Source organism: Glycine max, chromosome 20 (genome assembly GCF_000004515.6).
Source record: "Glycine max cultivar Williams 82 chromosome 20, Glycine_max_v4.0, whole genome shotgun sequence".
Taxonomy (NCBI): Eukaryota; Viridiplantae; Streptophyta; class Magnoliopsida; order Fabales; family Fabaceae; genus Glycine; species Glycine max.
This window is the reverse complement of record NC_038256.2, coordinates 39,636,148-39,759,854: the sequence shown is the minus strand read 5'-3', so window position 1 is coordinate 39,759,854 and position 123,707 is coordinate 39,636,148. Positions and strand designations below refer to the sequence as shown.

Sequence of the window (123,707 nt, the reverse complement as noted above, 5' to 3'; positions counted from 1 at the left end):
ATTAAAATACAAACTGACTAAAAAGATCAATTTCAAATTAAAATTAAAATGTAAATTTTTTACTTTAAAACTATAAGGACTAAAAGATATAAATGATAAAATTAAAAGAAGCAAATGAGTAATTAAATCTAAAAAAATTTAGGGATTCAATTGGTGAATTAAAACCAATTTAGCGAATTAGGATAAATAGGAAGAGTATTTTTTTAATTAAACCAAAAAAAAATTAGACTTGGGTTAAAAAAGAATCTTATCTAACGGTTAAAATGGCTTTTGCTCCGTGCCAAACATGTTTTACTATCACACTCTGGACACCGGATCACTATCTTCAAACCAAGAAAAGGGCAACCCTTCTTGTAATATTTTGTAACATTAAAAAACAAAATTTTTCAAATTAAATACGAAATTATGAAAATAAAATATATATTATATTTATCAATATGGTGAATTAATAATTTAAAGATAAAACTTCTAATGATTTTTTTAAATCTTACTTAAAGTAGTGTTTTTTAAAACACTAATTTTATATTTTTTTTATTTTTATCTTAAATGTATTTATTCAATTTTTTAGTTATTATTTTTAAATAAATCATTATTTTTTTATTTTTTTATTATTTTATATTTTTTAACTATATCAATCACTAATTTTATCAAACATTTGTTATTTAATAAGTTAATTTTTTTAATTTTCAATTATCAATTAATTCTTCTACTTCCAGTTAACTTTTTAGGAATCTAACTTACCATAGAGATTATAATAAGCTTATTTTTTTCATTTATTTTTAAAATATCTTTTAATTTGAAAGTGTATTAGGTTCTAAAATTTAAATTAAGTTAAAATCAACTCAATTAGCATTTTTAATTTTATCTGTTCTTTCTTCTTTCACACGTTATTTATGCAACTGACTAAAAGTATCTCTCAAGCATACAAAAATGGTGGCTAGCTGGACACTTTTTATGTTAGCATAAATGAGATCAAAACAACTTTTGTAATAAAATCCAAACTAAAGAATCGATTTAAATCAAATGAAGTCTTTATTATTTATACTGGTTCCAGACATATAATTTAATTTTTAATTTAAATAAAATTATCTCTTGTTTTTAAAGATTCTAAACACCGGGAAAAATTCACTTGCAAAACTAAAGTTCTCGGTATTGAAGTGTAAGAGAGGTTTGAGAAAACTTTTAATTTGTTTAGAAAACTAAAGTTATGTGGGATTCTGAATTTGTTTGGGAAACTTGTAACGGAGTATTTGAGATAATAAAGTATTTCGAGTTTCATTTGATTGCTAGATTCCTGTATTTTTATTATGTTCTCGAAGTGTTGTGTTGGTAACTGCTGGCTTGGAGCTTGTTGAGATGTTAGTGGTAATAATACAATTGTCATAAAGAATTTGTGACTTGTGAAACAGTTTCAATATCCAGCTATAAAATACTATATATTTTGGCTTGTGAATTGTAAAGCCTTTTTCTGTGCCGTGCTTTTGCTTTGATATGTATGATTTGGTTGAAAGCTGCTGCTACAAATTTTCCTCCATTCTTTCAAAACTCCTATTTCCTATAACCAGAAATTAAAGACTAATAAAGGTTTGTTTGGGTTTATTTTTATTTGCTTATGTGTATTGAGTGAGATATAACAGATTCATGCACATTTCTAGTATAACCCAAGTTTGCCAAAAGCTATGCTTGTTTATGGGTTCTTAATAACTAGAATGTGCCTAAGTTTTTATTCTTTTGAAGGTAGAAAGTAAACTTAAGTTTGATTGAACCAAAGACACAAAAATAATATATGGGATTCAAAGATGTTCATGGTAGCCAAATTGGTAGTGTCTAATGAGTAGCAGACAGCCAACTTTTCTAGAGAAAGACTTTAAAGGATAGGTTGTAAGGGAAATCTCCGGAATTGCGCCAAGGGTAGGTTAAGTGGGTCATGGGAAAAAGTTGGCGCTGGACCTGTCTTGAAAGAAAATAGACCTGAGGATTGGTTATTTTAATTTAAGGAAAAGAGGACATCGACACCCTAAACTTTATTATTATTTTTTGTAAATAGACACACTCAAACTTTTAATTTGTCTTATTCAATTTTTTTAATTATATAGGTGTCGTTCTAATAGATCTTTCTCTTCTCTTGACATGGAATTATATGAAATGAAATGGTCATGACAATTGATTTAGGTTAAATCTTAGTTGTTTATATAAATTTTTTAATATAAATCATTTTTTTCTTTTTTTAAAAAAAATCACTTTTTCAGTTCACCACTTCTAATTCAGAAATGATGAAAACAATATTTACAAATGAAAATATTAAATGAATAAGAGTTAATCTTATTCAACAGTCAGGATCATTTCACCTTGTAATTCACCATCATTCCTTTAGCTTCCCAAGTTACAGAAGGACTTATCAAAACAATTCCGGAAATTTGAGGATCAGTTTGAATGAAAGATGTCTATTTACAAAAGGGATCAAATCCAAGGAGTCTAAAAATCCTTTAATTTATTAGAATAGGGACAGCCATGCTTCCTTCAGGATCATTTATGATGGAAGTTTTGAATATTTAATGTCCTGCGTGTTTCACTGTCCATCATCAACTAAATCTTCTGTATTAGTAGTATGAAGCTTTTTCTTTAGGCTCATGATCCCTAGGGATTCCTGATTTTGGCCAAATGTTTCTCAAAATGTTTTATGTATTTTCAAAAGCAAGCTGCTATATGATGCAGTTCTTTCTTTTGAGGCAACGCTAATAACTAATAAGTCTAGAGTTGTTTCAATGTCATTTGTTAACTCTGCTATCCACTTTGTCAAGGTGGAGTTTGGGGTTTCAAGTTAAGTGATTAGGGTTTGATAAAAAGAAATTCTCAAGTTTCATGGGAGTTAAGTACATCTGTTATTGAAATTATTGACACAACCAAGCAGCCTCACATTCTAAAGAACATAGGTATCCATATTTTTTTTAAAATTGAAGATATCCTCAATCAAAAGTCAAAAACTAATTCCTATAAATAGATTTATTTAAAAGATTAATATCTTTTAATTGATATTTTTTCATACACATGAATTTGAAGATTGAATCATTCAATGTTTAAGATATAAGATTATCTATCAATCATATTATAATATTTTCTTGGGTGCATTCTTAATTTTTTACATTTGCTTTTATTATAATTGATCAGTGTTTCTATCGTCAACGAAATAGGGCAACTTCCAAACCTCAAAGGCGAATAAAGCTGGCCAATTAAGAGAAGCAAAGACAATATCACTGAGCTTCCAATGCGTGTATGGTATTAATTAAATATTCTATTTGGTCTTGGCTGAAACATAAAGGACATAAAGCAAAACCATATAATGAAGGAAAATTCTGATCTTAGGAGCAATATGTGTCATTATCAATAAAGACTATGCCTAGCTTCTCCCCAGCAGCATTAGCTGTTTGATTGCAACCTTCACCATCCTTAAAAGCCAGATAATCTTGCATTATGTTGTCGGTCCCGTAATTATTAACACAATTCACTGCTGATTAAATGGACTCAATGTTTGTGCATAAACGTGTATATATATACGGGCAAACAGCATATACTTAATTGTTTTGCAATAATTTTCTTTTTAAAAAGTCAGACTAATTATCAGATCAGGTCATGGACCTGAAAAAGAGGTTTGTATTCCCCAAACATATTGTGATGATCAACCATAAGAGTTGAAACAATAAATTATTAGATTAGTGGAAATGGAGGACATGAGAAGGCAGGGACATTTATTTATCATTATTAATAAGGGAAAGAGGGAAAGGGTAGCTACCTTACTTCTCTCTTTTTATTTTACATATTCTAAAATGCACAGTACTTTTCTTTCATCACATGTTCTAATGCATGCATAATTTATTATACATGCACACGCGGTTAATTTTCTTTTCAATGACTAAAATTAATTATTTTATCTTTGAAAGTAAGTGTTCAGTTCATTTTAGTGGAGTCAATTCAAGTATTCAATTTTTTAGATAAATTTAGCATTCTAGCTGAATTCAAACAACCTACCCATTGATGAACCAAAATGCTCAGAATACTTCAAGCTACAACATAATATCAGGTGATATAGTCCACACAAAGTTTTCTTCTTTCTTTTCTTTCTTTCTTTTCTTTCTTTCTTTTTGAGGTCATTTTGTTTCCATGCCTAAACCATAAGAAAACTGATGCTTCTGAGCATCAGCTAATAAACCTTTACTTTTAATGACCTGTTAGATATTGTGAGTGATCTCTTTTATAATAACGGTTCTTAAGAATTAAACCAAATCAAGGGGGAAATCAACCCTTCAAATAGAAGTTTTGAAGTCAGTAACTTTTGCTAGAAAAGAAAACATTTTCTTGAAATCCTGTTTAGTGTAATAGGTGAAAACGGTAGAATTTAATTAGAATAGACGGTGTTAAAAAATTACATTATTATTAAGTCATAGATTAACATATAATTCAAAATATTCAGCGGAAAAAAACATATAATTCAAAATTATTGAATTTTTTTAATAAATAATTTAAAAATTATATTAAAGTGATTTTTAAGCAGTTAACAGTATAAAAATGTTTATAATGAAAGTGTATTAAAATTAACTAAAAATAAAATGTACTTAGATAAATAATAATCTTTACCTTTAGAATTAAATTAAAATATATTATGAATTTTTACTATGTCATCTAATTATGAATTATCATATATACTAATTTTTTAAAATTTTATAATAATTACTTTAAGAATTATACTTAAAAGAATTTCTATAATTAATTAAGACTATAATAATTTTTACATTAACCATGCGTGAAATTAAACCTACTTCTATATATTCAAGTGTATTTATGTAACTTTTATGTAACTATAAATAGGTTAGAAAAGGCAGTATATAAAGGAGAATATGTTTCTGGTATAACATTTGGTAAAAAAAAAATGCTTATGGTATAGGTAAATAATTATTAAAGGCACTTGAGTAATTTCACAAAGCAAGTAAGCATTTTGTTTGGCACCTTCATTTGAGGTGAGTCCAAGTGCATGTGAGAATTGAAACAAGCTAGCAACACGATGGAAGGCATGAAAAGACCCACCTTTATTTTACTTTTTATTTAGCATCATAAAGGAGCCCACAGTTATGTTTTTGGAGCACCATATATACAACTCGTCCAATAGCAAGCTCTTTGTATGAACAACAACAACCTTATTGTTGGTGGAGAGTTCCAAAGGGATCGCATTGATCTAATTCTTGATCTTCCTGCATGCATTTGCTTGCAGTTCTGCTTTTGAGCCATATTTTACCGGTTCACTGACTTGGATCATGCGATCCCTTAGGAATTCTCCATCGCCTTTAAAATTTTCTCCATCCACAACATGCATCATCTTCCTGAGGGAAACTTCTTGAGGTAATTAGTTAATCTTCTCCTCCTTTGCTATCAACTGAAAATTTATTTTGTTATCTTGAGAGGTAGCTTTTGATTTTTCGATTGCTAGCATTCTTGTCAAAATTATGCTGTTTAAAAAGGATAAATTTTGGTTATATGCATGGTAAATTGCGTGAAAAGTGATTTTGTTTGGAAAGCAACACACATAACTTGATTAATGCCTACAGATTTAAGACATACTTTCATCTTATGTTTATCATTTAATTTCTAACATTTATGTCTCTTCAATATTGAGTAAGTTCTTAAATTAGCCTTCAATATTATATAAGTGATATATATTTTAGTTATTTTTTTATTCATGAAAATAAAATAAAAAACTCAGAAAATTTATAACAATTCATGCATTATTGTTCACCCAACTAAATTGATCCCCCTTTTTAGTTACTAAAACCTTCTGTCTTTGTTATGTAGAAAAATCATTTATTTTAGAATGTAGTTTGTATGTATTATCATGATGGTGGAAATTTGTTTGGAAGATTTTAAGAATCAAGATGTTTTATTTTGGAAGAGATAACTTTCTACACTCTATAGTGACTCTAGTTAACCAACAAATATTTTTATTTGTTGGATTTAGAACACTGGGTGTGAGTTCTTTTTATTTAAACTATAGCAGTGTTGTGTTTTAAACTTAATAAATTTAAAAGCAATTGAAAAGTAAAGTGAAAAAAAAGTAAATGATTGAAATTGTAAATTGAAAGCAATAGTAAATGGCACTAAATGTATATGAAAGCAAATATGTGCCCAAAAAAAATGTATATGCATGAAAGCAAATAAAGTGTGTAAAATGTAAATTACTGGGAAAGTAAATCAAAATTTAAAGAACTGATTCAAAAAGATGAAGTTTCTATTTTTTTTTTAAAAAAAATAATGAGAAGAAGAAATGTGCAAATATAAAGACTTAAAAATGTATATTGAAAACAAGTAAATTGCGATGAAGCTAAAAGAAAACAATTAAAATCGAAAAGTAAAGGCGAAATGGCAAGAAAGTAAAAGAAATACATTAAAAATAGATGAAGAGATGCACATCATCATTCTTTGAATCAATAGTCACATTGCAACCAACATAATATAGGTGTTAATTAGATCCAGTGTAGTGCTTCAATTAAGGAAAAATTATTATACTGGTTCCCTATTTATATAGATTTTTACTGAATGGGGTCAAAAAAATAGGATCTATACTTGTGTATCTTATTCTAGAATTGAATATTAATAAGTTACTGATTCGAGTGGTAGAAATTAATTTCTTTAAGAAAAATTTTATATTTAAATTTTATAAATAAAAAAATTAATTAAAAGAAAAAATTTATTAAAAATAATTAAATATATTCTTTTATAAAGATTAATTATCAGTAAGGTCGGTGAGTAAATGATATTTATAATATGGTTAAAAAAAAGTCCAAGATCGATCATTTAAGATTGTGCCATTTGTCTCAACCATCTTCTCCTCGATAATAATTGTCTAATGACATGTATTTCTCCCTTGCGTTTTGACTCGAAATTAGTTTTTCTAGCTTTCCAATACTTAGTAGAATTCTTCTTCAATTATGAATTAAAAACTCCGTCTTTATGCTCCAACCGATATTTCTAAAAAAAAAACCTTATTTATTAAGTTCTCTAAACTTAGAGTATTTCTAACAAATCTAAGCCTTGAAATTACTTCGAACCTGAACTCCATTGATGCTTATAGAAGCACCAATGCTTAACACAGCTAGTGGGCCCAACAAATAACTTAATGATAAATATTATTTATACAGTAGAAAAGTTATAAAAAAATAAAGAGATTATGAGATCAAAGCTAGAAAATAATATACAAGGAGATACAAAATTCATTGAATGGTTAAAAAAAAAGAAATTAATGAAAGAAAAGAAATTTAATACTTTTTGTTAACTAATAATTAATATTTATTGATAAAAAAAATTGATGTATAATTTTTTTAGTTAGGTAGAATGTATAATGATGAGACTCACTTAAGATATGTAAAAAGTTAAACAACATATTCTTGAGTTAAAGAGATTGGGTGCTTAAGTTGAAAAAGATACTAAAATTTCCTCCAAAAAGAGAGATCTCTGTTAGAGATGGATAATGTAAATAATTTTATCATGTTAATTAATAAGAAATCATATTAGTTATGATTTTTAAAATAATTATTATAAAAATCAATAATTTAGCATATATAACAATTCATTATTAAACGATTATATAAAAATTATTTAGATTAATAGTGTGTTTAAATTAAATTCTTTTATTTTAATCCTTTTTATTTTATTTCTCACTATCATTTTGTATTAAAAATTATTAAAGTGAATAACTTTTAAGAAATTGAAGATTAATGTATATATGTTTTTAAAATCTGCTCATCTCATACAATTTCTTAGTGACAAGGAGAATTTTTAAGCAACTGCAATCTGTTGCACATAAATTATCATCGCCAATTATAATAAGAAATAAATATAATCACTACCATTACATGTATAGGTGTTAATTTGAACATATCATAAACCAAGTCCACTTGGAAAAAATTCTGATGATAATCTACACCGTCTAACCTTGTTAAAAAAAAATATGCTTTTACAGATTGAAATTATTTGATTCATTGGCATTTTTTTTATTCATAGACATAGAAAATAAATATAAAAAGATTTATAACAATTTATGGATGATAGTCAACTAATTGAATTAGATTTTCATTAACATTTTATTTTCTAAGTTTATGCATCACAAACGAAATAAAAAAGTACGTTGACTGTTTACTTATTTCATGGTCCCATATGACATGTTCCTAATTCCCGGGGGAAGACGAGGAAGAAATTTTTACTTAAGAAATGGGATGGACAATAAAGAGCAATTCGTAATCTCCTCCCTCTCTGAATAGTGAATAATATCCCTTGGAACTTGGGGAAACAAAATATAATCGCATTATTCTCTTGTTTTAATATTCCCTTTATCATACATTTAGGAGCTGTTTGTTTCGGGAAATAATTTTTTTTTCTCAAAAATAAAATTTCCTAAGATAATATCTTAGAAATAGTGTTGCTGAAAATTTATAATTATCATTTCACTGTTGACTTTTTCACGAATTAAGAATTTATTTTAGAATATGTAGTTATAAAAAACATATTTCTAAAGAATGAAACTTTCTTCAATTCTCTTGCTAATAAGTCTATTTGTATTTCTATTTTCAAGTGTTCAAACATATATTTAATCTAAACTAAGAATTTCTTTCTTCTCATTAGCATTGTTTTGAAAAGTGTGTAAAACTAATTCAATAGGTACACACAAACATATTATAACGCATGAATAACGAGTAAAAGAACATCTTTAATAGTAGATCTTAAATTAAAATTTTAGATGATTTTTTGTTAAATCTCATAATATCAAGATCTTTTCCATTTTTTAAGCGATAGATATCTAAATATTTATAAAATTAATTTTTTTTCTTTGTTGTTTTTTATCTTTCACTCTTTGCCTTTTTTTTCTCCTCCCTCTCTCCTCACACGCAACTTCTTTCTTTCTTCTTCTTCCTCTTTCATCATGGGTTCCTTCGCCTATGTCACGACCTTCTTCTTCTTTTTCCTTCTACTTCCTTTGTCGTGGCCTCTCTCCCCTCCACCGCGACCCCTTCCCCTCATCCATGAACCACTCCCTTTTCCTCCACTGCAACCCCCCTTCTAGAACTCCGCCCTAACCCCATCTCTATCGGTATATCTATTTTTTGATTTGTATTTTGCTTTGTTCTTCTTCATCCAATTTTGTCTAATTTTTTTATTTGTTCTCCTCTCGCGTTTTGTTGTTAGGGTGAGAGAGTAAATTTTTATTTTTTTTAACAATGTGTAAATCTTCAGGATTCTCCTGTAAGAACTTATCATTTATGTTCAAGATCTCTGTCTAACTCTTTTATTGAAAGATTTAGTGAAGATCTGACCTTGAACTAAAAATCCTAACTCAAAATCTGACACTAAAGTTACTCTAAATCAAATAACTCGTACAATATTTTATGTTACTTTTTTTTAAATTTTGTATTATATGATTTATGTTTTATACACATACATAAAATATAATATATATATATATAACTTCTCACCTTTTATTTTATTTTACTTTTCAAATGGGACAAATTACGATAATTAAATTGAATATATAGGATAATTCATTTTATCTTCATCATTAGTAATGTATAAATCTTGTTACTTAGTAAATTTTATGGAGTTTGATGACTCTGAATTAATTAAGGTTAAATAAGCAAATTTGATGGCACATACGACTGAGTGAGATAAGACTTGCATGAGATCTGTGTCACATCAACCTACAACACGAGTGCCCCAGCTGACAAAGGCAAACCCATCAATCAAACATGTCGGTTAATCAAATTTTTGTTCGCACGGCTCTGTTCATACTTCATTATGTAAGTGTCTCCACTCTGTAGTCTGTAATTGTACCTTTCAAACATAGGTGACCATGCACGTGTGGTGCCACCACTTAATTACATATTCTATAAATTGGACAACAAGTAAAAATATAAGAAGAAAAACAAGAGAGAAATGTAAAAATATAAGGTAAACTAGTAATGACATATTCCTCTTTCACACCCTTCATAGAATCTGAATCAAGGATTTTTGTTGACAAAAATGCTAATGGCATATTACTCATAAGAAAGGCAGATCAAAAGCTTAATTTATAACAAGCATATATCTTCGTCTCCTCAATACACCTGATTATCTCAATCATGGAGAGGTGGTTAAAATTTGCAATTGCATGCATAGTCTGCACAGATCTTGCATAGCCACAGCGCACACAGAAAGTCAGAAAGCAAAGCGAAGCAGTAACGTGAAAATCCACCTCATCTTTATCCCTGTCCTTTAATTTGTGCAATTTCAGATGTCATTTCTCTAATTTGTTTTCTTATATCGTGCCAGGTCAAATCCAACTCTAGGAAAATTTAACTTTCGACGGTGCTTAATGCTTATTTTTGCCGGTAAGAGACCGAAAGGGTGAGGGACTGAGGGAGTAATTTTTTTTAATTATTAAATGGGATGAAATTTAAATTAGTACTCTGATAGGAATAAATCTTAAGATAATATATGATTTCTGAAATGAAAGTTTTAAATTATGTTACGATTTTTTTTTCATTAAATTCGTAAAAATATGATTTTAATTTTTTAACACAATTTTAAAATCAAAATAGATTTTTTTTTCTTTTTTTATTGAAGTTATAAATATTTCACAACTTTAATTTTTTTTTACGACTTTAAAGTTGTGGTATTTTTTAAAAAATCATAAATAATTTTTATTTTAATTATTTAATGAATTAATCTATGTTTTCTTTTTTTTAATATTTTTTTATTTTTTATTTAATATATTTTTTACTAATAGACATGTTTTTGAACTTTTTCTTTTAAATTCAAGATGTATGGTCTTGGGTGAATCTTAGCAATTACTTGTTATTTTACACATTGATTGTTTTGAACTAATAGAAAACTTTTTGGTGGAATAGTAATAATATGTATAATATTATCACTTTCAATAGTAACATACAAGTCTACCACATAGAAAAGGAGGATGTCCATGATGTATAAGTCTAGAATGAACCAAATCTTAATTGAATTGAATTTTTTTCATTATTATAAGGTGTTGGTACCTCTTCCACACAGTATCTCCAATGAATACTTCGCTGGTGCGAAAAGTGTTAAGAATTATTATTTGTTTTATAAATTAAAAGTAATAATATAAAAGACTTAAATTTAAATAAAAATATTAGAATGTATTACATTTTATATTACCTCTTCCTCCTTTTGTTTAATATTCTTATTTAAATTTAAGTCTTTTACATTATTTTTTTAATTTACAAAACAAATAATAATCTTCAACATTAGAAAAAAAATATAAAAAATATATTAAATAAAACTAAAAAAGAAAACATACATTAATTCATTAAATAGTTAAAATAAAAAAACTATATACGATTTAAAAAAATACCTTAGGACTTTAAAGTCATACAAAAAAAATTATAAAATAATTTACAACTTCAATGAAAAAAAAAATCTGTTACAACTTCAAAGTCGTGTTAAAAAAATAAAAAATTGAAGTCCTATAAAAATTTTTAGAACTTCAATAAAAAAAAGAATCATAATGCAGTTTACAATTTTTAATTCAGAAGCAGTAAGTTATCCTACATATTACCTCTTTCGGGATATTAATTTAAATTTTATCCCCATTTGATAATTTTGAAAAAAAAATGTCCCTTTTGATCGTTTGCCCTATTTTTGCCATACATATTTTTGTTTTGTATATATATTTTTTACATTTAAATGAAGAAGAAAAAACTTGTTCTAAAAGAGTGGTTTTTAAAACTATTTTCTCTTTTTTAGTTTCTAAAAACCAAAACATTCATAAGTTGTTTTGATTTTCAAATTTTCAGTTTTTCTATTAATCGTGTTTTTTCTTATTCTTTCACATTTTCTTTCCTCATTTCTATTTTCTACAATTAGTTTTCGAAAAGTATTTTATAAAAAAAATAGAAACTGTAAAAAAATTAACGATAATAACAAAGTAATTTACATGTGATTTTTAAAAATTTATCACTAAAATTTTATTGTTAATAGTGACGAACATTTTATCATTATTCTCACTAATACTTTGTTTTCTATATGTCTAAGAACACTTGCATGACATCAAGTATAACCAATTCATTGAACAAGACAAATTATATCATATATTTAACAATTTTTGTTATGCTCGTATAAAATTAATTTAGATAGAACTTTTAATTATATTTCTTAATGTGCCGACAAAAATTAGGAAATATGGTAGTTTTATCATGTAAATAGATCTAATTGCAAAACTTTAGCCTACGTATAAGTTTTGTTATGAGATCTCCAATGTGTTTATATAAGTAACTCAGTTTATGTGATTTGTATCTTAAGTAATTTAATTAAAGTTATGTTTTATAAAATTAACTAAAAAAAATTAGTTGAAAGTTAAGAAGTTAGTTAGTAGTTGGGAGCTAAAAAAATTAGTTAATAAATAAAAAAATTAGTTTATTAAATTATAAGTATCCGATAAAATTAATTTTTGAGGTAGTTGAAAAGTATAAAATAATATAAAAATAATAAATTCATGATTTATTTAAAAATGATAACTAAAAAATTAGATAAATATATTGAGGATAAAAAAAACAAATAAAAGTTATCGTTTAAAAATATACTAATTCAAGTGATGTCTCAAAAGACTATTAAAAAACTACTAAAAAAATTATTTACTGAACAATTAAATAAATTTTTTACCTTATAACAAAAACTAAAAATTAACTAAAATATTTTGTCAAACATAATCTACTTATCTTTGGGATGCGTATTTCTATTAATAAGTTGCTTAATTTAAAAATATTTTATTTCTTTCTCTTATATTTAATACAAAATTAAATAACTCATGAGCAATAATCATTTATATAATCAATTTTTTTTCCAATTTTAAACAACTCGAAATCACATATAATATATTAAAATAATATTATTTTTTTATTAAACAACTCCCATTATAGATATTGTTAGTAGCCTCTATTCTTTTTATTGTAAGCGTGCATGTTTTATACTTTTATGCAATTATTGAGAAAATTCGGAACATGTGGGAGTGAAAGCATAATGTCTGGAAGGATATAATTCTCCTTTATTTGGGTTGATGAACATTGATTGTGTTGTAAGAAAGGATGAGCCACCTTTGATTCCTAATTTAGCATTCTTGGTGATGTTGATTGCTATGAACAGTGGGAGCGATCGTCTTTGCGCAATGTTCATAAAACCAACATCTATCTTAGCTAGCATTTAGGGGTTTAGCTAGTTTATCAACATAAAAATTCTTGAGAACTACTGAGCAATTTGAGATTTCAGATACTAAAGAATTTGGCAGCAGCCTGATGGAAGTTTTGTATTCGCACATTATGCAACTGAGGTACATAAAAACATAATTGAAAGAATTTTATTTTACATAATTATTTAAATATTTCAATCTTAATAAATATTAAATTTAAAAAATATTTATTATTAATTATATGAATAAAATTAGAGATATGATCTATTGCTAGAAAAATTTTAAGTAAATATTATCTCAAAAACATATTTTTTTCACTCATATATACACAAATGATCGATCTTAATGAAAGTTGGGGTTAAGATATATAAAGTTTGTCACTTGGTTGCAAAATACTCTTTCATCTGAATACAAATTCTTGGAGATCTCTTACAAGTCCCACAAGGACATCACAAGCATATTGTATGCTCCGGTTAGTCCAAGACTTGAAGTTGCGTTTACAATTTGGGATATTAAACAAATATCGAAGTGATTAGAATAGAATTAAGTAATATGACATATGTTTGTAATCTTATAGGAAAAAAAGTGAATAGACAGGCTCCCACCATCAAGGTTTGGTGGGTGAAAGGGGCCAAGATTATCTCCCTAATGGTGGGATAGATGTGTCGTGGTCAACTCATAACTAATTCCGCTGCCGTAGACTATGCCACGTACGGCGTACAATTTCTACCGCAAACACCGGTAGGAAAATCATTTTTTTTTTTTAATTTGAAATTCTCTTTTTTGTCTTTCAAAAGTTTATAGATTACTTTATAAAATTGTATATAACTTGTTTGGGTTAAAAAAGAAGTTTATAAATTCTAAATTACAATATCAATAAAAATTGGCTACGAACTTAGATAATTTGCTCCTTTGAATACAGCGATTAATTAACTTTCATCTATATAGTCGTTTACCTAGCTAAAGTTAAACTATTGCTATAAACACTATGGATGTTGGGAAAATTTATGAAACATATGGATTTTTGTATACTGGGGACCTTTTATACAGTTATAGCCAGCGATGGTTGTTTCTGACCTATGCTGTATTGTTTTGTACAAGGGTTGGGGTGCCCTGGTATCCTTCATTAATATTATTTTAGCCGTTCAAAAAAATATATTATGGATCAATATATAAAATAATTGTGTTCATGTAGAAATTAATAAGTATTACTATATTAAATGTTAATATAATACATTATATTATTAGTATAATTTAGTTTATAATATTTATATTAAAATTTTAATTTCTGTTAAAGAAAGTTAAATTAACAAAAATAATTGAAATATTCAACATTTTCATATAGGTTAGGTCGACTCTGTTTATGCTATATTTTGTAGATAAGAGAAAAATAGGATGAATGGAAAAAATAAAAAGGATGAATGAAACTATGTGAAAAAGAAAGTGAAAGTAGCTAGAGATGTTTTATTGGGAAAAAAATAGATAAGGAGCAATATAAAAAAAAAAAGTAGTTGAAAAATAATACAATAAAGTCTATTATTTTTAAAATTATTTTCCCTCTAGTTACCTCCTACCAAACAACACCCAACATAATTTTATCTTCCTTCACTCCTCCAATTTCTATTCTAACAAACAAGATAGATTGAATTTTTATTAGACTAGTCTAGGATTATGTTATGTAAACAATATGTGATGTGAACTACAATAAAATTAGTTTAATTTTTATGCATTATTAATTAAAAAAATCATTCTCAACAAATTATAATTTATCTTTAGAATGAATGGTAATGTAATTGTTGTTAAAGTTAATAAATTTTTCATCCATAATATTTTTTTGTTATTGTAACTTTGGTGTATGATATCACCAATTTTACTGATCATTAAACTCTGCTAGAGGATTTGACTAACTAAATTTAGTGAAGTCTCATTTCTTAAAAATATTTTTGTATTCATAAGACTTAAACATTTGTTCAAGAAGTTTGACTTCGACCAATGACAACAATATTTAAGGTATAATTAAAAATAGATATTTTAAGATAAATAATATTAAGACAAATATAACATCGTATACAAAAACATAATCTAGTAAATAAAAAAGGTGTATTAATAATACATATTAAAAAATAATTTTTTTTTTTAAAAAAATAGGCATAAGACTAGGTTGGGATGACCTAAAAAATAAATCAAACTCATCCTCATAATATATTGAGTATTAATTAATTTTAAACATAAATCATGTAAACAGTTACTTTAAGTAGATCCAAATTAGTCTAACTAGATAAATCATAAATATTCCCTAAATAAAAACAATATAGTGTATCAATTCTAATGATAAATAAGTGCTATTTTTGTTAAACCAAACTCATTATACATAAAATATTAATCTCAAAATAAACATTATCAATACATATAAGATTATATTTATCATTTATAATTTATCAATTATAATAAATAAAAAAAGATGAGCCAACGAGCAACCTTACCTACCACATACTAGTCCAACCTTGTAACAAAAATAAAAATACTAGTCTAACCTAACAAGTAAAATTTTGGATTGGACTGAGTTGGACCAAAGCAAGTCCAACCCAAGTCATACATCAAATTAATTAGGCCAATCTAACTTGACACATTTTGGCACTCATCTTCTATATTTCTCCTCCCTCTCTCCAACCATTACCAAACAAAATTACCAGCCGAAAATAAATAGTATAGCAAAATTTTGTTTTATGTCTAAAATCTAAATAACTTCAAAATTGTAATTTTCAGTATGATGACATTGTTCATTGGAACTGGGAAGAAGCGACAACAAAGTTCTAAGTTAGCGGTGAAAGGTCATGTGACATATGGATGGTGAAAGAAGTAGACCGTGAAAGGTTCGCCACTAATGGCGGTATTAGTTGACTGCTATTCAAACTTAGAATCATCATTGGAATATGCATGTGTCTCGCACGAAATTAAGAACTTGCGTTTTTTTGTTTTGTAAGACACAAAGTTTAATGGATTTTGAACTTTACATTATGAAAAATCCGTTCATATGAAACTTAAAACTTGTTAAATAAGACATGAAATCTAATTGTTATCATTTTTCTTAAAATTTATATTTGAACAATAATACTTTTTATTAAAAAAATAGCAACTAAAAACAAAAATATTGTCATTTTTAAAAAATTATATAAATTTGGATTAATTTTCACTTTCTTTTTATAGAGGACATTATATCTTTCTGAATATTTAATATATCTACTTATTAAGAACTCAAACTTAAAATTTCTATTAAACTAAAATAATTACATATCAATTAATTCACTTACTCGGTGCTGCACTATTAAAATTCGGTATTGTAATTAAATTCACATGAATTTCTTTTAACTAAAAAACAAAAATGAAATCCAAATAATGCAAAGCATATTTGAATCCCAAGAAACGTGCATTATGGGTCTGGTAAGTTTCATAACATTTAAACTAGTCTTCTTTTCCCCTGACTTGCAATTCACGTTGAGAAGTCCACGTACTCCTTTCTTTATGTCAAATCCCATAATTAATCATACTGATTGAACAAATTTCCATAATTCCCGTAGAAAATCCCACTATAAATGCACTAGCCATCAAGCCTCATAAGTCATTAACATTCCTCCAAGCACCATCAAGATTCAAGCACATAGTTATCATCAATTCCCCAGCTAGTTTTGGCCACGCCTGCATCTTCTTCTGCTTTAAGCTATGGCCTCTAACTTCAGCTTGAGAACTTTGATGATATTTGCCCTTGCATTTTCTCTCGCCCTGCAAGGCACTCTTGGTAAGTATACAAAACCTGTCAATTTCATAAAAATTCTTCCCCCAAAAAATTATCACATGGTCTCACACTATCATACTCCATAATTTTTACGTGACACATCATTAAGTTATATTAACTCTTTATATAAATTAAACGTGTGACGTGAAAATTGATTGAAAGTATAGTCCTAGGATCATCTTGGACCATAAAATAATTTCTCCAACCCATTCCCTTTCTTTACGAATGCCTTAATTGTCATGTGTCTTGGCATGTCAAGTGATCTTTCTAGTGCTTAGAAATTACATTAGGATGCAACCTGTAAAAACGGCAATGTAGTCTTCTTGTGTTTGGAATTAATATTGTAATGGAAAAATGCAGGAGGGATAGAATGTGAGAGTCTGAGCCATGACACATGCTCATTCGCCGTGACATCTGCTGGCAAACGATGTGTGCTTGAGAAGCAGGTGAAGAGGACTGGTGAGGAAGCATACACATGCAGGACATCAGAGATTGAAGCTGATAAACTGAAGGACCACATTGAAACTGAACAATGCATCAAGGCTTGTGGTTTGGACAGAAAGTCCCTTGGAATCTCATCAGACTCTCTTCTTCAATCTAGCTTCACGCAAAAGCTCTGCTCCCCTATCTGCTACCAGTGTTGCCCAAACGTTGTTGACTTATACTTCAATCTGGCAGCTGGTGAAGGTACACGCATATTGATACACTCCCCCATCTTAAATATAAGAAAAAATCACACTATTTTCTTAATCTCAAATATAAGAAAAGTTTAATTATGTTATTATTTTTAAAATATCCTTCCTTTAATAAAATTGTTAGTTTTAAAAACTCTTTTTTATTCTTAGTATCAAATTTTAATGAAAGATAAAATGAAAAAAATAATTTAAATTAAGATTGATTTAATTAAGTGTGATTAACCAATTTTTTTAATTAATATGAATTGATTCTTTATATATATATATATATATATATATATATATATATATATATATGTATATATATATATTTGAGAGCACAGGAAAGTATATGTTATTCTAATTCATGATCATCGGTTATTCTAATTCTTTGACTTTATAAAATGTTTCACATCAGTTCTCATAATTAATGACAAACATGAATAAATGACGTTTTATGATGTAAAATAAGAATTGGAGTGCACAATATACATAATTTTAAGGACTAATTAAGTGGAAAGAAAACAATTTATGGATTTATAATATAAAATAATTTCATATTTTGATTCAGTTATCATATGATAAGTTTATTAATTTTATAATAATTATTTTAAAAATTGTACCAACAATAATTTTTAGCGGTTGATAGCTTAAATTATTTTTTATGATGCTAAAATTAATGTATGAGCTTGAACAACTTTTTGTTCTTTGTGGGTAAGTAGGTGTGTTTCTTCCCAAGTTGTGTGAAGCACAAGGTCTAAATGCTCGTCGAGGAATGGCTGAACTGAAAAGCTCTGGTATCGTGGCACCGGGACCTGTGCACGGTGTGCAGTTCACAGCTACTCCTCCGATTAACCCTGTGGAGCTCACAATTGAACCTGCCGTTGCCCCATCACCAAACTAAAGTCAAGTCTAGTTTTTTTAGAACACGCAAAAGAAATTGAGAAAAGCGTGTATTAAACAACTTAGCATATACTAGTATACAGATGAGAGTGGCATATATACTATATTTTGTTTGTAATAATGAAGTTGCACCTAAATATGGTTTGTGGTACAATATGTGGCAGGAAGTGGTCTCCACGTTAATAAGGTGTAACTTCCACTATATTATAAATTATAGTTAAAAAATTATATTGATATAAATTATAGCCAATTATACATCTCTTTTACTGATCAAAGTTAGAACAATAGCCACTAACGATTTCTCAGTGTAAATTAAATAAATAAATAACGTAAGCTTAACCGCAAGCAAAGAAAAAGAGGGAAAGGGTCATAAGAAAAGGGATGTGAACTTGTATGATACTTAGTTAACTACAAGGATAGTTGGAAGTTGGGGGATCTTGCTTGTGCAATTTTCAAACTTATATATATTGTACGATCAATTAAACAATTCTTGGTTGCAATTTATATTTTTTTAAGGAGCGTAATAATAATTAGTGGCAGTTTTGCGATTTTTTTTTTATAGTTTTTATTAAAAATGTCAATGAAACATTCAAATCCGTAACTTTTTTTCCTATCTTCTTCCTTTGTTGTTTTTCAATTACTGGATCAATCTCGTCTCCTTGTGTTGCACAATTTCAGGAATGTCTTGAAAACACAATATATGCTTAGTTCCACGTCAATGCTAGATTATCGTTACCCCTAACTTTCACTTTTGGTTGACAAAGCACTTGCCTCCAACCATGTGTTACTTCATCTTCACCGCGAAAAACTAATTTCTCATCATAAAGCTGATCTTGTTTTTTGATGGAGTCATAAAACTAATCTAGACATAATTAATTATAAGAGAATATAGCATTATTTATACAAAGAATAGAAGTAGAGAAACGATCAGACACGAAACTCACAAAAGTTTTTTCTTTTCTTTTCTTAATGCAGAGAAAATTTTGTTTCTGTGCTTGTCAAGCTTTCGGGTTTCCACAAAAAAGTTAGGAGATGTTTGGTTTAGTTGTTTTTTGTTTTCATTTTCAATGAAAATAGAAAATGATTATGAAAATACGTTTGATTGACTTTTTAAAAAAACGAACCAAAAAAGGAAACAATAAAATCTTGTTTTAATGTTTTCATTTGAAATCAGAACCTCGTGTTGGATAAAATAAAAACATAAAGACAAGAATGTAATTTTAAGTAAATCTAAAAATATATTTCCTTTTGAAAATTTATTTTCAGTGTTTTTATTTCCTGAAAATAGAAAATAAGAAGTAAAATTAAACATATTTTTATAATTTTAATCTTTTTCAAATAAAAATAATTTTAAAAAAAAATACAAATCAAACACAAACTCATCTATTATATATGCAAGACGCAGAAAGGAACGGGAACAAGGCCCAACTGCACGAGCATGAACCTCCTATGCCCCTTGCACCCAATATGGCATTTTCGGTAGGCCCGTCAGTCAAAGCCATAAGGAATCAAAATAATTCAAAAATTAATAATTGAACTAATTCATACATAATCAATATAATAATCTGTTGATTTTAGAAAAATAAAAATAAAAATATTAAGGTGGATTGAGATATTAGGGTTAATAATGATTCGTCCATTCTTTTTTTTTCCCAATCTATCAGATTATTGTTGAATTTTTTATGCTATTGAAAATCCAATTCTTCTTTTGTCATTAATTCTCCATCACTATCAAGATCTTGATAGTGCAAATAGTAAATACGAATTCTTTTTTTATCATTGGGAAATAAAAGACAGAGAAAGAAATTAAGGAGGTCTAACAAAGGGGATGCCTAGTGCATCAGCTAAAAGATGAGAACTGAGTGCAGCTGGACAAGTATCCCACATCCTAATTGACTAATTGCTTTGGACACCTTGTTTCGCCATCCATTCAACACAACCATTCCCTTCCCTCAAAGTTAGGGTTGTGAAAAAAAAAAAAAAAAATCAATTTGAATTGAATTGTAATTGAACCTAAAAAATTAAATTAATTTTTTTTAATTAGTTCGAGAAAAAATGAGTACATTATTTTTATAAAATTAATTTGATTAAATATTTTTTGGTTAACTGGTTTTTATTTAAATATTTTTTATTTGAAAAAAATAGTTAAAAATTAGTTTAAAATTGATTCAATTCTTAGAATTAATTTAAAATTGATTAAAAACTAATTCAATTCAAAATTAATTTTTTAAAATTAATTTGATTTTAAATTAATTTCTAAATCAATTTGATTATTTGGACATAAAACTAAATTGATTAAAATAGTTGAAAATTAATTAAGTTTGATTTGTTTATACACCCTGGTTTTTGTACACCCCTGCTCAAAGTGTGATAGATGTTCCAATCTTTAGAAGTGTACTCAATTGTTGCTTGTATATTAGGAGCGTATGATGAGTGGAAGGAACACCCACATCCACTAAATTCATCACCCATATGTGATTTGTAATTCCTTTGCTTCAAGTAATTTGAATTCCCATGTAAATTGCCTGTAATTCAACAAAGAGACAAGTAAGAATAGCGCAATATTGAGAGTATCCAGTAATCCATTGGGCCAAAGAGTCCCTTATGACCCCTCCAAAGCCAGGTTGCCATGAGAGTTTCGAGGCTTAGGTGCGAATCGAAGACCTTAGTGATTGTTGAATAAAGGCGTTAATTACTTGTTTAAAAATGTTATCGTGCATATAACACAAAAATAATTCAAAGAAAAGGGTGCTGAATTTAAGAATTCGAAATGGGGCTTCATTTATTTAAAATATTTTCCTTGAAGAGTGTATATAGTAAAAAAAAAATATTAAAACGTTTATCCTAAATGTAGAATAAAATAATTTTATAAATACTTTCATTTATTTATATTAAAATCAATCTTTTTTATACTTTTATGTTTTTTACTTTAAAGGAATTAAATCCATAATTAATTAATACTAAATTAATAAAAAGGATAAAACTTTCTTAGATGTTTTTATGCTGTTTTTCAATGACAACTGAAAATTCATCTTACTAACCGATTTTTTTAATGTAAATTTTTATTATGTAAATTATCTAAGTTTTTTTATAAGGAATGTAAATTATCTAATTAAAACTCTAATTACCATTAAAAATAATATTAAAAATATCTGAAAATCGTATCTATATTTTGTCTTATATATTAAAGATCCATTAAACATGTTGACCTATTAGCTTATACGTATCCCCTAAAAGGCTAAAAGTCTCTGGTCTTTTTAATTTTTGGAAAACAAAATTTCCCAGTCTTCCTCCGTTAAAACTAGTTCGCTTTACAATCCCTTCCACTTTTCTTCTTTCATTGCTTCCAACAAAATTCCCTAGTCTTCCAACAATGAATAGATTCCATCGTAGACAAACCAATCATATTAAAACCCAAAAACCTATCAAATCTATGTCCTAATGTTCGTCTTCACTTGTATCTCGTATTTCTTTGTTTCCATTTTAATATTTATAGATCATGAAGAAAGACAAGGCTGAATCATTATCTTATTAAGCTAGAAATCCGATGTGTTTGAGAGAATCGTCCTCTGCATTACAGCAAAGATCGGAGGCCAAATATGATATTTACTTTATTCTTGGCAGAACTTCAATTTCAAGCTCATCTTGGAAGCAAAATAAGACCAAGTGTGATACACAATACCTCTACAAAGGGAAGGAGAAAAAGGAATATACACCTCCTATGTTCCTGACTATTTGCACAAGATGTCTATAATTTGCCAAGAACGTTTTCTGCGACTTCTAAATAGGAACTCTTCAACTTCTACAAGAAATTTAAGTATAATATATATATATATATATATATATAAAGATTATATCCTATAGATAAATAGTTAAAAACACTATTTAGTAATTTTATAAAAAAAATATTTAATTAAAGAAGTAAAAGTTAAAAAAAATGTAAAACAATGTAGTGAGAATAAATAATTATAGTAAAAAATATCTTTTATTCTCAAAGAAATATGAGATGTTCACTTATGAGAATAAATTTTCCTAAAAATAAAAGAATGTAAGTTATCTGGGAAGAAATGAAAGAATATGTCGTGAAACAAATTCCTTTCAAATTAGTACACTTTCACTGTTTCATTATCTAATAAAAATATTTAATCATTTAAATAATAAACTATAGTTGCTTCAAATACTATTTTTATTTATTAAATAATATAAAAAGCATATATGAACAACTTTAATAACTAATTTAAAAAAACAATCTTAGTTTAATATTTTAGGTCACAATTACAATTTTTTTTAGTAAATTATCGACTTAAGAAGCTGAAAGTATGAAACCATGGTAGTTTGCAATTTCTGTGTACTACCATACTATATTCGGTCTCCCACGTATGAGAACTCGCCACGTTCACGAAAAGCATTCCCTCTTTTGGCGTCCTTTATAAATCTCATGCTCTCACGTTTCCAATGCCGATCACAACAAATCACAATGCAGCAAGCTCCAACCACACTCACCGGATTGCTCCATCGCGTCGCCGGAATATTCCCCTCCCGCCGCGCCGTCTCCGTCTCCGGCAAGTTCGACCTCACGCACTCCCGTCTCCACCACCTCGTCGAACTCGCCGCCTCGCGCCTCCTCTCCGCCGGCATCAAACCCGGCGATGTCGTCGCCCTCACCTTCCCCAACACCGTCGAGGTCCTCTCCGATCCTCATTGCTTCATTGCCAACACACACACACACACACACAAAAACTATTTTATTTATCATTTATTATTTCTAATTCATTTTTTAATATTATATTTATTTTCAGTTTATAATAACGTTCTTGGCCGTTATTCGAGCGCGAGCCACGGCGGCGCCATTGAACGCGGCTTACACCGCCGAGGAGTTCGAGTTTTATCTATCTGACTCAGATTCAAAGCTGTTACTAACCTCAAAAGAAGGAAACGAGCCGGCTCAAGCCGCGGCTTCCAAGCTTAACATTCCGCACGCAACGGCATGGCTCGCGGAAGCCGAGGAGCTGAGTCTCTCTCTGAGTTCCACCGAGTCAGCAATCGACTCGGTCTCCGAAATCGCCAACGACGCTTCCGACGTGGCACTGTTCCTTCACACTTCCGGCACCACGAGCCGCCCCAAGGGCGTGCCGTTGACGCAGCACAATTTGGCCTCTTCCGTGGAGAACATCAAGTCCGTGTACAGACTCACTGAGTCTGACTCGACCGTGATCGTTCTCCCGTTGTTCCACGTGCACGGCCTGCTCGCGGCGCTGCTCAGTTCGCTAGCCGCCGGAGCCGCCGTGGTTCTTCCGGAGGCGGGGAGGTTCTCCGCCTCCACGTTCTGGAGCGACATGGCGAGGTACGACGCCACGTGGTACACCGCGGTTCCCACCGTGCACCAGATCGTGCTGGAGCGTCACTTAAAAAACGCGGAACCGGTTTACCCGAAGCTCCGGTTTATCCGGAGCTGTAGCGCGTCGCTTGCACCGGCAATATTGGAACGGTTGGAGGAGGCGTTCGGTGCACCGGTTTTGGAGGCGTATGCGATGACGGAAGCCTCGCATTTGATGTCGTCGAATCCGTTGCCCGAAGATGGGCCTCACCGAGCCGGGTCGGTTGGAAAGCCCGTGGGCCAGGAAATGGTGATATTAAACGAGAATGGTGAGATTCAAAAGAATGAGGTGAAAGGTGAGGTTTGTATTAGAGGACCTAACGTGACCAAAGGGTATAAAAACAACCCTGATGCGAATGATTCTGCGTTTCAATTCGGGTGGTTCCACACTGGTGATATCGGGTTTTTTGATTCGGATGGGTATTTGCACCTTGTTGGTCGCATCAAGGAGCTTATTAACCGTGGAGGTATATAACTATATATATATATTTTATATTTATGGTTTTATAAATTGCACACTAGTAGTCATTATGCATGGCAAATGTTTGTGATTTCACAGTTAAGAGGGAAGGTTTTTGTCGTTCCTATTATCGTAAAAAAGGATCATTATGAGATTTTCTGTTTGGATTTTAGTGTTTTAAAGAAAGGATAGATTCGTGTTGTGCTGTGTATTTGTATCTGAAACGTAACCTAACACATACTACTGCATCAATTAGAAGGTGTTGTTTGGCCAAATAGTACGTAATTGTTATTTATGACTCGTTAGGCAATAACTTCCGAGATGTCAAAGTGTTTTACACTTTTCCTATAATAAAGTGCCCGGTGCCCGGTGGAATATTTCCTCGTGGCATTGCACCACCAACAACATTAAACAACATCCATGACAGCTCCTAAAAATATATGAAAAAAATATTTTTATTGATAAATACTGATTATTAATTTTTTTAATAATAAAAATTGAATTTAAAATCTTTTTTTAATCATTCAATCAACTTTATATCTCCTTATAAAAAAAAAATTGTTTAAAGAGACAAAAGCTTCTTTGTACCTCAAAAGGCACTAGCCTCTGATTATGGTTATGGAATATATATCTTGCTGGCAGAAAAAAAAAACCTGAAGAAACAGTGTTGCATGTTTTTATTTTATGTTTGTATATGATTCTATTTCATCTTTAAAATATATTTGAAATTAGTGATTTGGTGTGCATATTAGAAGTAAGATGTAATAAGAAATGACGATGGTAACGTGTCAGTTTCATGTCTGTGAAATATCGGTTGCATTTTCCTTTTTTACATATATGCATAATATATTATCATATTATGGCGATTTATAAGCAAGTTTTTTTTTTATTTTGTTTTAAGGGGAGAAAATATCACCAATAGAGGTTGATGCTGTCCTTCTATCTCATCCAGACATTGCTCAGGCAGTTGCATTCGGAGTACCAGATGACAAATATGGCGAAGAGGTATGTGTTTTTAATTAGTGGGAAATACATCTCTTATAAAACGGGTTTAGTTCTTAATAGTCTAGTAAAAACTAAAAAGTAGATTTATGATAAATTGAGGTTATGATATATTTTAAACTAAATCAAGTTGATACACTTAATTGTTTATTTTAAAAAAATCATTTTAGAGGAATCGTGTGCATGGTCCTTGACTCCTTGTTACCTTTATTCCTTTTGATTTTCCGCCTCACCCTTGTTTTATTTATCTCTTCTTTAATCACTTTGGTTTCAACAAACCTTTTAAAACAGAGAAAGGTCACAAACTCATGGGCATATATATCCAGTTGTCTACCGAAAAAAGCAAACACTTTGATGAGTTTGATCTCAATAAACCTTATAAACAAAGAAACATCATAAACTCATGAGCATACATCCAGTTGTATTTACCGAAAAAACAAAATTTATACTTATTAAGGAATATATATTTTTGGCTGAAAAAGCACAACATCACGTAAGCATCACAATTGCGGTCCTTGAATTGGGAGAGGCTGGGAGAGAGCCCTTTCCTTTTTGTTTGTATCAATCTATATCATATTGATGTGGTTAGGGAATTTTTTTTTTCAGTCTTCACATAGAGGCATAGAGCATACTCTTTTCCTTGTAATAACGACACTTATTTTTGTCTGGTTATATTTTTTTTTCCTTGTTTAAAACAATTTCAAATTTTCAAATAAGAAAAAAGTTGTCAAATAAAATAATAAAAAAAGGGAATAGGTACTATAAGGATACCAAGAATTTATTTGACAATTACCTAGCAATAGAAAGATAGCTCAGAAATCTGGGGGCTTACCATATGCATTTGCTACGTGTTGAAAATTTGTGTTGAACTATTCATCGCATCTAACATTTTAACAGATAAATTGTGCAATCATCCCAAAAGAAGGATCAAACATTGATGAGGCAGAGGTGCAGAGATTTAGCAAGAAGAACCTTGCAGCCTTCAAAGTCCCTAAAAAGGTCTTCTTCACTGATTCTTTGCCCAAGACTGCAACTGGCAAGATTCTAAGGCGTCTTGTAGCAGAACACTTTGTTTCTCAAACTTGAGCAGCTGAATACTATCTGGAGCCGAAATAAATAGCTTGCCAATAAATAGCCCAAATGAATATTATTCTTGAAGTAGACCAACCATAAATTTTAACATTGTATTAGCCTATGGGCAAGTTTGATGTTCCATAAAGATTTAAGGATTAGTTTTATATTTTTAAAAAAATCAAGATAAGCGTATAATTCAGTCCCTATATATGTAATTTAGTATCTATACATGTAGGACATTCTCTCAATTTGGTCCTTGCAATAAAAACTTATTAAATTGTTTCCTGTATGTGTATGTTAATGATTTGGCAATTGCCACCCTTTTACACAATGTGTACAAGAGTTAATAGCCTACAGCAAAGACTAAAATGGTATAATCATATATAGATTTTTCATCCCTAATTTTAAAAGGAAATGAATAGGAAGAACATAGAAAATATTGTAGTTTTCTCAAAGCACTTCTATGAGAAAGAATTAGAGTTGAGCACTAGTTGTATGGCTAGATGAGTCCAAAAATTTCAAATCGAAGCAAATTGAGATATGTAAATCTATATTAATAATATCGTCTGTTTGGTCTATGGGTTAAGTCCGGTAAAGTTTTATCTATTATTTACTAAACAAAGAGGTTGCATCTTTTAATATAACAACCTGTTTACTTTGAAAAAAAGTTTTCTATTTTTATTTTTAATTACAAAATCGTTATATTGCTTTCAGTTTATTTCTTGTTTTTAAAGATTTGTACAAGAAACAATGAAACGACAAATTTTATAAATAAAATAGAAGCAGAAAATAAAAACAAAAGTAAAAAGACCATGAACTCAACATTATAAACTTGATATTCCTTTCACTTTTAATTGAGAAATTTGTTAAGGATTGATGAAATAAGAAAATGTTTTACTTATCCATTGATTGATTTTTTAATGTTTTTGGTAATTTTCTGGTTTTAACGGCTAAAATGATATAATCATTAGTAATGGTTAAAATTAAGCTAAAAAATTATATGGAAGATGGATTTTTTAATTGATTATTTGATAAAAGGTTATTGAAATAAAGGTTATTAAAGTTGAGAGTTTACGTAAACTCATGAGAGTTTCATAAATTTGACTTACACTAATAAAATTACACTTCATATAAAAATAATAATAAAATATCTATAAATAACATATCAATTAAACATTTCAACAATATAACAAAATAAAATAATAAATTATAAATTTTAGAATACTTAAATAATCAATTCTAGTAATGCATCACTACTAGATAATAACTTATATTATAGTGGTAGATTATTCCCATAGAGAGTTTGATGTTATTAGAGAACAAGAATTTAATATTATAAAATGTGAAAATTTTTATATTTTAAATGCAGGTATGTTGAATAATAAACAAACAAAAAATAATCCAAAATAAATTATATTTTGATCTAATTTTTTATACTTGCTGACTCATAAGTAAATTCGAGAGTCAACAGAGTCTACTAAAAAAAAGTTTACTTAAGAATCAACTCATATATAATAAGTGGACTCATAAACTCGTAAAAATTAATGAATTAATTCGAGAATTTAATAAATGGTTGAAATATTTGATATATATTATATTATTGAAGAATTTTTTTATATAAAAGAATGGCTTACACAACTTATCTTAGATAAATAAATATGATATATTTTTAACTACTATGATTTAATATTTATTATTTATCTTGTTTCGACCTCTAATTTAGTTTATTTCTGAATCCAGGCTGTTAAAGTAGGATTGGCTATGCATCGTCGGGGATTAAGGCATTGGAACAACCTTGTCCTAATGTCACGACTGACGAGGGAATAAAGCACTGGGACAACTCTAGTTACCAACGTATCCTGGTGGACCTCAGTACTATAGGCAAAATGTACTGGGTCAGGAATTAGAATTAGAATGTTTACAATCACGGGCACTCAAAAACTCCAGGGTAGAGAATGTTATATATTCTGACTATTTTAATAAATAAAAAAATTATATTCTGACAATGCTACATCAATTTTTGTCAGAATTCAACCCGTGTATATATTAACATAATAGTAAACAACAAATATACACGTGATAACTAGTTGCTTGGGTGAATGAGAATATATGCCATCATTTTGTCCCAACCACTAATTAAATTTTTATTTTTTTTAGAAAAGACACTAATTTAATTCTTGGTACATGCAATCATTTTACAATTTTTGTCCCTATATATACACGCGGGATTCAAACGAAAAACTCTTCAATGATAACCTTTAGATTAATATTAAAAAGATAAACTATTCAAATTAAAATCTAATTGAGACGATCATTGTGGTTGTTTCCATTACTTAACCAGTGATGAATTCAGATATTTTAAGTTGTGGAAGCAATATTTGTATATAAAAATTAATAGGCAATACTCATCATAACTTTTTTTAATTACATTTCAAATTATGGGGCAACTAAGGAGGGAAAAATCTCGAGGAAAAAATTGCACCGAAAGTTTCTAATGCAGATACATCCCTATAGGTGATTATCGCTACCATCACTATTTCATCATGTTTTTGAGATTAATATATGAAATTAATTATATAAAATAGGTATTACACTTATATATCTTGGTGGGGTCTCTTAAGTTTGAACTATATAGATTTTGGAGGTCTATCTTGAACGAATTTATTGACTCAACAAGAATTGATATCTAAAGCAAACCACAATCACAATTACGAAATTTTAAGGATCAATCAGCTTTTGGGGTCTATTGAATTGCAGTGTTATCCAAATGTGTTAATTTATCTTTACTACTATTTTAAGGATTAATTTTTCATGTTAAAATGGATGTGTTATCCAAATATGCAACAAACTGTATCCACATCCATGTGGACGGATTCTAATGTGAAACCAAACGTCTCTTCCCCTTACAGCCCCACCAACTTCGGTAACTCACTATCATCGCTGCCATTGTAGCGCTACGACAACAAAACCATTAAACAGATCAATTTTGTTTTTAAAGAAAAAAGCCAAACACGAGCCTCCATCCCTTCCACTTGGTGCTTCCGTTCCTTGCTCTTCGTGCTCTGCCTCAATCGATGAAGACCTATGGTGGTTGCAAAGGATGGACGGAGATGTAGTGGTGGCACGGGTTTGACAGAGGCGCAATGATGCCACGAGATTGACGGAGGTGTGGGTAGTTGCAAAGGATTGACGAAAGTATGGTGGTGGCGGCACAAGTTTTATAGATTAATTTCAGAAAGAAGAAACCAAAAGAGAAAAAAATTATCTAAATCGTAAAATTAAACCTGAAATGTTTAACTTTCAAACCCCTTAACAGGAAGAGCGACATCCAAATTATAAGAATATATCAACTACGTTTCAATCAAAGGGCGACCACCATGTTAACAATAATGAAAACATGCAGAAAAATAAAATCCCTAAACTAGAAGAGATAAGCCACGAAGCCAGAGAGTGCCCCCAAAGCAATCCAAAATCCCGAAAAAGATATTCAGGTCAAGGGATGATGAAAAAAAACACAACGTTAAACAGAGTATCACAACAAAACACACAAACAAGAACACCCTGCAAAACACTACTACACTGTTTTAAGCCTCATCTTCCTGAGGTTCTTCCTCATCTTCATACTCATAGCCCTCGTCATCAGCAGTTGCATCTTGGTATTGCTGGTACTCAGACACAAGGTCATTCATGTTGCTCTCAGCTTCAGTGAACTCCATTTCATCCATACCTTCTCCAGTATACCAATGCAAGAAGGCCTTTCTGCGGAACATAGCCGTGAATTGCTCGCTCACCCTCCTGAACATTTCTTGAATAGAGGTAGAATTGCCAATGAAGGTTGATGCCATTTTCAACCCAGTTGGAGGGATGTCACAGACAGTGGATTTCACATTGTTGGGGATCCATTCCACGAAGTACGATGAGTTCTTGTTCTGAACATTGATCATCTGTTCATCAACCTCCTTTGTGCTCATCTTTCCACGGAACATCGCAGAAGCTGTCAAGTAACGACCGTGGCGAGGATCAGCTGCACACATCATGTTCTTAGCATCCCACATTTGTTGGGTCAATTCAGGGACAGTGAGAGCCCTGTACTGTTGGGAACCGCGGGAAGTGAGTGGGGCAAATCCCACCATGAAGAAGTGCAGACGAGGGAAGGGAATGAGATTCACGGCGAGTTTGCGAAGATCTGAGTTGAGTTGACCAGGGAATCGAAGACAACATGTCACACCACTCATGGTGGCTGAAATTAGATGGTTCAGATCTCCAACTGTTTCAGAAACAAGAACAAACGCACAATGTCAGTAAATGAATCAAAGAGATGAAAAAGCATCACAGGCAAAAGAATTGGTGAGATGAACTCACAGCTTGGGGTGGTGAGCTTAAGGGTGCGGAAGCATATGTCATAGAGAGCTTCGTTATCCAAAACCATGCATTCATCTGCATTTTCAACGAGCTGGTGCACTGATAATGTTGCGTTGTAAGGCTCAACAACTGTGTCAGAAACCTTAGGGGATGGGAACACAGAGAATGTAAGCATCATTCGGTCAGGGTATTCTTCCCTGATCTTCGAGATCAACAGTGTTCCCATTCCAGAACCAGTTCCACCACCAAGAGAGTGGCAAACCTGAAACCCTGAAAAAACACGCAAACTTCTTTTAGCACGCTAATTGCTCATAAACATAACAACAGAGCACAGAAATGTCAGTATTACTCGTACACTCGCAAGGAAATAATTCAATTCGGCAATTTTTAACTCACATAGTTCAAGCATATCTTCACTCAAATCCAACAAATGAAAAACTAATGAACAATGTAGATAACTAGTATTCACACCTCGCCATTTCAACTAAATTTTATTTTCAAAATACACAGAACAGGCGAAAACAACGCTAACAAAGCCTTACAAAAATTAGAACAACCAATTAACGGCAAACATTACTATACTACAAAACCAGTAAAATCAAACGAGATTTTCCAGATCAAGACTCATGCTAAATAATACATACACTTTAGCTTCACTCCTTCGTAGCAACAGTACAAGATAAACACCACGGAGACCATCGATTCACACTCAAAACCATACAAACAACTCTCAAACACTAACAAACAAACTCCAATCGAAAAAATAATAGCAGAAACGCAAGAACCCTAAAAACAAAGACAAAACCCTAAAAAAAAGTCGCAACGAGAGGAAGTTAGAGTAAGTTATACCTTGAAGGCAGTCACAGTTTTCTGCCTCCTTCCTGACAACATCGAGAACAGAGTCAATCAACTCAGCGCCTTCGGTGTAGTGACCTTTGGCCCAGTTGTTTCCGGCGCCGGACTGGCCGAAGACGAAGTTATCAGGTCGGAAAATCTGACCGTAGGGACCAGATCTGACGCTGTCCATGGTCCCTGGCTCTAGATCCATGAGCACCGCCCTCGGCACGAACCTTCCGCAACTCGCTTCATTGTAATAGACGTTGACTCGCTCGAGTTGCAACTCGTTGTCCCCCTGGTACCTCCCCGTGGAATCGATCCCGTGCTCCGCGCACACCACCTCCCAGAACTTCGCTCCGATCTGGTTTCCGCATTGCCCTCCCTGTATGTGAAGAATCTCACGCATTTTCGCACGAGTTCGACAAAGAAAGAAAACCGCACGAAGGGAGTGAGTGAAGCGCAGAAAGTGATTGTGAACAACGTCAAACCCGAAACGAAACCCTCGTCCGTGAAAAGAAACTGCGAGAAGAAGAGTTTTTTTATAGGACGGACTTGTGACGCCGTTAAGTGGTGGCTCAGCAGTTAACGGAGGAATTTGACGGAGCCGTTGGATTTAAGGGGGAATTTAAAATTTGAAAAGCGAACGGAAAATTTTGAATCTTCTGAGGGAGGTTTCTACTGCGGTCAGGTTTGTTGTCTTGATGTTTCTTGCCGTTGGATGGAATTTGATATGGACACGTGGCGGGGAAGGATTTTCTGATGTTCCGGCCGTTAATGCGTTGGGGGGTGTGCCTTGCCTGCTCTGACACGCTTCGGTAGAGACTTCGATGTTTCAAAACGGAAGTGACGCTCTTGGTTAGCGCGTGAGTTTGACGCGCGATGTGCATTTGGGAGCAATTGGGTTTTTTTGGCTTTGGGTCACAAGGGCACATGAAAAGCTGGTAACGGTGGCACGTGATTGCGGGTTGGATCATGTGATTTGCAATTGTTGTAAATTCGAGGCTTCTAGGAAAAGCATTTTGTTTATGCTTACTTGTGAATGGGAGAAGATCTATTTGCTCTGTCAGTCTGTCACTACTTCTTCACCTTCAAGGGTTGACTGGTTCATCCCTAATAAGAAATTAATAATTTTCTTTATCGTTTACTTGGAATTGATTACTTGGTGATGAAGGGAACAATCTTTTTTCGCTTTCAAAATGTTGTGGGTTTTCTGTACAATCAAAAAATAATTTCTACTTGGATACCAAGTTTTCTTTTAGTACTATAGTGTATGTTGTGTCCAGAATTGTGTCAATCAATGATAGTTTTCTTAGCAGTTTCATGTAGCCTTCTCGAATATCATTCAAACTTCTTGTGGAATTAATATTCAAATTACTCTAGTTGCTCAGGGTATATTTGGATTGAATTGAACAGAAAATTGCACGTTCTAATGCAAAAATTACAAAATAATTATGTTGTAGCGAAGGCAAGGGTAATCATTTCCTTAGTTTGGTCCATGCAAGCCCCGTAACATAAACACTACCTATTTCGAGTTAATGTAGAGGGGAGATTTGACATATTGTTGGTTGCTTAATTGGTTATATTTTACAGCTCAAAGTTAAAAATCATTGAAATAAATATTTTAAGATTTCTTGGAATTGTACATGATCCTTTATTTTATTTTAAACATTTACAACAACCTTCCTTACTTATATGAGTCGCATAATGTAATGTATTTTTTGTGTGTAATAAGAAGTGTTAATATCTATCATTATTATAAATCAGTATAATATTTTATTTAAACTTTCAACAATAATTATATCTTTCAAAACAAGTTGCACCTAATTATATGTATAGGTAACTTCTAAGTTCAAACAGTAATATATATAAGATAAGGAAATAACAATGAAATAATATTTCAAATAATTAACGAGAGTTGCTGTATGGATAAAAAAATGAAAGATATCAAGGAGATTTGCCAAAATGTTGAAAGGTATTATTATTATTATTATCCAAAATGAACCAAGCAAGATTTGGTTATCAAAACGACTACCCATGTGTCGGGATTGTGAATTAATATTGATGCACCATTTCAACCAAAATGTACTTTCATGTCTGCTTCATATATCACTGTACTTGGAATTTTGGATTAGCATTGCACATATCACACACGCAAGTTCTAAACTGATGCCCATAATGGACCATATTTGGATATACATACTTTTAAATATAGTCCGTGCTTCCTTTGATTCCATCCCTATCATCAAAAGTGTACTCAAAGTTCCACTAGGGTGTGCAAACGTTTCTTTCACTCTAGCCAAAGATTGATAGTGGACCCATTGAGAAAAAAACCACAAAACATGTAGGGTCCTTTTCTCTTGGGTATATAAGAATAGAAGTAAAGGAGTCTTTCAACAGTAACATTGAGAGTAGAGGTAGGGATCACAAAACCCTTCATGGCAAAGTTACGACCTTTTTCATTCTTTTATTTTAATGGATCCAATGCCCAACTATAAAATAATCATTATAAGAGGAAGTTGGGGTGGTTTGTGACTTTGTGTTACTAAATTGCTTAAGTCTTCCTCGTTATGAATAGTTCTATAATTATCTATCTTTGCCAGATGTATGTGAAAGCAAAGGCAATAACTGATGAGTGAGACATTAATTTGGGAATCTGGTTGCACTTTCTCGTCAACAGGTAAGTGACATAATAATAACTTATTATAGACATCTTTCTATATTTGTGCTGAACAAAAAACCAAGCCACTATATATGCTGTAATAACAAGCAACGTTTGGACATGAGTTTTCCAAGTATGAAATATGGGCGGTGTGTCTTAATTCCTAAATCCATTCAGCGGGTCAAAGGGTATCCAATTCAGTTAAGACACAAACTTGCATAAGGATTGTAAATTAAAATTAAACCGACTATATCCAAGTATTAGAGCATTCATCGTTTGCAAACTACCAAAAGTAACCTTTCCTCCCTCCCATCTTCATTTAATAATGAATCAATGAAAGAGACAAATATTATGACATGTATACTTCTATTTTCACGTTTTAATTATAAAATTGTCATCTTATTTATATTTTGTTTACTGTTTTCAAATATTTGCTCAATAAAAAGGAAAAACTAAAAAAGTTGTTGTTGTTTTCAATGTTTCCTTTACAAATATCTGAAAATAGGAAACACATTAAAAGCAACGAGACATTTGAAATTAAAAAGTGAAAACATAAAATAAAAGCTAAAGTAAATAGACCCATTAGATACCAGATTTCATATGAACCCGTAACTCAAAATTGAAATACCTTTTAGTTTCCATGTTTGATTTAAGATGAATTTGTAGTTTTCATGTTTAATTATAAAATTGTCATCTTACTTTTATTTTGTTTTATGTGTTCAAAGATTTATACAATAAAAAGGATAAACTAAAAAAATAGTTGTTTTCAATGTTTCCTTTCCAAATATCTGAAAATAGGAAACATATTAGAAGCAATTTAACATTTGTAATTAAAAAGTAAAAAACTTAAAATAAAAGCTAAAGTAAATAGACCACTGGATACCAGATTTTATATGATCGAACTCGTAACTCAAAATTGAAATACTTCTTAGTTTTCATGTTTGATTCAAGATGAATTTTCAAAATATGCATACTTACAAAGTAGAAGGACCAATATTATGTTCAAATTAAATCACATGCACAATGAGTTCTTATTTGCTTAATTACCTTGCCTGTTGTTTTAAATGGTTTTCTCGAAAAGTAAATTAACAACGTTTATTGTCTTTCAAGATAAAGACACACGTTTAACTGAATTTATCCTTACTTTTGTGGTAACTATATTCAATCAAATACTTTATAATTTGTGTTAATCCATCAAAGGATTAAACTAGATGAGAAAAAAATTAATCGATCTAGTTGAGCTAACTCAAGCTTGCTTGATAAAATATAAAGCCTGGACTATCAAATTTGATCCCAAATTAAAAGTTGATCTTTAAAGTCATTTTCAATCATATAATTGCATACCAAGACAACCTATTATTTATTCTTATTTGTGTGTGTATTTGATTCGTTCATATATTTATCCTGTAGGAAGCCTCTACTAGGATACATTCCTTATTCATGTCTTATCTCGATTGCATTGACCTTATTTTCCTTAGTGCCTAAGATGTACAACTATAACAAATCTTTATCTGAAGGTGCGTTATTGTGTTGCTTTTGTTCATTTCGTGCATCACTTTTAGAAAGTAAATTTCAGCACTTACTTTTTGGTACTTCTTTTAATTTCATTTGAACTTTATTTTTCCCCTTCTTCTTCATATGCATCAATGTCTAATCTAGCATTCATGCATGATTCATGATTCATGATTCATAACGTTAAAAAAGTATCATAAATTAAAAGACACACAATATTTTCGAAGAATAAAAGAGATTCAACAAACTACATTTACAAAAGAGAGGGTGTTGAAGAATTAATAATGTTTGTGGAAGAACAAAGGAGTTCCACAAATAAGGAATTCAAACAAAAAGGAACCACATTTTAGAAGAGATGATGCAAATGAATAAAGGGTAATAAAATCTACAAAATAATAAAGGGATTCGATGAAACAAGGATTATTTGAACAAAAAATAAAATAAAAGAGAAGGGTAATTAGGTAAATATATACAAAAATATGAAAAAAATAAAATGATGTGTATTTCTTAAATTGGGAAGTGTAAATAGTATAAGCCTACGCATAAAAGCTAAAAAAAACCAAAGATTGGACTTTAAAAAAAAAAAATTGTTTGATTAACATAAGAATTGGACCCTGGTTTTGAACCATAAAGAAATAAAATCAAGCAAAGTCTCGGCTTGGAAATTAATTACAAACAACATAATTAATTAGTGAAATAATAATAATAAATTTATGTAATTGGATGATTATATAGTGTTAAAAATCTTCATAACGAGAGTATACTACTGCTATATTCCAATTAAATTAAATTTATCTGCTAGACTAGGTAAGCAATAAGCAAATAAATAAATAAATGAAAAAATAGGAAAAAGAAAACCCTTTGGATTTGCGTCGCCGCAAGCATTGCAGAGTGACAGCAGCAGCAGCAGCAGCTTGGTCTGAGGTTAGAGATGGTTAGCCAAAGGCAGCGACTTGCTCGAAAGCGATACAAAGCGGAACACCCTGAGCTCTTTCCGAAGCCCGAGCCCACACCCCCCAAAGACCCCGAGAAGAAGAAAAAGAAGAAGAAAAACAGCGCTTTCAAGCGCAAAAGGCCCGAGCCCAAGCCCGGCTCCAGAAAAAGACACCCTCTCAGAGTCCCCGGCATGAAGCCCGGCGAGAGCTGCTTCATCTGCAAGGCCATGGACCACATCGCCAAGCTCTGCCCCGAAAAAGCAGAATGGGAAAAAAACAAGGTCTTCTATTCATTCCCCACTCCGTATGTTCATCTTATCATCATGCCTTCATTTTCGTGAACATCAATTAACATGATTGGCAATGATATTTTGTGGGTTTTTGTAGATATGTTTGCGGTGTCGACGGCGCGGTCATAGAGCTAAGAACTGCCCTGAGGTGCTAGATGGCGCCAAGGATGCCATGTATTGCTATAACTGTGGGGAAAATGGTCACTCTCTCACACAATGTCCTCACCCTCTACAAGAAGGTTTGTTAATCAATATGTACTTTTTATATCTGAAATTGTGAAAACCTGATAAGTAAGGTATGATATAGCTTTAACATTGTTAGTTTTAGAGATTTCAATTGAAATTTGAAATCTATGCGAACCAGTTTTGTACAGATTTCTGGTTGTCCTCTTCTAGGGCTTGTTACTTTACACTAGGGTGCTGTTTGAATAAACAACGAGCATGTTTGGTTTGCAGTTGCAAAATTACGTTTGAGGCAAAAATAATTTTGCCAACGGATCAGGACCCTTGTTTTTTTACGTTCATTTTGCTTTTATCCGTTGGATTCACATTGGAACACAAGCCACGACATTTCATACTGCAAACCAAACATGCACTCAAGGTCTTATTGAATAAGTACTTATAACGGAAGTACTTGCACATAAGTTATTTTTTTAGTAGAAGGGGAAATAGGGACAGACACTTTCTATATAAGTGGTAAGTTGTTTTCGTAAGCTATCTTAAGAAAACTTATTGGAATAAGCTGAAAACAACTTATGGACATATCAAAAGCTGTTTGCATAAGCTCTTTCAAACACTTGCACAAGTGCTTGTGTCATAAGTTCAAATAGGCTGTAAATAAGGTCTTCCAAATGGGAACTAGATGGATAGATAATGGTATATACGACAAGTTATAAAATTTCATTATCTTTGTCTTTGACTCTACTTGTGTAAGACTTGTCAAGAAGAGATAAATTGTTCGTTAAATATACCTTACAAATAAAATGGTGATGTGATTTAATCTGTAGACCTGTTTCACAGATTATATGATATCTGTACCGGCAAATTTTTACTGTTTGTACATGCACACTGATAACATGATTATGCAATGAAACATTTTATCTTTCTCAGAAAGCTTGATGGGTTTTAAAACATAAAGTATTTGCAATAAAAGCTCACTGTATAGTAACTTTTAGCCATTCTTCCAGGCAAGTGTGATTTGGATATTATCATATATGTACCTTGCCCTGAGCTTCAGGATAATGACTTACTTGGATTTTAAAGTTCCGTATTGAGAGTCACATGTTTATTCTTAAAAATTTAGGTGAGAATGTGTTTAAGGCTTAAGCATTTATGTTCTTATATTAAGTTGAACTACTGAAGAAATATCTGTCAAATGTTCAATGTAATTTTCAAAAATAGATGTGTATAATGTAAAATAGAAGATAAAGATTTCTGCTAATGTTTGCTCTCACCTGATAATAGTGTTGAATGTTGAATATTTCTTTTGTATTTTAGCTTTGTTTGGTAGCTTAATCTGTAAGCCTTATTCAGAAGGCAGCAGTGAGATGTCAGTGTCATCTCTCCTCTCTCTTTTTTTTGTATCCTATATATATGTAACATTTTGAATCTAATAAAGCTGTGAGAGAAAGTGAGGTTTTGACTCCTCCTCACCTTCATTTCAAGTTGGCATCAGAGCAGGTGTCATCCGCCGTCGCCGCCGCCGCCGTCCGCCGCAACCGCCGCCGTCTGCCGCCGTCACTTTCCGGCGGCCATTTCTCCGGCGAAGCCAGGGTTAGGCTCGCCTTGGGAAGCGCGAGCCAGCCGGCCAACTCGCGTCAGCAACGGAGCAGCCACGCGCCGCCACGCGCCGCCACCGTCCCGCGCGTCCTCCGGCGCGTGCAGTCCACGCGCCGCCGTCCCGGCGCCGGAATCGCGCCGCGCCTCCGCCGTTCTCTTGGTCGGCTTCTCCTGAGTCCGTTCCAGCCCTCAGTTTCCAGTTTCGTCACCTGGAACGCTACAGCCCTATTCTCTCCACCTTTTTGCTCCCTTAGGGTTTCACCTTGTGGGTCAAAATGGCTTCCCCTGGACCTGTTTTCTCCTTCTCCGGGACTCCAACCATCACAGCTGCTAAACTCAATTGGAAAAATTACCCCTCATGGTCTGCTTCCGTAGAACTTTGGTTTCTTGGTCAAGGACACCATGACCACTTGGAGAAAGCTTCCGATTCTGTTTCAAGTGACAAAAGAGCCGAATGGGAGAAGCTTGATTATCAACTGTGTGCTGTGTTAGGGCAATCAGTTGAGCCGGATATTTTGGATATCCTTAGATCATTTAAAACGTGTCGTTCCTTTTGGAAGAAGGCTCAAGAAATTTTTGCCAATGATATTCAGAGCTTATTTGATGCAACCATGAAGGTTACAGCCCTTAAGCAAACCAGCCATGACATGATTGCTCATGTGGGTAAGGCTCGGGCTGCCGTGGAAGAGCTGAGAAAGTTTCTTGTGGCTGATTCATTAGAAGAAGTGAACAGGAAACTGGACAAGTTTTACATGGTTCTTATCCTGAGAAGCTTACACTCAGACTTTGATCATGTTCGTGATCAAGTACTCGCTGGGGATCAGATTCCATCCATGGATTCTCTCATCACTAGGCTTCTCCGTGTGCCTCACTTATCGAAGGATGAAAATCCTACTGATAGTGTGGAGACGTCAGCAATGGTTGCATCACGTGGTAGAGGAGGCGGTCGCAACAGCAGAGGAGGCCGCAATGGAAGGGGTGGACGTCCTCATTGCACCTACTGCAAGAGGATGGGTCACACCCAAGAGAATTGTTATTCGTTGCATGGGTTTCCTGACAAGGTTGCACAGGTTTCTAGATCAGAGAAAGCAGAGTCTAAGTTCTCAGATGAGGAGTATCAGGAGTATTTGAAGCTCAAATCTGAGAGACCCAGCAACCAAGCTCAATCCTCATCTGTACCATGTTTTTCAACAGCTTGTATCTCTCAATCAATTGAAGGTCCTAGTCCTTGGATACTCGACTCAGGTGCCTCTGACCATATTTCTGGTAATAAGTCTTCCTTTTCATCCTTTTCGTTACCAAAAATTCCTCACCTCGTCACTGTAGCTAATGGCTCCAAGGTTGCGTCTCAAGGAAGTGGTCAAGTTTCATTGTCTCCTTCCTTGAAATTAAACTCTGTTTTATTCCTTCCGCAGTGTCCCTATAATTTAATCTCACTAAGTCAATTAACTCGTTCGTTAAATTGTTCAGTAACCTTTACTGCTAATTCTTTTGTTATTCAGGAACATGGGACGGGGCGACTGATTGGAGAAGGACATGAATCACGAGGACTTTACTATTTGGAATCCAGTCCACCTGGGTCTTGTTTTGCAATCTCAAAACCCAAACTTTTGCATGATCGTCTAGGACACCCAAGTTTATCAAAATTGAAGATGATGGTCCCTAGTCTTAAGAATCTTCGAGTCTTAGATTGTGAGTCTTGTCAACTAGGAAAACATGTCAGGTCGTCATTTCCTCAAACTGTACAAAGATGTAACTCGGCTTTCTCTACCATTCATTCTGATATTTGGGGACCAAGTCGTGTTACATCTTTTGGTTTTCGATATTTTGTAACCTTCATTGATGAATTCTCCAGATGTACTTGGGTTTATTTAATGAAAGACAGATCTGAACTTTTGCCTATATTTGTGTCATTCTACAATGAAATTGAGAATCAATTTGGAAAAACAATTAAAATTTTCAGAAGTGATAATGCTAAAGAGTATTTCTCTCATGATCTTTCTTCTTTTCTGTCTTCCAAAGGTATTCTACATCAATCCACATGTCCTCACACACCACAACAAAATGGTATTGCAGAAAGGAAGAATCGTCATCTTCTTGAAACTGCACGCTCCCTAATGCTAAATTCGAATGTTCCGATACATCATTGGGGAGATGCGGTGCTTACTGCTTGTTTCCTAATAAATCGGATGCCTTCTTCTTCTCTTGAAAACCAAATTCCTCACTCACTTGTCTTTCCTCATGATCCTTTATTTCATGTCTCTCCTAAAGTGTTTGGTTGTACCTGTTTTGTTCATGATTTGTCTCCTGGTTTAGATAAACTCTCTGCTAGGTCAGTCAAATGTGTCTTCCTGGGTTATTCTCGTCTTCAAAAGGGTTACAAATGCTACTCTCCAACCATGAGACGATACTACATGTCTGCAGATGTAACCTTCTTTGAAGACACACCTTTCTTTTCACCCTCCGTGGACCATTCTTCATCTCTTCAAGAAGTTCTTCCTATTCCTTCTCCTTATCCCCTAGATAACTCAGGCCAAAATGTCAGTATTGTTCCATCTTCCTCACCAAATTCACCTGAAGTCATCTTACCACCTCTGACTACAGATCAACACAGGACAAGGCAGATTGGATCTCCAGTACCTGAAGCCTCTCCTAGTGATTCTCGTCCTTCTTCAACCAGTCCTCCACTCATGGATCCGCCATCTCCTTCCACTTCTTCTCCTCATTCTGATTCACATTGGCCCATTGCCATCAGAAAAGGTACTCGTTCTACTCGTAATCCTCATCCTATTTATAATTTCTTAAGCTATCACCGTTTGTCTCCTTCATACAGTTCCTTTGTTTGTTCATTGTCTTCCCTTGCCATTCCTTCCACTGTCCGTGAGGCACTTGATCATCCTGGCTGGAGACAGGCTATGATTGATGAAATGCAGGCCCTTGAAAATAATGGTACTTGGGAGCTTGTTCCTCTTCCCCCTGGTAAGACCCCTGTGGGTTGTAGGTGGGTCTACACTGTTAAAGTTGGGCCCACTGGTGAGGTTGATCGGCTTAAGGCTCGTTTGGTAGCTAAAGGCTACACACAGGTATATGGCATTGATTACTGTGATACTTTCTCTCCAGTCGCCAAACTCACCACTGTTCGTCTGTTTCTTGCTATGGCTGCTATTCGTCACTGGCCCCTCCATCAGCTTGATATTAAGAATGCCTTTCTCCACGGTGATCTTGAGGAGGATATTTATATGGAGCAACCACCTGGGTTTGTTGCTCAGGGGGAGTATGGCCTTGTGTGTAAGCTTCATCGATCTCTCTATGGGTTGAAGCAATCTCCTCGTGCTTGGTTTGGTAAATTTAGTCATGTTGTTCACATGTTTGGACTGAAACGAAGTGAAGTTGATCACTCTGTATTTTATTGTCATACATCTCCTGGAAAATGTGTTTATCTAATGGTCTATGTTGATGATATAGTGATTACAGGGAATGATGCTACTAAGATCAGCCAGCTAAAAGAGCATCTATTCAGTCATTTTCAGACCAAAGATTTGGGATCTTTGAAGTATTTCCTTGGTATTGAAGTGGCTCAATCAGGAGATGGTGTTGTGATCTCTCAGAGGAAGTATGCCCTTGATATTTTAGAAGAAACAGGTATGCAAAATTGTAGACCTGTTGAAAGTCCTATGGATCCTAATTTGAAGCTCATGGTAGATCAAAGTGAAGTTTATCCTGACCCCGAGAGATATAGGAGGCTTGTGGGAAAACTCATTTACCTTACCATCACTAGACCTGATATCTCCTTTGCTGTGGGAGTGGTTAGCCAATTTATGCAAAATCCTCATTTGGACCATTGGAATGCTGTCATGCGTATTTTGAGGTATATTAAGAGAGCTCCTGGACAAGGGTTGTTGTATGAAGACAAAGGTAATACGCAATTATCAGGATATTGTGATGCTGATTGGGCTGGCTGTCCCATGGATAGGAGGTCTACATCAGGCTATTGTGTCTTCATTGGAGGAAATCTTGTTTCTTGGAAAAGCAAGAAACAGACGGTTGTAGCTCGGTCTAGTGCAGAAGCTGAATATCGATCGATGGCTATGGTTACTTGTGAACTCATGTGGATTAAACAATTTCTGCAAGAATTGAGGTTTTGTGAAGAGTTGCAAATGAAGTTGTATTGTGATAATCAGGCTGCTCTTCATATTGCCTCAAACCCAGTCTTTCATGAAAGGACTAAGCATATAGAGATTGATTGTCATTTCATTCGAGAGAAGCTTCTGTCCAAGGAGATTGTCACTGAGTTCATTGGTTCTAATGACCAGCCAGCGGATATTTTGACTAAGTCCCTAAGAGGACCCAGAATTCAGACTATATGTTCCAAGCTTGGTGCATATGATTTATATGCTCCAGCTTGAGGGGGAGTGTTGAATGTTGAATATTTCTTTTGTATTTTAGCTTTGTTTGGTAGCTTAATCTGTAAGCCTTATTCAGAAGGCAGCAGTGAGATGTCACTGTCATCTCTCCTCTCTCTTTTTTTTGTATCCTATATATATGTAACATTTTGAATCTAATAAAGCTGTGAGAGAAAGTGAGGTTTTGACTCCTCCTCACCTTCATTTCAAGTAATAGGAATTCACTTATACCTGCTTGGTTTAAAAAAAAATGTCTTCTGTTTTAATTTCTTATTTTCACAAATAATTACAAAATGTTACTTTGTTTACTATTTGTTTCCTGTTATCACATATTTGGATAGGAAATAGTAAAAACATGATTTTGTTGTTTCACTATTTTATAAAAAGAAATAAAATGAAAATAAGGTGTTATTTTTTTTTTTTGTAATTATTTGTTGAAGCAGGAAATAACAACATAGAGTGTTTTCTCAAACTAAGCAAGCCATGAACTTTTTCTGTATAATTATTAGGAGAAATGAATTTTTTGTTTTGGTCCCGTAGTAAAATTCAATCATTATATTAAAACTGGCTTTTATGGCTATACATTCTGCAAAGAAAAGGGGATCTTGTTGCTTAGTGTGTAACTGGTTAGATTAGCTCCTTTTTGTGGATGAAATGCTTCCAGTTTTCTGGTAAAACATGGGATTTAGCTTTAGTGAAGTATAAAAAATTAGATTGCTTCAGTGCTCCTTTTATCGCCATACATTCTGCAAAGAATCTGTAGTCTTGTTGCTTAGTATGTAACTGTATATCTTTGCAGCTGCTTAGATTAGCTCCTCTTTTGTGAATGAAATGCATGCAGTTTTCTGGCAAATCATGGGATTTAGGTTTAGTAAAGTATAAATAAATTAGAGTTCTTCAGTGCTCCTTAGTCAAGGTTCTAAAAGTCTAGTAATAATTCTTGGTTGTTTTCTCTTTAGACAGAGGAAGAACACACAGGCACATATCATTATTGTCTCTTATTCTGCATTTTCTTTGTGTCATTTATTAGTTTTTATGTTAACTGGTTACTTTTTTTTTACTACTGTGTAATTACTGGCTTCTCTACTATATATACAGTTGTAAATACACCTCCTAATGGTTGGGAATTTTATGGTCTTCCTTGAATAAAATCTCATCTTCTCAATTTTGATTTTGATAGAGTGCTTATGGGTTCTTTAGTATATTTTCTAATGATATAAAGTGTTTCATTGCTGATGCAGGAGGGACAAAGTTTGCTGAGTGCTTTGTCTGTAATCAACGTGGACACTTGAGTAAAAACTGTCCTCAAAATACTCACGGCATTTATCCAAAGGTATTTTTATTTCCTTTAGTGCTGTACCTTGTAAAATATATAATTATATTAGTTGAATCAACAAAACTTTTTCCCTGTTGGGTGTGTCTAATCTGATACAACTATTTATTTATACTAGGGTGGTTGCTGTAAAATTTGTGGTGGTGTGACACATTTGGCAAAGGATTGCCCTGACAAAGGGAAGAGTGGATCTGTTGCTGCTAACAGGCCTGCTGATGGATGTAAGTTTTTTCGGAAGAAGCTGAATGGATTTTCTACTTCTATATTACTAGTTTTGATATCAAGTGCTACATTTTTTTTTAATATGTTGGGCATCCATGTTTCAATTATTAACTTCTCTAAAAATGGTTGATACTGCTAGTCCTGTTTGGCTTCTATTTAGCTGCAGTTGATTCAATATACAATATTAATAATTTCTGACTGTAAGGTCAACTAATTGCGGTTAGTGAAAGTGCACTATTATTTTGGTTCTAAAATAGATACCATTTAGGCCTGGGGTATCATGAAGTGGCTAACCAAACTGGATAACTGTTCTCTTCATATCTGAGTTTTAGATTACAAAAGTTTTTTGGTGGTAAACTGTATGACTTTGCTTGGTTGCACATCAGTCATCACAAATGTTAAAATCTATTCTTTTATATAGAATATTAGGGGAAATGATTGTCAGTTGTGATAGGCTTGAAACTTGATTGCCATGAGAACATGGACAGTCTGGCCTCCTTCATTTTATTGGATATTGATCTTCATTTATTTGATCTACTTAACTGTGCAATTTTCTTATTAAAAGTAGTCAGTGTCTTAGTTGCAATCCTTGTTTGAGATTTCACCCATGAAGAGACATTGTTGTAACAAAGGGGTAGTAATATGTGCGACTATTAGATGTCTGGCAGTGGGTTGAAGTTTATTTATAAAAACAATTTGTTCATCGAAGAAATTGAAAATGAACTCAAATTTTTGGAGTGATTTGTGTGGTCAGCCTGAGCACTTTCTGTATGTCTCCAATTTAATGGCATTCAGCTTTGATTTCTTCTGATGATTGGATTGCTAAGAAATCTTAGTCACGTGGAAGAAGGGTGCTTAAATCAAATATGGTTGATAAATATTCTTTCTTTCAGGGATGAGAATTGAAGAGAGGCCTATGGGTCAGGTTACCAAATTTGTCAGCGGGGATGATATTGAGGATGACTTCATGACAGATGACATACATAGTGGAGACAAGAAAAAGCCAGCAAAGTCAACAGAAGACCATGTAAAACCAAAGAAGAAGGAGGGTCCTAAAGTTGTGAACTTTTAACTAAGGATAGTTACCTCATAATGTATTGTGTGGATATTGGTTTCCACTCACCATTTTCTTTCCTGTTCTATCCACAAGGCTATGGTAGACCCCTGATTCCCTTCCAGAATGAATGTCATCGCTCCTGCAAAGTCTTGGGTTGCCTAAAAATTTGGTGAATTGACATGAAAACTAGGACTATCGCCTCTCATTGCTGATCATAAATTCTACAGTGATTTGTAAAAGGTAACTGAAAATGTAACTATTTTTTGGTACAAGTACTAGTTTATTATTTATCTTTACTTTGTTGATCGACTTTCGGTGCATTATTGTTCACTAATAACCTGATTTTTATAGAACTATTTAATTTTGTGATTTCTTATTTGGAATGCATTGGTTGCTCCACTAGTAAAAATTTCAGAGTAAAATTAAAAAATAGAATAGTAGGACTAAAAAAGCAAGGGTACATCCGTGTAGGCATGTAAGCACCACATTCACAGCAAAACTGTTTTTTAATTCAAAATAATGATTTTTGTTTCACTATAAAACTGTTAATTTTGTTTTACTAAATTAGAAGAGGACAAGTGCAATGACCAAAAATGAAAAAAAAAAATGATAAATGTGCTGTTATTTGTTGGACAAAATTAAAATGAAATTACCATTGACCCATAAATTATTTATATTAATTCATGAACTAAACTCGATGAGTTTTTATGTTTTTAGTTAAAAGAATAATTGAGCTTCGGTGAAAAATTAACCTAAAACGATAATTAGAGTACTAAATTTATCGAGAATCTATTCCAACATAAAACGGTCACCAGAGTTAAATTTGTGTAAGCAAGTTGTATTTTAAATAACTTCATGTTTTTTTCTTTCTATTTCAGACTATATAAGAACTAAATGAAATATTTTTTTAGAGAAATAAAGTATTTATTTTTATTTTACTTTATTTTAAACATTTCCATAATAAATTAGATTAATTCATGATGTAATTTCATTATTAAAAAGTATTGTTTTTTTTTTCTTGATACGAGAAAAGCATAACAAATAAATCAATGTTAAACAGATATATTATAAAAAACAGATGTATAAAACTAATAAATTCAATTATCTTTCAAATTAATAATTTTCAATTGTTTTTCCCAAAAATTAAATTTTTATTAATTCCAAATCAAGTTACATTTGTTTTCATAGGTTTGTATTCTAATAAAATATCTACTCACTTTTTTGTTTTTAATAAAATTTCAGTTGGTGCTTAAAAAAAAAATAAATCAGTTGACTTTTTAAAAAAGTCTAATAAATGTACTACCGAGTACAGAACATGTATATTAGCTGATGAGAGATTGTTTTAATTTTTTGGGAACATAAAGATTGTTTTAATTTAACTAATAATATTGATTTTAAGTACTTCAAACTTCCAAATATCAAGTTTTTTATTTATAAAAAAGTACTTCAAAATATAATTGCAGTAAAAACTTTCATATATTCAATGTCTTGAAATCCTATGTACAAAAAGAGAGTCGTGTAATCCTTTATTTTTTCAAGCAAATGTCCTGTAATCATAAAATTAATATATACAATCAAAGTCCTTAAATTCATTGCGCAAAAAAAGTGCCTAGATTCATTTTAGAAAAAAAAAATCCATTTATCTTGAACGAGAGTAGTGAAAAAAAAAAATGTCAAACAACTCAAACCCCTCAACGATTAACATATATCATGACATAATTAGCAAATAATATTATCCTGAAACATATAATCATAAGTTTAATTTCTGACTTATGATAGATTAGTCTTTGACTGAAGCCGAGGATACCTTGGACAAAAAAAAAAAAAAAACACCCTCAAACCTCGTGTTAAACCCTAATTTCTGTCCGTTGCATTAGCTAAGGAGCTTTGCCGCATGGGTTGTTAAGTTTTGGCCTGTGGCCATTGCAATATGCAGAGCGAGTTCTCCGATGCGAAGAAGCGCAGAGAGGAGGACAACCCTCAAACACTCGTTTCCCTCGTACACGACAGTGAGAAGAAGAAGAGAAAGAGAAAGAGAAAGAAGAAAATCGAGGAATCAAACGAGCAGCCCCAGGTTGAGGTATGCCCTAAATCCTTAGTAGACTCGGTTATCCCAATTGTTGCACAAAAGGAAAATGCTGAAACCACCACAGAGAATTCTAACCCAACCCCCAAGAAAAAGAAGAAGAAGAAGAATAAGAATGTGCAAGATGCAGAGCAACTTCTGACTTGTGATCCTTCAATTGCGATTGGTGCGGTACCTGATGTTACGAAAGAAGGAGGATCACAACAAGGTGATGCTAATGGGAATGGGGGTTTATGCCCTAAGCCCTTGTTGGACACACCAATCCCAATTGTTCCACAAGAGGGAAATGCTAAAACATCTACACAGAACCCTAACCCAATCCCCCAGAAAAAGAAGAAGAAGAAGAATGTGCAAGGTGCAGAGCAACATCTGACGTGTGATCCTTCAATCCTAATAGACGTGGAACCTGATGTTACGAAGGAAGTAGGGGCACAACAAATTTCAGAAACAGCTGAAACAACTACACATGACCCTGTTCCAACCCCCAAGAAAAACAAGAATAAGGATGTGCAAGTCGCACAACAGCAACTTCACACATGCGACCCTTCAATCCCGACAAGTGCCGAACCTGATGTTATGAAGGAAGAAGCAACAAAACAAGGTGATGCTGATGGGAATGAGGGTTTATGCCCTAAACCCTTACTGGACAAACCAATCCCAATTTTTCCACAAGAAGAAAATGCTGAAACATCTAGGCAGAACCCTAATCCAACCCCCCGGAAAAAGAAGAAGAAGAATGTTGAAGGTGCAGAGCAAGTTCAGACATGTGATCCTTCAATCCTGACTGGTGTGGAACCTGATGTTATGAAGGAAGAAGGGGCACAACAAGGTTCAGACCTGCCAGCTGAAACAACTAGACAGATCCATGCCCCAACCCCCAAGAAAAACAAGAAGAAGGATGTGCAAGGTGCACAACAGCAACTTCAGACATGCGACCCTTCAATCATGATAGGTGTGGAACCCAATGTTATGAAGGAAGAAGGAGCACAACAAGGTGAAGCTAATGAAACTGCGGTCTTTGGAATAAATGAAGAATGCCCTGGACCTGATTCAATGCCCCTGAAAGACACTCTCCGGAAAAAGAAGAATGTGCTTAAGTCCCAGGGGGCTGAACCTGAACCAAAATCAAAGGAGTCCAATAATACACATCACCCTCAACAATGCTACTCAGACTCAGAACTGAAAATGAAGATGAAAAAAGGGGCAGAAGCCAATGCTGAGAACTCTGCAGTGTGCCCTAAACCTAAATTGGCACTCCCATCTGACATAGCAATCCCTAATAATTCACAAGTGAACAAAAGGGCAGAACCAACTGAAGCTAAGGTTGAGGATCAGGCATGTTCTAAACCTAAATTAGCATCCCCAATAGACCTGCCAGCTCCAACAAACTCAGAAAAGAAAAAAGAGGTAGAACCTGTCCAAAACCCTGATGCACGTGCTCAACCCCCTCAACCTCAACCTTGCTCTGCGCCATGTGCAGAGCCTCCGGGTGATCCAGCAACTCCAATTGATCAGAGAAGAAGAAAACAAAAAAGCAAGAGAGAAAAAGAAACAATAATAATATGCTCAGAAGAGGTGGAGAACCAAGGGAGCCCATTGCATATGGACATAACCCTCAACCAGGCCCCAGACCAGGTCCAACAAGACCAAGCAACCCCAATAAGCCTACAACCAGCATCCTTGATGGACCAAACAATCCTGGTGGATCCAGCAACCCCAATAGACCTAGAACTGACGATGAAGAAGATAAAGAAGAAGCAAAGGAAGAAGACAACTTCTACAGAGCTGCCAGAAATCTCAATTCAGACATCTACATGCCTTATAGAAGCATCCCCAATAGACCCAGCAATTCCAATGGACCCTTGCCTTGCAATCTCAACAGGCCCTGAACAGGAGATGTCAAAGAAAAAGAAGAAAAGGAAGAGTAAGCTTGAAAGTGAAGCGGCAGAACTCAATGAACACTACAAGCTGCCTGAAGCTGCTCCGCCTGAGGCCCCTGTTCAGAAATCTATATACCATACAGATGCACCCTCAATCGACCCAGTGGGCCCATCTCCCCCTGTTGACACAGAAACCCCAATAGACCAAGGTCAGCAGATGACCAAGAAAAAGAGGAAGAAGAAAAAGAGGATTGTGATCATAATTGAAGGGACAGAAACCAATGAACACGGTGTCAAGCCACCTGAAACCCTAGTTCAAAAATTTGCATATCCTACAGTAACAACCTCAATAGACCCAACAATCCCAGTCCCAGCTCCCCCAATAGATCAAGGTCAGAAGATGAGGAAGAAAATGAGAAAGAGAAGTGCCCTTATAAGCAAAGGAGCAGAACCTGATGAACATGATGACAAGCCACCTGGAACCCCAGTTCAAAGATCTATACATCCTATAGCAGAACCCTCAATAGACCCAACAATTCCAGCAAGCCAAACTCCTCCAGTAGACCCAGCAACCCCAGTAGACCCTGAACCGATGACCAAGAAAAAGAGGAAGAAGAAAAGGAACAGTGCAAAAAATGAAGGGTTAGAATCTGAGAAACACAATGCTGATCGAATTGCAGAAACCCCAGTTCAAAAAACTGAAGGATCCACAACTGAAAATTCTATGGTATGTAGCAAGATTCATAGATTTATTATTTTTAGTGGTTGTATTATATGTTGCTGTGATCTTTAAAAATCATTAGCGGTTCCTAAGAAACAGTGTTTTTCTGTTTTTTTGAGATTGATACAAATTGAATTTTCCCATAGTAGTGTATAAATGGTAATTTGGTATTTCCAGGGCAGATGCAATGTTGAGCCAGCTGGTAAAACCCTGGTTCAGATTACTGACACTCTCAGAGTGACTAAATCCCCCTTTAAACATCATGGTGAAAGTTCCTTGGTATGTAATGGGATTTACTAATTTAGTTTCTGCAGTGTATTCTATGTTTCTCTAGCCTGCAGTTCCTAAAGAATGTTTTTCCTCTGTTTGGAATTAATATGATTAGAGTTAGCTCATTGTAGTATATAAATTGTAACTTGGTGTGTCCAGAGATGCCGGGCATGCCGACAGCCTGGTCATAGATTCCAACAATGCCAGCGGCTGAAATGTCTTTCCATGGATGAGGAAGTTTGCTTCTTTTGTGGGGAAATTGGACATTCCCTTGGAAAATGCGATGTGTCTCAAGCAGGTATGCTAAAATTTTAAAGCTTTTTATGAAATGGTTGTATTTTTAATTTTTTTAATGAGAATTGTGTCAAAACTGTATGAAGCATGGAATTGTTAATTTTGCAGTTTTTGATTGAAATTCACATAACAGCAATGCATGGGGTTACTAATCTTATTAGTCGTAAACATACCAGCTTGCCTAAATAAACATGGTACATATCATTATAGGTGATTGGTGAGGTCTTATCCTAGGGACAACTATTTTTATTTTGCTCCATTGGCTCAGATTTTTAGCCATTCTCTTAGATACCTTATTGAAGATGTTTGAAATTTGGCATAACACAACTAGGGAATATTCATTATATCTTTGGACTTGGAATCTACTTGCCCATACGTTCTATCTCTTCACAAATCTGTAGCGTAACTGGCTTCACTTTACTTTCTTTCATCTGCTATCTTATGATTCAAAATTGTTTCATTGGTGATGCAGGGGGAGGAAGGTTTGCTAAGTGCTTACTCTGTTATGGACATGGACACTTCAGCTATAACTGTCCTCAAAATGGTCATGGAATTGATCCAAAGGTGTTTTTTTTTCTTTCTATTATTTTGATTTTAAAGAATTGTCACATTGGTTTTTATTTTTTCCTGGAACCTTTGTATATGTATTGATACTTTTGATTCGTTATCCTAGCTTTTTCCCAGTTATGCTAAGCCTAATCTTTTCATACAATTTGTATTCCTTAGGTGCTTGCAGTCAATGGGGCTATCAATAGAAGTAAGTCTTTCAACAAGAAACTAGATTTAATTTCCTTTTTTGTTGTTGTTTAGGATATTATTTGTATATCGTGTATATCTATTATGTTCTCAAATACACTGGAGTTTCATAACCTTATTAAGATATATATATATCTATTTTTTAGGTCGTGAAACATCTTGAAATTGATAATTGATTTAGTTAAGTTTAGTGGTTCATATTTTTGGGTTGTGCTTGAGCCTTCCAAATGGGATGTACATTGCATCATTTTTGCAAAATAAGCATCTTTATGGATGTTATTAAGAAGTAATAACCTGTTAGTTATTGAATACCCGGGAAAAGATTTAGGTGGAAATGGATAATACATCTGCCTTGCTTGTGTTTATCTAACAACTTGTGATCTGTCATCAGTGCAAGTGCAAATGTTCTTAGTTGCTGTGATATATTTTTTGTTCAAGGTTTAGTCCATTGACAGACGAATGAAGGAGACTTGTTCATGAATTTTAAGTTTTTGGACTTTAGACACATGTTGAAACATGGTGTATAAGTTCTCTCTCAGAAACTGCTGCCTCTTGTGCAGAAAAGGAAAATAAATTCCAATTTCATAATTCTCTGCTTCGGATGTAATTTCATACAACTGATTCACGGCGTCTCTTTCTTTCAATCCTGAATAATCTATTTACAAGTAAGCATGAAAGGCTAATCATAATTATTATGTCTGACAACTCTAGTTCCATCTTGTAGCAGCAGTGGAAGCTCGAAGAGAGCTCTTGCCGAGGTTTAATATGTGAGCAGGGATGGTCTTTCGGATCACTCCAAGTCAATTTACACAAGTACTCGTGCTCATGTATATAGTTCTGGATCTCGGTTCCTTAGCGGCCTAAGTTTTGATGATTTTATATCATGTCTGGTAGCATGGTGCCCAATTTTTTTTTTTTTTTTTATTTCAAGTTCTCTTATGTAACATAAACGGTAATATTATTTCAGACCTTGTTGGGTTTTTGAATCCATTTTGTATTTCTTTTCTACGTGGGGACTAGTTGGGATAATGCCTCAGTCTACTCCTTGCAGAAGTTAGAATTAAGATAGTGGAGTAGTAAGTTCAACACGGGAATTGGCCCCCAAATTTCTGAATTCAGTTGATGATAATAGTTGAGACAATTTGGTCGCAGTCCCTCGGAATATAGAATGGATTGCCTGAGTAATGATGTATGAACTTTATTTACGATTTTTTTTATCATTATTTTTAAGGTAGGCGGTCAAAATTCTGGGAAGTAATAATTCGGCAATAGTTGACCGCATGGAATTACTGAAAATGTTCTGGGCCTAAATATGATATTTTTAACAAAAATAAAAAACTTTTATTACAGGATTAAATATGGTTAAGGTTTCCGTAAAATTTGAAAAATATTGATTCTGTTCTTATAATTTTTTTATTAATTTGGTTATATAAAAATAAAATATATTTTACTGGTTTTTATTGGTAATTTTAGTAGATGATAATCTAATATGACTAATAAATTTATGGGTAATTTGATTATAAATGAATTAAACAATTCGTGGCAGTTAAAATTCTTCGAGATGAATTAAACAATTTTTAGTGGTTAAACACTTCAAAAAATTATAATTTTTTGTTACTTAGATGATTTTCTTGGACTTGCTATCAAGATTAGGGAAGAAGATGAAGTAATAGTGGATTTTAGTATGTTTTGGTATCTTTTAAGTGTGTTAGAAAAGATAGAGAGATAAAATAATTAAATCCCTCTGTCATGTTAAAAAACTGTCTAGTAGAAATATCATTAAAAACTAATAAAAATATGTTTTATTTTTAAAAAGATCAAATTAATATGAAAAAATTTATAAAAATAAAATTAATGTATTTTAAATTTTACAATAACCCAAAACATATTTTATCCTATGTTATTTCATGAATCAACAAAGTATCAATACAGGCAGGGAGTAATTAAAAACTTGATGACTGGCATACAATCTAGATCTTGTAATTAGCACTTTTTATTTTCATTTTCCAATAACTTTAGATTATTCCTATAACTATAACAGTTTTTTTTAATATCATGGTATTAGAAAAATATATAAGTTTATTATCTTTATATGCTTAAATTTTCTCTTATATGATTTGTTAACTGAGAAAAATAAATTTGATTTTCATTTTATATGATAAAATAAAAATAAAAGTTGATTCCAACACGCCCTTTTCTTTCTTTCTTTCTTTTTTAAAGAAAACTATGTTTTTCAATTTAAATTTTTTAAACGTTTTATAACATTTAGATTATTTTTTTTGGCAAAATGTGAAAATTTCAATAAAAAAAAGTTGTTTCAATACTGTTTTACTTTAACAAAATACAAGTATTAGTAGTTTAAAAAATATATTGGAAAATATTTTCTTAAATCATAAGCTAGTATAAAATGAACGAAAATCTGTATATACTACATAAACCTGGTTCTAATTATTACTATTACCAGATTAAAGTGCACACCATACACCATGGTATTTCTCCTTGGCTAGAATTAACTAGTGAAACATGCACGTGCACATGCAATGCATCGGTATAACACGGTAACGTTCTTCCTTCGTGGATATTATCACCCATTAAATTTTGAGAGATTTCAACCTTTGTTTCCTTCCTCAAAATTCTCTTCCCCTCCGTTTTTGTCTCCAAGCTTTCATTGCCATTTGCCTCCCCCCAAAATAAGGATCTCTTCCTCTGTCTCCCTCATTTCTCTGTTTCTTTCTCATTTCTCCATAGGCTTTCTCTATCAACCGCGACAACATGGTACGTTCTCTCAAATTATGCACTCTTACTATGCCTCTTGATGTAATAAGATGTACAGGGCAACATATTGAATATGAAAATGGCAGGTTACGTAGAGCAATACGCAAATCACATCGAACAATTTTTTATTCTTCATGGAGCAGTGTTAGAGTAGATATTTGACATTGCTTATTATAACTCCATTGGTTGCAATTTGCATTGCATCTTCTTTAATTATGAAAATTGCTAAATCTGCTTAGCGATCTTTCTGATTCTGGGGCTTCATTTCTATAAAATTTTGGAAAGTACATCGATTCATTGGATTAATTGGTGTAGAACTTGAAAATTTAGGCATACCAAGAATTTTGTATATTACACTTCAGAACTTTTTAAACTTTGGGGGGAAATTCAACTAGTTTGGACCATCCTAGCCAAGCTTTCCTCAACTGAGATATGAGAGATCACCTTCGTCTTTTTGACTTGGCGCTTGGAGAGTTGTGGATCGTCCTGATTGAGTAAGCCTACCAACTTCAGAGAGTGGACCTAGGTGGTTCAGTTGGGTTCATATTTATAATAAAAGTGGCTCAATTATTCCCCATTAATCACTTAGTTGAGTTATAGGGCACCCTATTTCCCATCAGTTATTGAAAGAGTCTATTAAAATAAGCCTAAGGTGACAGATTCTAGGCAAACAACTTATTCCTAGGCATAGAATTCATCCTCCATACTCAAAAGACTTGAAGTCTAGTTATTATCATCAAATTTGCATATGAACTCGTACTAATCTATTTCTCTCATTTTCCAAAAACCTATTTTAGGCCAACGCGGCATCTGGAATGGCTGTTATTGATGAGTGTAAATTAAAGTTCCTGGAGCTAAAGGCAAAGAGGAACTACCGTTTCATTGTGTTTAAGATTGAGAACTATGAAGTGGTAGTGGAGAAGCTTGGAAGCCCCGAAGAAACCTATGACGACTTTAGTGCATCTCTGCCTGCCAATGAGTGCCGCTATGCTGTCTTTGATTTTGATTTCACCACAAATGAAAACTGTCAGAAAAGCAAGATTTTCTTCATTGCATGGTAATTTGATATCCCTCAGTTCTTGCCCGCATACATAGTAAAGTCATAGTTTTTTCATGTTTGGAGTTTTTCCTTTTTGAAGTTCTCTAAAAGAAACTTATTCTTACAATAAACTAATCCAGAAATGCACTTAGATATATGAAGAATGGCAGAAATGCTATTAACATATTGCAGTATAGGATGCTTAGTCTATAAATGAATGTTAGTGAAGTTAAAATATGGTTATATTCATCTACGGTTACTACCTCAGGCACACATTTTATCTTTCATATCATGTATTGCATGACACTGCCATATAAGAAAGGAAAACAAATGTTTCCATACTGACTTTGGTATCATATATTTATCTTTTACTTTATTGTTTCTCATATTCAGGGCTCCTGATACATCAAAGGTGAGAGAGAAGATGGTGTATGCCAGCTCGAAGGACAAATTCAAGAGGGAACTTGATGGCATTCAGGTTGAGTTGCAAGCAACGGATCCTAGTGAGATGAGCTTTGATATCATAAAAGCACGGGCATTATAATAATGTCATCCAATTATTCAGATTTCACCCTTTTCCCCTACAGCCAGCCTTGGAAGCACACTGCTGATTTCTCATTTATTTTATTTTTTTGTTTATTTATCTAATTTTGTTGTTGTTTTTTGTTCTTTTTGTCAACTTGCCTACATCTTAAACCAGTAGTTTAATATGATACTGAGGAAAACATACTGCCATGCATAACAACTTCATTATTGTATACATTACATTCTTTGGCTTATAAAAGTACAACTGCATTTCATTGCGAGTCTATATATTATGACCTTGTGTGTTACTTCCCCCCACACCTTTTCCCCTTTAAATTTGCAAAGGGTAACTGTTCAGAGACACAATTGATTATTGTGTAATTTGATGAATAATAGTTTTAAACATCCAATGAGTAACTTATGTTTCCTGAATGTTAAAGTTAAACTTATTATCATGTTGAGCATTATAAATAAAAAGGAAGAGTTAAAATGGTAGCTGATGGAAAATAATGAATATTCGTACTTAAGCTTTAGTTTTTATGCTGAAACAAGATTTAGTGTAAAAGCATCTTAATATATATATTTTTCGTATCCCAGAGTAAATTAGCAATACAATTTTACTACAAAGCACAGATTCAACAGGGGAAACATGACTATTTGCAACAGACTAAGTAACTTAATGAATAAGAACACAAAATTACTAGTCAATTTTGATTATCGCCCTGGTGGATAATGCATGCATTGTTGAAGCTCTTGTAAACCTTTGAATGAGATAGCTAGTGGAAGGACGAACGTCAAGGACCTGCAAATTACATACATAGAGAATGAAAGGGTAAGTAATGAGTTAAAACAGATTGAGGTAAAAGCATAGAGAAAAAATTTCCATTGCTCACCGCACTTGCATTTTCTTATATTTAGATCACCATGTCATAAAGTCGGTGAAGAAATCTAAACTAAGCAAGCCTGCATTTCCTGTTGAAGAGAATGGCACCCAAAACTCCCCAAAACCCCACAGCAAATCCGATTCCGAGGTCCATATAGAACAATGAACAAAATGCAGATGTATCATCATCTTCTTCATCTTCTACAATCGGCTTTGTGTTGTGGGAGTTTTCATCTTTTGAGCATATCTTTGTAAGAGGTCCACAAAGTTGATGATTACCTATATAGCTAAGATTTGTAAATCCCTGAATTTGAGTCCCTGATGGGATTTTGCCCATAAAATTGTTGAAAGACAGGTTCAAGGCACTAAGAAAAGACAAGCCCGGCATGGATTGAGGAATTTCTCCCCACAGGTTATTGCTTGAGTGATCAATGGACTCCAACTGTTTCAAGTTTCCAATTTCTTTTGGTATTGTCCTAACTAATTGGTTAAGCGACAAATTCATGGATTGTAATCTGGTCAACATAAATATCTCTAAAGGCACTGTTCCAGACAAACTGTTACTTGAAAGATCAATAACATACATCCAACTCTTATGATGTAATTCAGGGCCTTTTGTAAACAACAACACAGTAAAAACAAAGTTGTTTGTGGAACCTGCTGCTTCAAAGGGAATGCTGATTTTATAAGTTGAAGCATAAGTTGAATCAGAAAGCATGGCTGTGATGTTATGTAAGCAGTTGGGTATTAATAAAATAAATATTTTAGTAAAATATTATTATATTATTTATTAGCACTAAAAATATAATTAATATAATTAAAGAATATTATTTTATAAATGTGAAAGTTATTCATAAAATAAGAATAATATTCTATTATTATATTTAGGTAAGTTGTTCATATGAAAGTTGTTCAAAAAATAAAAAAAAGAATTAAATTTTATAAATGTGAAAGTGTTCAAAATATTAAAGAACTTTCTACTCTAATGATTTATATCTAGGTATGTATTCATTTGATTTTTGTAATAATATATCTTAAACCAAAAATAGATTTTTTTTATTGCTGTACGTGTGTTATAAACACTATTTATTCTCACATGTTAGTGAAGTTAGAACATGATTATCTTTATCTACAGTTACTACCTCAGGTACACAGTTTAGTTTACCTTTGGTATCGTATATTTATCTTTACTTCTTTGTTTCTCATATTTAGGACTCCTGATACATCAAAGGAGAGAAAGATGATGGTGTATGCCAGCTCCAAGGACAAATTTCAAGAGGGAACCTGATGGCATTCAGGTTGAGTTGCAAGGATCCTAGTGAGATGAGCTTTGATATATCACCAAAGCACGGGCATTTTAATAATATCATCCCATTAGAAAAATGTTAGGAATATATTTTGCAACACATATATTAGTTAAAATTTATTAAAAATAACAAAATTATGAGAAAGCCATTAAATATAATATAAGATCTATTATCTTCTGTAATTTTTAAGAAATTTCAACCAATAAAAAAAATATTTTAAAGAATGTGTTGACAGCATTTCTCCATTTGATTATTCAGATTTCACCCTTTTCCCTTACAGCCAGTCGACAGCCTTGGCAGCGCTACGGATTTCATTTGTTTTATATTTTTGTTTATTTATTTAATTTTGTTGTTGGTTTTTGTTCTTTTTGTTAACTGACCTACATCTTAAACCTGTAGTTTAATATGATAATTGGAAAACATACTATGTCATGCATAAGAACTTTATTATTGTATACATTACATTCTTTGGCTTATAAAGGTACAACTGCATTTCATTGTGACTCTATATATATCTATGGCACCACCGATGCAGGGCCTAGCGACGCGAGGCCAATGATGACAGCATCGTGACTCGATGGTGGCGCAGCGGCAGAGCTAAAGAAAACGAAAATGTCATGAGGAAGACGATGAGGAATGGACAAATAACCAGAACAAAATGCAATAACAAACTATACATCGAAGTCCAATCCACATGAACCTCACCAGCGGTCAAAGTACCTCAGTGAGATAAAACAGAATGAGGGGAGAAGAAAACGTGAGAAAGTGAGAGAATGAAAGTTACCTGATGACCCCTCTCTCTTTTATGACAACGTTGTCAAATAGTGACACATAATTGGCCTAATTTCTGTTCTCGATTTGTGTCACCCTCTCTAAGCATTAATGCACAGTCCCTTTCTCTCATGCATTGTATTCTTTCCTCTTGACCTAATAAGTTCTCATTAAGAATCCAATAGACTGTAATATTTTATTTTACATTTTTTCTTTTTTCTTTTTTGGGGAAGGAGAGGGTTTGGACAGAAATGGAAAGGAGGGGGCGGGCGCATGCTTGCCCCCTTGTATCTTGTATGAAAGTTAATCGAATATAAATTTGTGTGACTTTGTGACAAAAGATAAGATTGTGGTATTCTTTTTTCGAAAGGTTAATATCTTAATTTTAAGTGAGTGAAAATAAAGATGGCGATAACGGGTGATATGATGAATGATGGTGGGGAGAAGAAGTGCACGGGTTAGAAGGGAAAAAAAATCTTATAATGTTGATAACATCATGTGAGAGTCATGAGAGAAGACAGAAATTAGTTTTTTAATTAAAAAATAATAAGTAATCACAGTAAATTATAGGATAAATTATCTTGTGGATAGTATATTGCGGTACTGATCATATGTTTGGTTTATTTTAGTTTTATTTTTTTACTTAAAAACTATTTTTAAGTTAAAACTACAAATAAAAACTGAAATAAAAAATTCGAATACAAGTAATTATGTTTTTTTATACATTACTTTGGTTACAATTATTTTTTTATTTATCATACCTTATGTTCTTACAAAACTAATAGAATAAATATAATTTTATATTTTTTAAAAAGTTAAATAATTATTTTATCTAAAATTTATTAATAAATTTAAATTTTAAAATATATAGAATTAAAAAAAAATTAACTTTTTATTCATATGAATCAAACTAATAAATTGAAGAAAAAAAAATTCATGTTTAATTGGAATTAAACTAAATATTAACTTATTTGGATCTATTGGTGAAGGACTGACGCAGCATTCGTCCCCACATGATAATAAATACTAGTAAATGTCTCGAACCACCTCATTGTGAACGTGCCTAGCAGAACGTACTATCCCAACCATAGCATTAACTTATGGCTGTATTTAAAAGAGAAAATAAGGATTTTTTTAATCAGTGTTAGGATATCATTAGTTAGAAATTAAAAAAATATCTCTTATAAAAATTATATGATCGACAACAAAAATAATATTATAGACCATACAATTTTATACAATCTAATAAAAATATTTTTACTTTAAATTCTTTAACTAATATTTTTTTAAACGGGGGAAATTGAAAGGTATAACGTGTAAATGTTAAATATAATTAGTGTTTTAAACACCTTTCTCAAGTTGCAATACGACTTTTCTCAACAAAAAGTTGCAATGTGACCAATAATTATATTGTTTCTAAAACTAAATACAACATACAATTATTTCTTTGCATTCTTAAAAATAAAAGTTATATTAAGTCTTTTTTTTATAATTATTTGTAGAAATAAATTGAATAGGAAAAACATCACATAACTTAAAAAATTATTACTTTTACATGTTTTTTAAGAAGCCTAAATAGGCATATGTATCTTATATTCTTTTTGCTTGAGTGAAGTTATTTTTTTGGAAGAAAACGTGGTTCTTGCATGCACTAGATATTTTTTTATACCGTTTAATAATGACTTAAATAATTAGTTCCGATATAATTTATAAACATTATTAAAATAAAAGAATCGCTAACCTCTGTACAAATAATGTAAGATACAAAGAAAAAGAAAAAGAAAAGGTAATGGTGAAGGCCGGACTTCGTACCCATATAATTTATCTATCCTATCCGGGTTGCATCTAGAAACTTAACGCTGTACAGTACCACAATTAATTCAATACCAGCTCAAATCATCTTTTAAAACCTTGAATATAAAAAAGTATAGTAGCAATATTACAATCGGTAAACTTGGAATAGATTATATTAGCTCTGCAGTAAAAAAAAAGAAGAAGAACATTATATTAGTAGCTGTAATATGATTTATAAACATTGTTAACTAATTGGTGATAAAATTATTATGGCTGAGCTCTCTGTAAGTAAAAAACAAATCATTGATAAAAATTATGTAAGTTATACGAATAAAAAAAACCGTAACGATGTATATATAGTTGGCATAATTAACTTTCCTTTATTTCAGTTTGGTGTGACAATGGGCATCCTTAATTTAGAATTAATACGTACGGGAAGGTATTGCATCAGCAAGCCCTAATTAATTAATTTACTAGCTATAAATAGGGGAAGGTTTTGCATGGAGTTTGCATCAATTCAAAATATATCATCAATTATAAGCATGGGTTTGTGGAACACAACGAATGCAGTGTCTTGCCGCTTTCACAAGTTTGGTGATGACCAAAAGAATCTGGTCTTCCAAGGTGATGCCACGTCTTCTTCCAGGGGCATAGAACTCACAAAGTTAGACGGTGGAGGAAAACCAGTGGGTGGCAGTGTGGGGAGAGTGTTATACTCTTCTCCAGTGCACCTTTGGGAAAGCTCTACAGTGGTCGCAAGCTTTGAAACCGACTTCACCTTTTCCATCTCATCAGACTCTACTACTCCAGGTGATGGCCTTGCCTTCTTCATTGCACCATTTGACACTAAAATCCCTCCAAACTCTGGTGGGAGCAACCTTGGACTCTTCCCATCAGACAATGTTGTTGCTGTCGAGTTTGACACCTACCCTAATCGTGATAAGGGGGATCCAGATTATAGACACATTGGTATCGATGTCAACTCTATTGTCTCCAAGGCAACTGCTAGGTGGGAGTGGCAAAATGGCAAAATAGCCACTGTACATATCAGCTATAACTCTGCCTCTAAGAGACTCACTGTTGCTGCTTTCTATCCTGGCACTCAAACTGTGACACTCTCCCATGATATTGAGCTCAACAAAGTGCTTCCTGAATGGGTTAGGGTTGGATTATCTGCTTCAACTGGACAGCAGAAACAAACAAATACCATTCACTCATGGTCTTTAGCCTTCAACAACAGTATCGGATGATTCTGGTCATTCACTTTCCATCTTAATAAATCTCATCTAGCTATGCTATGTTGTGTTGTGTTGTGTGCCAATAATTAAGGACAAATAAGGAGACTAGAGTACGTACTACCTAGTCCACTACTGCTTAATTATGTACGTACGTGTCTGTTATTTCACTTTTATAAGTAATGAATATGAATATTATGTTATTAAGAGTACAATATCCAACAATATCAGGAACAAAATAAGAGTCGCATTACAATGCAATTTAAACAATAGGATTTATATAAAGTTCAGAGAAAGAATAAGAACTTCTGTATTTGTTAAAAGCCTACGGAAGATTTACGCAGGAACTTAATTGCAAATGAGAGTAAAGTTGAGAGGAGGACCTTATACTGGCACAATTAATTGAAACTTGAGAAAAAACATGTAACTAAACCAAACTAAAAATAAAACATAACTTCAGATGCTTTTAACATTCAAAATACACATAAAAAGTCCAAATCAAATATGTCATATAATGCTTATATTTAAACTTCAATAATTTATACACAACAAAATTCATTATAATTTTTTTACAAGTTTTGAACTTAATTTGTACAATTTAATTTGGTATTGTGCAACAAAATTCAAAACAAATATTTTCTAAAAATTAAAAATTATTTTCAGAAAATATTTTCTCAAACCAAACACTCTTTGTTGTCGTTTCTCAGTTGTTGGACTTGTTTTATTAGGCTCTCATCAATTGGGCTTTTCGTTCCATCATATTGCATCCCTAATGAATTGTTTCAGCCAACCTTTTTTTTTTTTTACTGTGTTGGTTGTCTTCATTAATTCCTTTATTAGTTAAAATGCAAATTGTAAATTTTTTTGCTGTTTGTTTAGAAGATGTCATGTGTAAAAAGTTGCCATTTATAGTCCTTCTATTTGCTTATAGTATTAATATTGATTGATGATTCATGAATTTCATTTTATCTTCTAAAAAAAATTGTGTGATGAAAGTTGTTGCTTTAATTTTTTAATCTCACAAACAAAGAGACTTATACACATGTTTTCCATATATAACCTGAATTTCCCTCCCTCCCTCCCTTTCTTTTACTTTTTCGTCACCTATATTTTTGTTTGTGTCATTTTTCTTCAAATTGCTATAGGCAAATGTGCCATGTGCCTTTAATTAAAAGTAGGAAAACAATAGGGTTTTTTTTCAACCTTTTATTGCAGTAATTTTTAGTTTGATTAAGACTTTTTTTTATTAACTACCTTCAATCAAAAGTCATCTTGAATTGAAGCATTCCTGAAATCCTAAGAAACATTGCAAGTTGGCATTGATCCTATTAAGATTTTAATTATTTGATTTTATCAGTTTTTGCCAGCTAACACAATAATAGATTCTTTTTTCAACCTTTTGTTACAGTAATTTTTAGATAAATACTTGTAGTTAGTTAGGACATGTATTTTGACTAGTAATTGGGATTAATCAAGGTTGGGAATCAACTATATACCCATTAATGCAATTCAATGAAGAAAGCAATATATTTTGATCCTGTTTGAACTTAAAAAAATATTTTATTTGCAAATATTTTTTAATATTAATAATATATTATTATTAATTAAAAATAATTTCTATAAATTTATTATTATTATTATTATCAAGAAAATATAATTATTTAATTTAACAATATTTAATGAGTGGTAAATATAGGTAAAAATACTTTTTTCTACTAATCAATATGTGATTTGTACCTATAATTTGAAGTTGTAAGCATAAGCTTTTTTTTTTTTTTTTTGACAAAGTTGTAAGTACAAGTTAGTGTCTCTTATCTACACCCGTTGCAAACTGTAGATATCACCTATAATGATAGACAAGTGCAATTATAGATAAAAATTTATACTAACAATCTAATAATCATCATTACAAAATCTCACAAAATTTCGACACTCTAAGTATCCAATGTTAATTGCAACTACAAATTTATCTATCGATCATTAACTTTCAGTAACAAATTTTATCCGTCACTAGAAGTCAATTTTTTTTAGTGTCAGTTCAACAATGATACAAACTTTCCATAGTTTCATTCTTGAGTTCATTAGAGTTTGGCAACTTACACCTTATGAATCTCTATCTTTCAATGAATATGCTCAATGGTCCAAGTCCTAAGGCATTTATGAAGCATGACTTCAATTCAATGTGTATTTAGGTTCACATTAAGTTCTCTAATATCATGTTAAAATATTAATTAATGTGATTTCAAATTAATTTTCATATATTTAATTCCATGTTAAAAAAATTGATTCTAAATTAAAATGATTTTTGTGCTAGATAAAAAAATTGTATTATATATTATAAAAGCAAGATATTAGTAAACTTCAACACAATTTTTAGTTTCAAAATAATGGGACATTTGATAGGAAAGAAATTTTTAGTTTAATGGGAATGCTAAATTAGAAATCTTTGTTTTTTATATTTAGTATCAATTTTAAAAATAACATTCCAAAGAAAAAAGGCTTCCTAGTAATGTCTTTTTTCCGAGTTTCCCACCAAAAAAATTTCATAGAAAGAGGTGGGAATCTTAATTTTTCAAGTTAATTTTTTTTAATATAGTAAAAATATTATATTCTTATTAGATTAATTACTTTAATAAATAATTAACAATTTTTAGATTTTTGGAAAACTTATCTAAATACTACCAAAAATATTTATGATCAACCAAAAATATTTTATTGATTCTTAGAAATTATAATTCTTAAGATTTATGATTCCCGAGCATAAAAAAGTTTATTCCCTATTAAACGTTGAATTTTAATTAAAATTAATTTAATTTAAAATTAATTTTGTGAACTTTCATTCAAAGCCACATTAAATCCCTCTACGACTCAGATAATGGTTTTAGGTAAATTCCATCATGGTTTGCTAAGCTGAAGAGCCTTGTTCATGCAGTTGAATCTTCAATTAAATAAACTAACTTCAATTCATCATTTATAAATAAAAAATATATATCTATCATCTAAAAACCTTATATTTATCAGGAAAAAAGTTTCGAGGAAAAGCATTTGGATGCAAGATATATAATCTAGAGGAACTGTATTTTAAGCAATAATTAATGAATTGGCGATGGCTTGCCAATTTTGTTAGGACAACTGGAAAAACTAAAATACATTGATTTCAAATCAAATTTTTCTATGGTTCAATTCAATTCTATCTAGGAAAATTATCAATGTCGTCGCATCTACGTCTATCTAACAATAAGTTGGATGGGGATGCTTCCTCAAAGTCTAGGGAAACTTGTAAAGCTACTTTCTCGATTATATTTCAAACAATTATTTTAATGGCCCCATTCCTTAAATTAAAGTCTCTATCAACATATAAATCTATTTCACTGATCTTTCGGTAAATATATAGTTATATAAATAAAACTTAGCGATCATCAATTAACAAGTAATATAATGTACTACGTACACATTATACACTTTCATGATTATAATATAATTTTGAATTAAATGAATATATAATATAATGTACTACACATATTATATAAAAAACTTTCATTGTATGGGAAAAGAATGGTCCTCAATTACGCTCCAGCTATGGTATTTGAGTCCTTACAATTAATAACCAAATTGGTTGTTGGCTGCAAAAAATATTGGCTCTATAAACTTAAAACACAACACAAACCAATCAAAATCAATATATCTAACTAGACCAAGTCAGTTGCACAGTTCTGGCACACTCTAATAGTGTTTTGCACGAGGAAACGGACCATTACTATAAATACTTGTACGGTTTGCATAGACTGAAATAGAACCTAACTTGTACGGTTTGAAGTACAACACCGAAGCTATATGCCTATCTGCCATGCAAATCTTCTTCTAGCCACAAAACCCATTTTCCGGACAAGATTTAACATCGATACCATAAGTATTTACCAGCAAAATCTTCTGCAGATTTAAAATCCAAAGAAAATCAGCCGTGGATGTAAAATCTATAGCACTGTTTACCATGAAAATCTGAAGAAAATTTCCCAAAAAATCTCAATTTTCCACAGCAAGACCGTTGGAACAAAAATTACTATATATATTTGTTGTAGAATTTTTTTGCAGAAAACTAATTATGTATGACTTTCCGGACAATAAACTTGTTTCTATAGAATTTAAAATAAAATGTGCAGGAAAGTCTTGCGTATAAAAACTATAATGATGTACTTGCCAGAAGGACCATGTACGTGCCCACCACATAATTCACTATTCTTTATTTCAATTGTGTGAAGAGAGGGTGGCCCAATCACAATTTTCCATCCTTAGATTACAATAAATAGGAAAAGGTTTTACATGGACTTTGCATCAAGAACCCAACGTGTCACTCAATCAATTCAACATCGTATCATACCATGGCTATCAAAAAACTCAGTTTCCTAATTCCTCTACTCACCTTTGTATCCATTTTGTTGATGTTAGAAGTCAGCACAGTCAGTCTCTTTCACCTTCAACAATTTGGTCCAGAACAAAAGGATCATATCTAATCTTCCAAGGTGATGCCACTTCTAATGTCAATGTCTTACAACTCACAAAGTTAGATAGCAAAGGAAACCCAGTGAGTGGCAGTGTGGGGAGAGGGCTATACTCTTCCCCAGTGCGGCTTTTTCTTACAGGGGCTTCTTTTTTTGTCAATTTTTCTAGGGGTGGGTTTTAAATAATTATATAAAAGGGGACACCCTTTGAACTAGAATTCGTCCTACCTGTTATGATTTTTTTTTTAACTGAATTCATAAAATATTTATGACTTCAATTAATTTTTTTTACGATTTTAAAGTTATAATAATTTTTTTCTTTTACAACTTTTTTTTGTTTTATCACTTTGAAGTCATAAAACTCTTTTTTTTAAATAAAATTATTTAATTTTAAAGTGTTTCTTTTTAAAAAGTTTTAATTTTTTTACGTTATTTTATTTTGTTTTCTAATTTTTAAAATTATAAAAAATTATTTATTAAAATGTGAAATAAATAATTTTAATTTTACTAGCTTTATTTAATATTGTGTATATTTTTATAATTTTATTTTATATATTATTAATTTATTTTAATATTTTATTATTTAAAATATATTATATATTTTTAATATTGATTTATTTAAATATTTTTATTTATTTAAAATTTAGATAATCTATTAATAAAAATACATACTAAAATTAAAAACAACATAATACTACTATGACCATAAGAAGAAAGAAGAAAAAACGTTGATTTGTGGATATCATTAGGCAAATGAAAAAGCCAAAGTGCGGGAAATGCACAGGTCCCACCCACGACAAAAACATTTTTTTATATAAAATAAACGACAAAAACACATATAATACTACTATGACTAAATAGCGTTACATTTAAACTAATGTTAGTGTAGTCCAACAGTTTTCCTTGGGTTAGTATTTTGATGTAACATTTAACTAATATTACCCTTTTTGAAATTTCTATGGGTACCTTCATTTCATTGGATTTATACACTCAAAAGTTCCAACCCAAGAAGTTAAGTTGAGCAATATTTTTGTATAATAAATGGCTTTCTTCACCACTGCCAAAGTTGACCATGATCTGTTTCTTAACTTTCTTCTTTTTCACACACCCCAAGTCCCCAACTTGTTCTACTGGCTAAGGTTCTATTCGTGTGTGTCTCTGTTTGGTCTTAAAAAAACATTTATTGATTTTTATATATTAAATTTGAGTATTCACTCTTGAATATAAAAAATAAGTCTATAATATTTGTTTTAGTGAATTGTTTTGTTTCTCCTTATGTCACAGTTTTATATTTGTATATTTTTTAAAATATTATTATTTAAATTTAATTGATTATAATTTGAATTTAAAATTTAATTGTAACATACTATATTTAATTAACAAATATAAAATTAACGTTTATATATTAATTAAGATCTTGAACTTAAAATTTATTTATAAAAAAAACTTTACTAGAAGAAAAATCTCTCCGTACCATGATTATTTCAGGCACAAATGAGATTTTTTTAGGGTAGGAATAATATTGTTTCTTATGGAGAATTAAGAACCTTATTGTCTAAACCAAAAACAAAATTAGAGGTTATGTGTCTAACTGAAACAATTTATTTTTTTATAATTTCTTTATTAGTTTTAAAAATAAATTAATGTTTAAGGTTAATACATATAAACAAATTAAAAAATATTTAATGAATGAAAAATACTAATCCACATTGGAGTAATATATTTAAACTAAAATGTTCTTATTTAATATCTTATTAGTATTACTTCATGCACATGAATACTTCTCCTGTGTTTTTCAAAGGCGTTAGGTTTGCTGAATAGATATTCCACTTGTAATAAGCAAAGTCATTATAATTAATAGTGATGTTTTCTATTCTTTTTTTACCACATTATTATTGGTATAAATTATTTATTAATTTTGTTAATGACTACTATCTATCAACGTTTCTAGCTCTATGAATTAATGATGTGCTCATTCAACTGTGTGTTCAACCTTTTTGTCATAATATAAATTATAATTAGTTTATTATTTTTTATTTAATTATAATTATTATAACATTTATTATGTTCCTTTTTATGTAATAATTAAGAAAAAAATAAAAAAATAATCTAGTAAAATAACTATAGAGTTTTTTATTTTATCTCTTTTCATTTCTACTCCACAAGACGGAGGGAGAACATGATGTTAGGAGGATGGACAAATTAAAAAATAAAATTTATCTTTATGGCATATGATAGATTTATAATAAATCTATAAGTATTAATTTATACAAAATATTTATAATTACACTTTTTTTAACCTAAGAACATGTAATAAAGGTAAACATAGAAAGAAGTAAACATTTTTTCTTTTTAAAAACTCATTATTACTTCACATGCTAGTAATAAGGTTTGCTTTTCAATATCTAATTTATTTTTCCAAGGTTTACACATTAATGTGTAACGTGTAATCAAGGTTGAAAACATATTAGAATCACAAATAATAACAATAAAAGAAGAAAAATGTGTTAGTGTGCTTAATTGGAAAATGTTAATAAACAGTTTTTAATTATCAAATCAATTATATCAAAATTAATAATAAAGGAAGACTAATAATGTTAAAACAATTTACGATCCCACTATTGAGAAGAAGAATATAAGGAAGGATTATTTGGTTCAGTGGAAGGGTGAGTCAGAAACTGATGCAAGATGGGAAGAGAGATTGAATGGAAAAGAATGTGAGACAGTAAGGAAGGTCTCATTCCTGTTTGATTTCCATGTCTGCAGGAAAGATAGAAGATCGGGAATGCCGAAATTGAATAATATCTGTTTGTTTGTGATTCAAAGCAAAGTGCTTGAACTGTACTTTTTCCTTCAATAGGTAAGGGCCCCTTGATCAAAGACCGGTTACACCGAATCAGTCATGAACAGAAGTTGACAGTGATTGGTGAAATGGATGCAGTGGCAGTAGCAGTGGTGAAGAGAAGAAAGAAGAAAAGAAGAAAAGAAAGAGGAAGAGAAACCAGAAGAGAAAGAGGAAGAGAAAAACTAAAAAGCATTACCATGTATCACATTTTTCAAATTCTTCCCCCTTTTAATATTTAACTATATACAGATACTAAGCTGCAAATTGTTCATATGATTTATGAATAATGAAAAGTTTTCTTGGTTAAAATGACTTTTCTGAGTGGAATGATATCTATGCCTTCTGCTCATGCTTGTAAATTGTACCAGGAGTGTGTAGAAGTAGAAGGCAAAAAAATGGTATAGTGTAAATCCTTCTGATTAAAGAATGAGTGAAAACAAAAAATGGTTTTCAAATCATTCTTCTGAGATAGATAACTCAAACACACAAGATTCTTTGATGAGCAAAACATTTTTGTTAATCATTTATTGAATCATTTGGTTAGTTTGGCTGTACACATGGTCAACAATGAAACGGAAGTCTACTAAATTTTATGACTGTTCTAACCTTAAAGTCTGCAACCATTTAGCTAGTTACTATTTTTTTTTCATACAAAATTACTGAAAATAAGAAGAAAAAAATAAACAACTCACGACTGTTTCAGTAATTTGTATGTCCTCTGCATCTGTATGCAACAAGTGCCACCTCAATAAATTGTACTTACTGACATTATGCTCAACATGGGAGCAAATAGTGAGAACCCCAAAATAGTTGGAGACTAGCTAGTGATACAACTAGCGAAGATTGATAAATTCAGTGTGGTGATAAAAAAAATATCATGAGTACAAGACTGAAGAAAGATAAAGGGTGGGAGGGCGGAATAAAGGGTTTTATGTGAAACAATAAAGTGAATCGTAAACATCCAAAAAAAAGAGTGAATCGTAAATTCCACCTACTAAGCAAGGTCAATGTTAGAAACATTATGAATCAAATGGCTTTCGATGCTTAAAATATGCCAACAACAAACTTAGGCATGACTCATGCGGAATAAGGAAGTCACAGATATCCGATGAACTTGACCATTTCAGCTGTGAATGGAATTCTCTTCTACAAAACTTGCATTAGCTCCATCAAATCTCAAAAAACAGGGTATCTGTTGGAATGCTTAATAGAAAGAGTAATTTATTTGGATTTGGACTACTTTGGTGAACGTATTATTGCAGCATCGGTTGTCATACGCGCATGTTTCAAGAAAAGTGCAATCAGCTCAGTAATCTTCATCCGTTGAAGAAATAGATTCAACATGGCCACTAAATTTTTAAATGCAATTTTATATAGAAACTCTAGTTAGTGACATTATTATATCTAATCCAGAATGGATATTCAATGGTTGAGTTTTTCTATACTTTTTTTCATGTTCTCATATATCCTACAATTTTTTACTAATTCAAAGTACATAAATTATAAATTTGAGACATCTAACTACTCATTTGCCACACTATTTTCAAGAATTTAAAGTTTGTTTTCTTGGATGAGAAAAATAAGTTCAAAGTTTCAAGAGTTCTTGCTTCGCAGTAGGGTGCAACACCCAACTATGAAACATTGAATTTTTATTCTTCCTCCCTGGGTCCTAGCCCCTAGGGGAATCTAGTAACCAAAAAAAAATTGCATGACCAATTGTCCAATTCGGCTATTGTATCTTGAATGTAAGTATAGGGGCATGCCAAACGGCAAGTATGTAATATTCTGTTCATTTGTAACTGACCAATTCAATCAAGAATAATGGTAAAAAAAATAAAAAATACAAAGGCAGATACATGAGCCCCTGGACCTGGACGATGAATGTACATACTAACGTTCAGGATTCTGAGTCGCCAATCCCATCAGCAGAAAAATTGAATAACCTCAACCCTATGAAGCCGTATTATCCTGTATAATGTTTAACTGCAAGAACAAAGTTATAATTTTTGTGAGTGCAGTTTCAAAAATAAACCTAATACTAATAGTTAAAAGGGGAGGGGGTATGAAAAAAGAGCCTTAGGGATGAGTGAGGAATAAAGCTATTCTTTTTTTAAAATTGCGTTGAACAATAGATGTTGAAGCTAATCAAGTCCAATTCTCATATCAGTAAAAAAGTAGTACACCCAAAAATACAGATAATTTGCCAGCTTTATGTGCAATTTGTGTCCCATTCAAATTATCTTCAAAAAGTTTGGAAAGACTTGAGACTATGTACCTGAAACACTGCACTAAAGTGGCCTACATAAGAATCACTTAGCATGACAAATCAGAGAAAATTAAGCCAAAATTTGTATGTAGGAGATTGAAGAGGAGGAACCCTTGAAAAAAACAATTGAATCTGACATTTGTGATTCCTAACTAGGAAAATTTTCTAATGAAAAAAGATGGAAATTGGTGAACAACAAAAGCAATTGCAATTAGTTGTCAACAATTATAGCAACACTAACTAGTAACTACCACTTTGGAAAGTGGCATTCAAAAAAGAGAAAAATAAACACGTAATCATGTACTTTATCTTCAATGCCATTTGATTATACAGATGATAGTGTTTTTAGGCCAAGAAGAGTTGTTATCTACTATGAAGTTATAAACTTCAATATGCCTAACAGCATAGGAATCTGCAATAAAAATTAAAAATATCTCATGCTAGATGAAATTTGCATTAGTGCATAGCATCCTAAGCTAACTGTTTGGACTTGGAGCTCCCATTCTGCATAATGACAGATATGCCTGTCATTTATGAACACAGTACAAAATATCAAGCCAACAAATGAACCATAATAATAACCTGACAATAAAAGAATATAAGCTTTCCAATCTTCATCCGGAATGTGGCAGCAAATTAAATGGCTGTCTCTGAAGCCACAGAAAAGCAACCAACTTAAGCATGTGAACAGAAAGCAACACAAGAAATTACTGCATCACTGGCTATTGTTGGCAATTTCTATAAGCTGCTGTTCCTTGCTCTGAATTTGTGGAAATACACCAATGAACCAGGAGACTTAGTCTTACAACTCAGAAATTAAAAGAAGATTATAAATAATAAATTTAATCTCAAAATCATGAATGAAAACACATAAATTTCAGCTGATATAAAACAATAATCAATAACATTGAAAATGATGCCACTTTCAATATCAAAAGAAGAATGGGATTATGGGATTAACCAATTTAATCAATAGATTGTCAAGCATCCAGTATATAAATCCTTTATATACACTTCATAAGTTATGAATTGTTATAGCAAAAGCCAAAGAATTAGTTTACATAACTCCAGTTATAATTTAGATTACATAAGCTCCAAAAAAAAAAAGTTACTAACAAAAGTGCATAATTTTATACTATAAAGAAAGAAACAAAGACAATTGAAGCACCTTATTCCTGATAAATGCAAGCAGATATGAAGCAAAAGAAGCATAGCCTAAAATAATTGACAAAAAATATCAATCATATATTATGAAAAAATGAGCATACAGGTTCACATGTGAGTTACTGAGAGTAGAAATAAGTGAAGAAAGAAATATATATTAGGGGAGGGGGAGGGGGGACTACATACTTCATTTCTCCAGCTTCTAATCAGCTGAACAAACAGCAGGTCATTGGTCTCAGTTAACCAGATCAAAAGTTGATGCCTATAAGTTAACAGATACTAAGCTTTATGTCCTTTGAATCTTGAATGTATGTCAGCATGCTTCACTTTCTCCGTCATCTGTCTTATCACTTCATGAGCATCGGCAGTCTTTCCAGCATTCCTCAAACAACTCGCTAATGTATTATAGACAACAGAATTTGGACTACAACCTTTGGTCTCCATTTCCTTGAGCATTGAGCACGCTTCATCAAATTTTCCTGCCATACATAATCCCCGAATTATTGAATTGTATGTAAAAACATTTGGAACTTGTTCTCTAGAAATCATATCTTGATACATTTCCAGTGCTTTCTCAATCTCACCAGCCACTACATATCCTGTTATCATTACAGTGTAAGCCACCACATCTGGCCTGCATTCATTCTTTATCATTTCATCAAAAAAGTATTTGCAAGCATCCAGATTCCCAGCTCTGCTGAGTCCATCTATCAATGTAGTGAAATGAAGCACCGTTGGTTCTATACCCATTTCTCTCATGTGATTTAAAAGATTGAGAGCTGCAAGCGGTTTGTCCCCCTTGCCAAGAACATGAAGAAGAATATTGAAAGTGTGAAAATCTGGAGAAAATCCATTTCTACCCATCTCATCAAGCAGTCTGTGAAATTGATCCAACTTTCCTAGTCTGTACTTGGCATACATGACAATATTATAAGTTAAAATATCTGAAGGAAATCCATCAAGCAACATCTGTTGATAAACCCATTCAATCAACTTGTACTGGTTTAAAACAAGAAGACCATGCAGGATTGCATTGTAGGAGTGCTTAAAAGGCCTGAAGTTAAATGTCTTTGATTTTATGAACCTCTCCACCAAATTCTTAGCCAATCCTGCCTCACCACAAGTACGGATCAATATATTGAAAGTACGAGCAGTAGCCGGAAGCCCTTTCTCAATCATCTCATCAACCAACCTCCACAATGCCTTAAACTCCTCGCACTCAGCATATATGCTCATAACTAGGTGATACGCATTCACAGTGTGCTGGTAACCCTCTTGCTGACTGCACCACACAAAAAACTTATATGCCAGCTTTGCACACCTGGTCTTATTCTGACAATTTATGTTCTTCAAAATTCCAAAGAGAACCTCCCTCACAAGAAGCCCTGATGGCCTTACATGCAACTCACCTAAAACCAACCTCGCATCCAGACCGGGACCATCTTGCCGGAGAACCTCAAGGACCCTCTTAGCATCTAACTTAACAGTTTCTAAGAATCCTTTTCTAAGTGAGAATTGCTTTTGCTTAAAACCCCAATCCTCGTTCACATGGAGCCTTTCATCCACGGTGGAATCATAATCTGAACCCAGTTTTTTCAAAGGTTCCTCAATAAATTCGAACCCATCACCATCAAACGGATGGTTACATAATCTCCGCAAAATAATCAAAGAATGGGAACATTTATGGACCCTCTTTGAACCTAAAAGGGTTACCGAATTCATGGTACGAATTCGAACCCATCATCTCTGAATAATGCGTAACAACCGCGATTTGGCCAATGGTAGAATCGGGTTTCCTTGCAGTGGAAGCTTCCAGAAGCCCACTGTGCTAAAGTGTCGATGGATATTCATCGAATCGAAAACCAAGTTTCGCGAAACGAATAGAATCTAGAAGAGCAACGAGAAAAGCATGAAGGGGCAAAATAGCGTACCGTAGACGGACGATATTTTGAAGTATTTGTCGAAACAATGTTTGGGGTCCCAAGGAATGGCATTATATGAAAGCCAAAATCATTGCGTTTGGTGTGAGTGAAGTGTGAAGTGTGAAGTGTTGTTGTGAAATGTGAAGTAAACAAAAATGCCGACTCTGCAAAACCCTAACACGGTGGAGCAAGGAAAAAGAACAAACGTTATTCTTAACGCATCGTTTCATTAACTTGTATTTTTAAATTCTTTTGAGTTTGGGCTTTTCTGGTAGAGAATGGTTTGGGCTTTCAAGAAGATTATCTTTATTTTTTTATTTCTTAACATAATGTTTGTAAATAAAACAAAACATCAATTAATTTTTATACTTTTATAAATTATCATTTTAAAATATAAAAATAATATTTCTTCAGCCCTTAATTATAAAATATAACTTAGTTATTAACATTGAATTTATAACATTTATCCTTAATTTGATTGAGAATCTATTTATCTTCTCCCCTTTTCATAGAAGAAAAGAGATAATTTAAAATATTTTAATAAAAAAATAATTAATGCACAAAAAAGATAAAATAAAATCTTATGATAAGAAATAATTTTTTTACTACATCTTATAAATATAGGTAGAAGATAATACTACACATGCACTTCATCTCAAAAGCAAGAAGTCATCCTTTGATTTGATTTCCAGAATCAGATAGTGTGTGGGTACAGTTAAAATAAATCCAACAGATTTTGTATGTTATGAATAATAATTTTTAACTTGTAAATAGATTTTTTTGTAGTTAAAATCTTTCATAATTAGTTGTAGAGGGTCGTGATTTCAAAGATAAATACAATGGATTTTATTTCTTATTGGTTTGGTGAAACAAATGCCACAAGAAGAAATTATAAAGACCAAAAAAAATGAAATGGAAAAAGAAAAATACACATTACCATGGGACATTGAATTAAGTAAAATACAATCACAGAAAACAATTATATATTGCCACTTTTTTTTACATTTAACATTGTAATAACCAAGTCTCATTCTCGGCTCCAGTACAACGATATCATAATGTAAATTCCACATCTACACAAACATATAATAACTTACACATGAATCCAACATATACAAATATCTAATCACAAGGAAAGCACAGCACACATGTATTATCCAATGTCCATGAAGAAATTCAGCCAGTCCCTTGTTCTTCAATTGGACCACTCTTGATTTCACCTACAACCTGGTGAACCTGTTCCACTTCTGCACCAGAATTTGTATTCTTGGATAAATCTTCACCTCCTGCAACCATAACAACGGCAAACTCAAAATCAGAATTATACATATACATAACACACCATTTTGAAAAATGTACTTAGCAAAAGAAACCTCATTCACCTTTTTCCTCGGCTTTGCCAAACCAAGAGCCAACAACACCCTTAAGCTTGCCAACCACACCTTTCCCTGGACTCTTCACACTGATCTCTTCACACATTTTATCATTGCCGTCATCCAAGTTTCCATCCTCATTTTTCACTGGCTCTTCCTTTTTCTTATGTAAAGCTTCTGAAATTAACTCAGAAAGTGCCTTGTCTTCTTCACCAGGCTTTAGCTTCTCAGCCAAATAGTCCTTCACAGAAACCTCATTCTTTGTCTCAGTTCCAACACCACCAGTGCTAGTTCCAGTCACTTTGGACTTCACTGCACTTCCTACCACTGCAACCTTATCATAAACTGGAGCTAATTTCTCAGTCAGAGAGTGAGCAATGTTCTTTCCATGTTGTGCAGTTGAGCCAGACATGTTAGAAGCATCCCCAATTTTTTGTTGCTCTTTATTTGTTACCACCTTGTCCTTTATGGCATCTTTCTCTCCTGAACCAGCCTCAGAAGCTATGACATCTTTAGGAGAGATAACTTCATCAGTCTTTGCTTCATAGAGTGGTTTTTCTTCAATTGTGGTTGTGATGGTGTTGAAAGTTTGTCCAGTTTCTGTGGGATTTACCAGGTTTCTGTTGATATTTGTGGATGTTGTTTCCTGATTGAACTGATCATGACTTTCAGCAGAAGGATACTGAGTTTGTGTTGCAGCAGAGAGGTGTGGCACAAACTGATCGTGGTTTCCAACAGGAGGGTATTCAGAATCAACAACAGTTGCTTGGATATTTGGTTCTGGAGTAGGTTTTGGCTCATCATGCATATTCATTTTTGCAAAAGATTCCTCAACTGGTGTGATTTCTTCTATTTCATCCTTTCCTGTAAGCCACCACAGATGAAAATCTTAATCACATAGACCATAGTACATAAATATCATTAAGCGTGAACACATTTAAAGGTATAATTTGAAAACAAAATTGATGGTATTGTTGAATGGACAGTAAAAGAATTCAACTCCAAAAAATTGATCGCAGAATTACAACAGTAAAATATGGAATTTGAACACATGCATGTATATAGTAAAATAAGGAATCTGAAATTAATGGGGAGTCAAATCCAACTTAATCAATTTAACCATCAAATCTTTTAAAAGGTACACTAATATTAATGCATAATGCAAAAAGTCCATAGCACAAAATGGAGTTATACAACTTTGTTCAATTGTCTTACTTACCTATCACACTTGGATCAGTGATTTTGGTTTGATAATTGGTAGGGGGATATGCCTCAGGTCTACTTCCTGGAGCGTGAGGCTCTTCCTCCAAGTCCAAGCCTATTGACTTCTCCAAATTGTCCTTTGGTGGCCCTGCCTTTTCTTCCACAGAAAATGTTTTGGCCGAGTCAGTGGCTATGTTTTGATCAATTTCAGTAGTTGAAGAAACACCTCCAAGTAGTGCATCATGACGGGGTTCCTCTCCCATAACTGTTGTACCTCTTGTGCCTCCAGAATCAATTCCTGACTTCCCCAAATTTTCGACTTGCTCAGATGTAGGTGTTGCAGTTTTAACATCTTCACTTTCGTGAACTGCACAACATTCAAGTACATAGTCCAACTTAAATCAGATTTATTTTTATTATTAGTAAATTCCCGTTATTAAACGGTTTTAAGTTTCAAAAAAGAAATGGTTCTGAGTTCCTTCTGTTTTGAAGAAAAATTAGAAAAGTATCTATGACGAGTAAATGTCAAATTCTAAGGTAATATTTTTTAGTGATGTTTTTTATCCCTGATTAATTTTGATTTTACTCCTCCAATTGATTTTACTCCTCATAGATTTTATTGATAACGTCACATGCATTCAAACATGTTACATCATATGTTATCTCATAATAGTCACCATATGTCACGTTATTGTTGAATGATAATAGGAATTATTTTTTAAAAATTTAAAATTTATGAAGATCATAATCAATAGGAAAAAAAATTAACGGAATAAAATCAAATTTAATCATAATGATCTGAAAAGGTGTTTGAACCCCGGATCTTATTTCACTTTATGGCGAACTAATACTCATCCTCTAATTGCAGATGATTTAGAAAAGAACATACTTGGTGTTTTATGAACTTGTGGGTCTTCAGCCATTTCATCATCCTCGTCTAAGTCATGATCATCAAGGGTATGCTGATCTTCATTGTTATACTCATGACCACGATCAAGCACTTGATGGCCATGCTTCTTAATCGTGTCCTTAATTTTCTTAGCCTTTGCCTTGACCTTATTCAGAACAGACTTCTTCTCATGATCAAAGTGGTCTTCTTCTGCACCGTGTGTCACTATATCCAAAAAATTTGAAGTAGAAAAAGAATCAAAGCAAATTATTCAAAGAAAAGAAAAAACATCATAGGAACATTAATGAAGATGCCTTCAAATATAATACAACTTGTTGCTTCCAAATGTGATTCATATATACCTTGCTCTAAGGCAACAATGTGGGGGTAATGTTCATCGTTCTCATGCACTACACTTTGAACTACTCTTGAATCCATGATTGAAAACAGAAAAGAAAAGTAACTGCTTGCTCGTTAATGATAATTACCACGCAAATCAAAGGCTTAATTACGTTATATGGAGAAGGCCACGACATTCTATGCCACACGTGGCATCTCATAAATGGAGACATGTGTGACATAACCGACACGTCTCTATCATTTGACACGTGTTGAGTAGTTTAGCGTACGTGGCCTCGTTAACAAAACTCTTCTTGTCGTCTTGAACACGCTGATTATGATGAGTGCTAGATATAGAAATTGGTCCCCTTCGAGTAACGACGATGATTCATCCAAATGTGAGTATTTACACACATAAAGTGTCCTTTTCAAAGATGACACTATACAAGTGTCCCTGGCTCTTTGCAAGGAGAGGAAAGCCCAACATAAATAATCTTTTTCTTTGTTATTTCTTGACAACTAATACACACAAATAATTATGATATTCATCAACTTTGGTTATGATACGTAAATACAAGTGTCCAGTTGATTCCTTTTCTAGTGTTAATCCCATAAATAATTGTGGACAGTTAAGCAAAATTTCGGTACTCTTGTTACACCTTCTCCCTTAGTTGTTGGCAACATTAATTATACACTTCTCTCTGATTTTTTAGTTTTAAAAAAATGAAAATTAGAAAAAAAAAAAAATGACCATGTCCATATATGCCAATGTCAAAATTCTAAGGGAAGGAGAACATGATGAAAAAATATTTCCTAGTTACCCCAGCTTTTTTTTTTCTTTATTTAGGCATCAATGGTAGGTAACAGCACAAGTTTATTATGGGACTTGTATGTTCATACACTCCTGAATGGTGGGCCTCTTTTCACCATTATTGGGGACTACAGAACTTTGACTTTTGTGAGAAATCAGGCTACAATCCATGTCGTGAATCTTCAAGATTAGTTCTCTCTAAATTCGTTTATGGTAATGGTTTGTTGGAATTTATATTGAGATAATAAACAAGGTGAACAAACGAATAAACAGATGGCAACAAAGTTGGAAAATTCCTTGTCCCCAACCGCTGGCTTTCACCAACACACTCCAAACAGTTGTTTCTACTTTTAATTTTTTGTCAAAATTATTCATTAGTCACATTTTGGTATTGTCAAAAATGGTACTGAAAAACCACACATTGTACTTGTCATTTACTCATTTTTATCAACACTGTAAAGTACTTAAGTAGTGTTTTACTTTTAGCAAGAACCAAACTGCTTAAGTAGTTTTTCAATAACTTAACAAAAGAATATAAACTCCTGAAATTAGCTTCTAATTATTGCTTCTGAAAACATTAATCAAGGTAAACTGACAGTTGCTTATACTCATTAGCCTGTTTTTCTTTATTCTATCCACACTCAATCAAAAACCGTTTCTTCTGATCATCATATAATTTATGCATGTTACATTGCATGCCAAAAATGTCAAACTGATGACATGGCCTATATGAGGCTACAGCATCATACCCCTGGCTCACTTCAGTCACTTGCCAACTTATCATACGACAAGAATATTGGATGGACCAAGTGGCCCAGAAAAAATTTGGATGAGGTGAAACTGTTAGTAGATGTACAGGATATATGTCCCAACTTAAGTGCAAACTGCAAAGTACTTGTTAAATTTGTTTCCTCCATTCTGGTGATGATGATAGTCTGCCTCCTTCACCACTCATGTATGTTTTCTTTGAGACACAACAACCGCAACAAATTCTAGTTCTTTTTACCATTCTTGAGATTGCGTAGAGCCATAACAAGCTGTTGTCTTTCTCCCTCTACCTCTGCAAATTTCAGACTAATCTCTGAATATCTTTCTTCCATGTCTTTCAGCTCGCTTTCCATAATCTTGTTCCTTTCCTTTAGCTGTGCAACTTCATTCAACATTTCATTTGCATGGCCCTCACTGTCAGAGTAAAGAGACAAAATAATAGCGGTTAGTTCTTGGATGAGATTTGTGACATAACAACAAATTTGACGCCTATGGCACCAATTTTATATTACAAAGATTTGTGATTATGTTTGAGGAAACGAGAGATTCAGAAGGCAAGAAATGAATTTGATTTTACCTTCCAGCTGATTTGCCAACTGTTCCTCCTTCAGACTTGCTAACAGCAGCGTTTGCAGCATCCATTCCCTTTTCATGTTACAAATACAACAGTCTTGAGTTATTCTAGAGCATCAACATCAACTAATTTATGCAAAGCAAACCTAAAGTTAAACCTTGATCAGACATTTTCTTATAGCACACCATTTAAGTTTGAGATTTTCTGTTTGTTGACCTTGTTATGTATAGTTGTATCATGATTCATGGACCAGAAAATTTCACTTTTTCTCAACTAAAGCTCAATTACTGGTTTTAAATTGTGCTTGCTTTTGTACAAAATGAAGCATTGTGTATCTAGTTCCTTAAGAATTGGTTTTCAGGCATATGTTATTTGAAACTCTGCTAACTGTTTAATAGTTGCATAAGTGACCAAAAAATATAGATTTTCTGAAACACACAGAGAATGTTAAACTATGCTGCATCACCATCCTCACTGAGTTTGGATGCTGCATTATGGATTTATCATTACTGTTGGAGTACAAGTGTGAGGCGAAATCCCACATCGAGTAGAAGTGAAAAAGTTGAGCATCATATAAGTGAGGAGAAGATCCATAAATTTAAGCCTTAAGGTTTTGGGTTAAAGAGTGGTGTCAAGGTTGCTTATGTGATTATTCATGGCTCATTTGGTGTAAATCTCCCCATTTTTACTCCCTTCTGTTTTGTATGTAGTGCACATAAGCCATAGGGAAGTGATGTTAACCTGTCCTAATATGCAACAGCAATATATATGTTTTTCATCTCTGATTTTAAATATGACAGCTGAACAATTACCTTATGCATTTCGGATTTTAACTTCTTCATATGTGCCTTAGCAGAAGGAGGCGCAGCACTCTCATTTGCAACACGTCCTTTGTTATTCTTGAGCTTCTTTTCCATAGCACTTAACTCTGCTTCCTTCTTCTTCAGCTCTCCTTCTAATTGAGATATCTGTTTCTTCATATTTTCTTTCTCCACTTGTTCTTTGCGCAAACTTTGTTTTATTTCATTGTGCTGGTTCTTAAAGGTTTCTACTTCCGACAGTAGGGTTACAAGCATCTTCTCCTCATCATTTGATGTCATAAATCGTTGTCCTTTCTGGGTCTCAGTCGTGTTCTTTGTTAGCTTCGTTTCAGACAATGAACCATCTGCCATCAACATCTTAATTTGAGATCCCAGCATTTGAATTTGCTTTGAAAATGAAGCATTCTTTTCATCCTTTTGCCTTTGTGCATCCTCAAGTTGTTTCGACTTAACTTCTAGTTCTTGCGACATCTGTTCTATTGTTTCGGCTTTAGAATCCATTTGGTTCAAAAGCTCTTTCATTTTCAATTCATTCTGATCTGTGATAAGCCTGAGCTCCTCATTGCATTTATGGAGCATTTCTTCTATAAGTTTATTCTGGTGCCGCAATTCATCAGCTTCTGCAACTGCTTTAATAGTCATCTTTTCGTTTTCCTCAACTTTTTGTGACATTTCAACAGAAAGCAATCTATATTCCTCCTGGAAACGCTCAGATGCGACAGCATTATTGTGTCTTGTCTTTCTCAAGGCCTCTTCTGCTTGGATGACCCGTTGTTCCTGCTCAGTTTTTGCACATTGCATAGCATGGTGATCTTCTTCAAATTTCTCTGCCTGTAGTTTCAGTTCTTTCTCCAAAGATTTGACTTCATTTTCAAGTTCCTTGATGCAGAGCAGAGATGCTGAAAATTCATCTTCCTGCACCTTTAGCTTTTCTTCCAATCTCTCTACTTGGGATTCAAGTTGTTGTATTGTAACCAAAGAAGACGAATGCTCATTCTGTAACTTGATGTGTTGTGCTTCATCTTGCTTTAACCTCAAAGAGATATCCACATTTTCCTTCTTAAGAAGATCATACTCTAAGGTGAGTTCTTTTATTTGCTCACTTAGCTCTTCATGTTGCTTGTAGTAATTGTCTATTTCATCATCCTGGTCTGCAATTTTTTGCCTTAAGAGATCTAATTCTGTGGCATCATCATGCTCTTTAGTAATCTTCTGGGATTTTATATTGGTAGACAGATCCAATATTTCATTATTCTTTTGTTCCAGCATTGCTTCAAGGTCTGTCACAGCCAAAAGTAATTCAGAGTTTGAGTTTTGAGTCTTCCGCAATTGCAATTGGAGATTGGCCTTCATATCTTTTTCATAAACAAGCTCATCCTTTATTGCCTCTAACTGAAGCCTTGTATCTTCAATCTCAGACTTCAAGGTTTTTGTGGTTTTGCTCTCATTGTTGAAATTCTGCTGAGACTTGAGTTGCTCATACTTGGTTTTGAGCAAATCTCTCTCCTCTCTGAGACTGATTATTTGTCTTGACAAATTCTGTCCCCTATTGCTTTCTTTTTCTACCTGCCTTCGAAGTGATTGCAACTCTATTTCTGATACTTCTGCCTGCCTCTTCAAAGAAGCAATTTCACTTTGGAGGCTATCAGTGGAATTATTCGAAGGCTCTTGTAATCTTTCTCTTGGAATACTCTCTTCCAGGCTGTTAGTCCAGTCACCTAAACTTCCATCTGATGCTGAACCAGTTGACCAGTTTGTGTTTGACCTCTTATGCACTTGGGTTTCAGTTGCAATGGCCTTAACAGTTCCTCTTGATGGAATTGAATTTTGTCTGAAGCTATACGGATCCTCCCATGAAGCTGCCACAGCACTGATGCCATTGGATGCATCTTGTTCGGAATACTCAGATCTGGTCCTTGCCGCGTCCCCATTCTGTGAGATAATAATAAAATCTAATGTAACTACAAGTCTATAAATGAGTTATTTCTTAGCATAACTCATCCTCTTCAGAAGTTTCAACTGTGTAAATAGAATTGTTAATCATATAAAGGTATCTTATAAGACCTTACTTCATCAACATTATAACTTTCATGATCCGTACTGCCATAGCTCAGCTGGTGTTTCAAGCTTCCTTCACTGTAAAGTCCCTCGGCTTCATTATCTTCCCCATTTCTGGAATTCAGGTATAAGGTTGAGAGATCATATTGGAGAGAAATAAAATATATAGAAACATGGGGAAATTTGTAATATTTAAATTAACAGGGTGTTATGGTTCATTTTCACCTTTCAGCAGCATATCCTTCGACGTTCTGAATAGTCACCTGTCTCAACATTCAACAATTCTTATGTGAGAAATTAAGAGAGAAGTATTTTTTTAAATTTTTAGTATGAAAGGAAACAAAACTCCCAAAAAGCTCAAACTCTTATTACATGCTAACGATTAAGAGATGAATGATGTGAAAGTGCTTGTTCAGAATTGAGAGTGAGACAAGAAGCAAGGTAGGGAAGGAGATAAAGAGAACTAACATGTAAAACTATGCCTGAATTGGCAAACTTTAGAGGTAGAGAAATAGTCATTGGCTCGGTTTCTGCAACAAAATCCGCAAAATCAATTGAGGCTTCCCCAAGAAAGCCAGATTTTGAAGACCCCTGCAAGAGCCCACAAAGATTTGACTTTGAAACCAACATCCTAATTGAGTAAAGGACAGTGTGAAATTACAACTACTGCTTACAGTTGAAACAATGAAATGGTAGATTTTCTCATGAATTTTTCCTGATTTTGAATCCCTAACAAGTTTAACTGATTCAAAAACTGGATTCTCCCATGAGCAGGTCCCATCTTGGACAGCAGTTTTCTCTAGTTTCACTGTTGGCTTCCCAACATCATCTGGTACCAAAGACACCATTATTGCATTCTTTTTCATCTTTGGCACCTGATAAAACAAGGAGACATAGAACAAGGTAAAAAACACAGCCTGCAGAATCTGCACATTGGTTTGTGTATAATGATAATTCCCCACACTACACAAACTGCCAAACTCTTCTAACTAAAACAAATATGCCATACTGTGTAAATTTCAAACTTTTTGTGCAACGTGTAAGAACTTACAATTATAACAGCTAGGCCAGACCCTATTTTTAGATTTAGTAGTAACTAAACTCTGAGGATTTGTTCTTGTGTTTGTCTTACTCACCTGAGTTGCCTGAAAATCCAATTTGAATAGAGCTTTGATCTTGTTCTTCTTGCTCCATGACTTGAACATGTTTGCAGGCTGATAAATATGGCCGTTGCTGGGTTATAGATGCAAGAAAAGACCCTTATAAGCGGCACCTCATTGGTGAGGAAATGCTATATGTTGTGAAGTGCCAGGATTTCAAAACTCTGGTATTTATTGTGTTTGAACAAATGCAGTTAATGACAGGAATGAAGGGTCAGGATGTTCAGAAAGCCAAGAATCTAGTGAGTTGTGAAGTACCTCCTGATTTCTTGGCTCCGATACTGAACTTGCACTAGTAGCAAACTAACAAAAAAGCAATACACAAAATAAAATTCATATTAGAAGCTTCTCAGCATGTCTTCATGCACCAAAGATAATGTAAAGGGAACACAGCTGAATCCCATTATGGTCTACTTTTTGCTTTTTAGCAAGGACAAAGTAGTGAGGAAAATTGAAATGACAACATTGACCAAAACACATGACTGTTAATCACGATAAACTATTTTTTTTAATAATATTCATCTTGGGTTAAAAAAAATCCCAATAAAAAAATTAATGTTACTCTATTGTCAAGCTCAGATTTATCTTGAAACGGGGGTTTGAGAGAACTTGCCATTAATTTAAAGGGTGAAGTGGAGTTAGGAAGAGAGGTTTAAATCAACATTTAAATGGGAATGAGAGTGACATTTTATTTGACCAAATTTACCAAGAAATCTAATTTTTTTTCAAAGGGATAAGTAAAAGGGGATGGCAGTGTCCATGTGCCTCTGTGCTATCTTTGATAAGCAACAACCCACCAAGACATAAATGTAGCACCTTTATGCTGTAAGGGCATGATGAAGAAAGTTTACTCAGAAAATGAGTTGTAAATGCAAAGAGGCTTGGTCCCCACAACCATTAAACCCTCTTCAACATGTCTTTAAGAGGCGAAATGCAAATACAATAAAATAAAATAAAAACAACTAACTTCGTAATACAAGGCAAAGCAAACTATTAGGCATTTGCGAACACACATTCAGCACATGCATGTGTCGGCGGCCAAACAGATCCTTAACGTATTGAAATTATTTTTCTCATGTGTATTAAATAATAAGCAAGTAACACATCAACGATAAGGTAGAACCATTTATAAGAATCACACATTATTCGATGTGTATCATTGAAAAGAAAATTTAAACAAATCAATAAATTTAATTTAAATTTAGGTGCCTAACACATGAGACTCGAATCATAAGATCTGAAAACAATTACATATACACAGCTTCATTCATTTGGGGGGGAAATAATGTAACAGACTAATTAAAATATGTGAACACCATAAAATATGATCCTTTTAGTTGCACGAAAACTGGCCTTCTCAAATGTGGTAGGCATAAAACTATAAAAGAATAATGATGACAGTATAGCATAACATTAGTACATAAAATAATTGACCTTGTACCCAAAGAAAGAAAGAAATGACTTCAGCTAACTAAGCAAACGGCTAGTGTGGTCCACAAGCAGAGAGCACCTAGACCGATAGAATGAGAAGTAACAACATTGTCCACATAGCTTCATACAAATTTAAGTTTTGGTACTGCAGCAATGAAATTCATGAGTTTCTTTTATATGTGTGTGTGTGTGTGTGATAGCCACAAGGAGGCGTCTCCCATTGTTACTGGGCACAAATAACATGTTAAGACTATCAGCAAAAATTTCTTCAAAAGATTGCTATACATATCTAAATCATAGACAGTTCTATTTAATTACAAGTTTACAACTACACTTACCTTTAGCTTCTATGGAAAGATCTCTCTAAGAGGAGTTGTTCACTAAATAGGATTCAAATCCACATTATAGAAAGATGAAAATTTATTTGAAATCCTTAATTACTTGTGTCAATCACTTTGGCTTACTTGTACAAGTGTTTTCCAACCCCTTAATCTATTACATACATGGCTATCAAATGTATATAGTCATTAGTTAGTAGTATATGTGTACCAAGTACCAACCCTTCAAGGCATTCATATGCCATAAATTAGAACATGAGGCACTTTCTTACTTTTTCTTTATTGTTAAAAAGATATGGGAAAATCCCCCCTCATTCTTCAACCTGAATTTCTTTTCTTGGTTACCTGTCCAAAGCATCGCACTACAACTCACTTTCTTCCTACCACACTGAGTGCTACAACTTTTCTCCCTTGTCCCAGACTTTCAATTTTGCATCATAATAATGATAATAGTAAAATAAAAGTTGAATTACCTTTTCAAAAGTGACCACAAATCATGGATTACCAAGCACGGCGTGGAAAAATCATAAGCTAGTAGTTATGTGCTTGGACTAATGGACATGGAGTCATCAAGGACTCAAAGCAAACGAATAAAAGGCTTACAAAGAATTAAAGATTAGTGCCCCACTTACACAAAAATCAGGCAATGAGAGACGCAAAATTAGGATTGAAAGTCTTTTGAGATTTGATGAAGTAATGAAATCAATTCTACCTATTCAATGTGGGAATCTTCAGTTTATTTTTTTTATAGGTAGAAAAATCTTCAGTATAATGGTGGCATTTATGTTTGCCAGCTACGAGGCCATATATATTACGAGTGTCGTTAACAGTTCGATAAAGTTTTGAGGAGCATATAATATTCTTTTAATTTAATTGAAGTACATTCACGGCAAAAAAGATAACTTAATGTAGAGGATGATGAATTGTAAAAAAAAAAAACGAAAAATGCTAAGTAATTAGTACCCAATTCCTACATTAGTATCAGAAATTAAAAATCATTTTTTTTTAGGGGGGGGGGGGGATTTTGTGCTAAAGAGGAAAATAATTAATTGGAAATAAAAAAGTAAATGAATTAGTCAATAAAAACAACTATTCTAGTTTAGTAATTAGAAATGTTTATATGAAAAAAGAAAAGGGTCAATTAATATAGAAACTAGGTTAGCAATTTTTTTTATATTGAAATTGAACTCAATAATTTTACAACAATTCATAGACTATTTAATTAATTGAGTTAGATTTCTTTAATATTTTTTTGCTAACTACTCCCTTGATACTTCCTTTGTTTCATATATAAGATTTAATTATCTAATTTATCAAGATTAAGAAAAGTAGTTAGTTTAGTTGATAATAATAAATTTATCTTCAACTCATAACTTTTTTCAAAATTATCTTTATACTTCATTTGTCCGACCATTTCAACTAATCCATGTGTCTTTTAAAAAGTAGTTAATTATATTAAATTTGTCAATTATTTGTACATCATTTTAAAATCATTTTTTTATCTCTCTATCCAATTAATTATTTATCATTAATGTTTGGAGATACAATTAAGTAAGGATATCTAGGGAAAAAAATAATTAATACATCTAAAAATTAAAAAAGGATCTTATAAAAAGACAAATAAATTTATGAAAATGATAGGAGTAATTAATATTTTTTTCTCTTCTAATTATTTGTCAATACATCCTCTCTTCTTTAAATTAGGAGTATTTATAATCTGAAAATAATTATTCTAAAAAACATTATAGATTTATAAAAATGAATGAGTATCATTTCAAACTTGTATTTGTAATTTAGTGTGGTAATAAAATGTAATTTTCAAATTAATTATTCTAAGTACTAAAATGAATAAACAATGTTTAACAATATATATAATTAAAAAATAAAAATAAAAAGTATTTATAAATACATATAAAATATGAAAAAAAAGTATTTTAAAAATTGTGTGTATTGATAATAAAAATATAAATTAATATATAAAATATGTGGTCATTCAAAAATTTTAATTTTTTAAGTTTAGACAATAATATTAATTGTTTAAATAATTAGTATTTTATATTTGGATAATTAATCAATTAAAAATTTAAGATAGTATACTATGCAATAAAGTTTTTGAATCTAAATTGAGAATAACGGGATGATTTAACTTTTTTTGGCAACTATGATTATTTTTTAAACTTTAATTTGAGAAGTTTAAGAAATAATTTTAATTGATTAAATAATTAGTATCTTTTATTTGGATAATTAGTCAATTAAAAATTTTGAGAATAAGAGAAAAATAGTTTGTGACAAGGTTTTTGACCAAGATTAAGGACAATGAGATGATTTAACTTTTTAGAAATTAAGTACAACTGATCAGTTTAATTTAACAAAATTATTGTCTAATTTATAATTAAATTGTCATTAATTTCTATTTTTGTCATATAATTTTTAATTAATTATTCTGAGCACTGATATGGATAAATGTAATTAAGTTAAATTTATATATTTAAAAGTATTTAAAAATACATATAAATGTCAGAAATATATATATATATATATATAAAATATGAATTATTGATAATAAAACATATAAATTAATATATAAAATATGCAATAATTAAAATCCTTTAATTTCAAATTTTTAAAAAATAATTTTAATTGATGAATTGAATTAATTATGACTTTAATATGTATCTTTAAATTTGAAGTTAATCGTGAAATTGAATAGTTAAAAAAAAATATTCGACGGGATAACTTATTAAAAATCTTAATAAATTAATTTTCATTCCATTTTTTAATATGAAATAAATTAAAATCATTTATTTGGAAATTTATAGTGTAAAATTAAGAGAGAGAGAGAGAAAAAATACCTTTATCCAAACAAGGATTTATGAGTATTAAGTAATCTACTTGACGGACCACTAAATATAATTTATCGAGTTTGAATAATAAAAAAAATATTTATAAATGCATTAAAAGTTTAACAAAAATTATATGATTATAAAGTATTTAAAATTTTGGTTTAATAATAACGAAAATATAAATTAATATATAAAACGTGTGGTCATTCAATACTAATATATTTTACCACTTTGTATGTTTTCTCTGTTTTAACTAATCGATTTGATCCATAAACTTTCATGAATTTACTTTTCATACTAAACAACATTTTCCTAACATAAAATATCTATTAATATATCTAATACAGTTCAATACAATATAAATTTATTTATAAAGATAACATATTTGAAATATGTTAATATTTACACTTACTTTCTTTTTTTAAGGAATATTTACAATTATTTTCACATATATTTTAAATATATATGTATATATACATAAAAAATTAAAATATATTAAATTTGTAATAATATAAAATTAAATTTATTTTCACACTATAAATTAATATTGGTGCATGGCACCGGTTATTACACTAATAAATAGGAAACAAAGAAAGTACCAGTTAACAAATTAAAAGTGTATTTCAAAAATGATATGAGAAATTGTGTTCAATGATTTATGTTTAAGAGAGAGGTTTATAATTTAAGAGTAAATGGTTTATTTCCTTTTATAATATGATTCCATCACATATTATTATGTGCATATAAATTTATTGATTTTTATAATAATTAATTTAAAATTTATAATAATAATTTTTTTAATTAGTTGACAGTGTAACCAATTCAACACCATTGAAGTCTTTATTTAATATATGAGTTCATATTAATTACTTTAAAAATATTAGTGATATATATAATCTTAAATTATTATATTAAAAATTTAAAATATTTGTTCTAAAGAGGAAAGGAATTAATTTGAAGGAAAAAAAACTTCATAATTATAAACTTATTCTTATGATAGTAATTAGAAATATTTGTCTGTAAAAGAAAAGGATCAAATAAATAGAGAAAATAAGTAGCAATATTAAAAGTTTGTTTTAAAAATGTTATAAGAAACTATGGAGAGTGATTTATTTTTAAGAGTGACGACTTCAATTTAAGAATAAATAATTTATATATATTGATAATGTAAAAGATTTTTATTCTATTACGTGGCGTTTTATTGGAAAAAAAATGAAAGGAAGGAAAAGGAAGGGAAGAGATTTTTATGAACTTTTGTTGTTTAGTTTAATTTTTTGAAGGGGATGGGAGAAGACCGAAGGAGCGAAATACCTCATCATCCAATTTTCGCTCTCTTACATTATTAGAGAGATTTGGATGGAACCATAAGTCGATAACTGTTAACCACACTGTCACAGATATTGATTTTAAACATCACATTATTAAATTTATAAAGAAAATATTATTAAAACATTACATTTAAGACCCATTTTGGTGGTTATAATAAGAAAGTACATATATAATGTAAAATCTATACTCAAATGACGAAAAAACAATAATCAAACAAAAACCAACAAAAAAGACGAACAATTATATGTAGCTTTTATCTCAGTAATGGCAAAAGAAAATAAATATTTCATGAGGATAAAGATAGAATCAATCTCTATATATATATAAAAAAAAAGGTGAATCTCTTTGTTTTTATCATTTCATTCTTTTTCTATAGATGGGGTACGTCCATAGGCAAAGAACTATTAGCAATTTAGGATTACCAATTTTGAAAAGAAACTTGAAATGTCTCTTTCTGAGAGTGGGAAAGTGAAGTTCGTTACTTGTGAATTTTGTTCTTAGCTTCTTGTCTTGTTCCATGGAACTTCCAGGTCACCATGTATCGCCTATCATACTTAATTTTGTAGGCATGACTTGGCTTTGCTTGGTCCCTAGCGTACCATCGTAGCATATAATACTACACAATCAAACTTCAAAGCTTCACAACTGTGTCCAGTGTGGTTCTCAATCTTATCTATCATACATAAAAAAAAAAACAATTAATAACGGACAGATGCATCATGCATTGTTGAGAAGTTCTTTTGTTCTCTAGATGATGTTATTGGTTATTTATTTTCTTTCTTTTCTATAAATGACCAAATTATTAACAAGACTAAGGAGGAAAATCTTGGGTAGATCCGGAAGTGGAGCGTGCACTTGATTTAAATATTTCATCTGAGTATACCAACATGGATAACATTATCATATACCGTTTTGGTGTAATTTACTAATCCATACCCATGACCTAATTGAGTGAATGGAGCACTTTTTGCCAATTGCATGTTCTTCAAGAGTATTAATTATTAAACCACTGGTCTAGTTGAGCTATAATGTTTACTAAGTTTACTCAATTCAAATAAGGACAATAGTTACCCGTTCATTCCACCTTTTAAAGAAAAAGTATACATAATTAATTCATTTATAATGTTAAAAATAAGTATCAGAATAAATTTTATTTATATATATATATATATATATATATATATATATATATATAATTCAAATGGACCTTTAATGAGTGTGCACTCTAAAATATTATGCTTCTGTTGAAAGAATATAATTTAATTTAATGTATAAAAATCAATTTGAAAGTAATTAATTTGAGAAGTATAAATTGCCAGCCTTGAGAGAAATTGAAAAAAAAAATCAACATAAAAATAATTTCAGGCAATATAATCTAAGAAAAAAATAATTTTCTATCTTCTTGTAAATCTTATGGATTTTTTTTCCGTCCAAGTAACTCTTATGATTTTGAGTTGTCATCTTAAATTTTAACTTCAAATCTCATTCTCTTAACAAAAAAAAAAATGTCGTACCTCATAGAAAAACCCAAAGTTAGGCTGATATTGCTTCGTTGGGCTAATAAGTATAGCCTTTTACGAGCATCGGAAAAACTTTGGGTCCAATCATTACCGATCAATAAGAGTCTAATATCTTTGTTGGGTTATAAAATTCAGAGTAAAGCTAATTGCACTCCTATTTTACTCTTTGCACCCCTGGAAAAATTTTAATTTTTTTTAAAAAATATACTGTTCACAAACACTAGGTATTACTCTCTTCATCCCATTATAATTTTCATCCTAAGTTATTTTACTCAAGTAAAATCAATAAATAAAGAAAAGAGAATAATAATTTTACAAAATTAATCTTATCTTAATTAATTATTTTTTAGTCTATATCATTAATATTATAAAAGATATAAGTGAAAAAAATAAACGTTACATTAAAAAAATTAAGATAACAATTATTTTTAAATAAAAAAATTTCTTATATGACAATTATTATGAAATGGAAGGAATATTATATAGAGAATGAAAACTAATTTTCGATATACACAACGAAATATAGTTTTTGAGTAAGATATATAAATGAGGAAAGGTATTCCATTCAACAGAAAAGGAATATGCGATCCTGTAAAGTGCCACGTTGGTTTAATTTCTCCCCCATGCACTACATTTTGCAGTTGCACACAAGCCACGCCACACCGTAGAATCGTCTTTCTTCCTAAGCTAAACACGATGATTTTGACACTCCTGAGTCCTAATTAACATTTCTTCTCTGTTCACCACAATTTTTACAAGGATCTCACCTAACAGACACACACACACACACATGGCTTTGAACTTCACACCTTAAGGAGGGGCTAGATTGACTTTTTCGAGCCAAAGAGCTGGATCTGTGAAGAAGCATTGGAGAAAAATAATTAAAATGGGTGATTAATCATCATTTTTATCCTTCTAAATGTGAGATGTAGACAAGTTACCATTTAAAAGAAGAATAAAAATATGCAAAAAGGTTCTTGAAATTGCATTTGGTTAGTCGGGTCAACATTAACTGATGCATAATGCTACGATAAATGTCATGTGGCACTTCCTCTCTCTTACAGCTGACCAATAAATAAATAAGATTTCAGCCTCTTCTATATATTTCGTTAGATTCCATAACTTATTTTAGTTAATTTTTAATTTATTTGATTATCCGAAAAATTTACTTTATTATTTGATAAATAATTTTTTAGTAATTTATAATATTTTTAAAGTATTACTTAAAATAATAAAATGTTAATTTCTAATTATTAGTTTTTATATTTTTTTCATTTTTATTTTTAAAATATTTATATAATTTTTATTGTTTTTTTTAAATGTTATTTGTACTTCAATAATTAATTTTATCAAATATTTTTATTTAATAAATTAACTTAAATGTTTACCGGTACCCACTTTTAACTTTTCGACTAATTTTTAACCTCTAAAATACAATAGTTTACGGAAAAGAGGAATTAAGGTCAATATTATTTATTATATTAGTTGTTAATAACTTAATAAGTTCTATGGTAAAAAAAGAAGAAAAAAATAAAACTTAATATGTACGAAAGAAAAGGCGATGGCGTACTACTTTAGCAGCATGAGCAGATTAGTATGAGTTGCATAAGGCTGCGATAGATGTCAAAGTTCATCCAAGCCAAGGCCAACGGTGACACCAACCACATAATGACATTAATAAAAGACAAGGAAGAGGTGACTCCGTTAAGCCCACAAGCACATGATTTTTTAACACTTAACTAATACTATTTTAACATGTGCATTTTGTAAGATGGATCATTATTTTTATATAATTTAAATTTATAATAAATAACATTTTTTTTAATATTTAAATTATGGTATAATTTTATTTATAAATTAAAATGGATACATGATGAAAAGAATCAAATATATAGACAAAGATAAAAAAATAATTTGAGGTGATTAAAAGGTATTTTTCTGCTAATTACAAAAATAATGTGTGGAATGTACCTCTTAATAAGAGAACAAATAGAGTGTTAAAAATACATAATTGAAAGAATGAAGCCCTTAGTTTTTAAATTGAATTTCTAATTTATAATAGAAAAGTGAAATTTACAAAAAAAATAATTAAGGTGAGATAAAACTTTAATTTTTTTTAACATTTTTGCAAAATAAATTTAATTCTTATAACAATGATAAATCTTAGATAAAAAATATTGTAATTATTAATTAAACAAATAATTATAACAAGTTGAGAGAAATAATATTGTTTTCACAACAAGTTTGATTTAATTTAAATTCTTATTGGATATATTTTTTTATTTATTATGATATTTATGTGAAATATTTAATGTTTTATTGATAGTTAATTTTTATTAAAAAATATAATTAGTCACTTTTATTAAGATATTTCATTTCAATCATAATTTTTTTATTCACAAAATCTAAACTCATAATATTACTTTTAAAAAAATTAATACCATTCAATCAATGACTTGTTGAAAAAGAGGAGACTTTATAATTACTGAAAGTGATTGGATGAGCAGTGGAGTAGAAGAGGTTAAAGTAGTGTTTAATATAATTTCACTTAGGTGTATAAGAGTATAAAGTTTCAAAAATTGGTGAGTCTCATATTTTTATATTTCACTTTAATTTAAATATTTTTTTTGATATTTTTTCATTCCTTTAAATCAAATAGTGCCTAAATAAAGGGTAAGTTTTTTTAATCAAATTTGGTGTTAGTTTTGTAATTTTAAACCAATTAATTTAACTTTTATATTTTTAGAAAAATAAGTGAGTTTACTAATTAGTCTTATGTACCGACAAAGTTTACTTACTTATGATAAGAACCAAATGATTTTTTTTATAAAAAGTATAGGTCATTTAAAATTAAGAAAAATATCATTTTGGTTAATTATATTTTAGTGTTTTTAATTTTTTTATTATTTATATTTTAGAAAGTTTCATTTTAATAATTTTTTCAATTTTTTGTTAAAATGTCCATGTTTTGTCAATATTGATTTTTATGTGAGAATTAAAAATAATATCAATAAATTCATAATAGTTCAAGTATTCTGATTAATTAATTATTTTATTAATATTTTAAATTTTAATGAAATACTAAATATAAATAAAAATAATTAATTAATTTAAAGTTTAAAATGTATGAAAAAGTGACATTTGGTCTTATGATTACATATAGACTGAAACCAAATGTGACCGAAGATAGAGAGTATCACAGAAATGCGGTATGATTTGTGGACACGTGGCGAGAATCGAGCGGATAAGGAAAAAGATCTGGAAGGTCAAAACGATGGGGGACGCTAGCAATAATCTTTTATAGTGATTGCAGTTCCAGACAGTGTCGAAGAAGAAGAAGAAGAAGATGGCATTGGGTGTTCCTGCTCTTCCCCTGACATACGTGGCTCACGTTCTGGCACTTGTTGCCAGCATCTTGGTCGTGCTCTGGGTCCTCAATTTTAGGGGTGGCTTGGCTTGGGATTCTGATAACAAGGCCCTCATCTTCAATGTATTTTCTCTTTCCACTCCTTTTTCTTTTCTTCTCAATGCTAATAGCTATTTACAAATTTTGAAATTTGGGCCTTCAATTGTGCGTGTTCACTAATCTGCATCCATATCTTCTGGGGTGCTTTTCAGTTTTTGTTTTCTCTTCTTTCAATTGTGCTCACGGTATGAAGATTAGTCGATGCTTCCGATAGAGCCAACTTCTTACCCATACCATGATAAGAAAAATAAAAATATAAAGATTAGTTTTAGCTTACTGTTCAACTACACAACTTAACGCCTAATCCTAACTGTAAGCCGCCTTTTTGTTGTTTATTTTTTCTCTACTCCATTTTCCCTTTTTTTTCTTCTTCTTTCCGAATATGTCACTATTCTCAATAATATATTATTTTTATGCACCTAAAAAGAATAGCGTTTATGTGATTAGTTCATTTTAATAAGAAAAAGATTATTAAGTTAACGTTATTATAGCTATATATTTTGAAATTGAAAAACATCTTGAATTGAAAGCTGCACCTAATTTATGAGTTTTTTATAGTACATTTTCTGTTTGTTTGAATAATAATAGTAAGTTAGTGTCGATCCAATATATTCGTATTATTTTTTTAGTGTACGTGCATTCGGATTAATTTTGACTTCTTGGTACATAAATAATTTTTTATTTAAGCTTAACAAACATTTGGATGCTTTTCATATGATTTATTTGTTACAAGTTCTATTTACAGAAACATTTGTTAACGGAGTTCATGTACCTCGTGTGAGATATATATATATATATATATATATATATATATAAAATCTGTAGATACTGTACGAGGCTGCTGTGCTGCGAGTTGTGATAATTTAAATATGAGATATTGTTTTTATATTTAAAAGTCATTCAAATCATTGTAGTGATAGAGCCCTTTAGGCTTTAGTTGTCTCATAAAGTAAATTCACAAAGTTATGCTTTTCTGGGTAACGTTCAAAGGTTATTTACCAAAGATTGATATTATCTCTCAAAGAGTCCTCTGGTTTCTCACAAAAAATAAAATCTCCTGTTTGACCGAAATAATTTAAGAGGGGATTTGCAGTTAATTATCACTAAGTTTATTGTTTTATTGTTCTAGCGAATATTCGTGTGGCAATTATAAATTGGATCATAAGTGCTTTTTTTCCCCCTATTTTGTTGGTTAAGTCCTACCTACCTTTCTAAGCTTCAGAGGAGTTAACTGGAAACTGCGTTTCTATCTGCTACATTTTAGGCTTAAAATGGATGTTTTGGGCCTCTGAAGAATTTATTATTTCTAAAATGTTTTGATTAATTATTGGCCACGTTCTCTACCTACTTCTCATTTTGAATTTAATATTTCATGCGGTCCAGAATTTACAACTTGTGGGATGGACATGGACCCACATGCCTATCTGTCTTGGATTTGAGTGAGAAATGAGATGTAATTAAAAAATAAAACAAAAATTATAATATTCAGAGATTGGGTCCTTTGAATCTGAATAAATATTATGGTCTCTCTCATGCGTCACGAGGTCAAAGTTACGTGTGAAAAATAACTTACTATACAAGTAGACATTCATAGTTGAATTGTGCTATCACTTTTAGGAGATCCCTACATCTTACGTACATTTCCCTTTGTACAGCTTCATCCAGTTCTTATTGTCATTGGCTTACTAGTCCTTGGGGGTGAAGGTAATTCACAAGGAACTGCTTTATGAATCAATTCCATTCGATTTTGTTGACCTACTAAATATTAAATTGTTTCTCTGATTTTTCTCATACGTGAAAAAACATGCAGCTATTATAAGCTACAAAGCATTACCCCTGAAGAAGGAAGTGAAGAAATTGATACACCTTGTTTTCCATGCCATCGCATTAATACTTGGAATAGTTGGAATTTATACTGCCTTCAAGTATCACAATGAAAGTGGGATTGCCAATCTCTACAGCTTGCATTCATGGCTTGGAATTGGGGTTATTGTCCTTTATGGCATTCAGGTAAACCACTGCATATGACTAAGCGTGTTTGGATTCGCATTCACACAACTCAAACGTGGATCACAGAAGCAACTTTTAGTTGCTTTTTGGTGCATCTTGACGTGAAAACTTGATCAAACGTGGATCACAGATACTAATCCAAACATGCACTAATCTAAACTATCCTATAAATGTAGTATACCTTGAAGACTTGATATGATTACTGTTAAGTTTATAATTTCAGTTTAGAGTCTATGGTGCAAGCTATAGATTGAAAATATGGACTTTGCTTATGTCCAAATGAAACTCAATTCTGTACTAAACTTTGTGTTGGTTCCCTGCAGTGGATATATGGGTTTGTGATCTTTTTCTTCCCTGGTGGGACTCCCGACATTAGGCGCGCCTCACTTCCATGGCATGCGCTATTCGGGCTGTTTGTATTTGTCTTGGCTGTGGGCACTGCTGCTCTTGGGTTTCTGGAGAAGCTCACTTTCCTTGAGAACTCAGGATTGGACAAATATGGTTCTGAGGCTTTGCTTGTCAACTTCACTGCTATTATCACAGTCTTATTTGGTGCCTTTGTTGTGTTATCTGCTCTAGCTGATGCTCCCCCAGCCCCTGCCGCAGATGACTATGAAGCCATATAGACACTTCTGTTTGTAAGTTTGTCTCATTTTTACTTTATGGAATAATCTCATGTCTGCTATAAGTTTATATTGGGAGTCGGAAGAAGGAAATAATTTATTGTTTGTATTCTTGGACATAAAGCTCGTAATTAATCATCAATTTCAATATATTAACCCTAAAATGTGAAATTAGTCGTTGGGTTATAATCAGTTTTTTTAGCTTTCAACTTTTCCTTGATCAGCAGTAGAGATTTAGCTCATATAACTTGTGAACCGAACATTGAAAATTCAGTCTATCTTGTAATTTTATTCCTTCACTTTCGCTTTTGTCTCGCTTCAATAGAGCATGGAAATTTCGAACTTGTGAAGATATGAATAAATCATATCTTTTCACGTTTACTATTATTATTATTATTATTATCATTATTATTATTAAAGACATTCTAGGTGCTAACGAGGATGGGAATGTTCACTAGTATAAAAGGAGATTGAGACACAAACAGTGACTTTTGGCAAGTTTTTTTAGGAGGAATAATACTTCAATGAATTGGATATATATTAGAATAATGGAGGTTAAAAACTGTGCACGTTAATTATCTTTTTATTATGGAAAATGTTAATAACAATTTTTAAATGCAAGTTATGTAAATCCCACTCTCTATTTAACAATCTCACATAAATTTTATTTTACAATAAAAATATATGTATTAGAGAACGTTACTAGTTGGCTAGTTGCCCCTTTTCCTGTTAGAAAATTTTGTTTCGGAATTTTTTAGCTCAAAATAGATTATCAGGGAACTAGTGATGGATTCGCGGACAATTTCATGATTCCAACAAACCAAGAAGACGTTTTTGTTGTCACTAAAAGAAGGAGCCAACACAACGGACATGCACGTACGCTTGATTGCGACTATTCATACCATCAATTTTACATTTTGCATTGTTTTGATCGACCAAACATTGTCACGCCGTCTTCTATCTCATTTCTTAGTATGAGGCGCAAACATCACTCTCTGCACTAGTTTTCGTGAGTTAGCACCCGTGTAATCCACTTATCTCCCAACACCCTTGCAATCCACTTTATATTTATTTCCACGATTTTATAAAGGAAGGGAAAAAAAAACTTTGTTTTAACTCTTACTCCAATTCGAAAGTGAAATTAATTGACATGATGCTTCATAAGTCATAACACTTCTTTTGTGGTGAAAAAACATGGGCAAAATTACACAACAAAGCGAATAGGCGCTGTTTTCAATTGGGCCTCATATAATAAGTTGTGTCGACTCAAAGCATTGTTAACAGCTTAAATTGTAGATGTTGATGGAAATTAACACCCGAATGCAGGATTTTTAACAGTATTTAGATGTCCTTTGTCTCGGAGCAATACTTCCTTCTGAAAAAAAAAAAAACAAACTGGAGACAATTAATTGAGGTTGAGCATGAGCCCTACTATTGAATGTTTTCCTTCAAAAGAAGTTGGCACTCAGCCATTTGGATCACAACCGGCCAGGGTATATGCTCAAGAATCACAACCTCGATGGCTGCATATGCAGATAGCTGGTGGTTTTGAGAAAGCAACATAATTCGAGGGTGATTCATTGCGAATGACAAATCAATCAGTGTGGTTGGTTTTCCATTGAAATGGAAAAAGTCACTTGGGCTGGTTGGTTAGCATGGTCTGCTCTATTAACAACCTAGTCAATTGATGCAAAATGTTGTAGGATCTGTATGTTCTTTGTCAGTATGATATCAATCGTAAGAAATGCATCTAATTTCCTCCCGAAAAAAAAAAAGGCTATCATATTTTTACAATTAAACATAATAATATTGTTCCTAATAAAAGGAGTATTCGAATTTTAAGAAATTATTATTTCATCAATGGTCCCCGGATCTTTGAATTTCCATACTCAAAATCTTCTTGATGACTGCTTTTTATAAAGAGTATCATCCGTAATAATGGCATCAATTACTTTTTCTTTAGCTAAGGGTATCGTTTTTATTCCTATAAAATATTGAGCCGTTTGAAAATGCTTGGCTTATTTGAATCATTAAATTATTCAGTTAGTAATAATTTACGACATCTACAATACATAACTGTTTAAATGAGTTATTCAGCTTAATTTGGTGGGTGTTATATTTTACATAAATTTAAATCCTCTATACAAAATTTCACTCTAATATTAAAATTATTAAAAGTGAGTGTTCAAATTAATCGTACGAGTCCTACAATGTTTGAAAAATATATTATTTATTATAAATTAATCTTGTTAAACAAAGATTATTTATATCTTTGTTGGAGATATTACTAAAAAAAGGAAATAAATTACCGATAAAAGTATTAAATGAAATTAAAAGGGAATAATTAAATTACATATAAAAAAGGAAAAAATTAAAACAAGTACCAAAGTCTAGAAAGGATACGACTTCGAATTAATTAAACTCTTTACTATGTTAAAGTAACCCCCCCCCCCCCCCCCCCAAAAAAAAAAGAATAAGTAGTCTTAGGATCCACCGAAAGAAATGACTCTAGGGTATTTAATTTATTTGTTATTCTAAAATAATTATTATTTTTTTAAGTTAATATTAATTATTTTTTTACTTATATTTCTTATAATATTAATGATGGACAATCAATACAAGCATGTCTCATCCAAATCAAACACTCCATACATAAGTCACACATGAAATGCGATGCACATTATGCCCCTAGACTCGTATGCATGTGATATCATTTTGGAAATCACTGTGAATGTAGTTTAGGAATCCATATAGTTGACAAATTGTCACATAATGGGTAAACCAACACTACCACTCTCACCGAGTTGGCACCGTGACAACACTTTAGGGTGTTCCGGCCTTACAAGGATACTCTAACACATGTGTTCAACATAAGCTTAAAGGAGGTTTCAAACCGTTGCACCCAAGAATAGAGTTGTGCGTCAACTCATTCATGACCTCCTCAGTTAGGTTGATAAATGTTTTTCACTTCAAAACACATATGCACAACATGATGCATGGTTCATAGACAATATACAAATGGTTTATTTTCGAATTTCCTTGGAGATTCCTATCCCATAGGGATTAGGTTCTCTTAACATTTTTGTAACACATATACATACCATGACATATTACTTTCACATATACTTGTGAACATCATGCATTCAACCACAATATTAGTCATGGACACATTTACTCATTTACACAACAATATCATCACTTCACTTCATTCGCAAAATCATAAGTATAAACGTCATGCATTGTACTACCACTCATTATGATATCAATATTACACACTCATGTTTCCTCCTATGTTACTATGACCTTCATAGAATATAATAATCATGTCTGGAGTTGCAAAAATCCTATTAAGTTGGTTCTTATCTCATTAAAAAGATAAGACAATTATCTATAACTTCTATGTTTACCTCAAAATCCTTTTCAATTGTTTAGAAACCTAAAATTAGGAAATATACAAACTAGTTGCATAATTTTGACAACTTAACTTTTACTCACTAAAATTGCAATATCTGTAATTATATAAATCTTTTTTGAGTGAAATCAAATCCCTTAACTAGATAACATCTAGGGATACAACTCTTATGAAGAACACAAAATATAGTTCTCTCATTTAAGTACACGTTTTAGTGTTCTAAGCTAATATTTTCTATTAGAAAATCAACACGTGCATCCAACATCAATTATCAAATTCAATTTCAAGAATATCAAAATGATAAAACATCAAAACATACAATAATCAAATTCACCCAAATCATAACAAAACAAAGTGCTTTAGGGTATTCATAATCCTCCAAGAAAATAAACTTACTATAATCATAAATCTAAGATCATACAATATATTTGTGCCTCATTATCACTCATACAACTAAAGAAAAAGAGAACTCACTCCCCCTAACCTCAAATGAAGCAATTCCTAAACAAGAAAAAAGAAGAGAATCTTACAACCATTCCCAAGAATGCATTGACCCAATGGCTTCATCCACCGTGATCTTCACAATCACTCTTACTATGGCAAAAACATGATTGTGATTTAAAATACAATCTCAAGCTTGAAAACTCAAAGGGAAATATAAAAAATTGACTATGAGGAGCTCCACACCCAACGTTAAGCCCACTTAATTCTTTGGTGCATATAAAGTTTGTTGGTCTCCTTTATATATAGGAAAAGAAAAGGGTTTTTCATGATCAAGTGATTTACCTTGGAGTTGATTTTCTCTAAGATAGAAACTGATTTTGATTTCTAAGGTGTATGAATGAATTGTAACTTTTTCAACGACACAAACAACATCTCAAACAGATAACTATAACTCAAGATATAACATAACCTTTCTAGGTTTGTCATCATAAAACTAACACTAGACTTGAACAAGTTTTCAAGCATTTTAACTATAAGAAGTTAATCTAATACTCTTCTAACACCAAATATAATATAATATAATAAAAACGATGATAACAACAACAATAAAAATGATAATAATATATACAAAATACATGTGTATTGGAACAACACATTATCACAACATACGTATATACTTAGGATAAAATCAATAATATACAAATAATAATAACAAATATTTACATGAATTATAACAAAAGAGTTCCAATAAAAATTATGCTTATAATATGTATGCTCAAAACTTAAAGTGTTACGACGGCATATGCCAACTCATTTGTACCTACCACAATATCCCAGTCAGCTAAGCTTTTAGAATTTGAGTTAAGTTACCTTCCTTCAACCATAATATCCCAACCAACTCTGTCCTGTTCCTCAATCTCTCTACATATCTATCTATCTTTCTATCATCATTACATTTTTTAGCATCCTTAATAAGTGAGAACTTTGTCACTACTTTTTCCTATCACTTTGTGCAAAGATATTCTAAGGGAAAAATGACAGAGGAGCAATTAAAAAAGGTGGCTCAGACTGAGAGTATTTCCCCTAATCCTGCACCTGAACCTGAACCTGAACCTGCTGTTCCAAAAGAGGAAGTGGCTGAGGAGAAATCTGTAATTCCACAACCCTCTTCCTCTCCTTCTGATGAGTCCAAAGCTCTTGTCATAGTTGAGAGTATGATACCATAATTCCCCTTTATTTCGCTTTCTCTTATCATTAGTTTAATATCTGCTACCAAAAGGGTGGGGGTGATGATATTATATTATTATATATCCGATTTCAAAAACAAAATCAAAATAAAAAAAGTCGTGCTTATGGGAATTTTTTGCTATCTGTCTGTTTATTTTTTTTTTCAACCGGTTAATTAAGGTGACCACCAGTTTTTAATTTCTGTTGAGTTACATGATGATTTTAATATAAGTGAAATAATTTATTCTTTTTTTAAAAAAAATGTGAAATTATTTCTACCTACCAACATGTGTAAGTGAATCAGTTGGTATATTTAATGTTTTAATTTTTCTTCAGTTTTGATGGCAATATTAGTTTTTAACGTCTCCATATTTGTTTTCCTTTGTCTTTTGGTTTCTGTTATTTTAACAATTATAACACTTTAAATTAATTCTGATGGCAAGTTTTTTTTTATTCTCTTTATTTCCTTCCTAAAGGTGTTTAAAAAAATGGAAAATGTCAAAATTCACTAATTGAGTTAAACTTTGTGAGTTTTAAAGACTAGTTCGATTATTTTTAGTGTCTTTCTTGTAATTTTCATCAGTTTTGTTGTGCTGAAGTTTCCCGTCGTAGTTCTATCCGAAAGAGTTGTATGACCAAATTGATGTGCTACCATCCAACTGAAAGATAATAAAGATTCTGGCATTCAAGTAAAATCCTATTTTGCATATTTGAGCCCAAAAATTCAAGGAATCATCTTTGGTCTTGTGTTGTGATCCATTGACGATTTTAAAATCTTCGAACTTGATATTTTTTACTTACGTAAACCATAATTGTCACCTGTTTACAAGCCCCTTAACGAGGCTTTGGAATTCAAGTAATACACCTTGCATGGTATATACTTTAACTTTTGGTTTAATCATCTAACAAAGTCACTTTCTTACAAGTCACCTTATCTCTTTAGTTCACCACAATGTACATTCCTATTTAATCATCATAATTGTTGCTGTAAAGGCTCAAACATAATAATTATTGTGTTTTTTTGTTGTTAATCTGGTTTCTGTCAGAGACTAGTGAAGTTGCTCAAGAGAAACCAATTGAGGGGTCTGTGAACCGAGGTGTGTTTGGTTGTCATTGTGACACTTGATATCCCATTACGCATTTCATATGCTGACATTACATCCTAATAATTCCTATGCCTTCTCATTCTTCTTCAGATGCTGTCCTTGCGAGAGTTGCAACTGAGAAGAGGCTGTCACTAATCAAAGCATGGGAAGAAAGTGAAAAGTCAAAATCAGAGAACAAGTATGAGCTTGCACCACCTCCATAACTTTTATGTTGCTTTAGCATTTTATGTGGACTCAGTTCTATTTATAACTATGGGGATTAATCCAAAAACAGAAGCAAATAAGCTATGCTATGCATAATATCGTTACATTCCCTTTTTCAGCTCAATAGAAACTGGTCTGATCATTGGCAGAACAATCTCTTATAAGCAAATATATCTGGCATTGCAAAACATCATTAACGTGATCATTGTGAAATTAAGTTTGAAAAAATTATGTAAATATGGAATTCTAGTTAGAAGTTAGAACAGATGACCACTATTAGTTAATGATATTGCTCTTGTCATCAGATATTCATATTACTTTATCAGGACGTTTGGTTCTTTGATGCTATTTAACAGTTTTTTTTCAAACTAATTTATATGAACTTGATGAGCAGGTCTCACAAAAAGCTTTCAGTCATTTCAGCATGGGAGAACAGTATGAAAGCTGCAGCGGAGGCAGAATTGAGAAAGATTGAAGTAATAACTTATTTTATTAGTAGTAATTGTAACTTGTTTAGTGAGAGCTGTTTAAAGTTGCGTTCATGCCTTTATTCATTTGGGAATTGACATTAAATTTTCTTTTTTCTAATATAGAGGTAAGAATGGGTGTAAAAAAAATAGAGTTGAAAGAAGAATATGCCAAACTCAAACAAGCCTTATCAAAAGCAAAATATTCTTTCCAATTTTCATGCCTGCGATAAGCTAAGCTCTAACACATTGAACTTGGCAAAGATGGGGAGGAAAAATTGACTTTTCACTGTGTTTTTGAGCAGGAACAACTGGAGAAGAAAAAAGCAGAATATGGAGAGAAATTGAAAAACAAAATAGCTACAATCCACCGAGAAGCTGAAGAAAAGAGGGCATTTATTGAGGCCCAAAAAGGGGAAGATTTCTTGAAGGCAGAGGAGACAGCTGCAAAGTACAGGGCAACTGGAACAGCCCCAACGAAACTCTTTGGTTGTTTCTAACAACCCTGATCATTAAAAAATGCTGTATTATTATTATGGTTATTATTATTATTATGTATTTTCTTTGATAGTTCATGTAACATGTGTGGTTTGGTTGTCTTTTGCTGAGTTGTGTTCATGTTCATTTATTACGTGTGCATAGTGATATGTTGGTTCGAATATAACAATTTATCTTTGTGTATACACAAGAAATTGAATTATTCAATTTGGGGTAATGCGAATTTCTTGTAGCATTAGGCCACTACTCCCTCTGTCCCAGATGGGTATTTTATCCAAGTACTTCTGCCTTATTGGTCAATCATATCACTAGTACGGGTATATTTCATGACCCAACAGTACAATCTTTCAGAGGATTTAATTTTGATCTACAGTTGACTTGTCACCACGTTAATAAATAAGTTTATTGATATCAACTAGTTTAAAAGTTAAATTATTGTAAGAATTTATCAAATAAGGACATTACTTGAGGGTTAGTTGTTTTTCTTAAGCTTGTATTAAAGTAGTAAACAATTGACTTAGTTTAAAACGTATGTGATCTTATTAAAAGTAAAACATATTCACTCACTTAAACAAATTTAGTTTAGACGAACTGATTGTTGGATCAAATGATTATTCAAAAAGTATAATATTCTTTAATGTTTCTCGTTAGTTATTGGCATGCCAACACTGTAATTCCTACTCATGTGACATATTTCACTCCTGTACTTTTGTGAACCAAAGAACACATCAACTTCACCCGTCTGTACTTTGGTGAATCAAAGAACACATCAACAACAGCTTGGGCCAGCATATACACATAAACAGTAGCAGTTGAAGGACAAGAACAATATCATTAACTCTGAATTCATTAATGTTTAACTTTTAGCTACAGCCATCAAGTGGAGGGTAAACTTGATCTCTTTCCACTATTCTTCTATCTACCTTTTTCCCCCTCTACACCAACTATTGAAAACCAGCTACATGGTGAGCGCATTTACAAAAAAGAAGAAAGGGCAAATAAAATTTTCCCTATCAGTTCAAAGTATTGCCTTTCTATGAAGAAATATGAAGGAGACTATCTTAGTCACATGTACCATCAAGGAGATTTTGGAAATGATCATTGTGTCCCAAGAATCCCATATCACTATCAGGCATATGTAGAAGGTGCTTCAGTGCAGAATCAGAAGTATCAAGAAATTCATAATTGCCGGAGTCAGAACCAGCTGTGTCATCATCAAGCTTTGGTTTGTAGCTACTTGTTTGTTCATGAACCATGCTCACATCCTCAAGCTTTGGAATGCAGCTACTAGTTCCAGTGTTGGTTTTCACCTGCAATGACACATCTGAACAAGACTCCAATTTTGATGAAGATGAAGGTTGTGAGATAAGGCTTTGACTCACTACTCCTTCTTCCTTTCCCTTGATCATGCGAAATGATTTTCCAACCTCTGAATGCCAAAGTTGAAGAAAGTGATCAGGGCATGTTTTACTCGTTGGCCATGAATTGAGCATTGTGGATTCCAATGACAACCTTGCCTCTGTCTCAACTCTCACACTCTCCCACTGTACCATGTGCCGCGTCGAAGGAGATTCGGACTTGACAATGGATTGATCAGGAATCACACATAGCTGTTTTGCTCTTTGGGAATGACATGATCGAAGGAGACGCTTCTTTAGATGGGTGTTCCAGAAGTTCTTAATCTCATTGTCTGTTCTTCCAGGTAGTTGAGATGCTATAGAAGCCCACCTAAGTGAATACGATAATATCACAAGTACAGATTAATGCAACCAAATATTAAAGTATGGAGGTCAAAGGTTATTTATGAAACTTGAAAGTCCTCATTCTCCTTAAGTTTTAATTAGTATACAAGGAATCCTTGATGGCAAAAGGGATTGAAAGAATGACAGTTAACAAAATGAAAGAACACTACGCATTGAAACTAAAACAATATCCGTTGGAAGTGACACATTTTTTAGTATCAAACATGTATATTACTATGCAGCTTATGAGTAAAATAGGCCTTCAGGACCAAGAGGGTTTGGGTTTAGGTTTGGTGATATGCATGTGTATTGTGTACATGTTGAAAAAAATAAGCAAATGGAGCAATGTGGTACCTGTTGCCAAGCATGCCATGAAGTTGAACGATTGTACTTTCTTCTTCACTAGTAAATGGGCCACGCTTGATGCCTGGGCGAAGATAGTTTATCCACCGAAGCCGACAACTTTTTCCACATCTTAGGAGACCTAGTTCATTGTAAAAATATATTGATTAAATGATTTTTCGTTGAATAATTCCTCCATCTTTATAACCACGCTTTCACCTTTCTCCTTCATATAGTGGAGCAAATTTTCACCCTTTTCATAGCACGCACCAAATCCCCCGTCCAACACAAATTTCCAAAACATTTTCCAAAGGGAAAAGTATAATTGGATCAAAATAAGTTCAATGCATATGCCAACAAATTTGGTTGCAGTAAGTATAGAAACAACACAACTAAATTAACAATTTAAAGTTGTCATAAGTCCTTTTTTTTATAAACTTTTACTTAACCCCCCCCCCCCCCCCCCCCAAAAAAAAGTTCTATAACATGCAGAAATTGCTGCTAGGAGAACACAACCAAAAGCAACAATCGGGGGTTTTCTTCATTATGAAAACAAGTCACATTGAGATTGAAGTTGATTCAAGAGCAAGCTCAAAGTTTTCACTAACTAATACCTAAAACCTTGAAGAAAAATGAAAACTTCAGAGAGATAAGAAAAGAAGCCCCATTCTTCCTAATCTTAAAAATTTTCCAAAAAATATTAGAAAAAAAAGGCAAACATAAAAGTACTCCTACCTTGCAAGAAATGCAAAAGCAGAGAAGAAGAAAGTGAGAGAAATAAAGGAATAATAAGAAAATGCACCTGCATGTTTGGGGAGTGAACGCCAACTTCCATGGCCATGTTTCTGGATGTAGTCAACCAAAGCTTGGTCTTCTTCGGGTGTCCAAGCTCCCCTTCTGACCCCATGTTTCTCACAACAAGGTGCTTTGCCCATCTTCACCACTCATTACCACACCAAACCACAACAATTAATAATATTTAATAACACCCCTTTGTTTTTTTTACCTTGTACTCTCAATAATAACCTTGCACTTGCACACACTGAAGTGATAACAATTGGGGTCAGGGTCTACTCATCATAACCAAAAAAAGGAAGAAGGGAAAGAAGAGTGTTGCAGAAGGAAACTGGAAATTAAATGCATGTGTGGATAATAGGACAATGGGGGCGGCTTAGAGGTCCACTACTACAAGGGAAGGGTCACATTATTTATAAGCATAAAAACATATATACCTCTGTAACGCAAAGTGGTGTGGTTCTTAATGGCGTCATAAAAAGCAAATATAGATATCAGAATGCAAAGAGAGAAGGAGGTGGTGTAGCAGGGAAGCCCCACTGTAAGGGGATGCAGAAAACGAGGGAAGTGATGGAAAAGAAAAGGGTGCACTTAAATATCAAAATCCATATGCATCATTACCTTGAGTGCAAGTGCAATGCAACTGTGAGGATGAGGGAGAAACGTTCTGTCATGGTTAGTGATTTGAGTTGAGACTTGAGGGGGTCACAAACAACAAAAGGCAGAAAGATAGTGTTGAAACTTGGGTTGGAGCGGTGGAAGATAAGACAAGAGAGAGTGATGGAATCAAATAAATGGCAATGACATAATATCTAATGAATGTTCATTGGTTAAGGTGAAGAAGAGTCTTGGGTGTTGACGAGGTGCATTTATGTTCTGAACTGCCCCACGAGTCAAACCTTCATCAACCTTATATTACATTTTTAATTAACTTTAAATCTTAGATTTATAAATCTATTTTTTTCATTTTTATCTAAGCACTGTCTTCTCGTACTTGTACTCCAAGCACTGTCTTCTACTTACTTCCCTCCTTTGCATTCCTACATTTGACAGACAACATCTTGGCATTTTCATTTTCGGGTTTTCACTTGTATGCCTTGGGTTTTAAGTTTAGGGAATTCAAAAGTGAAAATGAGGTCCAGTTTGATTTGAATTTGATAATTGACTCCCAAAGGATGAAAGGGTTGATATTTTTGTGCACTTCTATTATGAATAATATGTAATTAAGCTTAGTCCTTTAATAATTTTTTGTGTAAGTTTTAAGTTTACTTTCTCAAATTGTTAACGTGTATTTTTATTTTTAAGAAAGAGATTAATATATATTAATTCTTACTATAATTTTAAGCTTAATTATATATAGTTATTAAGAAGGGGGGAAAAAATTCATGCCAACAATCATAATTCTTGCAAATCATGAATCCCATAATTCACTATTCACAAAATTAACCCAAATATATTCTTTGAGTATGTTTATACATTTTCATATAATTAAAAGATTTTCATGTTTGGTTTCAATAAATCTTTTCCAAATATATAGGTGTTTTTCAAACAAAAAAAAAATATTCATTCCGATAAATAATTTCTATCAGATATGTATGATCTAAGGTCCACAAAGTTGATGTAGACAATGACACGACGTTCAAATATGCACGTTAATCTTTCACGTCATCCCTAATATAGGAGCATGGACATACAGCCCTTAACAGTCGAGCTACTAGGCCGACAAGTTAATAATAAGTGCCTCAAAATATTTGAATATTAATAATAATATTACAACTCCTTTTTCAAGTTGCAGGTACTTAAGTATTTAATTATCTATAAGAGACGAATTATCTATAAGCTATTGTCTACAAGTTGTACATTATCTACAAGAGTTGTTACATAATTGTTACAGTTCCTACAATCAAAAACCTGAAGTTCATATCTCATGCTATAGTTCTATTTCACCATTTTCATCTTATTCTCAACTCACTCACGTATTTATTTTAGCGTTGGAGTCCTTTGTTTTGCAGGTCTCCCCTTGTGTTCTAATACCAGAGGGTACATATAGTCCAACATGTAAATCATGGAGTCCATCCAAGATACTACATCGATCTTAACGTCAATCAACTCCAAATTTCGGTAAGTACAAGATACATTTTTTTTATCGAGATAGGTAAACTCTTATAGATCCATCCTCCAAAAGAGCTGGATATGATAATTTTTTATTATCTATTTGTATGTTGCATTTAGGAATGATAGATCGCTCCTGAAAAGGAATTTATTGATAATTCTCTCCGAATTGGTTGGATGGAGGTGTAATAATTTATTTCATGGGCGATGTCTCTATTTTCAAGTCCAAGATGATCCAGTTATGTCAGTTATTTCACGGTAAAACTTTATTATCTAAAATTTAAGATATGTTAGAAACACACTTTACCCATTCCTTCAAATACATATTATCTTATTGACTAATATTTATTAAAAATTATAAAATCATGCGAGAAAAAATTAAATATGATATTAGAACAAAAAAAATATTATTTTGAATAAAATTTTACCAATAAAAAAGATTGCGTTTAAAATACTATGTTAAAGTATATTCTTAAAACTTCTATTAAAATTTTAAACGTTTTTTATTAATCATACGAGAATCATTAATAAGAAACTGTTTGTGTGATGCACGAGTTAGTTTCAAAGGGAAGTAAAGAAAATAAATATTTTTAAATAAAAATGTAAAATTAACACTTCAAATTTTTTTATTAACAACAATAAAATTAAAAATTAAGAATATTTTTCTTGAATAAACATTCTATTAAGATAAATTCTCGAAACTTTTCAATATACAACATTGATTGTACAATTTTTAAACATGCTCTCGTTATTTTCTAGTTTGAATCCCTTTCTAAAATGCAATTTGAAAAAAGTAACATAAAATTGTCCGTAACTAAATACAAATCTTGAAAGATATAGTCCAACAACAGAAGAAAGTATTCGGCTTGACATTTATTAATTGTCATTGCAAACATTGGGACAATTTGTTTAAAATTAAAAAAAAAATGTTTCTAACCATGATTTAAAAAAAATTCTTTTTAAAAATAAAAAATATAATCAGTTTAGATAAAGACTATATTTGACATGAGATTTTAATTAATTTTTAGTTTTTTTAATAGTTGAAAAACTTATTTCACTGTTTATAAATAATTTTTTTTAGTTATTTTTAGTCTTTTTTAGATGTTACTTGAAATAATATTTTTAAAATAATAGTTTTTGCTATAAAAAAACTAGTTTTTACCTATTTATATATATATATATATATATATATATATATATATATATATATATATATATATATATATATATTTATCTTTAATATATTTATCAAATTTTATGATTTTTTTTAAATAAATTATAATTTTTTATTTTCTTTATTATTTTTCATTTTTTAATTATTTTAACTGTTAATAGTTTTGTCGAATATTTATAATTTAATAAGATTAATTTTTTCAGTTTTTAACTTTCAGCTACTTTTTTTTTCAATTTCCTTTCCACTTATTTTCTAAAACATAACTAAATACAAAAAAGTAAAAAAAAAAATATTTTATTAAAAAATTATTTTTTAACGAATGAATTAAAAAAACAAATGAATTCAAACAAACTGTCCCATTATTTCTGAACAATTTCATAAATTATTTTAAATATGTTTATTTCTTCTCAAGATGTGTATTATAAATTATTTACAATTAAAATTTTAAATTATTTTAACCATGGATTATAAATTGTAAAGTATAATGCTTTTAGTTATTAATTATTGTTCTCTATTATAGAGACTTAATTACATATATAGTAAACTATGATTTTTAAAATACAATAAATGAGAGATATAACATTTAATAACACAAATATTAATTGATTTAATATAATAATTAAGGTGGGTAAATATTTATTGTCAATCATGGTTATGTGGGTAAAATATTTTATTTGAGGTAAATATTTCTCAACAATGGCTCAAGAATTTTTTTTATGAAGATTGAAATATTATATGTAGGCCTATGTACATATTAAATAAGGTAATTTATTTATTGAGGTGATTTTTTTTTTTACATATATTTATTGAGGTGATTAAAATTTTAACAACAATAAATTAATTTTCAATTTCAATTGAAATGTTTATTTTGATAAGGAGTTTGACGCTAAGTTAACGGTGAGTTTATTTAAACTAAAAAAAAAACTTTAAAATAAACATTTTTTATATAAGTATTTTTTAAGTAATAGATAAGAATTATTTCTTAAAATAAGAAAAAAAAATACTTTTTTAAAGCAAAAGTAGCTTATACAAGCAACTAAAAAATAAATAAAAAATATTTATTTACTAAAATAAATACTTATTTCAATAAATAAATTTAAATAACTTGACCTAATATTTATGTACAAAACCCTTTTTCTTCTGTACGCTAATTAACATAGAAGTTGTAATCAATGAATTTTTTTCTAAAATTTTGCAAGCCAAATGTTAATTAGGCCCCTAGTTAAGAATTTAAAGTAAAAAGATTTTTATTGAAATATATAAAATAATGGTGTTATCCATTATTTTTTATGTACTTTTATATAATTTTCATAATAAATATGATTTTCTTTTAATTCATTAACCATTATTCTTAATATAAATATTTATGGGTCTAAATTTACCTGTAATCCAACCCAGTCCAATTATAATGAGTTGAGTTTGAGTTGAATTTGATTCAACTCAATTAAAACTCAATTATAAATGAGTTGGATAATGAATTTTATTTTTTTAATTCAACCCAATCTAATTTATATCATATAATTTAACTTATTATATATAAAACACATTAATAATTTTTAGGTCATAATTTATTAAATTATTAAATTAAATCATTCATATATTTTTCTTTTTTAAGTTATTAATTTTTATTTTTATCTTGATTTTGTTTATATTTTCCCATGTTAATATCATATTTTGTTTCTATTTAAAATTAAAAAATTGAATTAACATTAAAATTATTAATTATATTAATTTAATATTTTCATAATTTGACCTCAGTATATTTAATCATTATATATTTATAAAAATTTAAATTAAAATAAATTATTGTTCTAAAAAAATAATTTTTTTAAATATTAAAACCCAATTAATCTAATCTATGATCGGGTTGGATCAAAAGAATTAAACAAACCCAACGTAACCAAATCAGTAAAGTTTTCATAGGATTAAATAACGAATTTAGTCCAACTCATGAATACCCGAGTCTTTAAGGACCGATCAACAAAACTTTTTTAATTAAGGTAATTAAACGTGCATTTAAGAATTGACGAGAGAATAAATAGATGAATTATCATTTGAATGTATGTCATAAATACATTGGAATATGTATCATAATTAAAAAATTTAGAATTAATTACATTGGAATGTGTGTCATCATGTTGTGCTAAAATTCATAATAATTATCGGAATGCATGTCATAATTATAAATTAAATTGATTTTTAAAAAACTTACAAATTAATTTAAATAGATAAATTATCATTAATTGCTTTCAAAATTAGATTATTATGTGCAAAACTGCAAATTTAGGATGTGTTTGGTTTGGTTGTTTTCTGTTTTCATTTTCACTGAAAATAGAAAATGGTGATGAAAATGTGTTTGGTTGGATTTCTAAAAATATTTTCAGTGAAAATGAAAATAGAAAATAACTAAAACGAAAATAATAAATTCTCGTTTAACAGAAATATTATTTCGGGTAAAATGAAATTACGGTGGTAATAAATGTAATTTTAAACAAATCTAAAAATACAAAAAAACAAGAAGTCAATATATCATAAATTTTTAGTATTTTTATTTCATGAAAACAGAAAACAAGAAGTAAAACTAAATATATTTTAAAAATTCTAATCTTTTAAAAAAGAAAACAGGTTTCAAAAAATGAAAACAGAAAATTAAAATGGAAACCAAACACACCGCCCCCTATGTTAGGCGAACATTTTCAATCAATTCATTTTGTGAAGGTCATGAAAATGCCGCGTGTAACTTTTCTTTTTTAAATATTTTTTTTGTATATAGTATAGAGTACATATATAATATAATATAATATAAAATTAAATATTCAAATATATTAATAATATATTACAAAATTTAAATGAATTAATATCAGTGAAATTTTTTAAATTACTTTAATTAATATATTAAAATATATATTATTCAAGTTATCAAACATTTCATATGCATGTGGTTTCTTAGGCTTCTAAGAGATGTTAACATTTTTAAATACAGTATAATAGCAAGGATATATTATTCTTAATTAATTTAAAATATATATGGTATACCTTTTGTGATAGTGGATGATCGATTACCCAAATTACAATACTCATCTTGCACCAAAAAATGAAAAAAATAAAATAAAAAGCAACAATTTTCCACGAGGACAATGATAATTGAAAGAACGGAAAAAAGTGCTAAAGAAGGGAAATGCATGTTCTTATTAAGGGGTTAATCATATAAAGCTTTTTCTGCCACCCCTTATCTTTTGTCCTCCCATAATGATTCCTTTTGCACACACTAGGAATAACTTCTTTTCCAAGTTCTCTCACTCATTCCTTCATCTCACATTCTACGAAAAGGCCTTACAAATAAATCCATCTTAGTCATTAAGAAAGGAGAACAAATCCATTAGTTGAGATAAAAGAGAAAATTTCAGAGACTTGTTTTAGTTCCAAGGAGATGGTTAAGGTAACTATAGTTGGAAGGGTAAGCGATGGATTGCCTCTAGCACAAGGACTGAGATACATGAATGAAGAGTATGGATATCTTTCATGTTACAGGCAACAAGCAGAGTTCATACTCCGAGAATTTTCAAGGGGAGCATTAACAGCTCCCAAGATGACTATTCATATTGATAATTTCTGCTTCAAGTATCCTTCCCTTTTTAATTTTTTTTCTCTTCTTTTAATTTCTTTCAAATTAAGTTTTGGTTCTTTTAACGATGAAGTTGTTGTCATGCTTGCGATTTTCTGTTATGCCTCATATTCTTCATTTACTTGTACCCTTTTATCACAGGCTAATCTTTCAGGAAATAGAGTTTATGTCGAGTCTATTAACATTCCATTTAAACCATAGACTTTAAATTAATGGCACTTGCCTTTTTTGGTTTTTTATTCCTCTCTAGTTTCTTAAGTTGCATTGCAATAAATTTTGATTATGATTATACTCTTTTGGTATTAAGCTACTTGGTCGAGAACGGAGTTGTTTTCATTGTGTTGTGTGAGTCCACGTACCCAAGAAAACTGGCCTTCCATTACCTACAAGATATACAAAAGGAGTTTGAGAAGTTTGATAAAACCCTCATAGGCAAAATCACAAGGCCATACAGCTTTGTCAAATTTGGTAATTCCCTTGAACCATTAGTCTGCCACAATGATATATCATTGTCAAGCAATTGGTGTTAATATTTGCTAAATAAGGAAATGGAGGTCCACTCCCCCCCCCCCCCCCCCCAAATATATTCTCTTTGTGACATTTATGTTTTTGCCATATTTCCTTGCCAAAAAAGTCACAATTTCTTTGTCAGATGGTATAATCGCAAACATTAGCAGACAATACATTGATACAAGAACTCAGGCCAACCTATCAAAACTTAACGCTAACCGGAAACAAGATTTAGATATTGCCACTGAAGACATTTACAAAATTTTAGAAAGGAAGAGAAATTCAGGTAAGATTATTCCCTCTCCTCAACTGTTCATATTGATGCCTTTGTTTGCACTAAGAAGCATGAACTAAGTGAAAAACAAGTTATGCAACTTTTTTTGGTCACACGCCAATATCTTATAATGACAGAAACAATGAGAAGATTACCGGTTACTCCTCAACCTGAATCCACAATATGGTGCTCCCCACAACTTGAGGTATGCTAAAGTTGAATGCTCTAAATTTTCTTTCTCCATTTTCTAGGCAAGAGAATTGGAAAAAAAATGTTACTTGTTATACATCCCATATTGACAGGTGATATTATTATAAGAGGGGGAAAATCCTAACCATGTATACTAGTTTTATATGATTAAGTCTAAATTCAAATTTATATGATTAAGTCTAAATTCAAACTTTAAGATGGTATCCATCTCCGGTGTGAGGGGGTATGTTGGTTTTGTTAGGTTGAATCAGACCAAATCCAATTCTACCATTAATTGTTCATTTTATTCTTTTGGAGCACAGGTGATTGCATTGAAATGGACACCTATTATGATCATTGTCATTACTTCGATGGCTCTTTTATGGGCTAGCTTAGCCCTCACAGATGACTTTATTGTTTGAAGCTGGTGGCAATCCCTCAGATCATGACTAAAGATGATGGTTTAATACCATAAAACTTCAATACGCTGCAAGGACTTAAAATATGTCATGGCCCACTAGTATTAAATTTGATACAACATTGATGTTGCAGAAAAAATAAAGGTATGGAGTGGCCCATTGCCATCCCTTCCCCAGCACATAATCCAGGGAAAACAGAGAAAGAGAGATACAGATTGAAGAAAAACTCTGATTTGTCACGGAATTTCTACTCTCTACCTTGAAAGTGAAAATTTTCCTTTTAAATGAGCTAGTAGCCTAGTACACTGACTTGTGCACTCACACGAGTTGCGCATTGATATTTTTATATGTACTAAATCATTTGTAAATATGGTAACAAATTGGTATTTATCAAATTTATCATATAATTTATGATTATTATATATATTAATAAGTTGGTGTCCATCTTTCTAAAACAAAAAAAAATAAATAAAAGTTGGTGTGTCTATGTGTTTTCATATCTACTTGGGGTGTGTCCTTAATAAGGATGGTTTGCACAAAATTTACTTGTAGGAATGTTAAAGCCAATCTAACTAGTCAACTTGTTTAATCCATCTTACTATGAATTGGATTGAATTGCATAATTGAATGCATCAATTATGTAATGGTCTCAAACCCCCTAATAATTTATTCACACTACAGTTATTAGGTGGCATGAACCTTTAGCATTTTGCAACCATCAGTAGTAGCAGCTCTGTAGTGTGATATTTTACAATCATATCATATTCATATACATGGCCAAATTTCTGCACATTAACCCACTAGCACTTAATCAATGCCAAAAATGTTTTAAGATTTTCAGTAAAAACATTGAAGACCCCGGAAGTTGACTTCTTAATTTGAAACGAAATTAAATATATGCATGCAACGACAAATCTGGAAGAATAAAAATTAATCATGCGCGTGGCATCCTATTGTATAGTACATACAACTTGCAATGGAATTATTATTTTATATATATTGCTAAAGTTTGATTGTTTTCAGTATGTATAAAATTAGAAAATGATATTATTCCTTGCTGACCAGCCCGGAAACTTAGCTCTCATATGTACATTATTGCATCATTGCTTATGCTGAAATTGCTACTTAAGTCAACCCCAGGCATACAATGAATGTAACCATTTTCCACCATTTGATTTCCATACTTAAGCTGTGAATTGAACATCTCAGGGGCTGAAATGTTACTTACACATCTATTATACTCTCCACCAAAGGGTACCTCTGACATGTCATGAATTGCAGCTTCATGAAAAGATGAATTTTGATCAAATCCATTCCTCAAACCCAAAGAGTCAACTGAATTTGCAGAGTTTAAATGATCCAGTGAAAGCCACTCAGCAAATAACAGTTTTGGTAAGGAACTTTGAGAAGCCTCTTTGGTGAAGTTATAATTCAGTGGGCATTGAGTTGCAAGATTTTGGAGAGAATGTGAAGAGTCCATAGTATCTGAGCTTGAGCTAGCATACTTAATTTGGTTATGAGATTCCATTTCCTTAGCTTTGGCCACTCTCTTTTTCAAATATGAATGCCAATAGTTTTTAATCTCATTGTCTGTCCTTCCAGGCAAATGCTGTGATATCCGTGACCACCTAGCCAATATAATTCAAGTTGCTCTCAGCAGTCTTAATTAAAAGTGGAAGAAATTATAGGAAAGAAATTACACTGCAATATTTTATTTTACCGGAAAGTGGTGTTGAATTTCTGTTCTGAATTTTGGGATGTCAGCTGTTAATTAATGTTACCAAGTCACATACACACATTTTTTATGTGAATAGATTGTTTTCAATGTATATAATGTTTGATGATTACTAATTGAAATATATGAAGAGGCACTCTGACATTCTATAAAATGGACAAATAAAATTGGGGTAGATTTAAATTAAATATACAGAATTGAGGAATAGTAGAATAGACTTTTTTGTTTTCAATTTCATCCCTCTTAAAAAGAAAAGGATTATGCTTTTTAAGCCAATCATGGCTTGACTGACTTGTCAGTTCTTCCTTCAATTTTTCATTTTAAAAGGACCCAGTTGCTTTTATAGAACAGAATTAAATATTAAACTACTTCCAATCCAATTGCATTCCCTAGCTTAAGCCTCAAATTCCCTAGCTTAAGCCTCAAATATTGAATTAGAGACTGTTTTTTTATCCGATACTTGCACCATTTTGTACTGATGAAAACTTAATTTAACACTTGACACCTATTCCTGACAAGTCTTCATCAATATTTTAGACTGAAAATTACAAAATTTACTTATTCCGCATCAACTTGCTCATAAAAGTGAAACTATTGAAAATTGATAAAGTGAAAAAAGATTTACTCTTTTTGGCTTACTTGTTGCCTAGCATGTGGTGAAGGGTGAGGATTGTCTCCTCTTCCTGTTTGCTGAATTTCCCTCTCTTTAATCCTGGCCTTAGATAGTTAATCCACCTTAATCTACAGCTCTTTCCATTCCTTTGCAAGCCTGTACACAAATGTATTTGCCCCAACAATGTCAGGTAAAAATTTAAAAAATGATATAAATGCCCGATGGTTGACTATAACACTTTTGTTTATTACCAGCTGAATTTACTGAGTCAAAATGCTGGTCTAGTCTGCCAAAAGGTGTAAAAAGAATTGTCAAATTATTTTGTTTTTCTTTTAATCGTATTAGTACGAAGTAACTCCCCTCAAGAATTATGAAATTCTAATAAGTACCAAGTCATGCATTTCACAAGTATTTTTAACTAAGTCAGAATAAAAAAATGGATGAAATTAGTTTAATTAACAGAGTATTACTTGACTGATAATAACAAAATCAAACAAAAGATAATGGAATTGGATTGATTTTCAAATTCAAATTTAAAAGTCAATCATACTTAAATCGAACCAAAAATTTATATATTTTTAAACTAATATTTTAGTTAGAAGATTTTTATATTGTACGTGCTTATTTGAGAATTTTCTTATGTTGCCACAAACACCCCTTCGTACAAGTATTATTTTTCTTATCAATAATATGGTAATAAAACAAATATATAATGTTTTCATACCCAGAATTGATTGGACAAATGTATAAGAATTAATTCAAATAAAGTGAAAAGAAAAGCTTATTAAGACATCTCAAATTTATAGATGTTAAAATCAGTTAAACATGTCCACATTTCCATTTGATAACATAATCTGAGTTCAAATAAATAGTAGGCGTACTTTCAAATCAAGGAAGAGAAACCTTTCTTCAAGAAGACCAAGGATGTCTCCATTTAATAATATAACGGTATCAAGAGTATGGAATAATGCCCCTTTGTCAAGTACATATCAAGAATATGCTCACTGTGGTATGATTGACAAAAAGGTCACAAACAGGGAAGAAGAAAGAAACCAACCTGCCTTAATGGGGACAGAACTCCAACAGCCATGACCATGTTTAAGGATGTGGTTTCTGAGTTTGTTGTCTTCTTCAGGTGACCATAACCCCTTCTTATGTTTTGGTTTTCCCTTTTCCAATGGCTGGTACCCCATTTTACTTAGCCTCACAGAATTCCACTTCAATGGTAGGCTTGGATTCTCTAGAAAGAGAAAACACAGCAGACTAAGAAAGGAGGGAATAACATTTGGTTGGGGAAACAGTGCACAAACAGACTTATATATAAAAATACAAGAAAATAGTCGTGCTTGTGCATTTTTTTTCCCATTACTTGTTCACAACAGGCGTTGAAATAACAAAATAAATGTAATAAACCAAGAAAGTTCTATTGAATTAAAAAATTCTGTCCTGCCCCAAAGGGTTGAAAACTTGTTCCACCTTACTGAAATTCACCTTTACAGACTCAAAGGGTGCCAATTTGGAAAATGTTGGAACTTATGGTATCATCATTGTTTGCTATCAACTTTAACACTAGATCATTGACGAATTCTACGACGGGAAAGTAAAGTCATATGTCCAAAATCTCCAAAAGTTACATGATTTTTTTTTGGTACAATATTGATGGCGAGTTTGATTTTGCATTCAAATTGCATATTTTAAATATTTTTGTGACAGATGTGAAAGTGTTATTTTATGTGAAGAATTTCAATTCGTTAAAGATAAGAAAATAGTGTGCAGTCTTCACGTACAACATAAATTAATTTAACTGATGAAACTTCCTTTTGTTCTCTGGCCAGGTAGACTGAATAATGGTAGTGAGGTAATAATAGGAATGCAGCTATGGATTGGAGCATACTATTCATTGAGCTAGTACCTAAACCTTATAGGTTAGGCTTATTCAAGTCAACTTCATCTCGTGCCGACACATTCTTTACCCTTTAAGAGCAATTAACAAAGTACTGCATAGTAGTATTAAACTTGATCAATCGTCACATTGTTTTTAAGTGTAACTAGTTGGACCCCATAAATACAATAAACGTGGAAAACTATTCAAAACTGATCATTTTATTATCATTCACTTCCGAATAATATATGTATTTTCATGAGTAAATTTAAATCCTGTAAGTTCATATGCTTTTTAGATTATCGATTTTGATCTTCAGGGTTTTGCATCTACCTTTCGAATTATCAGGTACTGCATAACTCATTTTCAAATAAGGTCAGAGATGGTAAAGAGACCTGCTTTTGTTGATGCTGCTTGCATGTTCGCTGTTCTTTTAACTGGTGTCCACTATTAAATTGAATGAGATCCAGTTGAGTTAGATTAATTTTGGGAAAATATGAAAATTGAAAAAAAAGAAGACCAAATTATACTTATAATAAATTTAAAGGAATGTAAGACATGGCTAACAAAAACAAAGACTAAGAATTGCTGGGAAAGAAACCTAATATATTTTTTTCTGATCCGTGGGAATCAAAGAGAATGGTGTCGGAAGTTTATAACAACTCACACGCTCTACTCAACCAACTGAACTAGATCAAGAATAACTCATCAAATTATTATTTGATATAGAGTCAATTTTTGTTACAAACTTAATGCAGTTAAGAAACCTGTCTTTGTCCTGTTTCTGTGGCTGATGTATGCAGTAGATGAAATAAATGGCAGCAACAGTGAACCAGATAAGCGTGAAGAATCTACAAGCGGGTGCATGTTGAAGTTGCTATAGGAGAAAATTGTCCTTACAAGAGCCATTACACTTACACTTGCATTATTGCAAAAGGAACGTTTGTACAAATTTGGCAGATAATAGTAGATGATAACATAGCATTGATGGCGGATAACATCAGGATAAAAACAGTTAACTTGGGGGAAATGGTTGCATCAATTTTCAGCAGAGGATCAATTTCTGTTGCATTAGTTCATATTTCGTATGTGGGTTGTATTAACTTGTGGATTGTTATCGAGTATAGTTGATACTGTAAACAGCAGTGCTATTTAGTGCGTTGCACGAATCTTATACGAAAATAAATATTGAAATCCTAGTAGTTAAATTCAAATTAAAAATTTTAAATCAAAACTTCTAATAGAAATCAAAGGGGGAGCGAGATTGCAAAATTTTGGTACTAGTACAAATTCGTGCTAAAGAGCATTTCCCTACTATAAAATATAGATTTTAGTTGATTTTAACAAATGGTTTTTCTTCTTCTGATTTTTAACAGAACCCCTCTTCTATGGGATTATTTTTCATTTGACTGATTTACCAGTTCGTACAAGAAGTCATGAACTAAGTTTGAGAAAAATTATGTTACAAGGATCAACTACTCAGAGGTAGGTAAAGGTTAGGATTAACTTATTTTTATGATGGCGGAAATAGAAAGTAATCCTCTCCATTCCTAAAACTCACGTGTTTGGTTTAGCAAATTAAATATAAAAAAATATTCACTTCTTGATTTTTTTTAAATGATTATTTTCTCTAAAACAAATCCTAAGCAAACATATTATTTTCCTTGAACACTTTTCTACGGAACCTAACGATGACTTCACTTTGCTTTTGATCAGTTCAGTTGAAAAATAGTTCATGCACAATATTTTTACACCGTTAATCAATAAAAATTAACATATAATTAATAATTTTATTAATTTTTATAATAATTATGTTAAATTCATTTATAACATGATATTTACACAATCATTTAACAAGAGACTGTCATGTGTGATATTTAGGATGATTTCTAATAAATTCACAAACTAAAATGTTTACACTTTTTTTATTTGGTGGAAAATATAAAATCTTTGCATTATCGTATAAGATGGTGTTACATTCACATGCAAGAAAATTATTTATTTAATAAATTGCTGAATAGGATTGGTATGTAACCCATTAGACGGGAGACACAGATGCCAAAAAATAAAAAATATGAAAATTAAACTCATAAAAATTAAACACATTAGGTGATAAATTGATTAATTAGTTGGCACATGGAGATGTATCCCTAACTTCTTCCAGAGAAGAAGGACGATCATGTTTGATACTTGAATTTTAAAATGGAATCTGAGGAGTCCCCATGTATATCTTCAAGTTGGTAGTGTCCCTTCAATCAGGCATATACCCAAGCAAAACAAGCCATTGACTAAGAAAATGATCCTCAATTAGTTTGTCAAGGAACACGGGAATCCTAGTGCGACACGACAAAGGTACAGCGTTGGTGAAGAAATTCCCAAGCGCGTATGTTTGTATTTGCATTATTATTCCAAATTTGAGATTATCCAACCAATTAATGACTTG

At 31.6% G+C, this 123,707-nt stretch overlaps 16 protein-coding genes, 1 long non-coding RNA gene and 1 other non-coding gene across 29 annotated transcripts; 11 read left to right on the top strand and 7 right to left on the bottom strand.

Annotated features, from left to right (window-relative positions):
• The first annotated feature begins 5,193 nt into the window (after positions 1–5,193).
• Positions 5,194–5,335, top strand: MIR393K (microRNA MIR393k). Its single transcript, NR_126742.1, has one exon. It is a non-coding gene; the product is annotated as a microRNA MIR393k (primary transcript).
• Positions 5,336–16,849: 11,514 nt separating this feature from the next.
• On the top strand, positions 16,850–18,844 carry LOC100784217 (uncharacterized). The gene is made up of 3 exons (XM_003555333.5): positions 16,850–17,030; positions 17,388–17,714; positions 18,424–18,844. Exons 1-3 carry the CDS (start codon positions 16,955–16,957, stop codon positions 18,603–18,605), a joined length of 585 nt encoding a protein of 194 aa, XP_003555381.1. The 5' UTR covers positions 16,850–16,954; the 3' UTR covers positions 18,606–18,844.
• Positions 18,845–22,916: 4,072 nt separating this feature from the next.
• Positions 22,917–26,806, top strand: LOC100783685 (oxalate--CoA ligase). The gene is made up of 4 exons (XM_014773062.3): positions 22,917–23,288; positions 23,404–24,448; positions 25,343–25,446; positions 26,341–26,806. Exons 1-4 carry the CDS (start codon positions 22,932–22,934, stop codon positions 26,527–26,529), a joined length of 1,695 nt encoding a protein of 564 aa, XP_014628548.2. The 5' UTR covers positions 22,917–22,931; the 3' UTR covers positions 26,530–26,806.
• A 3,211-nt stretch (positions 26,807–30,017) lies between these two features.
• Positions 30,018–32,380, bottom strand: LOC100793406 (tubulin beta-1 chain). The gene is made up of 3 exons (XM_003556060.5): positions 31,729–32,380; positions 30,880–31,149; positions 30,018–30,784 (listed from the first exon to the last, which is right to left on the bottom strand). The coding sequence occupies exons 1-3, from the start codon at positions 32,120–32,122 to the stop codon at positions 30,102–30,104; spliced, it is 1,347 nt and encodes a 448-aa protein (XP_003556108.1). The 5' UTR covers positions 32,123–32,380; the 3' UTR covers positions 30,018–30,101.
• Positions 32,381–36,694: 4,314 nt separating this feature from the next.
• LOC121174300 (uncharacterized) lies at positions 36,695–46,213 on the top strand. Its single transcript, XM_041013336.1, has 5 exons — positions 36,695–37,103; positions 37,210–37,351; positions 44,536–44,627; positions 44,746–44,848; positions 45,743–46,213. The coding sequence occupies exons 1-5, from the start codon at positions 36,819–36,821 to the stop codon at positions 45,919–45,921; spliced, it is 801 nt and encodes a 266-aa protein (XP_040869270.1). The 5' UTR covers positions 36,695–36,818; the 3' UTR covers positions 45,922–46,213.
• On the top strand, positions 37,365–40,791 carry LOC121174299 (uncharacterized). The gene is made up of 2 exons (XM_041013335.1): positions 37,365–40,157; positions 40,394–40,791. Exons 1-2 carry the CDS (start codon positions 39,167–39,169, stop codon positions 40,429–40,431), a joined length of 1,029 nt encoding a protein of 342 aa, XP_040869269.1. The 5' UTR covers positions 37,365–39,166; the 3' UTR covers positions 40,432–40,791.
• A 1,370-nt stretch (positions 46,214–47,583) lies between the features above and the next one.
• LOC102669818 (mediator of DNA damage checkpoint protein 1) lies at positions 47,584–53,098 on the top strand. Of its 3 annotated transcripts, none has more exons than XM_006606054.4 (6): positions 47,584–50,599; positions 50,771–50,872; positions 51,023–51,161; positions 51,630–51,721; positions 51,884–51,914; positions 52,641–53,098. In XM_006606054.4, the coding sequence occupies exons 1-6, from the start codon at positions 47,837–47,839 to the stop codon at positions 52,682–52,684; spliced, it is 3,171 nt and encodes a 1,056-aa protein (XP_006606117.1). In that variant the 5' UTR covers positions 47,584–47,836; the 3' UTR covers positions 52,685–53,098. The 3 variants fall into 3 exon arrangements, with proteins under 3 accessions (XP_006606117.1, XP_006606116.1, XP_014628055.1); XM_006606053.4 differs by having other exon boundaries at positions 52,638–53,098; XM_014772569.3 differs by lacking the exon at positions 50,771–50,872 and having other exon boundaries at positions 52,638–53,098.
• Positions 53,099–55,464: 2,366 nt separating this feature from the next.
• Positions 55,465–56,622, top strand: LOC121174301 (actin-depolymerizing factor 7). The gene is made up of 2 exons (XM_041013337.1): positions 55,465–55,745; positions 56,121–56,622. Exons 1-2 carry the CDS (start codon positions 55,504–55,506, stop codon positions 56,269–56,271), a joined length of 393 nt encoding a protein of 130 aa, XP_040869271.1. The 5' UTR covers positions 55,465–55,503; the 3' UTR covers positions 56,272–56,622.
• Positions 56,623–56,805: 183 nt separating this feature from the next.
• On the bottom strand, positions 56,806–57,699 carry LOC121174302 (uncharacterized). Its single transcript, XR_005890295.1, has 2 exons — positions 57,146–57,699; positions 56,806–57,054 (listed from the first exon to the last, which is right to left on the bottom strand). It is a non-coding gene; the product is annotated as an uncharacterized lncRNA (long non-coding RNA).
• Positions 57,700–61,516: 3,817 nt separating this feature from the next.
• On the top strand, positions 61,517–62,454 carry LOC100305701 (putative lectin). The gene has a single exon (NM_001248569.2). It carries the CDS (start codon positions 61,550–61,552, stop codon positions 62,255–62,257), a length of 708 nt encoding a protein of 235 aa, NP_001235498.2. The 5' UTR covers positions 61,517–61,549; the 3' UTR covers positions 62,258–62,454.
• Positions 62,455–71,302: 8,848 nt separating this feature from the next.
• On the bottom strand, positions 71,303–75,153 carry LOC100792512 (pentatricopeptide repeat-containing protein At3g60050). Of its 6 annotated transcripts, XM_041013334.1 has the most exons (4): positions 73,601–75,147; positions 73,203–73,495; positions 72,435–72,612; positions 71,303–71,569 (listed from the first exon to the last, which is right to left on the bottom strand). In XM_041013334.1, the coding sequence occupies exons 1-2, from the start codon at positions 74,736–74,738 to the stop codon at positions 73,296–73,298; spliced, it is 1,338 nt and encodes a 445-aa protein (XP_040869268.1). In that variant the 5' UTR covers positions 74,739–75,147; the 3' UTR covers positions 71,303–71,569; positions 72,435–72,612; positions 73,203–73,295. The 6 variants fall into 6 exon arrangements, with proteins under 6 accessions (XP_040869268.1, XP_040869266.1, XP_014628056.1 ...); XM_041013332.1 differs by having other exon boundaries at positions 73,203–75,147; XM_014772570.3 differs by having other exon boundaries at positions 72,435–75,153.
• A 736-nt stretch (positions 75,154–75,889) lies between these two features.
• On the bottom strand, positions 75,890–79,201 carry LOC100791989 (low-temperature-induced 65 kDa protein). Its single transcript, XM_003556057.4, has 5 exons — positions 78,766–79,201; positions 78,404–78,628; positions 77,531–77,881; positions 76,321–77,175; positions 75,890–76,224 (listed from the first exon to the last, which is right to left on the bottom strand). Exons 1-5 carry the CDS (start codon positions 78,839–78,841, stop codon positions 76,115–76,117), a joined length of 1,617 nt encoding a protein of 538 aa, XP_003556105.1. The 5' UTR covers positions 78,842–79,201; the 3' UTR covers positions 75,890–76,114.
• A 995-nt stretch (positions 79,202–80,196) lies between these two features.
• Positions 80,197–85,757, bottom strand: LOC100782613 (early endosome antigen 1). 4 transcript variants are annotated; one of them, XM_014772861.3, is made up of 9 exons: positions 85,193–85,757; positions 84,911–85,007; positions 84,449–84,649; positions 84,243–84,365; positions 84,000–84,037; positions 83,786–83,888; positions 81,708–83,648; positions 80,899–80,966; positions 80,197–80,735 (listed from the first exon to the last, which is right to left on the bottom strand). In XM_014772861.3, the coding sequence occupies exons 2-9, from the start codon at positions 84,977–84,979 to the stop codon at positions 80,546–80,548; spliced, it is 2,733 nt and encodes a 910-aa protein (XP_014628347.1). In that variant the 5' UTR covers positions 84,980–85,007; positions 85,193–85,757; the 3' UTR covers positions 80,197–80,545. The 4 variants fall into 4 exon arrangements, with proteins under 4 accessions (XP_014628347.1, XP_006606112.1, XP_040869264.1 ...); XM_006606049.4 differs by having other exon boundaries at positions 84,911–85,098; positions 85,193–85,756; XM_041013330.1 differs by having other exon boundaries at positions 84,911–85,756.
• Positions 85,758–95,695: 9,938 nt separating this feature from the next.
• LOC100306179 (putative transmembrane ascorbate ferrireductase) lies at positions 95,696–98,814 on the top strand. The gene is made up of 4 exons (NM_001248069.2): positions 95,696–95,885; positions 97,517–97,565; positions 97,672–97,871; positions 98,195–98,814. The coding sequence occupies exons 1-4, from the start codon at positions 95,742–95,744 to the stop codon at positions 98,495–98,497; spliced, it is 696 nt and encodes a 231-aa protein (NP_001234998.2). The 5' UTR covers positions 95,696–95,741; the 3' UTR covers positions 98,498–98,814.
• A 4,379-nt stretch (positions 98,815–103,193) lies between these two features.
• LOC100791464 (remorin) lies at positions 103,194–105,954 on the top strand. Its single transcript, XM_003556056.5, has 5 exons — positions 103,194–103,562; positions 104,624–104,674; positions 104,774–104,861; positions 105,282–105,363; positions 105,660–105,954. The coding sequence occupies exons 1-5, from the start codon at positions 103,385–103,387 to the stop codon at positions 105,852–105,854; spliced, it is 594 nt and encodes a 197-aa protein (XP_003556104.1). The 5' UTR covers positions 103,194–103,384; the 3' UTR covers positions 105,855–105,954.
• Positions 105,955–106,683: 729 nt separating this feature from the next.
• LOC100782075 (transcription factor MYB17) lies at positions 106,684–109,543 on the bottom strand. 2 transcript variants are annotated; one of them, XM_006606047.4, is made up of 4 exons: positions 109,353–109,543; positions 108,739–108,978; positions 107,949–108,078; positions 106,684–107,580 (listed from the first exon to the last, which is right to left on the bottom strand). In XM_006606047.4, exons 2-4 carry the CDS (start codon positions 108,869–108,871, stop codon positions 106,914–106,916), a joined length of 930 nt encoding a protein of 309 aa, XP_006606110.1. In that variant the 5' UTR covers positions 108,872–108,978; positions 109,353–109,543; the 3' UTR covers positions 106,684–106,913. The 2 variants fall into 2 exon arrangements, with proteins under 2 accessions (XP_006606110.1, XP_025983260.1); XM_026127475.2 differs by having other exon boundaries at positions 108,739–109,543.
• Positions 109,544–115,171: 5,628 nt separating this feature from the next.
• On the top strand, positions 115,172–117,463 carry LOC100781527 (25.3 kDa vesicle transport protein). Its single transcript, XM_003555328.4, has 5 exons — positions 115,172–115,638; positions 115,950–116,110; positions 116,295–116,438; positions 116,564–116,631; positions 116,939–117,463. Exons 1-5 carry the CDS (start codon positions 115,448–115,450, stop codon positions 117,035–117,037), a joined length of 663 nt encoding a protein of 220 aa, XP_003555376.1. The 5' UTR covers positions 115,172–115,447; the 3' UTR covers positions 117,038–117,463.
• Positions 117,464–117,936: 473 nt separating this feature from the next.
• LOC778167 (transcription factor LAF1) lies at positions 117,937–120,821 on the bottom strand. The gene is made up of 3 exons (XM_003556054.5): positions 120,440–120,821; positions 119,409–119,538; positions 117,937–118,662 (listed from the first exon to the last, which is right to left on the bottom strand). The coding sequence occupies exons 1-3, from the start codon at positions 120,573–120,575 to the stop codon at positions 118,116–118,118; spliced, it is 813 nt and encodes a 270-aa protein (XP_003556102.1). The 5' UTR covers positions 120,576–120,821; the 3' UTR covers positions 117,937–118,115.
• Positions 120,822–123,707: the final 2,886 nt, after the last annotated feature.

What these genes read in the sequence shown, in the direction of transcription:
- LOC778167 (XM_003556054.5), bottom strand. Translation starts at nt 120,575, where the DNA reads ATGGGGTACCAGCCATTGGAAAAGGGAAAACCAAAACATAAGAAGGGG. An exon ending in TTCTGTCCCCATTAAGGCAG is followed by an intron (nt 119,539 to 120,439) that starts GTTGGTTTCTTT and finishes ATTTGTGTACAG; the next exon opens with GCTTGCAAAGGAATGGAAAG. An exon ending in CACCACATGCTAGGCAACAA is followed by an intron (nt 118,663 to 119,408) that starts GTAAGCCAAAAA and finishes TATATTGGCTAG; the next exon opens with GTGGTCACGGATATCACAGC.
- LOC100781527 (XM_003555328.4), top strand. Translation starts at nt 115,448, where the DNA reads ATGGTTAAGGTAACTATAGTTGGAAGGGTAAGCGATGGATTGCCTCTA. An exon ending in ATTGATAATTTCTGCTTCAA is followed by an intron (nt 115,639 to 115,949) that starts GTATCCTTCCCT and finishes TTTGGTATTAAG; the next exon opens with CTACTTGGTCGAGAACGGAG. An exon ending in GGTGCTCCCCACAACTTGAG is followed by an intron (nt 116,632 to 116,938) that starts GTATGCTAAAGT and finishes TTTGGAGCACAG; the next exon opens with GTGATTGCATTGAAATGGAC.
- LOC100782613 (XM_014772861.3), bottom strand. Translation starts at nt 84,979, where the DNA reads ATGTTCAAGTCATGGAGCAAGAAGAACAAGATCAAAGCTCTATTCAAA. An exon ending in ACCATTTCATTGTTTCAACT is followed by an intron (nt 84,366 to 84,448) that starts GTAAGCAGTAGT and finishes GGGCTCTTGCAG; the next exon opens with GGGTCTTCAAAATCTGGCTT. An exon ending in ATTCAGGCATAGTTTTACAT is followed by an intron (nt 84,038 to 84,242) that starts GTTAGTTCTCTT and finishes ATGTTGAGACAG; the next exon opens with GTGACTATTCAGAACGTCGA.
- LOC100783685 (XM_014773062.3), top strand. Translation starts at nt 22,932, where the DNA reads ATGGTAGTTTGCAATTTCTGTGTACTACCATACTATATTCGGTCTCCC. An exon ending in CCTTCCCCAACACCGTCGAG is followed by an intron (nt 23,289 to 23,403) that starts GTCCTCTCCGAT and finishes ATTTATTTTCAG; the next exon opens with TTTATAATAACGTTCTTGGC. An exon ending in ATGACAAATATGGCGAAGAG is followed by an intron (nt 25,447 to 26,340) that starts GTATGTGTTTTT and finishes ACATTTTAACAG; the next exon opens with ATAAATTGTGCAATCATCCC.
- LOC100305701 (NM_001248569.2), top strand. Translation starts at nt 61,550, where the DNA reads ATGGGTTTGTGGAACACAACGAATGCAGTGTCTTGCCGCTTTCACAAG.
- LOC100791464 (XM_003556056.5), top strand. Translation starts at nt 103,385, where the DNA reads ATGACAGAGGAGCAATTAAAAAAGGTGGCTCAGACTGAGAGTATTTCC. An exon ending in AGCTCTTGTCATAGTTGAGA is followed by an intron (nt 103,563 to 104,623) that starts GTATGATACCAT and finishes GGTTTCTGTCAG; the next exon opens with AGACTAGTGAAGTTGCTCAA. An exon ending in CAGAATTGAGAAAGATTGAA is followed by an intron (nt 105,364 to 105,659) that starts GTAATAACTTAT and finishes GTTTTTGAGCAG; the next exon opens with GAACAACTGGAGAAGAAAAA.
- LOC100793406 (XM_003556060.5), bottom strand. Translation starts at nt 32,122, where the DNA reads ATGCGTGAGATTCTTCACATACAGGGAGGGCAATGCGGAAACCAGATC. An exon ending in AAACTGTGACTGCCTTCAAG is followed by an intron (nt 31,150 to 31,728) that starts GTATAACTTACT and finishes GTGTTTTTTCAG; the next exon opens with GGTTTCAGGTTTGCCACTCT. An exon ending in TAAGCTCACCACCCCAAGCT is followed by an intron (nt 30,785 to 30,879) that starts GTGAGTTCATCT and finishes TTTCTGAAACAG; the next exon opens with TTGGAGATCTGAACCATCTA.
- LOC102669818 (XM_006606053.4), top strand. Translation starts at nt 47,837, where the DNA reads ATGCAGAGCGAGTTCTCCGATGCGAAGAAGCGCAGAGAGGAGGACAAC. An exon ending in CCACAACTGAAAATTCTATG is followed by an intron (nt 50,600 to 50,770) that starts GTATGTAGCAAG and finishes TGGTATTTCCAG; the next exon opens with GGCAGATGCAATGTTGAGCC. An exon ending in ATCATGGTGAAAGTTCCTTG is followed by an intron (nt 50,873 to 51,022) that starts GTATGTAATGGG and finishes TGGTGTGTCCAG; the next exon opens with AGATGCCGGGCATGCCGACA.
- LOC100782075 (XM_026127475.2), bottom strand. Translation starts at nt 108,871, where the DNA reads ATGGGCAAAGCACCTTGTTGTGAGAAACATGGGGTCAGAAGGGGAGCT. An exon ending in TTCACTCCCCAAACATGCAG is followed by an intron (nt 108,079 to 108,738) that starts GTGCATTTTCTT and finishes ACAATGAACTAG; the next exon opens with GTCTCCTAAGATGTGGAAAA. An exon ending in CATGGCATGCTTGGCAACAG is followed by an intron (nt 107,581 to 107,948) that starts GTACCACATTGC and finishes GTATTCACTTAG; the next exon opens with GTGGGCTTCTATAGCATCTC.
- LOC100784217 (XM_003555333.5), top strand. Translation starts at nt 16,955, where the DNA reads ATGGCCTCTAACTTCAGCTTGAGAACTTTGATGATATTTGCCCTTGCA. An exon ending in CGCCCTGCAAGGCACTCTTG is followed by an intron (nt 17,031 to 17,387) that starts GTAAGTATACAA and finishes GGAAAAATGCAG; the next exon opens with GAGGGATAGAATGTGAGAGT. An exon ending in CAATCTGGCAGCTGGTGAAG is followed by an intron (nt 17,715 to 18,423) that starts GTACACGCATAT and finishes GTGGGTAAGTAG; the next exon opens with GTGTGTTTCTTCCCAAGTTG.
- LOC121174301 (XM_041013337.1), top strand. Translation starts at nt 55,504, where the DNA reads ATGGCTGTTATTGATGAGTGTAAATTAAAGTTCCTGGAGCTAAAGGCA. An exon ending in AAGATTTTCTTCATTGCATG is followed by an intron (nt 55,746 to 56,120) that starts GTAATTTGATAT and finishes TCTCATATTCAG; the next exon opens with GGCTCCTGATACATCAAAGG.
- LOC121174299 (XM_041013335.1), top strand. Translation starts at nt 39,167, where the DNA reads ATGGCTTCCCCTGGACCTGTTTTCTCCTTCTCCGGGACTCCAACCATC. An exon ending in TGCCTCTGACCATATTTCTG is followed by an intron (nt 40,158 to 40,393) that starts GTAATAAGTCTT and finishes TTTGTTATTCAG; the next exon opens with GAACATGGGACGGGGCGACT.
- LOC100792512 (XM_014772570.3), bottom strand. Translation starts at nt 74,738, where the DNA reads ATGAATTCGGTAACCCTTTTAGGTTCAAAGAGGGTCCATAAATGTTCC.
- LOC100791989 (XM_003556057.4), bottom strand. Translation starts at nt 78,841, where the DNA reads ATGGATTCAAGAGTAGTTCAAAGTGTAGTGCATGAGAACGATGAACAT. An exon ending in CATTGTTGCCTTAGAGCAAG is followed by an intron (nt 78,629 to 78,765) that starts GTATATATGAAT and finishes TTTTGGATATAG; the next exon opens with TGACACACGGTGCAGAAGAA. An exon ending in TGGCAAAGCCGAGGAAAAAG is followed by an intron (nt 76,225 to 76,320) that starts GTGAATGAGGTT and finishes TTATGGTTGCAG; the next exon opens with GAGGTGAAGATTTATCCAAG.
- LOC121174300 (XM_041013336.1), top strand. Translation starts at nt 36,819, where the DNA reads ATGGTTAGCCAAAGGCAGCGACTTGCTCGAAAGCGATACAAAGCGGAA. An exon ending in TCCTCACCCTCTACAAGAAG is followed by an intron (nt 37,352 to 44,535) that starts GTTTGTTAATCA and finishes TTGCTGATGCAG; the next exon opens with GAGGGACAAAGTTTGCTGAG. An exon ending in TAACAGGCCTGCTGATGGAT is followed by an intron (nt 44,849 to 45,742) that starts GTAAGTTTTTTC and finishes TCTTTCTTTCAG; the next exon opens with GGATGAGAATTGAAGAGAGG.
- LOC100306179 (NM_001248069.2), top strand. Translation starts at nt 95,742, where the DNA reads ATGGCATTGGGTGTTCCTGCTCTTCCCCTGACATACGTGGCTCACGTT. An exon ending in ACAAGGCCCTCATCTTCAAT is followed by an intron (nt 95,886 to 97,516) that starts GTATTTTCTCTT and finishes CCCTTTGTACAG; the next exon opens with CTTCATCCAGTTCTTATTGT. An exon ending in TTGTCCTTTATGGCATTCAG is followed by an intron (nt 97,872 to 98,194) that starts GTAAACCACTGC and finishes GGTTCCCTGCAG; the next exon opens with TGGATATATGGGTTTGTGAT.